A 121,896-nucleotide genomic window follows, 5' to 3' on the forward strand; every position below is an offset into this window, starting at 1 on the left:
GCATAATGAAATCTATTAAGAAAACATTCTGCATCTCAATTTGGAGAGTGGTGTCTGGGGTCTTAAATGCTAGCAAGCAGCCATCTAAGATGCATCAATTAGTCTCAACCCACCTGGAGCAAAGGAGAATGAAGAACACCAAAGATACAAGGTAATTATGAGCCCAGGAGACAGGGCTACAGAAACCAGAGAGTACATCAGCCTGAGACCAGAAGAACTAGATGGGGCCCAACTACAACCGATGACTGCCCTGACAGGGAACACAAAAGAGAACCCCTGAGGGAGCAGGAGAGCAGTGGGATGCAGACCTCAAATTCTCTTAAAAAGACCAGACTTAATGGTCTGAGACTAGAAGGACCCTGGGGGCGGGGGGGTCATGGTCCCCAGACCTTCTGTTAACCCAAGACAGGAACCATTCCCAAAGCCAACTCTTTAGACAGAGATTGGACTGGACTATGGGATAGAGAGTGATAATGGTGAAGAGTGGGCTTCTTGGATCAAGTAGACACATGAGACTATGTGGGCAGCTCCTGTCTGGAGGGGAGATGGGAGGGCAGAGGGGGTCAGAAGCTGACCAAATTGACAAGAAAATGGAGAGTGGAGGGAGGGAGTGTGCTGTCTCATTAGGGGGAGAGCAACTAGGAGTATATAGGAAGGTGAATATAAATTTTTGTAAGAGAGACTGACTTGATTTGTAAACTTTCACTTAAAGCACAATAAAAAAATTTTTTTAAATCACCCATATGAGACCATAGTCAACAACTACTTTAAAACAAAGATGAGAACATAAGGGGGCAGAGAAACTAGATGAATGGAAAGGAACAACCAGAACAGAAATAAGGTGAAAGTTCACGCATTGCGAACAATGTAACAATGTCACTGAACAACTTGTGTAGACATTGTTGAATGGGAACCTATACTGCTGTGTAAACCTTCACTGAAAACACAATAAAATATTATCTTAAATAAAAAGGCACGCCTTAAAAATAAGGGACAGGTTAAGCATTAGAATTTTCAAATAACAACTTTATTGAGCTATCAGTCACAAAATACACAATTTGCTCATTTAAATGTGCACAACTCAATGGTTTTTAGTATGTTCACAGAGTTCTGCAACCATCACCACAGTCAATTTTAGAATATTTCCATACCCATTAGAAAACCTGTACCCAGTAGGTATCACCCTCCAATCCCCCCATTCCTCCCAGGCCTGGCAACAAACAGTAATCTGCTTTCTGTCTCTATAGATTTACCTATTCCGGACATTTTGTATAAATGGAATCACACAATATGTAGCCTTTTGCAACTGACTTCTTTCACACGCCCTAGTGTTTTCAAGGTTCATCCACGTTGTAGCATGTATCACTACTTCAGTCCTTTTTATGGCTGAATAATATTCCACTGTATGGATAGACCACATTTTGTTTATCCATTCATCAGTTGATAGACATTTGGGTTGCTTCCACTTATTGGCTATTATGAAGAGTACTGCTATGAATATTCATGTATAAGTTTTTGTCTGAGTGGTGTACACATTTAGTACACTTTTTTCCAAGGTGAAACTTTATAGTGATTTCATTGATACCTACTCCTAAATAGTTGAGTTTCAAATGTACTATTATCAGAGATACCTTTATAATTTTTAAATATATGTCACCAGTTGGTTTCCAGTCTTTACAAAAGCAGACTGCCATAATTTTCTCCCACAGAGCAGCTGGTGGGTTTGAACCACCAACCCTTCAGTTAGCAGCCTAGCACATAACCTTTGCGCAACACCCATGCAGTAGTTTATCCTGTTCTTGTGGAGAGCTGTTGACTTAGGAATCCCCCTCAAGTATCCCTTTTCAGGGTAGCCCTGGGCCCTCCAGCCAGACCTGGGCCCTGACCCAGTCCTCACTGGTGGATCTTGATCTCCGAGTACTCTGTGGTGCTGGTGGCCTCCTGGCCCTGAGGCTCCTGGGACCTCAGCCCATGGAAGACGAAGGAGGCGTAATGGAGTTCCTGCTCTTCTTCTGAGGTGGGAGTGGCCACATCTGGGGGTGGGCAATCTGGGGGGCCGCCTGGCCAGGACTCCTGCTGGTGACCCTGAGTGGAGGGGGGAGAAGGGAATCAAAGTAGGATAATGGGAGCCAGGAGAGGGAAGCAGGCTCCACAAACAAAACCGGAAACCGAGCATTTGGTCTTTGATCCATTCATTCCACAAACATTTACCAGACCCTTAAACATGTAACAAATATTTAAGAGTAAGTAATACCTGTTTAATACCTGGTTAAGGAGCCCTGGTGGCACAATGGTTAAGTGCTTGGCTGCTAACCCAAATAGTGGTGGTGGGAACCCACTCAGTGGCTCCAAGGGAGAAAGATGTGGCAATCTGTTTCCGTTATGATTACACCCTAGAACGCCTATGGGGCAATTCTGTTCCCACGTGGGGTCACAATGAGTCAGCATCGACTTTACCGCACCCAACAACAACTTCTGGCCCTTGCTCACTGATTGCCACCAGTCCATAAAGTCCTCTCAAAACCCACTGGGGAGGTACTGTCGTTGTGGTTAGTTGTGCTTAGTTGGGGTTGAGTGTCGACCCCATGTGTGCAGAGTAGAACTGCTTCCTTGGGTTTTCAGAACCAAACCACCAGGCCTGTCTTCCAAGGCACCTCTGGGCAGGTTCAAAGTACCAACCTTTCAGCCAGCAGTCAAACACTTGACCGTTTATGCCACTCAGGGGCTCCTGGGAAGGTGCTACTATCCACATTTGTCAGATGGAGAAGCTGAGGCTGAGAGATGCTAACTAAATATCCCAAAATCACACACTGAATTAGCGGTGAGGCCTAGATTCATGCCCAGGGCTAACTCCAGTGCGCACTGTCTTATTGAACAGCTCTCTTGTGCCAGGCGCTGAACGTTCAGTGGGGTAGTAAGCAGACACCATACCTGACCTCACACAGCTTCCACTGTGGTAGGGGAGGCAGACATGAAGCAAGCAGTCAATGAAATAACTATCTAACTGCAAATTGTGATAGGATGTATAAGAATGGAATGATGTGATGATGACAGGGATTTTCTCAGACCTGGACACTGCTCTAAGGAGCCTTGGTGACACAGTGGTTAAGTGTGCAGCTGCTAACCAAAAGGTTGGCCATTCCAACCAACCAGGAGCTCCGCAGGAGACAAGACCTGCCAACCTGCTCTCGTAAAGATTACAGCCTTGGAAACCCTATGGGGCACTTCTATCTGTCACATGGGGTCACTATGGGTCAAAATCAACTCAACAGCAATGAGTTTTGGGTTTCCGGGACCCTGCCCTTAGGGAGCTTTCAATACCTCACAGGTTCAGGCATCTGGTTGCAATTGTGTTACCAAAAAAACCCAAACCGTTTGTGGTCAAGGCCATGTGACAGAGTAGAACTGCCCCATAGGGATTCCTAAGCTGTAATCTTCATGGGAGCAGATGGGCAGGTCTTTTCTTCTGCAGAGCAACTAGGTGGGTTTCAACTGCCAACTTTTCAATTAATAGCCAAGCACTTAACCATTCCACCACCAGGGCCCTATTGTTTTTGTTAGGTACTGCTGAGTTGGTTCCAATTCATAGCTAGCTGGCTGGAGTATCAAGGAGTGTCTGTAGCTGGGACACAGGGTGGGGGCACAGTGGGTGGGAGACAGGGAGAAGGAAAGGTGAGACACCTTTACGGTCAGACCCTGTCAGGCCTTGATGGGAATTAAGGAGTCTGCACTTGACTCTCTAGGCAATAGGGAGGAGCCTGAGGCGTGTAAGCTCAGGGGTAAGGGGGTGTGCACTAAAGAATTGGTGTCAGGAGCGATGGTGTCTTGAGTCTCAAATTTGCAGCTGATGTCAGAATTGGGGTGTCGTGGTTCCCCCAGACTTGTGGGTGGCATCAAAAGTGAGAGTGGTTTATGGTTATGCCAAATTTGCAGTTGGTATCAGAAGTGAGAATGGTCTTGGAGTCCTTCAAATTTACAATTGGTGTTAGAAGCGAACATGGTTTTGGGGATTCTTGAATTTCTGTTGACACTAATTATTCTGGGGAGATCCCTCTGGCTTTTTGTCTTGGGGAAGCGGAGAGACAGTGGGGCAGGGGCCAGATACAAATGAGGAGGTGGGAACAGAAAGGGCCCAGGTGGAGCTCAACAGGCCTTGGTGATCCTCCAGCTCTGGGAGACAAGACAGGAGGCAGAGGGAGGTGACCCCTGAGTCACTGGACTGGGCGACCAGGTTGATGGGACCCCAGGAGAAAAAGCCTACTGGGGCAAGATGATAACCTAAGTCATCAGAGGAGGCTGGTGATGGTCAACCAGGGGAGATAACCAGATGGGACCACCATGGACAGAGGACTCATCACTCACCCAGGCAATGGTGCCCAAGACAGAGGAAGCATCCGATCCTGCAGCTGCTGTCTTGGTTGCCTTCTTCCTTCGGGTCTTCACTCTGAGGGAGGAGCCCAGGACCTTCAGGCGACTGGCTCAGGGCTTCGGGTAGGACTACTGCTCCCTCCTTAAGAGGCTAGAAGGGCTAACCCAGGCCTGGAGGGGAGTGGGCGCCATGTCTAGCCCGATGACTTTTACTAGGAAAACACGAGCTCCCTCCTCGAAGGCTGGGCTCAGGGATGGGAATTTACCCTGCTGAATCTCTTCCCACTTGACATGGAGTTGATTCCGACTCACGGTGAACCTATGTGAGTCAGAGCAGAGCTGTGCTCCAAAGGATTTTCAACGCTGTGACCTCTCAGAAGCAGATTGTCAGGCCTGTCTTCTGAGGCGCCTCTGGATGAATTCAAACCACTAACCTTTCAGTTAGCAGCTAAGCACTTAACGGTTTGCAATACTCAGGGATTCTTTGAATCTCTGCCAGGGGCTTAATTTTTCAGGAGTCCCTGGGTAGCACAAACAGTTAAGCACTCAACTGCTAACCAAAAGCTGGTGGTTTGAACCAACCTAGAGGCGCCTGGAAAGAAAGACCTGGCCATCTACTTCCAAAAAATCAGCCATTGAAAACCCTATGGAGCACAGCTCTACTCTGACACACATGGGGCCGCCATGAGTTGGAATTGACTCGACGGCAACTAGTCTGGTTTTTGGTTTTTGGTTCTCAAGTTCCTAGGTCCCTGGATGGCACAAATGGTTTGCACTCAGCTACTAACAGAAAGGTTGATGGTTCAAATCTACCCCTGCAGCACTGTGTAAGAAAGGGTGGCAATCTGCTTCTGAAAAATCAGCCATTGAAAACCCTGTGGAGCACAGTTCTACTCTGATACACATGGAGTCTCCAGGAGTTGGCATCAACTCTGTGGAAACTGGCTTTCTGAATCTCTGGCCCAAGACCCAATTTTCACAGCAACCACTGCCCCATTCAGATTCCTCCACCTGGGACTCTCAGGGGCTCCAGGGCCCACACTCCCTCCCACTCCAAGGGAGGACACTCACATGAGGAAGATGAGGCAGGGACAGAGAAAGAGCAGGGTGGTGAGGCCAGCTCCCATGAAGGCCGCCTGAACAAATTCTCCCCCACGTTCACGTTCCCCTGCTGACGAACCAGTTTTAGGGCGCCTTCCAATAAATTTTTATTTATTTTTTATCCCTCTGAGCCCAGGACCCTCGAGACCCCTCCTCCCATAGAATGTGAGCTCTCATTTTCATTACCCTTCAGCCCTCAACACCAAACACACCACTTCCCTCCAGCCACAGCCCCCTCGCCCCAAGTTCTAGAATTGACACTCCTTGCCCCCAAGCCTCAGCCCAAGCCGGCCCCCAGACCTGGCAGCAGCAGGAGACACTGTGGGCGCCTTGGTCGTTCTGGGCCTCGCAGTGGAGTCCGAGGCCAGGGCTGAGGCCCCCACCCAGCCTCAGGGAGCTATTGGCCCAGGGCCGGGTGGAGCTGGAGGTGACCCTGACAGAGGCGTTGCTGCTATTCCCCTCTATCAGCCAGTTCCCAACCCGCCAGCGCAGGGAGGGGGCCGGCCAAGCTAGGGCATAGCAGCTGCAATGCAGACCTTCCTCCTCCCCGTAGCAGGAAAGGTGAAGCAGCTGAGGGGTGTCTATGCAGAGGGAGGGGAGGGCTCAGCGAAGGCCCCTCCCAACCAGGACCTGGAAGCCCTACCTCCAGGGGTCCCCACACTCACAGAGCACAGAGAGGCGCAGAGAGACGTGCTGGGAGCCCAGCCGGTTCTGAGCTCGGCAGGTGACCTCCCCTTCGTCCTCCTTCTGAATCCGATGAAGTTCCAGGACACTGGGGTCCCAGGGCTCTGAGGGGCTAACGGGGCGTCTCCCCCTGACCCAGCTCTGAGTGGCAAGGGGGTTGCCGTCAGCAACACAGAGGAGGCGCAGGGATTCCCCTTCCAGGATTGGAAGAGATGAGCCGTTTCCCAGGTATTCTAGATATTTCAGTTCTAGGGGAAAAGAGAGAGACAAAGAGACTGAGAGAGAGACAAAGAGACTGAAAGAGAGACAGAGAGATGACAGAGAGACAGAGACAAAGAGACAGAGAGAGACAGACACAGAGACACAGAGAGAGCTGATCCCAGGCCTGGGGCTCTGAAGCTCTATCTCCTTCTCACCATTTAATGTATTATTTATTTATTTATGAATGGGGGACAGGGATCCCCACAGGCCATTTTTTAAGCAGCATTATTGAGATAAAATTCACATATCATAGAATTTTTTTTTTTTGTATTTTTTGGTAAATTCAGACATGCAATAACGCATTGCCGTGGAGTCCGTTCCAACTCATGACGCCCCCGTGTGTTACAGAGAACTGTGCCCCTTAAGGTTGTCTTGGCTGTCATCTTTACAGAAGAAGATCGCCAGGTCTTTCTTCCACAGTGCTGCTGGGTGGGTTCCAACTGCCAACCTTTAGGTTAGTAGTCAAGCGCAATCTGTTTGCGCCACCCGGGGCCTTACCACCCATAGAAAGTGTACAATTCAACAGTTTTTAGTCTATTCGTAGAGTTGCACAACTGTCGCCACAATCAACTTTAGCACGTCTTCAACATCCTAAAAGGAAACCCCCCGCCCATTAAGCAGTCACTCCCCACTTCCACCCCAACCTCATCAGCGCTGAAAACCAGCCCTCATTGTGACCCCGTGTGTGTCAGGCAGAACTGTGCTCCATAAGGCTCTCAGTGGCTGATTTTCAGAAATAGAGCATCATGTCTTTCTTCCAGAGCACCTCTGGGTGGACTTGAACCACTAACTTCTGGGTCAGCAGGTGAGCGTGTTAACCGTTTACCCCACCCAGGGACTGCCCTTGTTAATGCTCGCTCCTGAGAACAGGCAGCCTCACCGTAAAACATTCTCTGAGCTACTATCCGAGCTCACCGCCCTATCATCCCGCTTCCCCACACTTTTTCTCTAGCCTCGTTTACTCTCTAGTCTCTAGAAAAGAAAAATACTTTCTTCTAACTCTTGAGACGTTGGTGGATTTCTGAGTGTTCTCCCTATTACAGTAGTTCTCTCTCCCTATCAAGTCTGGACCCGCAAAACCTATGCCGTCTCAGCCCTTCCTACATGCACAATTCAGTGTCACTGATGACATTCTCCAAATCACTGCCCGTTTCCAAATCATTCCACCACCATGAACACAAACTCAATGCCCCTAATGTCGCTGTTAGTCACCCTGGGGTTGATTCTGACTTATGGTGACCCCATGTTTGCAGAGTAGAACTGCTCCATAGGGTTTTCAAGGCTGAGACCTTCAGAAGCAGATCTCCAGGCCTGTCTGGGCACCTCTGGGTGGGTTCGAACTGCGAACATTTTGGCTGTTACTCGAGTGCTTAACTGTTCCCGCCCCCCAGGGACTCCTGCCCCCTAATGGGTCCTGCTCCCATCACAGTCACAGGGAGGGGGCTTCAGTCCTACCTGTGCATTTTCCCCGGAGCAAGCCGATGGTCAGGCTCTGGGGAGCATCTGGCACAGAGAGATGGGGCGTGGAATAGAATTAGAGGGGCCCTGTCCCCCGGGGAGCTACAGAAACAGGAAGTGAAGGAGGCGTGTGTCCTTCCTGCAGCCCTGCATGACAACCCATGACCCTAGGATGCAGGCACCAGTTCCCCCTGCCCCGGTTCCTCCACAGGCTCTCACAGGAAACATTGAGCGTGACGGTCCTCTGTGTGGTCACCCCAGCTCTGGGGAAGGTCACCTGGCAGGTGAGGTTGGTGCCATGGTCCTCCGGGCCAGGGGTCAGCATGATCACCGAGGAGCCATAGGCCTCAGAGTGAGACCCCTGGGACCCGAGGGCAGCGCCCATCCAGGAGAAGGTGGGGGGTGTCCCCTTGTCACAGGCCCAGGGCACAGAGCACGTCACATGGCTGCGGCAGCCAGACTCCAGGGATCCCATGATGATATCGGGGACATTTGTCAGTGCTGGGAGGAGAGAAGAGGAGAGAGAAAGTTCTGGAACTAGAGAATGGTGATGGCTGTACAATGTTGTGAACATACTTGATGTTGTTATCTGCCATCAGCCCCAACTCATGGACCCCAGGCACAATGAGATCAGACCATTGTGATCCATAGGGTTGGCACTGGCTGATTTTCAGAAATAGATCTCCAGGCCTTTCTTCCTAGTCCGTCTTAGTCTGGAGGCACCTCTGAAGCCTGTTCAGCATCACAGTGCCACGCAAGCCTCCACTGACAGACAGGTGGTAGCTGTGCGTGAGGTACATACGCCAGGAATTGAACCCAGGTCTCCTGCATGAAAGGCGAGAATTCTACCACTGAACCACCACCGTCCCCTCTGAAGGTCCTTGTTATTATTGGTAGTTGCTGTCAAGTTGGTAGTGACTCATGGTGACTCCATGTGTGCAGAGTAGAACTTCACTCCATAGGGTTTTCAAGGCTGTGACCTTTCAGAAACAGATCACCAGGCCTTTCCTCCGAGGCACTTCTGGGTGGATCTGAACAACCAACCTTTCAGCTAGTAGTCCAGGGCTTAACAATTTGCACCACCCAGGGACTAAATGCCACTGAACTGTACATTTTTAAATAGTTAAAATGATACATTTTATGTTAAGTGTGTTTTATCACAATAAAAAGCGATTAAAAAAACATTAAACAACTTTCAGAAAAGGAGGGTGAGAATGGCTGCACAACTCGAAGAATGTCATCAAGGTCACAGAATTGTACATGTAGAAATTGTTGAATTGGTGTATATTGTCCTGTGTATATATATTCTCAACAACAAAAAATGAAAAATAAAGGAAGAAAAAAAAGCTTTGCAACAGAGACACAGGACCCCACTATGTGCCCCTGAGAGGCTTCTACCCACCCCTGAACCAACCATGCTCCGCCATCCCCCCTATAAAGCTGAGGAGCGAAGGTCCCCTGTCCCTCAAGTCGATTCCTTGTGAACCTTCTGTACCTGTCACCTTCACCGTGAGCAGCGCATCCTTGTAACTGTACTTCTCCTTTCCTCTCTCCAACCGGAAGATGTATTTCCCACTGTCGCTCTTCTGGGCCCCTGTGATGTACAGGGAGCAGTTGTTGGCCTGGGGGTCCCCGAGGAGCTGAAATCGGCCTTTGGTCTCCTCTTTTACTTTCCTCTGTGGATTGTTTGTGGCCACTGGAACATCTTGTTCGGGATTGATGTTATTGGGCCCTTGCCGGAACCAGTAGACGAGAACTGGGTCAGAGTCGATCCAGCCATCTTGCGGGTAGGAGAAGGTACAGGGTATGAAGACACACAGGCCCTCCTGCACCATCATAGGCTTTGGCACCTGCAGCTGGTGTCTGTCATACAGATGCCAGGACGATAGGGAAGACCGAGGATTAGTGGGAGCCCCAGCCCCTGCCTGGGACCCCCAGCTCCCAGCACACTCGATCCCCCACAACAACGGCAGCAGTAGCTTCAGCAGCAGCATCTCTGCAGTTGGAGGAGCTGGACATGGCACCATCTGGCTTCTTGGTCCGTCTGTCTCTCTGGGCAGGAAGCTCTGACAGTAAGCCGCAGGCAGGGAGGGGGAGGGACTGTCCACAAAAGAGGAACCTCTGCAGTCCAAGGTTCCTGGGAGATCACCTACCTATTCCTACTTCCCCTACCTCTTCCTACTTCTCCTAGACACATCCAAACACTTTGAGAGAGCAAGTTGCTGGGGCTGATGGCTGGGGACCATGGTCTCAGGGACACCTAGGTCAAATGGTATAACATAGTTCATCAAGAAAATGTTCTAGGAGGCTGGGCCAAATGGTGGAATAGCCAGATGTTTCCAGTGATCCCTCTTACAACAAAGACCCGAAAAATCAAGTGAAACGAGTATTTTTATGACAAGCTAGGAGCCCTGAGCATCAAAGGCAAGCTTAGAAAACGAACAAAGGAGGAAGAGATGGTTTAGAAGCGGAGAGGAGTTACCGGACCTGAATCCCAGGGAGCCCCCAGGCACCATTCCCGGAGCGGGCGGTGGTGGGCTGGTACTAAAGTTTGGCCACAGTTGCCTCAGGAAGAAGCAGCCAGCCACACAACCTACTCATACCTCCAGAACCAGAGAAGAACAGCTCTCAGCAAAAGCTAAGTACTTGTGTATATTTTACTGCGCCCCCACTTCACGCCCCTGCCGCCCCCAAGCCGGCTTCAGTGGCTGCTGATTTCCCTGGGCCTGAGATAGGCCCATTTGAGCCCCCGAGCTATGCTCCCGGACTTGGAGAAGGAATAAATGCACAACTGGGCAGGAGGGGAATAATTTGCCAGCTCCACTAACCACTAGCCAGGGGAGCTCAAGACAGAAGCGGCTCCCTTCCAGGCATAAACGGTTCATACACTTTGAATACCTTTCCCCGCTGCGTGGACCTTGCTGGCAGACTACGACTGTTTCAGCTGTGCGGTGGAGAGGTGGGTGTTTGATATTTGACACGGCTTTGCCTATTAGACAGGGTCCTCACCTACCCACATCAGGGGCCTAAGGACTGGTGGTTCCTCTCAGGTCACCCAGCCTCCGCGACAGGGGTCTAAGGATAACTGGTACCTCCCAGTCCTTACAACCTAAAACTTTGGTTGCCCATGGTCCGTTTGCAAAACCCACTCACCTGTGTGTTCTAGGGAACAGGGACGTGCTTTCCTCAGAGACACTCAGGGGATGGTTCTCAGCCCCCTGCCTTGTTCAGAGCGTGACCCCCTGCTGCAACCAGATACCAGTACCTACACCAAACACCCCTGCCCCTTTAAGACTGTAGGATAGAGCCTGTACCACACACTTGATGACCAGATTCCTGGACACCTGAGCTGAATCCACACAAGAAAAGTGAATGGATTCATAAGCTCATATACCTGATAACAGCTCTAGCCATCTGGGGACAGGACGTCAGATCTCCAAAGATGAAAATAATCAAGCTAGCTCACTCGAGCAACCTATTTAGGCATATCAAAACAAAACAAAGTGAGAAACTAGGATACAGTAAGCAAACATAAAATAAACTAATACGGTAACTTATAGATGGCTGGGAGACAACAGTCAATATCAAACCACATAAAGAAACAGACCACGATCACTTCAACAAGCTCTCAAAACAGAGAATCAAAGGATCTTCTGGATGAAGGTGATTTCCTGGAATTACCAGATTCAGAATTCAGAAGATTAATATACAGAACTCTTCAAGACATAAGGAAGGAGATCAGGCAATATACAGAACAAGCCAAGGAACACACAGATAAAACAGTTGAAGAAATTAAAAAGGTTCTTCAAGAACATAATGAAAAATTTAATAAGCTGCAAGAATCCATAGAGAGACAGCAATCAGAAATTCAGAACATTAACAATAAAATTACAGAATTAGACAACTCAATAGAAAGTCAGAGGAGCAGAATCGAGCAAGTGAAAGGCAGAATTTGGGACCTTGAAGATAAAGCATTTGGCACCAACATATTTGAAGAGAAATCAGATAAAAGAAATTTAAAAAATGAAGAAGCCTTAAGAATCATGTGGGACTTTATCAAGAGAAATAACCTATGAGTAATTGGAGTACCAGAGCAGGGAGGGATAACTTCCCTGATATCGTGAAAGACGAGAAGATTTCAATCCAAGATGCTCATCAACTCCACATAAGGTAGATGTTAAAAGAAAGTCACCAGGACACATAATCAAACTTACCAAAACCAAAGATAAAGAGAGAATTTTAAGAGCAGATAGGGATAAATGAAAAGTCACCTACAAAGGAGAATCAATAAGAATAAGGTCGGACTGCTCGGCAGAAACCACGCAGGCAAGAAGGCAATGGGATGACTTATATAAAGTTTTGAAGGAAAAAAACTGCCAGCCAAGAATCATATATCCAGCAAAGCTGTCTCTCATATATGAAGGTGAAATTAGGACATTTCCAGAGAAACAGAAGTTTAGGGATTTCGTAAAAACCAAACCAAAACTACAGGAAATAGTAAAGGGAGTTCTTTGGTTAGAAAATCAATAATATCAGGTAACAACTCAAGACTAGAACACTGGACAGAGCAAGCAGGCAGGGAAATCACAAAAATAAATCAAGATAAAAAAATGCTCAAAATGGGGAAACAGCGATGTTATTATGTAAAAGAAGACCACATTAAAATAATAAAGAGGGACTAAGAAATGCAGTCATAGATCTTTCATATGGCAAGGAAGACAAGGCGATATAAAGAAATAAAAGTTGGGTTTAAACTTAGAAAAATAGGAGTAAATATTAAGGTAACCACAAAGGAGACTAACTATCCTACTCATTAAAATAAAAGAAAAGAAAAAAATGGAGACTGAGCAGAAACAAAATAAACAACAAAGAATATGAGGAAAGGACAGTATATAAAGATAATCTACTCAGGACATAAAATTAAGTGGGAAAAAGAAACTGTCAACAACACACAAAAAAAGACATCAAAATGATGCCACTAAATTCATACCTAGCCATAATTACGCTGAATGTTAATGGACTAAATGCACCAATAAAGAGACAGAGAGTGGCAGAATGGATAAAAAAAAATGACCCGTCTACATGCTGCCTACAGGAGACATACCTTAGACTTGCAGACACAAATAAACTAAAACTCAAAGGATGGAAAAAAATATATCAAGCAAACAACAATCAAAAAAGACCAGGAGTGGCAATATTAATTTCTGCCAAAATAGACTTCAAAGTTAAATCCACCACAAAGGATAAAGAAGGACACTATATATTGATTAAAGGGACAATATACTAGGAGGATATAACCATATACTAAATATTTATGCACCCAATGACAGGGCTGCAAGATACACGAAACAAACCCAAACAGCACTGAAAAGTGAGATAGTCAGCTCCACAATTATAGTAGGAGACACCAACACACCACTTTCGGTGAAGGACAGGACATTCAGAAAGAAGCTCAATAAAGACATGGAAGATCTAAATGCAACAATCAATCCACAGAACACTCCATCCAACAGCAGCCAAGTATACTTTCTTTTCTAGTACACGTGGAACATTCTCTAGAATAGACCACATATTAGGTCATAAAGCAAGCCTTAGCAGAATCTAAAACATGGAGATATTACAAAGCATCTTCTCTGACCATAAGGCCATAAAAGTGAGAATCAACAACAGAAAAAGCAGGAAAAAGAAATCAAACACTTGGAAACTGAACAATACCTTGCTCAAAAAAGACTGAGTTATAGAAGACATTAAGGATGGAATGAAGAAATTCAGAGAATCCAATGAGAATGAAAACACTTCCTATCAAAACCTTTGGGACACAGCAAAAGCAGTGCTCAGAGGTCAATTTATATCAATGAATGCACACACACAAAAAGAAGAAAGGGCCAAAATCAAAGAATTATCCCTACAACTTGAACAAATAGAAAGAGAGCAACAAAAGAAACCTTCAGACACTAGAAGAAAGGAAATAATAAAAATTAGAGCAGAACTAAATGAAATAGAAAACAGAAAAACAATTGAAAGAGTTAACAAGACCAAAAGCTGCTTCTCGGAAAAAATTAACAAAATTGATAAACCGTTGGTTGGCCAAACTGACAAAAGAAAAACAGGAGAGGAAGCAAATAACCCAAATACGAAATGAGATAGGTGATATTACAACAGACCCAACTGAAATTAAAAGAATCATATCAGATTCCTAAGAAAAATTGTACTCTAACAAATTAAAAAACCTGGAAGAAATGGATGAATTCCTAGAAACACACTACCTACCTAAACTAACACAAACAGAGGTAACAACTAAATAGACCCATAACAGAAGAGATCGAAAAGGTAATCAAAAAACTCCCAATAAAAAAAAGCCCTGGCCCGGACTGCTTCACTGAAGAGTTCTACCAAACTTTCAGAGAAGGATTAACACCACTACTACTAAAGGTATTTCAGAGCATAGAAAAGGATGGAATACTCTCAAACACATTTTATGAAGCCAGCATATCCCTGATACCAAAACCAGGTAAAGACACTAAAAAAGAGAAAATTACAGACTTAGATCCCTTATGAACTTAGATGCAAAAATCCTCAACAAAATTCTAACCAATAGAATTCAACAACATATCAAAAAAAAAATTCACCATGACCAAATGGGTTTCATACCAGGTATGCAGGAATGGTTCAACATTAGAAAAACAATCAATGTAATCCATCATATAAATAAAACAAAAGACATGAACCACATGATTTTATCAATCAATGCAGGAAAGGCATTTGACAAAGTTCAACATCCATTCATGATAAAAACTCTCAGCAAAACAGGCATAGGAGGAAAATCCCTCAACATAATAAAGGGCATTTATACAAAGCCAACAGCTGCCATCATCATAAATTGAGAGAGTCTGAAAGCATTCCCCTTGAGATTGGGAACCAGACAAGGATGCCCTTTATCATCGCTCTTATTCAACATTGTGTTGGAGGTCTTAGCCAGAGCAATTAGGCTAGACAAAAAAATAAAAGGCATCCAGGTTGGTAAGGAAGAAGTAAAAGTACCTCTATTTGCAGATGACATGATTTTATACACAGAAAACCCTAAGGAATCCTCAAGAAAACTACTGAAACTAATAGATTTCAGCAGAGTATCAGAATACAAGATAAACATACAAAAATCAGTTGGATTCCTCTACACCAACAAAAAGAACATCAAAGAGGAAATCACCAAATCAATACCATTTGCCATAGCCCCCAAGAAGATAAAATACTTAGGAATAAATCTTACCAGAGACGTTAAAGACCTACACAAAGAAAACTACAAGACACTACTGCAAGAAACCAAAAGAGACCTACATAAGTGGAACAACATACCATGCTCACGGACAGGAAGCCTTAACATTGTAAAAATGTCTATTCTACCAAAAGCCATTTATAGATACAATGCAATTCCCACCCACATTCCAAAGACATTTTTTAATGGGATGGAGAAACAAATTACCAACTTCATATGGAAGGGAAAGACGCTCCAGATAAGTAAAGCATTACTGAAAAAGAAGAACAAAGTGGGAGGCCTCGCTTTACCTGATTTTAGAACCTATTATACTGCCACAGTAGTCAAAGCAGCCTGGTACTGGTACAACAAGAGACACATAGACCAATGGAACAGAATTGAGAGTCCAGACATAAGCCCAACCACATATGAGCAGCTGATATTTGACGAAGGCCCAAAGTCAGTTAAATGGGGGAAAGACAGTCTTTTTAACAAATGGTGCTGGCATAACTGGATATCCATCTGCAAAAAATGAAACAAGACCCAAACCTCACACCATGCAAAAAACTAACTCAAAATGGATCAAAGACCTAAATATAAAATCTAAAACGATAAAGATCATGGAAGAAAAAATAGGGACAACACTAGGAGCCCTAATACATAGCATTAACAGTATACAAAACATTACTAACATTGCAGAAGAGAAACTAAATAACTGGGAGCTCCTAAAAATCAAACACCTATGCTCATCCAAAGACTTCACCAAAAGAGTAAAAAGATTACCTACAGACTGGGAAAAAGTTTTTAGCTATGACATTTCTGATCAGCATCTGATGTCTAAAATCTACATGATACTGCAAAAACTCAACTACAAAAAGACAAATAACCCAATTTAAAAAATCGGCAAAGGAGATGAACAGACACTGCACTGAAGAAGACATTCAGTTGGCTAACAGATACAGGAGGAAATGCTCACGATCATTAGCCATTAGAGAAATGCAGATCAAAACTACAATGAGATTCCATCTCACTCCAACAAGGCCAGCATTAATCCAAAAAACACACAATAATAAATGCTGGAGAGGTTGTAGAGAGACTGGAATGCTTATACACTGCTGGTGGGAACGTAAAATGGTACAACCACTTTGGAAATTGATTTGCCGCTTCCTTAAAAAGCTAGAAATAGAACTACCATATGATCCAGCAATCCCACTCCTTGAAATATATCCTAAAGAAATAAGAGCCTTTACACGAACAGATATATGTACACCTATGTTCATTGCAGCACTGTTTACAATAGCAAAAAGATGGAAGCAACCAAGGGGCCCATCAATGGATGAATGGATAAATAAATAATATTCCACACAGTGGAATATTACACATTGATAAAGAACAATGATGAATCTGTGAAACACTTCATAACATGGAGGAATCTGGAAGGCATTATGCTGAGTGAAATTAGTCAGTTGCAAAAGGACAAAAATTGTATAAGACCACTATTATAAGAACTCGAGAAATAGTTTAAACAGAGAAGAGAATGTTCTTTGATGGTTACAAGAGGGGGGAGAGAGGGAGGAAAGGAGAAGGGTTTTCACTAATTAGATAGTAGATAAGAACTATTTTAGGTGAGGAGAAAGACAACACTTAATACAGAAGAGGTCAGCACAACTGGACTAAATCAAAAGCAAAGAAGTTTCCTGAATAAGCTGAATGCTTTGAAGGCCAGCGTAGCAGGTGACGGGGTTTGGAGACCATGGTTTCAGGGGACATCAAAGTCAATTGGCATAATAAAATCTATTAAGAAAACATTCTGTATCCCACTTTGGAGCGTGGTGTCTGGGGTCTTAAACGCAAGCAAACAGCCATCTAAGATGCATCAATTGGTCTCAACCCACCTGGAACAAAGAAGAATGAAGAACACCAAAGACACAGGGTAATTATGAGCCCAAGAAACAGAAAGGGCCACATAAACCAGAGACTACATCAGCCTGAGACCAGAAGAACTAGATGGTGCCCAGCTACAACCAATGACTGGCCTGACAGGGAACACAACAAAGAACCCCTGAGGGAGCAGGAGAGCAGTGGGATGCAGACCTCAAATTCTCTTAAGAAGACTTAATGGTCTGACTGAGACTAGAATGACCCCGGAGATCATGGTCCCCAGACCTTCTGTTAGCCCAAGACAGGAACAATTCCTAAAGCTAACTCTTCAGACAGGGATTGGACTAGACTGTGGGATAGACAATGATACTGATGAAGAATGAGCTTCTAGGATCAAGTAGACATATGAGACTCTGTTGGAATCTCCTGTCTGAAGGGGAGATGAGAGGGTAGACATGGTCAGAAGCTGGCCGAATGGACACGAGAAGAAATAGAGGAGGGGAGAATTGTGCTGTCTCATTAGGGGGAGAGCAATTAGGAGTATATAGCAAGGTGTTTATAAATTTTTGTATGAGAGTCTGACTTGATTTGTAAATTTTCACTTAAAGCACAATAAAATTTTTTTTTTAAAAGTTCTACATCCTACTTGAGTGAGTAGCTTCTAAGGTCTTAAAAGCTTGCTAGTGGCAATCTAAAATACATGTCATGGATTGAACTGTGTTCCCCCAAAATATGTGTCAACTTGGCTAGGCATGATTTCTGGCATTGTGTGATTGTCTGCCGTTCTGTCATCTGATGTGATTTTCCTATATGTTGTGAATTCTACTTCTATGATGTTAATGAGACAGGATTAGAGGCAGTTATGTTAATGAGGCAGGACTCAATCTATAAGGTTGTGTCTTAAATCAATCTCTTTTGAGATATAAAAGAGAGAAGCAAACAGAGACACAGAGGGACCTCATACCACCAAAAAACAAGAGACCAGAATAGCAAGCACATCCTTTGCACCCAGGGTCTCTGCACTGAGAAGCTCCTCGACCAGAGAAAATTGATGACAAGGACCTTCCCCTGGAGCTGGCACCCTTAATTTGGACTTCTTGCCTCCTAGACTATGAGAGAATAAATATCTCTCTGTTAAAGCCGTCCACTTGTGATATTTCCGTTATAGCAGCACTAGATAAATAAGACATCTATGGTTCCATCACGTTTGCAACAAAGAGAATGAAGAAAACTAACAACACACAGAAAATATTAGTCCAGTGGACTGACAGACCACATGAACCACAGCCTCCATCAGCCTGAGCCCAGAAGAACTAGATGGTGCCCAGCTACAGCCACCAACTGCTCTGACAGGGATCACAATAGAGGGTTCCAGACAGAGCAGGAGAAAAATGGAAAACAAAATTCACATTTACAAAAAAAGACCAGACTTACTGTTCCGACAGAGACTGGAGGAACCCCAGAGACTATGGCCCCCGGACACCCTGCTAATTCAGAAGTGAAGCCACTCCCAAAGTCCACCTTTCAGACAGGGATTAAACAGGCCTATAAACCAAACAGTAACACATATGAGAAACGTGCTTCTTTGTTCAGTCAAGTATAGGAGACCAAATGCGCAGCACCTGGACAAAAGCAAAGAAGAGAAGGCAGGAAGGGACAGGAAAACTGGACAAATGGACACAGAGAACCCAGGGTGGAAAGGGAAAGGAAAATGCTGACACATTGCAGGGATTGCAACCAATGTCACAAAACAATTTGTGTATAAATTTTTGAATGAGAGAATAATTTGCCTGTAAATTTTCACCTAAAATACAACAACAAAAAATTTTTTTTAAGATACTGTCTGTAGACACCTCTGTCCATTCAGTTGTTCAAGCCACATGTTCCACACACATTACCACTGAGTGAAAGAGCTGACCACTGTCTCAGTTTCCTAGAACTGCTGTAACAGAACCACCACAAGAAAAAGTGGCTTTAAAGAACAGAATTTATTTCCTAACAGCTCTGGAGGCTAGCAGTCTGAATTCAGGGCATCATCAGGGCTGTGCTCTCTCTCTGTGGGCTCTAGGAAAGGTCTTTCCGGGTCACATCCAGCTTCTATAGCCCCAGGGGTTTCTTGGCGTTCCTTGGCTTGTAGACAGATCTTCACAGGCTGTCTTCCCCCTGTGTGTCTCTCTCTGTGTCTACACACCCAGTTATAAGACACCACTGAGAAGCAAATAGGTTTAAGACCCATCCTACTCCAGTTTGACCTCATAAACAGAACAGAAGAAAACCCTCATTTCCAAACAGGGTCATGTTCACAGGTCCTGGCGTTAGGACGTCCACAAATCTTTTTAGGGGTACAATTCAAGCCATATATAGGGTTGCTGTGAGTCAGAATCAACTTGAGGGCAATGGTTTGTTGGTTTGTTTTTAATTCAATCCATACCACCTGCCTTACCTTGCCTTCCTGTCCACTCAGTACAATGAAAATCTAAAATGTCGAAATGTAATGGCCCCTTCCAGGGTCATCAGCATTTTAAATATGTTCAATGTCCAGGGGGCATTTATGCAGCAGTAAGTTTGGTTAGGAAGGAATGATCACCACCAAGTAGTTGAGGACGCACTGTCTGAGGAACAATGAATATTGATGTACAAGTTTTTGTCTGAGTGGTGTACACTCTTAGTACACTTTTTTCTACAGTGAATATAGCGATTTCATTGATACATATTCCTAAATAGTTGACTTTCAAATGTATTATTATTAGAGTTATCCTCATTATTTTTAAATAGATAGTATGTCACAGGTTGGGATCCCCGGTGTTATGGATTGAATCTTGTCCCCTAAAGTTCTGTTGATGTCCTAAACCTTAACCGTTGCATCACCAGGGCTCACTTCCACAGGTATAGAGGTTAGGATTCCAGCACATACTTTGGGGGGCACAATTCAGTCCATAACAGATGCACCACATTAATTACTTCCTGACTCCTCACAACAACCCTGGGACTTGGATTTGCTGTGTGCATTTGACAGAGGAGAAAACTGAGCACTGAGGTAACTTGTTCATACTTCTGCTCTTAGTTGGTGGTGAGGCTGAAAGCTGAGCCCAGTTCTGCTGGTCTCCACACTGTGACACTCCCATATTCTTCTTATTTCAGGTGCCATCAAGTTGATTTCGACTCACAGCCACCCTACAGGACAGAGTAGAACAGTCCCATAGGATTTCCAAGGCTGGTGGGTTTGAACTTCCGACCTTCGGTTAGCAGCCCAGCACTTAACCTTTGTGCCACATCTATACAGTAGTTATATCCTGTTTACGTGAAGAGTTGTTGACTCAGGAATCCCCCAAGGAAGCCCTGGGCCTTCCAGCCAGACCTGGGTTCTGGGAGAGTCCTAACTGGCAGATCTTAATCTCCGAGTACTCCGTGGTGCTGGTTGCCTCCTGGCCCTGAGGCTCCTGGGGCCTCAGCCCACAGAAGACGAGGGGAGGCGTAATGGAGTTCCCCACCTTGTCTCGAGGTGGATGTGGCCACAACCAGGGGTGGGTAGCCTGGGGTGGGCCACCTGGCCAGGACTCCTGCTGGTGACCTTGAGTGGAGGGAGGAGAAGGGGATCAAGGTAGGATAACGGGGGCCAGGAGAAGGAAGCAGGCTCCACAAGCAAATCTGGAAACCAAGCATTGGTCTTTAACCCATTCATTCCGTAAACATATGCCAGACCCTTGTTCATACGACAACTATTTAAGAATAATAATGCCTGATTAAGGAGCCATGGTGGTGCAAGGGTTAAGCGCTCGGCTGCTAACCCAAATGTTTGTGGTTGGAACCCACCTAGTGGCTCCAAGGGAGAAAGATGTGGCAATCTGTTTCCATTACGATTACATCCTAGAAAGCCCATGGTGCAGTTCTATCCTCACATGGGGTCACTAAGAGAATCTACTGGACCGTACTCAACAACAGCAATGCCTGGTCCTTGCTCACCAATTACCAGTCCGTAAAACCCTCCCAAAACCCACTGGGGAGGTACTGTTGTTGTTGTAAGTTGCCATCGAATATCTACCCCATATGTGCAGAGTAGAACTCTCCACAGGGTTTTACAAAGCTGGAACATTTCAGAAGCAAATCACCAAGTCTGTCTTCCAAGTCACCTCTGGGTAGGTTCAGATTGCCAACCTTTCAGCCAGTCGTTAAACACTTAACCCTTTGTGCCACTCAGGGACTCCTGGGAAGGTGCTCTTATTCACATTTGTCAGAGGAAGAAGCTAAGGCTGAGACACTAACTAAATATCCCAAAATCACACATTGAATTAGTGGTGAGGCCTAGATTCATGCCCAGGGCTCTCTAACTCCAGCGCCCCGTCTTGTTGAATAGCTCCCCTGTGCCAGGCCCTAAAAGTTCAGAGGGGAACTAAGCAGACACCATAACGGACCTCACACAGCTTCCAGTGTGGTAAGGGAGGCAGACATGAAGCAAGTAGTCAATGAAATGACTATCTAATTGCAAATTGTGGTAGGATCCACAAGAATGGAGTGATGTGATGTGTACAGAGATTTGCTCAGACCTGGACAGTCCCCTAAGGGACCTTGGTGGCACAGTGGTTAACTGCTCAGCTGCTAACCAAAAGGTTGGCCACTCCGACCAACGAGGCCCGTCACGGGAGAAAAGACTTGCCGACCTGCTCCCATAGAGATTACAGCCTTAGAAACCCTGTGGGGCACTTCCATCTGTCACATGGGGTCACTATGGGTCAAAATCAACTCAACAGCAATGGGTTTTGGTTTTTTGGGGACTCTACCCCCAAAAGCTCTCAGTATCTCACATGCTTAAGCATCTGGATGCAATTGTGAAATTGTGTTACAAAAAAAACCAAACCCGTTGTTGTCAAGGCAATTCTGCCTCATAACAAGCCCATGTGACAGAGTACAACTGCCCCATAGGGTTTCCTAAACTGTAATCTTTATGGGAGCAGATGGGTAGGTCTTTTCTTCTGTGCAGCTGCTGGGTCGGTTTCAACTGCCAACTTTTCAACTAATAGCCAAGCACTTAACCATTCCACCACCAGGGCCCTGTTGTTTTTGTTAGCTACCCTTGAGTCAGTTCCAACTTATAGCTAGCTGGCTGGAGTATCGAGGCATGTCTGTAGCTGGGACACAGAGTGGGGGCATGGCGGGGGATAGGCACGGAGAGGGGAAGGTGAGATACTGCTAAAGTTATACCCTGTGAGGTCTTGATGGGAATTAAGGAGTTTGCACTTGTTTCTCTACGCAGTAGGGAGGAGCCTGAGGCGTGTAAGCTCAGGGGTAAGGGGGTGTGCAATGAAGAATTGGAGTCAGAAGTTACGGTGGTCTTGGGTCTCAAATTTGCAGTTGATGTCAGAAGTGGGGTGTCATGGTTGCCCCAGATTTGTTGGTGGTATCAAAAGTGAGGGCTATTTATGGTTATCCCAAATTTGCAGTTGGTATCAGAAGTGAGGGTAGCCTTGGGGCCCTCCAAATTTGGAATTGGTGTTAGAAGTGAACATGGTCTTGGGGACTCTTGAACTTCGTAGTTGACAATAATTATTCTGCAGAGATCCCTCTGGCATTGTGTCTTGGGGAAGCAGGGAGAAAGCGGGCCAGGGTTCCAGACAGAAACAAGGAGGTGGGAACAGGTAGGGCCCAGTTGGACCTCTACAGGCCTTGCTGATCCTCCAGCTCTGGGAGACAAGACAGAAGGCAGAGGGAGGCGACTTCTGGGTTCCTGGACTGGGCGACTGGGTTGATGGGGACCCAGGAGAAAAAACTTATTGGAGCAAGATGGTAACCTAAGTCATCAGAGGAGCCTGGTGATGGTCATCCCAGGGAGGTAAACAGATGAGACCTCCATGGACAGAGGACTGACTCTTCACTCACCCAGGCAATGGTGCCCAAGACAGAGGGGGCATCCAATCCTCTAGCTGCTGTCTTGGTTGCCTTCTTCCTTCAGGTCTTCACGCTGACGGAGGAACCCAGGACTTTCAGGCGACTGGCTCAGGGCTTCGGGTAGGACTACTGCTCCCTCCTTAAGAGGCTAGAAGGGCTAACCCAGGCCTTGAGGGGCATGGGCGCCATGTCTAGCCTGATGACTTTTATTAGGAAAATACGAGCTGCCGCCTCGAAGGCTGGGCTCAGGGGTGGGAATTTACCCTGCTGAATCTTTCTCACTTGACATGGAGTTGATTCCGACTTACGGTGAACCTATGTGAGTCAGAGCAGAGCTGTGCTCCAAAGGATTTTCAACGGCTGTGACCTCTCAGAAGCAGATTGTCAGGCCTGTCTTCTGAGGCGCCTCTGGATGAATTCAAACCACTAACCTTTCAGTTAGCAGCTAAGCACTTAACGGTTTGCTATACTCAGGGATTCTTTGAATCTCTGCCAGGGGCTTAATTTTTTAGGAGTCCCTGGGTAGCACAAACAGTTAAGCACTCAACTGCTAACCAAAAGCTGGTGGTTTGAACCAACCTAGAGGCGCCTGGAAAGAAAGACCTGGCCATCTACTTCCAAAAAATCAGCCATTGAAAACCCTATGGAGCACAGCTCTACTCTGACACACATGGGGCCACCATGAGTTGGAATTGACTCGACGGCAACTAGTTTGGTTTTTGGTTCTCAAGTACCTAGGTCCCTGGATGGCACAAATGGTTTGCACTCAGCTACTAACAGAAAGGTTGATGGTTCAAATCTACCCCTGCAGCACTGTGTAAGAAAGGGTGGCAATCTGCTTCTGAAAAATCAGCCATTGAAAACCCTGTGGAGCACAGTTCTACTCTGATACACATGGAGTCTCCAGGAGTTGGCATCAACTCTGCGGAAACTGGCTTTCTGAATCTCTGGCCCAAGACCCAGTTTTCACAGCAACCACTGCCCCATTCAGATTCCTCCACTTGGGAGTCTCAGGGGCTCCAGGGCCCACACCCCCTCCCACCCCAAAGGAGGACACTCACATGAGGAAGATGAGGCAGGGACAGAGAAAGAGCAGGGTGGTGAGGCCAGCTCCCATGAAGGCCTCCTGAACAAATTCTCCCCCACGCTCACATTCCCCTGCTGACGAACCAGTTTTAGGGCGCCTTCCCTCTGAGCCCCAGGACCCTAGAGCCCCCCCGCAACAGAATATGAGCTCTCCTTTCCGTCAGCCCCCAGCCCTCAACTCCAAACACGCCGCTTCCCTCTAGCCACCGCCCCTCTGCCCCAAGTTCTTCTAAAATCAACACTCCTTCCTCCAAGCCTCAGCCCAAGCCGACCCCCTCAACCTGGGAGCAGCAGGACAGAGACTCTGTGGGCCCCTTGGTCATTCTGGGCCTCGCAGTGGAGTCCAAGGCCAGGGCTGAGCCCCAGGGGAGGCTCAGAGAGCTGTTGGCGCAGGGTCCAGCGGAGCTGGAGGTTGCTGCTGTTCCCCTCCACCAGCCGGTCCCCAGGCCGTCAGCACTGGTAGGTGGCAGGCCAGGCTCTGGCAGAGCAGCTGCAGGGCAGACCCTTGGCCTCCCAGGAGCAGGAAGGGCGGAGCAGCTGAGGGGCGTCTGTGTAGAGGGAGGGGAGGGCTCAGTGAGGTCATCTCCCACCCAGGACCTGGAAGCTCTGCCCCCAGGGGCCCCCACACTCATAGAGCACAGAGAGGCACAGAGAGATGCACTGAGAGCTCAGCGGGTTCTGAGCTCGGCAGGTGACCTCCCCTTCGTCCTCCTTCTGAACCCAGGGCAGGTCCACAACCCTGGGGTCCAAGGACTCCGAGGGGCTCATGGGGCATCTCCCGCTGACCCAGCTCTGAGTGGTGGGGGCTTGCTGTCAGCGACACAGACGAGGTGCAGGTATTCCCCTTCCAGGACTGGAAGGGATAAGCCATTCCCCAAGTATTCTAGATATTTCAGTTCTGGGGGAAGAGAGAGACAGAGAGATGACATAGAGAGACAGAGACAAAGAGACAGAGAGAGACAGACACAGAGACACAGAGAGAGCTGATCCCAGGCCTGGGGCTCTGAAGCTCTATCTCCTTCTCACCATTTAATGTATTTTTATTTATTTATTTATGAATAGGGGAGAGGGATCCCCACAGGTCATTTTTTTAAGCAACATTATTGAGATAAAATTCACATATCATACAAATTTTTTTTTTTTTGGTCTCCCACATGGAAGGCGAGAATTCTACCACTGAACCAGCACTGTCCCCTCTGAAGGTCCTTGTTATTATTGTCAGTTGCTGTCGGATTGGTTCTGACTCACGGCAACCCCGTGTGTGCAGAGCAGAACTTCACTCCATAAGGGTTTCAAGGCTGTGACCTTTCAGAAACAGATCACCAGGACCTTCCTCCAAGGCACTTCTGGGTGGATCTGAACCACCAACCTTTCAGCTAGTAGTCCAGGGCTTAACAATTTGCACCACCCAGGGACTAAAATGCCACTGAATTGTACATTTTTAAATAGTTAAAATGGTACATTTTATCTTAAGTGTGTTTTACCACAATGAAAAAAGGTTAAAAAAAAAAAAAAACATTAAACAACTTTCAGAAAAGGAGGGTGAGAATGGCTGCACAACTCGAAGAATGTCATCAAGGTCACAGAATTGTACATGTGGAAATCGTTGAATTGGTGTATATTCTCAACAACAATAAAAAATTAAAAATAAAGGAAAAACAAAAAAAGCTTTGCAAAGGAAACAAAGAACCCCAGTATGTGCCCCTGAGGGAGGCTTCTACCCACCCCTGAACCAACCATGCTCCACCATCCCCCCTGTAAAGCTGAGAAGCGAAGGTCCCCTGTCCCTCAAGTCGATTCCTTGTGAACCTTCTGTACCTGTCACATTCAACATGAGCAGCGTATCCTTGTAACTGTACTTCTCCCTTCCTCTCTCCAACCGGAAGACGTATTTCCCACCATCCTTCTTCTGGGCCCCTGTGATGTACAGGGAGCAGTTGTTGGCCTGGGGGTCCCCGAGGAGCTGAAATCGGCCTTTGGTCTCCTCTTTTACTTCCCTCTGTGGGCTGTTTGTGGCCACTGGAACATCTCGTTTGTGATCGGTGTTATTGGGCCCTTGCCGGAACCAGTAGAAAGGAACTGGGTCAGAGTCGATCCAGCCATCTGGGGGGTAGGAGAAGGTACAGGGTATGAAGGCACACAGGCCCTCCTGCACCATCACCGACTTTTGCACCTGCAGCTGGTATCTGTCATCCAGATGCCGGGACCCTTTGGGAGACCGAGGATGAGTGGGAGCCCCAGCCCCTGCCTGGGACCCCCTGGTCCCCAACAAACTCGATCCCCCACAATAGCGGCAGCAGTAGCAACAGTGGCGGCAGCATCTCTGCGGTTGGAAGAGCTGGACCTGGCACCCTCTGGCTTCTGGGTCCGCCTGTCTGTCTGGGGAGGAAGTTCCGACAAGAAGCCCCAGGCAGGGTGGGGAAGGGATTGTCCACAAAAGAGGCACTTCCGCAGTCCAAGGTTCCTGGGAAATCGTCTGTCTCTTCCTACTTCTCCTTCCGCAGATGGAAGCAACAGGGCAGAGAGGCGCAGAACTTGCCTGAGACCCACCAGGGTCCCCCTGGGCCAGGCTCTTGCAAGGGAAGCCCCAGGAACAGGGCACCCATGGGAAATAGCTGATGTCTTAGTTTCCAAAAGTCCCTGAGTGGGGCCAATGGCTTGCTCTTGACTGTTAACCTAAAGGTCGGAGACTCAAACCTACCCAGTGGCACCATGGAAGAAAGGCCTGGTGGTCTGCTTTCTTAAGATTAAAAATTACAGCCCAGAAAACCCCATGGAGCACAGTTCTACTATAACACACATGGGGTCGCCATGAGTTGGAAGGGACTCGGTGACAACAGTTTTGAGTTTTTGTTTTTGCCGTAACAAAGTACCACAAAGTGGGTGGCATTAAACAACAGAAATGTGTTGTCTCACAGGTCTGCAGACTAGAAGTTTGAAATCAAGGGGTTGACAGGGCCATGCTCTCTCTGAAGGCTCTAGGGGAGGATCCTGCCTGGCCTCTTCCGGCTTCTACTGGGTCTCGGCAATCCTGGGCATTTCTTGGCTTGTAGATGCATCACTCCAATCTCTCCCTCCGTCTTCACATGTCCGTCTTCCCTCTGTGTCTGTCTGTGTGTTTTCTCTTCCTGTAAGGTCACCAGTCATGCTGGATTAGGACACACTCTTCTCCAGTATGACCTATCCTAGGTAATCACATCTGCAAAGACCCTATGTAAAATAAGGTTGCATTCACAGGTACAGGGTTAGGACTATGAGCATATCTTTCAGGGGGACACAATTCTACCCATAACAGACCTTCACTTCTGTGGTTTACCTCCCCTCAAAACCTATAACCTCATTATAATCGTGATGAAAAACATCAGACAAATCCCAGTAGAGGGGCATCCTACAATAGCCCTGACCAGTGCTTCTCTACACTGTTGAGGCCATCACAAGCAAGGAACAAACATGGTGAACGTCATTAATGTCACTGAATTGTACTTGTAAAAAAAAGTGTTGATTGAACAATGTAATCAGCATCACTGATGTTGTTGTTGTTAGGTGCCATCAAGTTGGCTCCCACTCATAGAGACCCTATGTACAACAGAAGGAAACACTGCCTGGTCCTGTGCCATCCTCACAATTGTTGCTATGTTTAAGCACATTATTGCAGCCATTGTGTCAATTCATCTCCTTGAGGAGCTTCCTCTTTTCCATTGACCCTCCACTTTACCAAGCATGAAGCCCTTCTCCAAGGATTGGTCCCTCCTGATAACGTGTCCAAAGTACATGAGACAAAGTCTCGCCATCCTCTCTTCTATGAAGCATTATGGCTGTACTGCTTCCAATACAAATTTGTTCGTTCTTCTGGCAGCCCAGAAAGTAGAAGGCCAATGAAAATACGGGAAACCCTCACTGATATAGATTGACACGATTGCTGCAACCATGGACTCAGATATACCAATGACTATGAAGATGGCACAGGATGGGACAACATTTTCATTCTGTTATATATAAGGTTGCTGTGAGTTGGAGCCAAACGAACAGCAACTAACAACAAAAAAGTTGATCTTCTGTATTAGTTGCAGTTCTCCAGAGAAACAGAACCAACAGAAGATATAGAGATAGAGAGGGATTTATTTTAAGGAATTAGCTCACCCAATTGTGGGAACTGGTAGGTCCAAAATCCACAGGTCAGGTAACTCCAGCATTCTTGAGTCTGATATCCATAAAGTAGGTGGTAGGCTAGAAACTCTGGCAGGATTTCTGTGTTACAGTCTTGAGGCACAATTCCTTCTTCAGGAAGCCTCAGTTTTTGGCTTGTAGGCTTTCCACTGATTGGATGAGGCCCACCAGCATTATCAAGTGTCATCTCCTTTACCCAAAGCCAATGGATTGTAAATGTTCCCGTTGCTGTCAAGTTGCTTCTGACTTATGGAGACCTCATGTGTGCAGAGTAGAACTGTCCTCCATAGGGTTTTCCATGGCTGTGACCTTCCAGAAGCAGATTGCCAGGCCTTTCTTCCAAGGCACTTTTGGGTGTGTTTAAACCACCAACCTTTTCAGCTAGTAGCCACAGGCTTAACCATTTGCACCACGTAGGGACTGCTGATGGTAAATATTAATCACATGTAAATACCTTCGTAGCAACATCCAGACTGGGTTCAGAAGGAGATTGCCAGGCTTTTCTTTCTAGTGCTTAACAAATCCTTTTTGGTATTTTAACATTTAACTTTGGTTTTGATCCTAATCTCCATGAGGAGGGAGAGCAGAGAATCACAGAACATGGAAGGAGTCTTGTTGTTGTTGTTTGCCTTCTAGCCAATTCTGACTCATAGCAACCTTATATGACAGAGTAGAACTGCCCCATAGAGTTTTCTAGGCTATAATCTGTATGGGAGGAGATTGCCATGAAGCAGCTGGTAGGTTCGAACTACAGACCTTCAGTTAGCAGCTGAGCATTTAACCATTGTGCCACAAACCCTCAATTTGGACTAGATCCTAGTTCAGTGCTTTTTGTTTTTGTTTTACTCCTCACGTCATAATTCTTCATAATGCCACAGTAGGGAGGCAGTGGAGCTCCATAAACGCTATGGGCCAGCTCACTTTACTTCTCCCCTAAGTTCTTATTGCAATCTGGGTGAAGTCCACTAGATTCAAATGATGTATTTACTGGTCTGTCTATTCCTTAGACAATGGTGGTTCAGTGGTAGAATTCTCGCCTTCCATGTGGGAGACCCGGGTTCGATTCCCTGCCAATGAACCTCACATGCAGCCACCTCCTGTCTGTCAAGGGAGGTTTTCTTGTTGCCATGATGCTGAACAGGCTACAGTGAAGCTTCCAGACTAACATGGGCTAAAAGAAAGGCCTGGTGATCTACTTCCAAAAATCAGCCAATGGGAAACCCTATGGATCACAACAGTCCAATCCACAACAGATCATGGGGATGGCCCAGGACCAGGCAGCATTTCATTCCATTGTTCACGGGGTCGCCATGGGCCGGGGCACAACTCCATGGCAGCTAATATTCAGTAAAAAAAAAAAAAATTCAGTAACAACTGTTTATTCCACTAACCCAGAGACAGGGTCCACTCTGGCCCCAGCCTGGGTCTGGCTGGGACCCCCGCTCTGATAGAAGATTTCACGCTAGGCTCCAGGAGCCCCCAGTGGTATGAAGGAAGCTGGGTCCACCCCTACCCTGGGTACAGTGAGGAGAAAAAGGGCCAAGACTGGGAATTAAATTCCCTGTACTCAGCTTCGAGATCCCCTCCTAGGTGAAAAAAAAAAAAATGGCTTTAGCTATTCACTCCCTGGACTCTGGTCCTCAGTTTTCTCTTCTGCAAAAGGAGAATTTTTTTGTGTGTGTGTGAAAATACACCTAACAAAACATACACCCATTCAACATTTTCTACACACACAGTTCAACGACACTGGTTACATTCTTTCCATTGTGTCACCACTCTCACTGTCTCTACCCACACTGTCTCACCATCATTGAATTAGACTCTCCGTCCCCTAAACATCTCTGTGTTTTAGAGTTTCTGTTGTCATTTCGATCTCATATAGATAATTCTTTAAAATAGCACTCTGCTCAAGGTGGACATTCTTTAGTAGTTGAGCTAAACTGTGGCTTGGTTCAAAGATGACTTCATGGGATAGTTTCAATTCAAAATTATCTCAGAACAAAAAATTCAGCAGTTCCCCCGTCACAATGGGGCCAGTAAGTCTGGTTTCTATAAGAATTTGAAATTCTGTTCTTCATTTTTCCTCCTTTTAATCTGGATCCATCTACTGGGTCCTTGATCAAAACATTCAGAAATGGGAAACTACTGAGATAATCTTTAAAACTTAAACCAAAAATATCCCCTGAAGTCTTCTTAAAACCAAATGGTAGTTTAGCTTAACAAGTAAAGAATGTCTGCCTTGAACATTGTGCTCTTTTAAGATCTATCAATATTGGATCAAACTGACAGTTAATAACTCCAAAAGTTTAGGAAACTCAGGGGGCAGTAATTTTATGTTAATGGGGGAGGAACAACTCAGAAAAGGAGGGTGAGGATGGTTACACAACTTGAAGAATGTAATCAGTGCCACTGAATCATACATGTAGAAATTGTTGGTGTATATTCTGCTGGGTATATTATCAACAACGACAAAAAAATAAATAAAATAAATTACTTAAAATTTTTTTTTTTTTAAGTTTGGAAACGATAGTCGGACACCATCTCATTCTTCTGGTCTCATGGCAAAGGCAGTATTAAGTAGTTCGTGCAGGCAGTTAGACCTGCAGTCCATAAAGTGGGAATTTTTAGCAATGGCTTGAACAAACATATGCTAGGCCCTTTCTAAGTACTTTTTAATATGAACTTGTTCAAGGCTCAGAAAAGCCCTATGAAGTAGGGGCTGATATTGTTCCAATTTTATAGCAGGCGAAACTGAAGCACAGAGAGGCTAAGAAAGTGGCCCAAAGTCACACAGCCGGCAGGTGCCAGGGATTTGACACCCCCCCCAACCCCCCACCCACACTGCCTTCTGGAGAGCCTTGGTCCTTCAAAACCGGGGCAGTGAAGTAGAGAAAATACATTTTCTCTAGTGTTTTAAGTATTAAAGTACAGTGAATATATTTCCTAGTTGTAGCTGTATAAGCTGTGATTAATCTCTAGCTTTTAGAAAACGGCACAGGTTCTGTTCAAGATATAGCTGAGCAGCCTGTTCCACTCTTAAACATAACGAACACCCTAATACCTTACATGTTTTCACCTATTCACAATGGGTGATTGAGAGCTCGACATAACTAACGCCATAATGATGCTCTAAGTAATCTCTAAACGTTTTTTTATTGCACCAGTTGCACCGGTCTCTTCCAACGGGGGTGCGGAGCTCTCTCAGCTCCTGTGGACTTGGTCTCTCTTCTCTTCTTTGTTCTCTTGAGAAATGGCCTTCAGCCTGCAAAACGGCAAAAAGGTTCCTGACATTTTTAATCTGCAACTTTCTTTCTTGCTCCCTATCTCAGCCAGAGTGGACTTGGCAGAACAGTTCCATTAGCCAAGAGATTCTTATGTGAGTTTTTTCAGCCTGTTACAAACATACTGATTATAGTCCAGATGTTTGACAGGCATGTCTTTAGCTTAATAGTTTCTTGTAGTTGTTTTGTGATGTATAAGACCATCTGTGGACTACGCGCTCAAATCATTAGCTAACCCTGACCTTCCCCCCTTTAAAACTCTCCCGCTAGCTCTTTAGAATTACAATTTGAGAGAAATTTAACCCCCTCCGTCTCTGAATACTGGTTCAATAAAGCCCTCTCGCTGCTTACCTCCTCTGTCTCAGTATTGGCTTTGCCACAGGCGGCTCCAACCCGCGATTTGCGGTAACAGCAGGAGGCCTCCACCTGAGGGCCCCAGGGGAACCTGGTTTATGTTCCGTCCTCCATGACTAGGAGGTGAGCTCCAGGAGAGGGGACCCGTCTGGCTCACAGCAGGCGTTTAATGAACAATTTGTGGCATGAAGAAGAAAGCAAGGAAGGGAGGCAAGAAGGGAGGAAGGGAGGAAAGAAGGAAGGACTTCCGATAACAACACCCCTTCTCAGCCGCCTGAGCCCTCCTGCAGCTCCCTGCTCTGGGGACTATATTCGTGGCCTGAGCTTCTATCCCCAGCAAATGGGGTCCTCGTGGCAACATGTGACCAAAATAAGATACAGGTTCTCTCCGGTCTGGGTCGAGGATGGAGCAAAACGCACTCACGGTGACGCGCGGGCGCCACCTGGAGCGGAATCCCGCTATGACAGCGCTGTGGAGAAAAAAAAAAAAGAGCCCAGAAATGCTTGATCTGGGAGCGGAGGGATTCCGCAACTGCAAGGGGGCGCTTTCCAGTGCGCTAATGGGCAGTTGTTTGAATTCGAACGTACAGACACTGGAGACCGTCTACCAGTTTTCAAACTTTGCCCACCACGAGGCACACTAAGAAATCGTTTCTCATCAACATAGTTTCACAAAACAGTATCACCCTGTACTGTCGTTAGTTGCCGAGTTGGACTCACGGCGACCCCATGTGTGCAAAGTAAAACTGCTCCATAGGGTTTTCAAGACCATGACCTTTCAGAAGATCGCCAGGTGTGTCTTCCAAGGCATCTCTGGGTGTGTTTGAATCATCAATCTTTCAGTTAGTAATTCAGCGCTTTATCATTCATGCCACCCAAACCAAAAAAAGAAAAACCCATTGCTGTCAAATGGATTCCAACTCATAATGACCGTATAGGACAAAGCAGAATTGCCCCATATGGTTTCCAAAACTGTAGTCTTTACAGAAGCGGTGCACCTGGTGGATTAGAATTAGCAGCCGAGCACTTAATCACTTTGCCACCAGGGACAGCTGAAACGGGCCTTAACCCATTGCCATCAAGTCCATTCTGACTCATAGCAACCCTATAGTACAGAGTAGAACTGCCCTATAGTGCTTCCAAGGCTGTAATCTTTACAGGAGCAGACTGCCACATCTTTCTCCCAGAGTGGCTGGTGGGTTCAAACCAACCTTTCAGTTAGCATCTGAGCACTTAACTACTGTGCGACCACGGCAACTGAAATGGGCCTTACTGTGTTCCTCCTGGGGGAAAATCCATTTCCTTGCCTTTTCCAGCTTCTAGAGGCTGCCTGCATTCCGTGGGTTGTAATCCCTTCCTCCATTTTCAGCCAGCAGTGCAGCCTCTTTAAATCTCTGACCCCCCCCCCGCCTCCCTCTTTCCCTTATAAGGACCCTTGTGACTACATTAGCCCACCCAGATAATCTAGCATAATCTCCCCATCTCAAGATCCTTAATAACATCTGCAAAGTCCCTTTTCCCATGTAAGGTATTATATTCACAGGTTCCAGGAATTAGGATGTAGACATCTGTGGTTGGCTATTTTGGCTACCATATGTATAGGTTTTTATTTTTATTGCAAATATATGGATGCATTAGCAAAATATGGTATTGACTGCACCTTTGTTGACAAGTTGGATGACTCGTTCTTTCGTTGGTTGGCTGGTTTGTTGGTTGGTTGGTTGACTAGCTCATCGATTAGTTGACTGACTGCTTCATTCATTGGCTAGTTTACTTACTGATTGATTGGTTGACTGCTTCACTGACTGATTTGTTGACAGGTTGATTGGTTGGTTGACAGTTTGATTGGTTATTTGGTTGGTTCTCTCAATTTCCATTACACACTCCACGTATTAAGAAGGCTTAGAAAGCTAACCACGTGTGTTGTCCAGACTCTCTTGCAGCTAGAGCTCTACATGACAGTTAGGTCTTCTTGATGACAAGAGAATGGGAGGCTTTTAAGGAGGGGCTGCAAGCCCATCTCCAACTTACCTATTTCTCCCAAGAGGTCTGCATAATAAAACTGGCTCCTCAGCAAGAGAGTATCCCACAACTCACATTGCAGCCATCAGCCCCTTTTGTTTTGGAGTCATCCTTTTTGTTGTATGAGACAAGGACTGAGGGAAGCTGGCACCTTTGGCTGTTCTTTCTTTCACTTTCTATCTAATTAATAAATTATCTGAATCTAAAAGAGGTTCGTTGTATCAGCTGTGGATACAGCTACTCCCCAACTTCTCCTCTCAAAGATAAGACATGGAGACCAAGAGGAAAGTCATTTTATTTTTGTTCACAAACCCCCAAAGGATCACTCCCCCCCCCCTCACCTAGATACAGCCCTGTCCCCCAACACCTTCACAAAACACTGATTTCCTCCCAGAGCTAAAATTGAACACCCAGTCACCAACTATGGCCATTCCCCACCCTGCCCCTTCCTCCCCAATGCCTGTATATTCACCTGCTCTGTGAACTTGGCCACCTCTGGACTCTCTCCCCAAAAGTAGTTCTCCCCAAGGTCACTTGGCTTGGTTTTTTTGCTTTTTCTTGAAGTGCTCCCTGACTTACCTATCCAGAGTCCCTGTTCTCATTGGCATAGTAATTCTGCATAGCTTCCTGGCCCCACCTCTAGGTTCCAGCCAGGACCACTCCACCCCGCACCGAGAACAACTTGCAAGAAAGCACTGATTTGGGACTCAAGAGGCCCTATTTCCAAGCGCTGATCTGCTCCCTGAATTCCCTGTAGCTCTCAGTTCCTCAGCTGATACTTGAGGGATGGAGATGTTAACTAAGGCCAAACATTCCAAAGTTCTGAGGATGGAGTAGGGGACCAAATTCAGAAATGGGCTAGAAAGGAGACAAGGATAAAAATAAAGGAGGGAAGGGTGTAGAGTGAAGCTGGAGGTAGAGGGATGATGAAGGGGTCCCACCTCAGCCACAGAAACGGAAGTGACCCAGAGCTGAATACCAGTGCCCCCTACAGGCCAAAGCCCCTGCCCATCTAGCTGTTGCGTGTCCTCTGGCTTCGAGCCTTGTACACTTCAATGAGCAGATCCTTGACGTACTGGATCTCCCGCTCCACCGACTCAGCCCTTTCCCTCAGCTCCCGGTTCCGAGCCTCCAGCCCCTGGCACTCGCCCTCCAGGGCCTCGCCCTCTGCCCGCTTCCTCTGGCGGTACCTCAGAGCTGCTGACTTGTTTTGGTCTCTCTTCTTCTGCTTGCGGTCCCCTCGGGTGGTGGCAGCGTTGGGGTACGGGGCTGGGCGAGAGGGCTGAGGTGGGGGAGGAGGGGGCTGCTGTGGTGGGGGCAGGGGTGCCAACCCCACAGCATCCCCCTGCCCAGTCTCACTGCGGCAGTAGATGGCCAGCAAGTCGAGGGTATCCAGGGCAGGGGGCTGGGGGAGGTCTAAGGTGGGGAGGGGGAGAGGAGGAACTTGTGGGGGTGGCGGAGGAGGGGAGGGTGGCGGGAGGAGTGGGGCATCAAGAAAGAAGTCTTCCATCTGCTCCAGCTCCTTCTTGAGGAGGGAGGCCATGGCTTCCAGATCAGGTGGGGGCGGGGAAGGTGGGGGAAGGGCACCAGGGGGAAAGGGAGGCTCCAGAGGAAGGAGGGCTGTGAAGTCAACCCGCTCAGTCATCCAGTCAGAGAAGCCGTCTCCTAGGGAATTGGAGAAGGGACATAAAGTTCCATCTGAGTTCCTGGTCCTCCATCCAATTGGGTACTCATTCATCCCATTCATTCAGTAAAACAACCAACCAATCAACAAATCATCAAACCAGTCAACAAGCCAACAACTCAGTCAAGCAACCAATGAACAATCAGCCAACAATTTGACCAATCAACCAACCAACCAGTAAATCAATCAATGAACCAGTAAACCAAGCCATCAACCAATCAATGAAGCAGTCAACCAGTCAACCAAACCACCTGTAGACCAGCCAGACAACCATCCCACGAACCAGTCAACCAACCAATGAATCAGTCAGTCAGCCAACTAATCAATCAACCAGTCAAACAGCCAACCAGTCAGCCAACAAAAGAACCAATCTGCCAACCAGTCACCCAACCATCCATCAACCAACCTTTTCTTCAACCAATCCAACATCCTCTTTACTTATTACCCTGTATCTATGGTTCTTCTAATCTACTCTCTAGTTTGTCCTTAAAACACCAACTAGATGACATCACACACACATACACACATACCGTGCTTCAACTTTAATTCATTAATTACTGAAAACCTACAATGTGTCAAGCATTTGAGATATAGTAATGACTAAAACAATTCCTGTCTCAGGGTCTCTGCATATGCTGTTCCTTCACCTGAAATGCTCTTCCCTTGGGCCTTTTGATAGCTCGTTCCTTCCCATTCTTCAGGCCACAGCTTAATGTTACCTTCTTGGACAAGGTATCCTGGCTACCCACTCTAAAACTAGGTCCCCTTTGATATTTTCTAGCTCAGTCACTAAGTGCTTCCTACTTAGTCCCAATACATCTTCGTTTTACTTGACTGTTGTCTGTCTCCCCACAAGAATGTGAGTTCTGGGAAGGCAGGAATCATGTCAGTCTTGTTCCTGGCTGTATCCTCAGCAGCTAAAACAGTGCCTGACGCATTGTATTTACAGAATCAGTGAATAAATTAATTCTTCCTTCTCCCTCTCCCCCACTTCCCCCCAGCTCATCCACCTCCATTCTCCACCTGCCCTTACCTGCCAGGGGCTCTCCTCCCCCTGGAAGCCCGCCCTCCAGGGCTCCCCCAAGGACCTCATAGGGGCCCAGGGGGGCAGGGGCCAGGGGGAGTTTCCCATAGTCTACGAGCCAGCCCAGCCCGCTAGCTGGGAGCAGGGTCCTGTCCAGCTCCAGCCCCAGGGTCGCCAGGAGTGACATGGCTGCAAAAGAGGCGCTGGGCACGGATGGCAACGAAGGAGGCAGCACCAACAGCTGGGAGGTTGCTCAGATGGACTAAGGCAGGCACCAAGGCGAAACCGGAGGACCTACACGTTGGAGACAAAGGGAGCAGAGTCAGCAGCCAGACCGCCACCAGCCAAAGGCACCAGGAAGCCATACCCCCATTGCTAACAGGTTCCCCCCTCTCGGAATTCTAAACCCTGAGCCCCCACACTCCCAAGGGAATTCTCCTTAGGCCTCTCCCATCCACCCCTTGACACTCTTCTTCATTAAAAAACCTGAATCCCAGGGTAATTTTCTTCTAGCCACGCCCCTTCCCCAAAAATGTTTCCTTTAGGCTCCGCCCCATCCCTAGATTCCATCTCAAATCAGTTCCCAGGGGAATTCCCCCATGTTTTGTTCCTTCATCGATGCTATGTGCTTAGACTCCACTCTTCGCTTTAATTTAGTAGTGAACCCCCACTTCCCGCCTGCCCCCGTGCCCTCCAAGCCCCACCCCTCCCCTTTTTTAGCTCCACTCCTCCTGAGTCCCTATAGGCCCCGCCTTTCTCCGGACGAAACCCCTCCGCCTGGCCCCGCCCTTTCCCACAACGTGTTGGCCCGCCCCTCACGAAACCTGTGGTTCTAGCTCCACCCCCTCTCTTAACCGGTTCCTCGCCCTAAGCCCCGCCTTCTTCCCTGTCAATCTAAACTAGGCCCCGCCCCAGCAGATGCCTGCTGAAAGCGAGTGAAGCTACGCTGTGCGCCACCGCAGTGTGGAGAAAGGAGGGCGGGGGAAAGGTTGTGGAAAATGTCTTCCACCCCCACCCTTCCACAAGTCGCCGTCTCCCCGAGGGCTAAAGCGCATGATCTATCATCCAAAAGCGGTGTAAATTGTGTTCTCATGCATTCCCCCCTCCCCGCCCTCTTGGGGTTCAGTGCGCATGTGCGGCGGCGTACGCCCCGACCTTTCCGCACAATTACGGGCTCTGGTGGGCTGGTGCGCATGACCAACAGCGTACGGCCAGACTCGTTTCCGGGGGAGAGGGAGGGAACTCTCTGGGAGCTAGTGCGCGGGAGCAACCGCACGCGTGCCCTTAGCGTAAACAATCAGGAAGAACCCTGCCCCCCACCAACCTCCTCGGACCGAGTGCGCATGCTCTGATGGGCGCCGACAGGCCCCCCCCCCCCGCTTCTGCGCCTGCGCAACCAAGATTCCCCAATCACTTCTCCCTACCCAAACCGGTCAGGCCTTGAGGGCCGCGCGCAGCGAAAGGGCGGGAAAGGCGGTTGGAGAGGGAGGGGCGAGCGGTTACTCACTCCATGGCGGCAGAAAGGGGAGGCAGCGGAGGCCTCGGCTGAAGAAAGAAGGCAAGAGCGGATAGCGCAGGTGCGGTGAGCGCGGAGACGGGCCGGGGGGCACGGAGGGGTCGCGGCTACAGGGCCATGGCCAGGGCTATGCGGGCGGTGGCGGCGTCGCGCTAGTGTGAGGAAACCGTGATCTGAGGACGGGGAATGAGGCGGCCCCGGGGACTGGGGACAGATATACCGCAGGTGGCGCAGCACAGTCCGTCCGGATCCTTCCGCGCTCCGCCCCTGTGCGGCCCCAGCCGGGAGGCGGGCCCGGAGCCCTCCTCCCTTTCACCCGGGGTTCGGACCCCCTCTTCCATCTCACCTGAGGATCGGATCCCCTCCTCCTTCTCACCCGGGCGTCCGGCGCCCTCCTGCTTCTGACCCGGGGGTAAGACCCCTCCCTCCCTCAGAACCGGGGGTCTAGTCTCCGCCTCTCTGATCTGGTGATTAGACTCGCTCGTGTTTCTGGGGATCGGGCCCTCTCCTGTCTGACTCTGGAGCCCGACCCCGGCCTCTCCTCCCTCAGACTCGCACGTGGTCATTTCTCTGTTCCCTTCCCCCCTTCATGGAAGAATTTCCTGCCAACCACACCCAAATCTCTCCGTCCATTCATCCCTCAGCTGCTGCCCGGGCCTGAAAAGCCTTGTAGGTTTGAGATCTTGCTTAAGTCAGAGTCAGATGGCCTTCGTTCAAGTCACAGAGCGGCCAGGGTGGCCTTGGGCAAATAACTGAAGTTTTCAGTGCCTCATGTGTCCATGTGGTAGGGTTGTTTGTCAGAGTTAAATAAGGTGATGTCTTCGAAACCCTAAGCACAGAACCGGGCTCATACTTGCCTGGTAAACGGTGCCTTGTTATTAAAAGGAACTCTGGTGCCCAGTCTCACCCCTTCTGGCAGAACCCCAGGCACTGGACCACCCAACACCTGTTAAGAGGTCATTTTTGTGTGTCTCAGTCCTCCATGGTGTTCATTTCCAGCCATCCCCTCCCTCCCCTTCCCAAGTGGTAGATGCTCAGCCACTTCCAGGTGGAGGGATTCAGGCCTCATGGCCCCCTCTCCAGCTTTTTCTCTTTTCAACAGCCCCTGCCCACCTTCTTCAGCCCTCGTCAGCTAGTTCTTTCTCCTGCCCCTGCCCTTCTCCCGATGGTTTTACAGTTTTTTGTCTCAGCTGCCACTCAGCATCAGGGAACTGTCTTCCAGCCAGGGTCACTATAAGTCCGAATCCACTTGACGACATCGGGTTTCCTTTGGTTTTTACCCTTCCGTTCATTAAAAGAGAGGGTGCGTCACCCCCAGCTGGCCCAGGTGGAGATGGCTCTTTGCTGTGCTGCAGAAGGTCCCTCTCTTTTCCACTCTTCGTTCATCCACATGGAGTTCAGTCTCATCCCTTCTGGGGCAGCTACAAAACAATCAAAACCCGGGGAAGGTGGGTTTTGAGACTAGCTAGGCTAGCCTATCTTGAGATCTGACCACCTTCCGTTAGAGCCAGATTTGAGCACTAGCCCTGTAGTTCCTGGGATTCATAGGGGCTACGCTATTACTTAGGCAGTATAGGGCAGCACTTTAAGAGCTCAGACCCTGGAGCCAGATTGTCTGGGTTCAAACCCAGACTAGCTGTGTGGCCCTAATTTCCCCATGCCTTGACTTCCCTTGCGGTGGAACGTGGCCAATAATAGCATGTGCCTCTTAGGGCAACGAGGATTAAATGAATTAATCTCTGCCTGTCCTTTATAGTAGTGCCTGGCACATAGTGGCTGCTGCTCAGGGTTGTTACTATTACTGTTCTTGCTGTTAATACTGAGATGCATATGTTCTGTTTCCATTGCCAGCAGTGGATCCTTTCAGACCATAATGGCCTTAGAGCTTTGGTGTGAGGCTTAAGGATGGACTCCCCTCCATGTCTCAGTGTAGATATTTGAACAGTAGCAGGTGGCAGGGATTAGGGTTGACTGTCGGGCAGGCTGTTAGCCTGGGGAGGCCCTGTCCAGACTACCAGAAAAGGGAAGCCCTAACTCCAGCTGAAAACCTGCTGCTGGCAAGATTGAGCCCTGGCCCAGCCCTTTGACACCTTCCCTGTTGAGGTCTATTTTCTCACTCTTTCCCCCACCTACAGTCACCCCACCTCCCACCCACCCAGCCCCCACCCCACCACACACACAGTCTTCTTCTGAGAAGGCCCTCTGGGTTATATATATGGAAACTAGGTAAATAAACTATTTTAGTAAAAGTTTAGATTTACAGAAAAGTTGCAGAGAAAGTGTAGCGTTTCTGTGTACCCTACATTCAGTTTTCCCCGCTGTTAACAACTTACAAGAGGAAGGTACAGTTGTCACAGCGCTGGAACCAGCATTGACACATTACAACAAACTAAATGCCACACTTACCTGATTTCACTCCTTGTCCCTGCATGGCCTTGTTCTGTCCCAGGATCCCCTCCAAGGCACCACATCACACATGGCTGCCTCTGGGCTGTAGCCACTGCTCAGACATTCCTTGGCTTTGATGATCTGGTCAGATTTGAAGAAGGCTGGTTGGCTGTTTTCTGGAATGCACTTCACTTTGGGTTTGTCTTGTGGTTAGACTGGGACTATGGATTTTTGAAAGACCCCTGGTAGCACAATGGTTGAGTGCTCAGCTGCTAACGAAAAGATTGGCAGTTCCAACCCACCAGCCATTCTGTTGGCGGAAAGACCCAGCAATCTACTCCTGTAAAGATTACAGCCTAGGAAACCCTATGGGACAGTTCTACTCTGTCCTGTAGGGTTGCTGTGAGTCAGAATCAATTCTGTGGCACACAACAACATGGGTTTTTGAGAGGGCCCCCAGGTAGGGTATTTTTTAAATAACTGGTAATGGGAATCCTGTTACTGGTTTGTGGGGCACCTGCTGACTGGGAAAGAATTGGGGCAGGGACCATGGTGGCCGACATCCCAGCCTCCCATGCCGTTTTCTCTCTCTGGGCCTTATGTCCTTGTCTGGTAGAGTCGTTGGATTCCACCCGATTCAGCCCTAGTGCCGAGTGGGTGCCAATTCACACACTTAGCTCCCAACCCTTCTGGCATGTTTTAGTTTACACACTGCGAGTCATCTGTGGCTGCCTACAACTCCATACCCTGAGCCCTCAGTTTGGGTTTGTCTCGTAGTTAGACTGGGCCCCTGGCACCCTGAACCTTTTCCTGGGCCCACCCTAGACCTGGGCCCCTGGCCCCTCCAGGACTCAGATATCCCCACCTCCCCCAGCCTCAAAGAGGCCTTCAGGGCCAGGCCCCCAGCCCCTTCAGGCCCTGAGCTCAGGGCTAGGAGCACAGTAGGGTTGCTGGGGACTCTTTTTCGGTGCGGAGGGGCCAGGCTTAGGGAGTGAGGCGGCTGTTGCAGGCAGGTTGCATCATCCCTGGCTCTTTAATGGGGAGGGGATTCTCTGGGGGCCCTGGTGCACCTGGCAACAGCTCCTGGTGAGTGGAGCCCTGGATCAGGGAGAGGCTCCAGCACAGCTGGGGTGGACAGGAGCAAGGGAGGGAAATTGGACACCAGTGCAGGACCCTGAGAATCAAGACTCAATGCCAAGGAGTGGCTGTAGGTCCCTGAAGCCAACCAGCTGCCCTGGCAGGGGCAGGACAGGCCCAAAGAAGCAAAAGGTTTGCTTAGAATTACACTGCTAACTTTTTTTAGCTAGAGCCCCAGCTTCCGCAGCACCACTTCCAGGCCTCACACACCCTGGTCTCTCAGTTCTATGGGGGTCCCCAACCCACACTCCAGGGCAGAGCCTGCTGGGGGTCACCACTCAGACCCTCACCTCACGTTTGCTCATATTCACGGTTTGCAAATTCTGTCGAGTCCAGCCATTCCCACTGCCCTCGAGGAGGCCCTCCTCACCCACTTCCCAGTCAGGGTACAGCTGGTGTGACGCAAAAGGCCCCCAAGGTTTGCATCAGGCGACCCAGGTTCTGATCCTGCGGCCACACCGCTTACTCCTAGCCACAGATTCGGGAAGGTCCTTAATCTGCTTGAGCCTCAGCTGCTTCTACAGTACAGGTCAGAGCCTGCCAGGTTCGGATCCCAACTGCACCACTCTGGTTCCATGACCCTCAGCAAGTGACATCGTCTCTCTGTGACTCAGTTTCCTCAACCCATAAAATGGGGAAAATGGGGATGAGAGGACCCACCTCATAGTGTCATTGTGAGGATTAAATGGGCTAATGCACGTTAACTTCCTAGAATAGGGCCTAGCAGGTGGGAGGTGCCCTGTGAGCATTCGTTATTTCTAAGGCTGGGGCGCTGGGAAGATTCTGGGAAATGATGTTGGTAAAGCTGGGAGGTGCTTAATAGGAGCTCAAAAACTGTACATGTTTATTGCCCTCCCCTGTACCTTCCACATGTGGTTCTATTCTCCTCACAACCTTGGAGACAGATGTCTTTGGACATAAGTGTGTCCCCGAGCACTAAATTGTTCCCCCAGTCCCATGTGCACACCCATGCATTTCTACGTGAATTCCTCATGGACAGAGGCTGGGAAATCCAATACTGTGGTCTCTTGAGAGGCGCCAGGTCCAGTGTCAGGGTCACACAGGCCAGGAGGCAGGGTTGGAGGTGGGCATTGGGCAAACAAGGCAAAAAGGCCAAGGCCAGCTTGGCTGGGGAAAGGGCAGCCCTGGACACAAGCCTGCCACGTGTCAGAGCACAGAGTCCTCACAGCCCCTTCCCTCCCCTTGCTGCTCCTGCCTCATCCCTGGATCCCCAGCGCTGAAGCAGTTGCAGCTCAGCCTGTTAGGCCCCACGCTGTACTGTACCAGCTCTGACAGCCCCTGTGGTCACCTCCTGAATGAGTTTCCTCTTGCCATGGTAACAAATTGCCACCAACCTCGTGGCTTAAACAACCCACATTTACTCTTTACAGTTCTGGAGGTCAGGTGTCTAAAATGGGTCCCCAGCACTGTGTTCCTTCTGGAGGTTCTGAGGGGGGCAGGGGATCCGTTTCCTTGCCTTTTGCAGCTTCTGGAGGCCACCTGCTTTCGTTGGCTCTTGACCTCTTCCTTGCATCACCCCAACTTCTTGCTTCAGTTGTCATGTCTTCTATTCCCTCCTTTGACATTCTGCCCCCCCGCCTTACAAGGACCCTTGTCATTAGTCATTACTAATTCAGGGCCCCCCAGGATAATACAGGATGCCCTCCCCATCACAAGGTCCTTCATCACATCTGCGAAGTCCTTTTTGCCATGTAGGTAAAATAGTCATAGACATGGGCCTCCTTAGAGGCTATCATCCAGCCTCCCACACCTCCCCTTTCAGAGCCTCGGTTTCCTTGTCTGGGAGTAAAGGATTGGGCCAGCCCTGGGGGGTCCTCTCCACCCACACCCACAGGAACTGGTTCTAGGTAGGAGAAGGATAGTGCAAGCTGACAGTTAGCAACAGAGTGTCCCAGATGTGGTTTCACACAAGATGCTGCACCCTTCGTTGCCTCAGCCACCATGTCTCCAAGTTGTGAGTTTCAGAAGTGTTGTGTGCCATTGAGTCGATTCCAACTCATAGTGACCCTGTAGGACAGAGTAGAACTGCCCTATAGGGTTTCCAAGGCTGTCATCTTTATGGAAGCAGCCTGCCACGTATTTCTCCAGCAGGAAAGCGGGTGGGTTTGAACCGCTGACCTTTTGGTTAGCAGCGGAGCCCTTAACCATTGCGCAACCAGGGCTCCTTCAGAAGAGTGAGTACGTGGAAAGTGCCTATGAGGTGAGCCTGCCAGACTGGATGGCATGCTGCCAGGAGGCACTGCCGCTACAAGGATAGCTGGAGGGTCACAGCCTCTGGTTTCACAGGGGAAGTAGAGCTCCAGCCTTTTCTGAGGTCCTTGTTTTAAATGTTGGCAAGTAATCCAGAAAGACTGGAAAAGTCCCCAACAAACCATAGGACTGAGGCTTCTGTGACCTTTTATGTCCAGTGGTTCCCCAGACAAAACACCAGCCACCACATCTGTAGTCCTCTTTGTCCATAACAGAGAACAAAAGGAACCAAGTGTTCCTCTTTCTGGAGAGTCTGAGCCAGACCCCTCCCTGCTCGCCTAACCAACCAGGTGCCCTCAAGGTGACTGGACTCAAGGCCACCCCACGTGTGCAGAGTAGAGCCAAGTCATAGGGTTTTCAAGGCTGTGACCTTTCAGATGCAGATGACCAGGCCTTTGTTCCAAGGGTCTGGGTGAACTTGAACTTCCAACCTTTCAGTTAGCAGCCAAACATCTGTACCATCCAGGGACTGTCCAAGAGGTGTCCAGGTGGCTGCACCACCTCCCCACACCCCCTCCCAGTTAGTAGATTAAAAAGGAACAGGCCCCATTCCAGTGCAAAGTGGAAAGGAAGGGTAAGGGCTCCAGGAAAATGGTCCCTGAGAATCGGGGTGCTTGTTGGGGGGACTGTCTTATTACCCAGGCTGTCCCATATCAGCTTACCCCCCGCCAATACATGTGGTTGAACACATAAGCTCATTGAACGGAGGAAGAATGCAGGGCCCCGGGGCACCCCAGAAAAAGGAGTGAGTTAAGCTATGGTGGTGGTTCTGGGGAGGGCTCCATGAAGTGGGCCTTGCTCTGGGTTGGGTGCCTCAGGGAGAAGGCAGGTCGGTGACTAGGTATCTGTGTCTCACGCCAGGGCAGGTGGAGAAGAGCCGGGCAGGAGTGAGTGTTGGGGTGTGCCTGTGGTGTGCATGGTGCTCTGGTTTGGTCTGTTGAGATGGGATTCTGGATGGTGTGTTTTCATCTTGACACATCCTGGTCACAGAGCCCTTGCCCAGTGTTGGCGTTATGGGCAGGGGCCAGGCTGTGGGTGGGGACTGCTTTTCCCTTGATGACGGCAAATGAGCTCCTTCTGCTCAAGTGGAGAGTGGTGGCAGGCCAGGCAGCCTGTGCACCCAGGATCTGGTGGGCCCTGGGCGCACAGTTCCCACAGGGCCGCTGGGCACTGAGAAGAGAAGCGGGACCTGAGCCACAGCTCTGGCACTCCCTGGGGTGGATGGTTGTAGTGGAAGGGGAGGGCAGAGAGAGATCGGGATGGTCTCAGCCATGGCGTGAACTGGTGCCCAGAGCCAGCATGGATTGGGCCTTTCCCAGACACCACACAGGGCCCTAAACACCAGGCTTGAATTGCGGTTGTACAAACCTCATCCAACTTCATCACCCCCTAATCCTCACACACATCCTACAAGGTAGGCAGGATCAGGCCCGTTTCCCAGATCCTGAAAGCAGGGCTCGGAGAAGGCAAGAGACTTGCTCAAGACACAGAGGAAGTTGGGGAGAGAGGTGAGATACGAACTCCAGCAAGTCTACTCCCAAGCCACAGAGAGTTGGCGGGCTGGGAGTCCCCAGGGCATGACACCAAGGTGGTGGGGGCTGTGGCTGGTTCTAGTTCTCAGGACCAAAGCCACCCTTCCCTACCTCGGGCTCCCTTTCACCTGGATCCCAGAGAAACCGCCTCCATAGTGACTGTCTCCATCATGACCTGGCCTGGATCCTTCCCCTCCTCCTCGCTGACATCATTATGGCTCCCCTGGGAAGCTGGTGTTGATTAGAAGAGGAGGAGTGCAGGTGTATACCATTCTCCCCCAACCCTCACCTTCACACGGCCACCTGCTGCCCTCTTTACAGTCTCTCAGGCCCTGGTGCCTCAGACCCTCTTGGGGTCTTGATGTGGTAGCCATCACATGCACAGCCCCATTTCCTGATGTTCAACCCATCTCTTCCCCAGCCCACTCTCAGCTGGCACTGCCAGCCACCACCCGCCTTGCCTGTTGCCCTTGGGGTAAATCAGGACAAGAATCCCGCCCTTCCTACCTCCACAGCCTCATCTATTGCCCTCAACCCTTTCCTGGCATCTGTGTTGTTTGTTTAACACTTCGTCGAGATATAATTTATGTACCACACAATCTACCTATCTAAAGCATACATTTCTGTGGTTTTTAGTATGTTCACGGAGTTGTGCAGCCATCAGCACAATCTAATTGTAGAGCGTTTCTGTCGCTCCAGAATGAAACCTCATACTCATTAGCAGTCACTCCCCATTTGCTCCCCCAGGCCCCTGGAACCACTAACCCATGTTGTGTCTGTGGATTTGCCTATTCTGGATATTTCGTATAAATGCAATCAGACAATATGTGGCCCGTTGAGACTGGCCTTTCACTTAGCATGATGTTTTCAGGGTTCATCCATATTGTAGCACATGTCAGGACTTCATTATTTTATGGCTGAATAATACTCCATTGTACAGATGGACTACATTTTTGATACTTACCATAAAAATTGGAGCCCTGGTGGTGTAGTGGTTAAGAGCTCAGCTGCTAACGAAAAGGTCAACAATTCAAATCCAGCAGCCTCTTTTGGGAAACCCTGTGAGGCACTTCTACTCTGTCCTGTAGGATTGCTGTGAGTTGGAACTGCCTTGACAGCACCTAACAACAACCGTAAAAATGACAGCAGAGGCAAACTGCCCCATAGGGTTTCCAAGGCTGTAAATCTTTACAGAAGCAGATTGCCACATCTTTCTCCCACAGAGTGGCTGGTAGGTTCCAGCTGCCCTCCTTAACCACTTAACCTTAACCACCACGCCACCAGGGCTGCTCACTATACCCATGCCATGGATTAATTTCCAGCAGCTAGAATGAATGAAAAGCATGACTGAGAAAACACACACACACGAATTGCAGCATGATGTATACAGAAGCATTGGCCACAAACACACAATTACATAGACAAGGGACACAGCAACTTTTAACAGGGGGCGACTGCACAAGTGTTGGGGATGAGAGTGGGGAGTAGTGACCAAGGGAATCTTACCAGTAATGTTTAAATATTTTTAAAGAAAATAATGATGTATTACTTGTATAGTTAGAATTTAAATGTGAAAAATGCAGTTTGGCGGAGAAAAGAAATCTTTCAATACGTGAGGAAGAAACAAAACCGTTCTTGGTGAAAAGATTGGCGGGCCAGCACCAAACTGTTCCCCAAATCTCTTCCAGTCCTAGTATTTTATATTCTGAGTGATTGTTCTAGAACCCTCCTTAAAACCTATGCTTCTGGTGGTTTCCCGACTTCTTTTCTGTGCACGTCCAACCTGATTTGTTTTCCCCATTGGGGAAACTTGCTGTTTATCCCCCACCTGAGACCTTCAGGTGTGCTTCCAGGTCTCAGGAGGCCGGGGTGGGGGTGAGAAGGGGAATATAACCGATAATTAGCCTTGAGATGACTTCTCGAGGTAGAGATAGTGTTGTTCAAAGGGGAAGAAGGAAAAAGAGACAAGGTCCGTGATTGATGCATCCAAAAATCGTTCAGGTGGAACCTCGAGGTAGTGACTGTAGCAAGGGCAGAGGTAGGCTTTGCCGCCTCCCAGAAGTCACCTCACCTCTGAGAGCCTCGGCCACCCCGTCTACCCAGTGAAGATAATGTTGTTGTGTGCCATGAAGTCAATTCTGACTCGTAGTGACCCCATGTGACAGAGTAGAGCTACCCCACGGGGTTTCCTAGGCTGTAATCTTTACAGGAGCAGATTGCCAGGTCTTTCTCCTGTGGAGCCACAGGCTGAGGTCAGACTGCCAACCTTTAAAATAGTGTCTAAGACCTATGGAGTGAAAAAAAAGAGGTACAGAAGAGCACTTGGAGCCCGCTGAATCTGAATATACAAGGAACTTATGGTACTGGCACACGGAGTCTGCAGTTCACAGCTTTTTGTTTTGTAATGATTTTTTTTTATTTTTGTTGTTGAGAACATACACCAGTTCAGCCGTTTCTACACGTACAATTCAGTGACATGGATTACGTTCTTCAGGTTGTGCGACCGTTCTCACCCTCCTTTTCTGAGTTGCTCTTCCCCCTTTGACGCAGGCTCACTGCCCCCCAGGTTTCCCGTCTCACCTTTCCCGTTGCTGCAGTTCACATCTTTCTGTGCTTGCCTTAGCACATGTCCGCCCATAAACCTGTCTTTTCATCTCTCCCATTTCAAAGTACACTGCAGACAACGGACCCGTTTTCAGATCGTCAGTCACAATTGGCATCACGTAATCATGTGAACAGTGTTTTGAAAGTGTGTGAAATAAGTGACAAAGGTCTTGAGCCAGCACACCTCACACACTAGAGCCAACTCCAGTTTTATTAGCTCTTTCTTCAGCGCTGGGTGCTTTTGAGACTCAGCTGCCATGTGGTCAGTGAGCTGCTCCTAGCTGAGCAGTCAGTCTCCATTCTTGAAGAACACTCTGAACTTGAACCGATTTATTCCCTGAGATCTAGACAGTTTTCAACACCACGAAGACAGGGATGCTGAGTCAAGAGATGTTTACACAGCTGAGTTGATGGGCTTGAGGGGAGCAGATGCTGAGTTCTGTTTGAGTTGAGTTGGCCGTGCAGGGGAGTCTCTCTGGAGAGATTGGTCCTCATTTCCTCCAGCCCTTCCACCACCACACCCAAGGGCTGCTCAGGTAGGAGAGTGGGCCGGAAATCCCTGGACTAACTCAGCCAAATTCACCGTAACACAGTAAAGGCACAGGCTGGGCACCACTGTGGGTGCTCAAGAGGTGGCCTTGGAGCTCCCCTTCAAACTGGAATCAGATTTCCCTGGAAGGAGGGATGGGTAGGGCTGGGCTGTGGTGGCCACGGTCCCTGACCTCCCTGTCTTCTCTCTCCTCCACCTGTGTACTCTCCCCCTCACTTTCTGTTCTCCTCTCCTCAGCGCTCTCTGGCCAGTCAGTTGCACTTCTTCCGAGTTTTAAATAGCTAATTCCATAGAAAGGGGCAGGTCCGGCAGATAGAGATGCAGCTGTCTGGGCTCGGATGTGTCGGCGGCGCCACCAAGTGGCAGCCCTCTGAATGCCAGGAGCTTTCATTAGCTGGGGCGAGTTGCTGGAACTTGCACTAATAGGAATGTAGCGCTGAGGAGACACCAGGCCCTGTGCTGAGGCAGCGCTTTAACTGGCTCTGATTGTTTCATCTTCATAAAGACCATCTGCCTGTATGGCCACCTGTTCTGTGAACACGGCCACTTCTTGGCTCCCTCCCCAGACAGGTTGTTGTTAGTTGCCACTGAAGCGGCTCTGACTCGTGGTGACCCCCATGTACAACAGAATGAAGCGTTGCTTCAATCCTGCGCCATCTTCATGATCGTTGGTGTGCGTGAGTCCGTTGTTGCAGCCACTGTGTGTGTTGAGTGCTTTCCAACCTAGAGGTTCATTTTTTCAGCACTCTTTAGGACAGTGCTCCGTTGTGATTCTTAGGACTTCCATCGGCTAACTTTTGGGAGTGGATCACCAGGCCTTTCTTTTAGTCCGTCTTAATCTGGAAGTTCTACTGAAACCTGTCCACCGTGGTAACCCCTACTGGCCTGTCAGATATTGGTGGCGTAGCTTCCAGTATCATAGCAACACGCAAGCCACCACACAAGCCACCACAGTATGACAAACCGACAGACGGGTGGTAGTCTCCATAGTTCCCCCCAGGGTCACTTGACTTGCTTTTTTGGTTAATATCCCTGTTTCTCAGATGAAGCCAAGGCACAGGGGCATGAACTAGAATCTAAGAGTCCAGGGCTGGGAGCGGGGGGCGGGGGGGTGGTTCAGCCAACAGCTTGCGGAGCCGGCTCTGCGTTGCTGGGCTATGCCGTGCCAGGCAGTTGGCAGAGGAGACTCAGGAAGGGCCCTGCCCTCGGAGCTCAGTCTGTGGCAGGGCCTTCTAATGACAGCCACAGGCCTGCTGCCCAGAAGAAAGTGCACACCCGAAAAGCGGGGCTTCAGCCTCGGGGCCTCACAGCATCCCTACCCCTCGGCCTATCTGTAGACTAAGCAGACTTGGATCCGTGAGCCTGTTCAAGGATCCCAGCAAATCAACTCTTTGGCTGGACTCATCGCTGCCCCAGATGAAGGAGTGTTGCTGTGATGAGGAAGGAGGAGGGGTGGGTGTCAGGGGACAGCCAGTTGTCTCAGCCCCAGTGGATCAGAGTGGAAAGGCCACTCTAGCAGCAGGGGGCAGTGATGACTCAGGTAAGGGAGACGGCCCCCAGCCTGTGTTCCAGTGAATAGGGTGACCCTACCTTCTGGCTTCTGTGACCTGGCCCAGGCCCCCTCCCCACAGCCCCTTGTCTGCAGAGAACATCCCTACTCGTCTTTCAGTTCTGACATCTCCACACTGTAAACCCCCTGCCCAGGTAGAACTTTGGGACGTGTTCCCAGAGAACAACTGGCCCTGGGGTGGTTCCCTCACCCCTCTGAGCCTGTTTCCCACCCAGAAGGGTTCCATGTAGCACTACCTCACCCTCCCGACACAGCCCTGGTCATGTGGTGAGTGCTCAGTAAATGTAGTTATTCCTCATTACCATTCAGTCAGACCACAGTTACCTGTCAGTTACAGGCCAGGCCCTGTTTAGGTGTGGAATACAGCAGTAGGAGCAGAACAGGGATCCCACCCCATGGGGCTGGCACCATCACCACCGTCGGCCCCTTCTGTGTGCCCAGACCACCTGTCCCTCTCTCTTGTTACAGGGTCTGGCCTTGCTGGGTGTCGGCATGATCCACTCAGCACACACTCCAACAAGGGTGCGCAGGTTTCAGAATCCCACCTCACGCTAGTTCCCCATGGCTGGAGCGGAGTAGCTGCAGCACCCTCTCCCTCGGTCCTGACACTGAGCGGAGCTTCCCCGTCCCCTTCCCAAGTTCCCAGCCCCTCTCAGCGCCATCTCTAGAATGTGTTTTTCCACCCACTTATCTAAGATTAGTTCCATCCTGTTCTTCATTTCTCTGTGCCTGGTCTCCCTGGTCTCATCCCTCATGTGAGTTTCCGGTTGCTGCTTTAACAAGTTCTCACAAATGCAGTAGCTTGAAGCCACACATACTTATTCTCCTGTGGTTCTGAAGCCAGAAGTCAAATTTGTCTGCAGGGCTGGTTCCTTGCAGAAGTTCTCGGGGACAATCCCTTGCCTTGCCTTTTGCAGCTTCTGGAGGCCACTCACATTCCTTAGCTTGTGACTGAATGGCCCTTCCCTATCTTCAAAACACCTCTCTCTGCTTTGAGCTCCTCTCCCGTCTGATGGACTCTCTCCTGCCTCCCTTTCTCTGTTATAAGGCCCCTTGTGGGGACACCAGGCCCACCAGAGTAATCCAGGAAAACCTCCCCATCCCAGGGTCCTTACCTCAATCTCCCCTTCCAAGTCCCTTTTCCCATGTGAGATAACACATTCACAGGTTCTGGGAATTAGGACATGAACATCTTTGGGGCCATTATTTTTTTTTTCTGCCTAATCCTTTCCTCTTGGTCCAGAGCTGAGCCACCCCCCACCCCAGATTTGTTCACACAGGCCTCTCTTCCAGACAGCTGAGGGAGGGACTTGGGGGAGGGAATTCCACCACTGGGCAATAACAACCTCCCCCTCCCCCCACCCCCCACCCCCCCATTTTCCATACCAGCCTCCTGCTGATCTTTGAACTCTCTGGCCAGATTCTTACCTCCTTCAACTCATAGCAACCCCGTGTGTCCTGAGTAGACCTGTCCCATAGGGTTTTCAAGGCCATGACCTTTGGAAGCAGATCACGAGGCCTGTCTTCTGACAGGTAAGGTGCCTATGGGTGGCTTCAAAACGCCAGCCTTTCACCTAGTAGCCGAGCACTTAACCATTTGTGCTACCCAGGGACTCCTTCCCACGTCCCCTGTGCTGTATCATTTCTTCACTGTGTGTGTTTTACTCTCTGTCTCTCCTGCTAGAATCTAAGGAGCGGGCCTCTCTCTGTCCTCTCCCCAATCATATTTCCAGGGCTTAGAAAAGTGTCTGGTACACTGTATGTACCCAAAAAATATTTGCAAAGAATTCATTTAGGGTCTCTGACCCCCTCAGGGAACAGACCTTTCTTCCTGTCTGTGTTGTCTCCGAACTGAGCCAAGGACAGGGCAGGACTAAGCAAATATTAGAGTAAGCAGATAAGATATGAAGTTTAGGACTTGCAGCTAGCAAAAGCATGGGAGCTAGATGGGAAGTCGGTGGGACTGAGAGAAGGCGGGGTGGGGGCAGGGCGGGGTGCTCAGGTTGGGGTTGGGGTGTGGTGGTGGACGGGAATCCCCCCTGGATCATTCTCGGCTTTTGGGGTAGACGGGTCAGGGAGAGGTCGGGCAGCCATTTCTTGGTCTGCTTCAGGTTTAGCGTGCGTGAACTGCAGCGGTGGATGCAGTCCAGCCCCACACACCCACCCCCACCTCCCTCGGTGTCGGTTCCACTGAAGCTCGGCTCTACCCTCCCTGCTCCTGTAGCACAACCCGCTTCTCCTTTAGGAAGCTCTCCACCTCTGGAAGAGCAGCACTGCCCCAGCAGAGCTCAAGAGAGTTTTTATTTGTGAGACACTCCTGAAGTCCTTGTCAGTAGCTTTGTTAACCAGGCCAGGCCCAGCAGAACCATTGCTTCATTTCATTTTAGTGCTAAAAAAAAAATTGCCATCGAGTTGATTCTGACTCATAGTGGCCCTATAGGACAGACTAGAACTGCCCTATAGGGTTTCCAAGTCTGTGACCTTTGGAAGCAGATCACCAGGTCCTTCTGAGGTGCCTCTGGGTGGGCTCACACCCCCAGCCTTTTGGTTAGTTGCCCTCGAATAATTTCAACTCATGGTGACTCCATGTGACAGAGTAGAACTGCCCCATAGTGTTTTCTAGGCTGTGATCTTTACAGGAGCAAATCACCAGGTCTTTACCTTGTGGAGCAGCTTGTGGGTTCGAACCGCTGGCCTTTCAGTTAGCAGCTGAGTGCTTAACCATTGCGCCATCAGAGCTCCTTATTTTAGTGCTAGCATATACATTTCTCTGATTCTCACCCAGGTCTGCTGTCCCAGTCAGCAGCTCCACCCTGTGCCCTCCAGTCTACCCCACACACATACCTGACCATGTAGTCCCCCACCCCTAAAACTCTGGGCGCTGCCAACCTCTCCCAGTTCATCCCCTGGCATTCCACACACACAAATTCTCTCTTTTCCCCCCTTGTTCCCTCCCTCCAGCCACCAAACTGCTGAGCCCCCAGGTCCACACCTGCTCCGCAGCCTCTCTGTACCTTCCCCTGGCAGTACCTCCTCCCTGTCTCCTCACCTGGCTCTCCCGCATCCTTCAGCAGCACTCACTCAGGTGGCCTCCTGCGAAGCCTAGGCCCAGGTAGGAGCCTCCTTTCAGCCCCCTCAGCATGGGCACCATGTCCAGAGCCCCTGACACTGGAGCTGTCATCTGACAGGTCTGGGGCTGCCACAAGACAGTGAGCACCTCGAGGGCAGCGACGGTGGCTTATCTGCCCTGTCCGAGCCTTGGATTCCTGGCTTGGGAAGTGGATGGCATGGGAGGGCAGGTGTGCGCCCAGAGGCAAATGAGTAATGAGCCATCTGACTGAAGTGGCATTACTGATAGAGCCCCAGCCAGGAGGGGTTGCAGGCAGATCAGGCTCCTTGGGAGGGTGGCTGGTGCTGCTTGTGGTTCCGTCACCACAGCAGAGTGCTCTGTAAATGTTTCTTTGGAACATATTAGCTGCAGCTTGTGCCCTCTTGAGCTGAGGTCTGAGCACTGAGGCACGTAGCCGGAGATGTCCTGGTGCTATTGGCTGCTAGTAATAAAAAAAGCCAACCTGAGGGGGCTCAGCAACAGGAATGTGCTCTGTCAGGGGAGGGGAGGTCTGGGCTCAGGGCGCCTGCCCTCAGCTCCCTGCTCTTGGCCCCCTGGGCCTTGCCCTCGGCTCTCAGCAGACTGCCGCAGCGTCAGGCAGAAAGGGGACACTGCCACTTGGCTTCATGAGAGTGAAGAGACTTAATTTGTTTTCTAGATGACAAGGTACCACAAAGTGGGTGGCTTATAACAACAAGAGTTTATTGTCTCTCAGTTCCGGAGGCCAGAAGTCCAAATTGAAGGTGTCATCAGGGCCACACTCCCTCCAAAGGCTATGAGGGAAGATCCTTGCCTCTTTCAGCTTCTGGTGGCTCCTGGCCGTCCTGGGCTTCTGGCTGCATCACTCCAGTCTCTTCCTCCGTCATTGCATCACGTTCTTGTCTGTGTCCTCTCCTCATCTGAAAAGGACACCAGTCACTGCATTTAGGGACCACCCTAATGCAGGATGATCTCATCTCAAAATCCTTAACTAGATTCACCATCTTTGGTTGGAGGTGGGCATAAGTTTTGGGGGACACGGTTCAACCCAGTACAGAAGCCCCAGGGATTACTGTGTAACAGTGTCGGGACCAGGGTCCCACCCCTAAGAGACAGATTGTGTTGACCTGAGCCCAGGCAGTGTCAGACACTGAACACACCTAGGTGATGCTGGTGGGCAGCCAGTTGAGATCCACAGCTTAGACCAGGCAGGATCCACCAGTAGTGCAGGCAGCCCTGGGGTCATTCCCCAACAGCACTTAGCAGTGTGGGGAAGGAGACAGAACACAACTAGGGGACTGCAAGGAGAGGGGAGGAAGGGTGTGGTGGAACGGGGCAGCTACAGAAGGTTCCTTCTGACTTGGGCTCGAAGAGTTTTGCCTGAGGAGATGTTGAGCAGTAGAGACTGGGCCTGTCTCCCCACTCTGTGCATTGGGACCACAGTCCCACCCCCATGGGACTGCTGTGACTCAGCTGAGTGTCTGGTCAAGGAGTGGGTAACGCTGTGCTTGGGACATGGAGCTCTCAGGGCTGCTGCCTGGTCTCTAGACTGGAATCGACACTGCTGTCACGCAGCCTAAGGAACACCTGGCTTTGTGAGCAGCAGCGGCGCACGGGGACTTCACAGGAAACTTGAGGTCAGCCACCAACCCCAGGTCTTTTTCTCAAGAATGGGTGCTTGTCACACTTGCTGGGCTCCCTCTGTCCTCCACCCCCACCTCCCCAAAGTGAAAATGTGGCAGGTGGCACCCCACCACTGTAACGACAGGAGGCACCCTCACCGGTGGCTGCCACCCCCTTGCCTGACGAGGGGCTTGGAGAGGGGTGCAGAGCCTTGTTTGAGGTCATAGAGCAGGGAGTGACCAAGCATGCCCCAGATCCAGGCCTGTCCGTCCACACTGTCTACATCCCAGCTGGAGGAGTGTCCTGGCTGCTGTAACAAATCACCGCCAACAAGGTGGCTTAAAACAACATATGTTCATAATCTTAAAGGTGTGAGGGCCAGAAGTCTGCAGTGGGTCTTGTTGGGTGCCATCAAGTCAGTTCTGACTCACGGCAACCCTGTGTGACAGAGTGCCACTGCCCCATAGGGTTTTCTTGGCTGTCATCTTTACAGGAGCAGACTGCCAGGTCTTTGACCCGCTGAGCCACTGGATGGCTTCAAACAGCCATCCTTTTGGTTAGCAGCCAAGCGGTGAACTGTTTATGCCACCAGGGCTCCTTGAAATGGGTCTCACTGAGCTAAAGTCAGGATGTCAGCAGGGCTGATTCCTTCCTGAGGCTCCAGGGAGAACCCACTTCCTTGCAGGTGGAACTCACTCTCTGGCGAGAGGAAATGCCTGGAGTTTGACTCTCAGGGGCTGGTGCTGGCCAGGTCCCTGCTCTCCCGCCTCTTCTAAGCACCGAGAGGCTCTGCGCTGGGTGCACCTGGCTCCTGAGCCCTGGCGCACAGTCTTAGGCTTCTGGATCTTTCTCTCCCGTTTGGCAGAACCTGGGTTAGGTGGCCAGGAGGAGAAGCCAGGGTTGCCACGATACACTACCCAGTCCCTGCACACCGCACTCCATGTGCCTCTGAGGTTGCCTTTCCAAAACTGCCCTCTGATCATGTCGCTTCCTCTGCTTTAGAAACCCCTCCAAGGTTGCAGACGCCGACGGATTTGCTTTGGGAGCTGGAGTAGCTGCTGCCACCGAGAGCTGGAGCCATGAGCGCGTTTAACTTTGGAGGTGCGGGGGCCCCCACAGGCGGGTTCACGTTTGGCACTACGAAGACAGCCACCACCACCCCTGCCACCGGGTTTTCTTTTTCCACCCCTGGCACTGGTGGGTTTAATTTTGGGGCGCCCTCCCAATCAGCTGCAAGCACCCCCTCAACCAGCCTGTTCACACTCACCACCCAGGCACCCGCAACTCAGACCCCAGGGTTCAGTTTTGGAGCAACGACTCCTGCTTCCGGAGGAACAGGGTTTTCCTTAGGTGTAAACACCCCAAAGTTAAACCTGGGGAACCCCACGGCCACTCAGGCCACAGTGAACCCCAGCGCCTTTGGGCTGGGCAGCAGCAGCCTCACCAATGCTATAACAAGCACTGTCACCTCAGGCCAGGCAACACCTGGTGGCTTCGTGTTTGGCTCCTCCACCACCTCTGCCCCTGCGTCCACCACCTCTGGAGGGTTCTTGTTCACTGGTGGGAGCACAGCTCAGTCCGGGACCTCCGGCTTCAGTGTGGGCTCCCTGGGGAGTGCGGCACAGCCCACAGCCCTGTCCGGGTTACCGTTCACTCCAGCCACACCGGCAGCCACTGCAGCCGGAGCCACCCAGCCGGCCGCTCCTGCACCCGCAGCCACCACCACCAGCACCGGGCCCACACTCTTTGCCTCCATTGCCACTGCTCCAGCCTCATCCACTGCCCCCAGCCTCTCACTCTGCCCTCCAGCAACCTCAACCACAACCCCGGGGACTGGGGCACTGGGCTTCAGTTTAAAGGCCCCTGGAACGGCTTCCAGCGCATCTACCGTGACGTCCACTGCTGCTGCCACCAGCACCACTGCCACTGGTTTTGCCTTGAATCTGAAACCACTGGCTCCATCTGGGCTCTCCAACGCTGTGCCCTCTGCCGGAACGGCTCCATCTGGCCCCGGTGCAGCCTCAGGGGGTTCTACCAGCCCCGCGTTGACCTACGCCCAGCTGGAGAGCCTGATCAACAAGTGGAGCCTGGAGCTGGAGGACCAGGAGCGGCACTTCCTACAACAGGCCACACAGGTCAACGCCTGGGACCGCACGCTGATCGAGAATGGCGAGAAGATCACCTCCCTGCACCGCGAGGTGGAGAAGGTGAAGTTGGACCAGAAGCGGCTGGACCAGGAGCTCGACTTCATCCTGTCGCAGCAGAAGGAGCTGGAGGACCTGCTGAGCCCACTGGAGGAGGCGGCCAAGGAGCAGAGCGGCACCATCTACCTGCAGCACGCCGACGAGGAGCGCGAGAAGACCTACAAGCTGGCCGAGAACATCGATGCTCAGCTCAAGCGCATGGCGCAGGACCTCAAGGACATCATCGAGCACCTGAACGCGGCCGGGGGTCCCGCCGACTCCAGCGACCCGCTGCAGCAGATCTGCAGGATTCTCAATGCGCATGTGGACTCGCTGCAGTGGGTCGACCAGAACTCCGCCCTGCTGCAGCGGCGGGTGGAGGAGGCCGGCAGGGTGTGCGAGGGCCGCCGCAAGGAGCAGGAACGCGGCTTCCGGATCGCCTTTGACTGATGGGCACCTGTGCGCTGCGGGGCAGGGCGATGTGCGGTTACGGCCTGGTGTCTGGTCGCTCGCTTGTTGGTTTTCCTTTCTTTCAAGTGATTGTGCTGTTGCGCAAACCATTGTTATTTGACTTTCACCTTAGCAAGTAGACAGCATTTGATGCCTTTGATCCAGGTAGCCACCCCAGTAACTGTGGGTCCTGGGTGTAATCGTCTGTGTTTCTTCCATTAGACCCTTTCACCTCCTACCATCACTGACCTTGTCCTCGTCACTCCGATTCACCTACGAGCAAGTCCAGTTCCTTCAGGGTTTGTCAGGTGGCCACACCAGTCAACATGTAGTCGTAGGTACAGTGAATAAAAAAAAGAAAAATGTTCAGATCATCTCTATCCTTCGAGATGGTAGCAGCCCAGTTCTGGAGTGTGAGATCTATCCATCAGTACAAGGAAGTGAGTACGGACGGGACAGATGGTAGGGTACAAAAATTTAGGAGAAAAGACAGGTCAGGTGAGCAACCCGAGCAAGGTACTGAGAAAAGGGTACTGTCCCAGCAGGAAGGCCTCCCTTTGCCTGGCCAAATGCCTGTCTTTGGGGACTTCCCTGAGCCATCACCTTCTCCAGGAGGTCCTCTCGGCCGTCCTGCAATACCCATAGCACACTGAGCTTGCATCTGTGGTAACACTTGCCATGCTGTCTTGTGCCAACTGTACTCCTCTGTCTCCCTGTTAGACTGTTGTTCACCTTTGTGTCCCTGCATAGTCCTTGTCACGTTTGTTAAATGAAGGAACAACAAAGATGAAAGCAGGCCTGACATTGGCCCACAAAAGTGCCTGCTCCACAATCACCGAAGGTGGCCACAGACCTGCTCTGGAATGTTCCAACAGCCAAAGTGAACCTAGTCATTTAGAGTGAGGTTCACGGTGCCCAGAGGGTGGAAGCCCGCCAGCCAAGTCCCAGGTGTCTTGTGTGTTGGTCTTTACATTCTGCTTCCTTCTTTGAAGTACCTGTAATGATTGTGTTCTCTCCTAAATAAAACAAGTTTATTGTGAAACAGAAAAGCAATTGTGAACGTGGATGAATGTCAGGTAAGGTTGTGGGTGAGGGAAGAGTAGGTTCCAGAAGACGACAGCAGTGTGATACCGTTTTCTGAAACTCAGAAGGAAGCAACACTAAACAGGACATTGTTTACGCACACAAACATAAGATGACAGAATGGTATCTGCTTAACGAGGGTCAGTTGGATACTGATTCAAGATGGTGGTTTCCTCTGGGCGGGGATAGGGGGGCTAGTGGTAGAAGAGGGGTGAACTCGTTATAGGTGATATTCTGCTTGGGGCCCAAGCTGGTCCTGGGTGTCCACATGCCTAAGGCCTTACTTGGTTCAGTGGCCACTGGTACGTTGGCAGCATTCCTCCTATTACTACCTGGGGCCAGTTGAAGGGTTCTGGTGATGACTCAGCATTTGTGTCTGGAGGTTTCCAGACAACACCCTGACAGAGTGCTGCCCGCAGCTCATAGGCTTGAATGGCACCAGGGACGCAGCTCTCATGGGCCTCCTGCAATCCACACTAAGCTGTGCCACGCGTTTTGGCTACCAAGTGACTGAAGCCCATACCTGGAGATGTATGGTCCAACCAGTTTCCAAAAGCCTTCTCCAAGACACAGGTCATGAGCCATTATTATTTCCTTGGACTGCCCTTGGCTTCCAAGGTCAAGAGTCTCAGTCCCATCCATGTAGAAGCTGTAGGAAAGGGAGGGAAATGAGCTAGAGGAAGAAGACCGTGGCCACCCCAGTTGCTTCCTTCTCTCTGAAAGCTCTGTCCCCTACAACAGTGACCCTTTTCCGCCATCCAGAGACCCTGGATTTCACCCATGACCAATAGCTGACCCCTGTACCCGAAAGGAAGAGGGGAGGGGGAAGTCTTGAGCCCCCTGGAAAGTAGTAAGTACCTTTATTTATTCAACATCCATTTTCTGAGCACCTGCTACCTACCAAGTCCTGCCTGGCACTGGGGTAATGAAAATGGAATGCCCACTGGCAAGGGCCACACTGTCATGTTTTTTAAAAAAAATTTTTTGAGCACACATTTCCAAGGTGTATATATGTATTTGGAAACTCTATGGGGCAGTTCTACTCTGTCATATAGGGTCGCTACGAGTCGGAATCGACTCGACGGCACTGGGTATATATGTGTATAGGCCCGCTATTTCCCTGGGTAGCACTGATATTTAAGAACTCAGCTACTAACTGAAAGATTGGCGGTTCAAGTCCACCCAGAGGCCCCTCGGAAGAAAAGCCTGGTGATTGACTTCTGAAAGATCACAGCCATTGAAATCTCTGTGCAGCACAGTTCTACTCTGACACACATAGGGTCACCGTGAGTCAGAATCAACTCAATGGCAACTGGTTTGGGTTTTATTATTTTGCATATTAAACATTGTATTCCGACACATAGCGACCCTATAGGGCAGAGTAGAACTGCCCCATAGGGTTTCCAAGGATCAACTGGGGGATTCAAACTGCTGACCTTTTGGTTATCAGCCTGAGCTCTTAACCACTGTGCCACCAGGGCTCCTATTAAACCTTAAATAAAAACACATTGCACGTCGCACACCCCAAGAGATTTTGGGCACCCCAATTAGAACACAAGTGATTACAATACTTTGGGATGATTACTGCTTGGGAGGAATAACTAGGAGCCTCGGAGCCTCAGGAAATGGTCCCAGCAGCCTTCCCAAGGGTCCCCATTATTGTGACAACCACAGCCAGCTGGGTGACCTCCCCGCATAGCAGCCTCATTGTAATTGCAGTTTCCCGTTCCAGGAAGAAAACACACAGATGCACTTCCTTGCCCGTCCAGACAAATGGCCTCTGCTTAAGTTCTTCCTCATTAATATGAAGACAGCAGATGTGACTAAATTTGGCATCAGAGGCTTTTAAAGGTGACTCCCTCCTCAGTAAGCTCTTGATGCATTTCTTCTCCCTGCTTAGGGATAAGAGTGGCAATTAATGTATGATTCCAGCTTTCTTTGAATCTCAAAAAAACCCAAATGACTGTCTTATGAACCCCCCAGGGTGGTTCCCCTGCTAGACGTTTCCAGAGCACAAGAGCAGCCTTGCTCTTCTATAATGTTGAAACAAAAAATTGCCAAGCAGTGGTGTGCTGGTAGGTGTATAACCACCAGCTCTCCAAGGGGAAAAACTGGTGTGTAGCACTTGCCAATTTCCATGGTGTAAATACTGCACCATGGTTGATTTCAAGCGACTAGTGCACATCACTGACCACGAATTTGGGAAAAGATGCTCACTGTACTGATGCAATCCATTTCCTCAAGAGCACAGATAAAAGTAGTCAGCAAGTGATAAGCTTTGAGTATTTATTGCCTTTGTTTTTAATAGATTTATTTAATTGTAAGTTTTTTAAGTCCCTGGGGTACAAACCACAAGGGAGGTTTGAGTCCACACAGAGGTGGCTTGGAAGAAAGGCCTGGCGATCTACTTCCAGAAAATCACCCATTGAAAACCCTGTGGAGCACAGTTCTACTCTGACACACATGGGGTCACCACGAGTCGAAGTCAGCTCCACAGCAACTGGGGAACTAGCCCCTCACTCTCAGGAGCCACATCTCTCTCTGGACTCCAGCCTGGCCCTGAGCTAGGCTTAAGGACTCCACTGCCCCATGGATCTGCCTGCCGCCACCACACTCCCCAGGCTCACACATCTAGTCACTGACCGCTTCAAACACCAGGACCTCAACCGGACACCCCGCCTCACCTCCAGACAGCATCCTCATCCGACAGCACAATCACCGAAGAGCTCCTAGCAGCAGAAACAGAAGCCAGGAGGCTGCTCTGTCAGGCCCCACTCTGGGGGGTCACTTCAGGTGCTCTGGTGTTAAGAACCCAAGCCCCAAGTCACACTTAATGACAAAGACAGTATCACTTAGATGCACTAATGTGTGGTTCTTATCTGGATCTTGATTCAAACAAAGCAACCATAAAAAACAAATATGAGACCATCAGGGAAATGTGACCATTGAGTTAATAATATTAAGGAATTATTACCATTTTTTATAAATAAGTTCTCAGCTTTTACAGCAGAGGTTGGGAAACTCCAGCCCCACCTCCTGTTTCTGTAAATAAAGTTTTATTGGAACACAGCCATGCCCGTTCATTTGCATATTGTCTAGGGCTGCTTTCCAGCTGCAAGTGCAGAGTTGAGTAGTTGTCGCTGGAGACCGTGTGACCCACAAACCTGAAAATATTTACTATCCTGCCCTTTACAGAAAAAGTTTGCTAGCCAGCCGCTGTGGTAGAGAAATATCCTGAAGCATTTTCCTAGGAAATAATACGAAGTCAGAGATTTGCTTTAAAATAACCCAAAGGAGAGGGGAAGAAAGTGGATGAGGGTGACCCTGAAACAAGATCACCCTAGCCTCTGTTTTTAGATATGTTTGAAATTGTCCATAATAAAAAGCTCTTACACCCCTGAGGGAGCAGGAGAGCAGTGGGATGCAGACCTCAAATTCTCGTATGAAGATCAGACTTAATGGTCTGACCGAGACTAGAAGGACCCCGGAGGTCATGGTCCCCAGACCTTCTGTAAGCCCAGGACAGGAACCATTCCCAAAGCCAACTCTTCGGACAGGGATTGGACTGGACTATGGGACAGAAAATGATACTGGTGAAGAGTGAGCTTCTTGGATCAAGTAGACACATGAGACTATGTGGGCAACTCCTGTCTGGAGGGGAGATCAGAGGGCAGAGGGGGTCAGAAGCTGGCCGAATGGTCACAAAAATAGTGGAGGGAAGGAATGTGCTGTCTCATTAGGGGGAGAGCAACTAGGAGTACATAGCAAAGTGTATATAAATTTTTGTATGAGACTGACTTGATTTGTAAACCTAAAGCACAATAAAAAAATTTTTTTTAAACTCTTACAACAATTCAGTTAATAATGTTTACCTTGAGCATTGTGAGCTTTTACAAAGAAGTCTCTATATCAGTTCTGACAACAGTTCATCTAAGGCTCAGGTGAGAACTTTAGGGGCAGAGTCTAAGTCAAACAGTACGGGTGGAGAGAGTGAGAGTGGTGACACAATGTGAAGTATGTAACCAGTGTCACTGAACTGTACACATAGAAATTGTGAATGGATGTATGTTTCGTTGTGTGCATATTGCCGCCAAAAATAAATTTTTAAAAAGCTCTTGCAAAGTGAGGACCTGCCTCCACAGCCACCAACTGCTCTGACCCCACCCCAGGACCCTGGTACCTCTGGTCTGAGAAGGAGATCCGGACAAAGCCACTGCCAGCCACCCAGTTCTTCACCCGCCCAACGATGATGCCTGTCCTGGGCTAACAGGCCATGGGCCCTGAGAGAGCACCCCAGAGCCAGCCATGCAGTGAGTGCCCCCTGCTGGGGCCCAAAGGTGTCCTGGAGACGGGGGAGGGGGCAGGAGGGCTCTGTGGGAACGGTTCCCTGCCCCATCCCGGGGTCAGCCAGAGATTAGGGGGCCCAGGTAAGTCTGTCCTCTGCACTCCATGCCCCTCCCCGCACCAGGTCTGGACCCTCTGATGTCCAGCCAGGTCCCTGGGCATCCCAGGGCAGGCCCTGCCCCTCTGAGACTCCATGAGAGTTTTAATGCTGGCCATTCAGGGTCTTTGGAGAAGAGAGTATATTGGTGGTGCAATGGTTGAGAGCTCGGCTGCTAACCAAAAGGTTGGTTTGAACTCATCCAGTTGGTCTGCAAGAGAAAGACCTGGCAATCTGCTCCTATAAAGATTGCACTCTAGGAAACCCTATGGGACAGTTCTCTGTCACATGGTGTTGCTGTGAGTTGACAGCACCCAACAACAACATATATGACAATAGCTCAGTCCCTAGTACATTCCTGGGGCACCACCCGTGTCAGCTGCCTTGATGGGCTCACAGAGGCCCCCATGACCTCTGCTTTGATGTGACCTAACCCCCATTAGAACCATCACTGATCAACCCCCAAACCAAACCACTTACCCCAGAAACGAACCAAATGATAGAGTTTTTCTCCCTCAAAAAGACCATTTTTATCTGGAGGAATTTTTTTTTTTTTCTAGAAGCTCCATCATAAAACCAGAATATCCCAACAGTCAACTGAAGCAAACATTGATTTGGGGGGGAAGCCCCAGACCTCCAGTCTGGTCCCACACCCACCCTGTCCTCATGTCTGCATTATTTCCACTCCTGCCCCAGCCACCTCCTCACTGTGGGTCCACTCCTCTCACATACAAGTTCAGCCCCAGCCAGAAACCTAACCAAATCCAAAACCCTATGCTCCCTGACTCTTCTCACCCTACATTTACCCCTAATACCCACCTCTTATGTATCTTCAGGAAGGACTCTATAAACCTATCATCAGGAAGGAATCCAGAAAGTCCAAATATTTCCACTGGTGGAAATTCACATCAGTTCTGGCCCAGCACCATCCCTCCCTCTGTTCTCAGCTTTGATGCCTGTCCCACTCTGATACATTGCTCCAAGCTAACGCTAACTGGAATTTTTTTTTTTCCCCCTTAATTTGCAAACGTAATACTGTGAAACCTGTGAGAGCTAGAACTCGACAGAGCTGCATTGTTTTTCCAGGTCTTGAAAGTCTTCAGCCTTTGACAGGGTGCAGTTTCCGCATTATACAGGTTCTGGCTTTCACAGATTTTACTGTATATGCTGAATGAAAAGTACATGAAATATGCAAAAACCTCAAAGGGAAAAAGCAGCCCCCAAGTTACTCACAGGAGCCCTGGTGGTGCAGTGGTTAAGAGCTACATACAGTGAGCTACAACTCCTAACCAAAAAGCTGGCAGTTCAAGTCCACCGGCCGCTCCTTGGAAGCCCTATAGGGCAGTTCTACTCTGTTCTACAGCGTCACTATTAGTCGGAATTGACTCGACGGCAGTCGGGTTTTTTTTAATTAGTCACAGTTCCTTTACCCCAAAATAACTTCTGTAGAACACTCTGCTGTATGCCTTCTGGTATTTCTTTTTTCCTGCTAACTGTACCCAGGTCTCCATCCTGGACTATGTCTGGCCACTCTTTGCCATTACACCCGATATCAACCTAACACCAGCCCTGTGGTTTCACCCTACCCTGAGACATCTGGCAACATCTGGAGACCAGGGGTGGCAGTGCTACTAGCAGCTAGTGGGTGGAGACCAGGGATGCTACACAACATCCCACAGTGCACTGGGCAGCCCCCGACAACCAAGAGTCATTCAGCCCCAAGTATCAAGAGCGTGAGTTTGAGAAACCGTGCCCTAGCCCACTCCCTAACCCACAGGCCTGAGCTTGTTACCAATAGCAAAGTGGTTAAGATGAGGGTCTGACTGAGCCAGGCTACCTGGGGTCAAAGGCAGGCTGGCTGCTTACCGAAGCCTTATTTTTCCCCAGCCTCAGTTTTCCCTACTGCCAAATGGGGACAGCTCACCCACCTTGTCAGAGTTGTTGTCAGAGTCAATAAGGTGACATGTATAAAGCGTCTGGCCCTTAGTTCAGTTCCACTAAATGAGAGCCACTGTCATTTTATCACTAGCCAGGGGATTGATTGGGTCCCTACCGTCCTGAAGGGGCCTTGCAGCACAGCGGTTGAGCACTCAGCTGCTAACCAAAAGGTTGGCGATTTGTACCCACCCAGCAGCTCTTCAGGAGAAAGACCTGGCAATCTTCTCCTATAAAGATTGCAGCCTAGGAAACCCTATGGGACAGTTCTACTCTGTCACGTGGGGTTGCTATGAGTCGGAATTGGCTCGACAAAAACTACTCTCCAGTGGATAAGGCTCTTCCCACTCCTGTTGGCCTCTGTGACTGTGAATCTTGCTCTGTTTCTCTCCCTCTCTGCTCCCCCCCTGTCCTTCCCCCTCCAAGTCCTGAAACTGGTCTCTTGGGTGAGGCTGTTCTTGTTGGGTACCTTCGAGTGGATTCATGGCGACCCCGTGTGTGATAGAGTAGAATTGCCCCATGGGGTTTTCTTGGCTGTAATCTTTATAGGAGCAGATTGCCAGGTCTTTCTCCCACAGAGTTGCTAGGTGGATTTGATCCACCAACCTTTGGGTTAGCAGCCAGGTGCTTAACCTGTTGCTCCACCAGGACTCTGTTGATTAGGCTGCTGCTGCTGCCCTTCTCTGCCTTAGAGGCAGAGAGAGGTAGGCTGCGTGTGTACTTGGAGCGGGGGGAGGGGAGGAGCTTTGGACAGCACCCCTGGGTGGGAAAGACAAGGAGGTCAGCCCAGGGACCCAGCAGGGCCTCTCACCCACTCTGGGGACCACTGAACGCCTCACCTTGACAAGCCCTCGGGCTCCGCTTCCTTCCAGCTGCGTTTCTGCTCCCATGTTAGTTTCCATTTTCTTTCTTGTGAGGGGGACATTGTCACAAGGTGATGGAACGGGGCCAGGGATCTGGGGCCAGTAGGCCTGGTAAGGGGCCCCCAACCCTGCCGCTTCCCACTGTGGGACCCTGGGCAAGTGCCTTCCCTTCTCTGGGTCAGGTCCCCCTACCCAAGACGTCTGCAGAGACCCAGCAGAAGGTATGGCCGCCATCATTGTGAATAAGCGTTCCTCTGGCACAGGTCACTAAGGACAAGGTGGGCAGGGTCTGTGATGGGAGCCCCCTCCCAGGCTCTAAGACCTGGGACATGTCCTTTCCCCTCTCTGACCATCAGCGTCTTCCTTGCCCCGCACCCCCGTCACTTGCCATCTCTGAGCCTCGGTTTTCTCATTTGTTCAATGGAGGCAGCAGGAGGCTCATACTGAGTGCAGAGCCCCAAGCCCAGGGCCACCTCAGAGCGAGGACAGTCCCTCATGCCCATTTTAGCTGACTCTCACTCTCCTTTCTCTGCCTGGCCTTCTGATTTTGTTTCTTTCTCAGTCATGCTCCCCTGCTCCAACATCAGATGTTCTCTGACTCATAGACACGACACACCCTCCATCAAACCACATCCCTCCCCGCCTTACAGTTAGGATTTTCCCATCCTCGCTTGTCCTTTCTTACAGAAACTACCATTGCTGCAAAGAAAGCCTCCCTGCTGCCAGTTTTCCTCCTCACCAACTCCCCCAGCTCCCTGTCCCCCTTGCCCCAAGAGAAAAAAAAACTCAAGTGCTTCTCTTCCCCCCACATCAGGAGGACCTGCCATGTGTCATCTCTATCCCTTGGCCAAAGCCCCCAAAGCTGTGAGGCTCTGATGCCCCATGCGCGGGCTTGCAGGCATTGGGCCAGCTTGTCCTTACTGCTCTCCCTATGCCCCTCCTCTGGGAGAGGGAAGCCCCCTGGGAGAAAAGCCCCAGGGGGCAGTCAGGTGGAGGAGGCCAAAGGCAGAGAGAGGTAAGGGCTGCTAGGTGGTTTCTCAGAGGTGCCACTCCCTGCACCCCAGCAGGTCCACAGTGCAGGGGTGGCAGAGGAGGGGACGGTACGGACCGGGAGTGGACCTTGTGCTGGACAAGCACATCTGCCAACTGGGATGGCCCATCGCCGAAGTCCTCCCGGGACTCTGGGAGGCAGCAGCAACTGGCATTTAAACATGGGCAGGTGAAAAGTCCGGGCGATCTGCTCCCGTAAAGATCACAGCTTAGAAAAACCCTATGGGGCAGTTCTGCTCTGTCACATGGGGGTCGGTCGCTGCAAGTTGGAATCAACTCAATGGCACCCAACAATAACAACAGGTACTACCCCTAGGACAGGCATGTTCTCAGTACTCACCCTGATTTACACACTGAATCCCCCCAACACTGCAGAGCAGACCGGCCAAAGGGAAGGTATTTACCCACAGACCCCTGCTGGCAAGCACCAGGCTCATTCCCCAGGCAGGCTGGCTCAGAGCCCACGCCCTGAACACTGGGCTCTGATGCCTGCGAGGCCCACTGCTAAGCCCATCTCACAGACGGGAAGACTGAGGTTCAGAGTGTCCATGAGGGAAGAGGAATCTGGAGGGTTCTGAAGGCCTTGGTAACAGCTAACTCAGAGAGGGTCTCAGACAACAAGACACCCAGTCCCCCAAGCCCCTCCCCTCATGAGTCAAGGGGCAAAGAGAGCACAAGTTTACCGTTAGCACCGCTACCTGGGCATTTATTTCAGGCTCCCACCCACCCCCGAAACTATTTAGGGCAAGAGAAGAAAATAAACTGGTTTCCTTCCTCCGACCCCTCTCCCCACCTCCCCTTGCAGCCTGGACTAGACTCCAGCCCCTGACCAGCAGCTCCAAGAAAGCAGTTTCATTTCCCCCAGCCACACTCCCAGAGGGAGGGGAGGGCGGGACACAGTCAGTTTAGGGACCAGAGGGGGACCCGGCAGACTTAACAGAGGGCAGAGAGAGGCATGCTGCTGTCCGTGGAGAGTGGAGGTAGAGAGCAGGCTGGGGGAGATTGAGAGCCGGGGAGATGGAGAGCCAGGGAGAGAGAGAGGACAGAGGCAGCGGGGAGAAGAGGACTCCGAGGGTCAGGGAGACAGAGAGAGGATGGAGGCAGGGAGGAGGCTGGGGGAGACTGAGGGCCAGGGGACAGAGAGAGGATGGGGGCAGGGAGAGGAGAGGGGAGTCAGAGGATGGATGGAGGAAGGGGGAGGAGAGGGAGAGAGTAGGAAAGCAGAGAGAGTCAGAGAGGAGGTGAGAGGAAGGGAAAAGAGATGAGAAAAGAGAGACAAGGAGGCTGGACGGAGACCACAGGGATGGAGAGACAGGCCAAGGCGGGCAGAGGAGGGGAGGTGAGTCCATGCAGGGGGCACTGGGGACATGTGTCAAGAGAAAGTTAGGGATGTGGACATGACCAGCGGTGGGGGCACGTGGGCCCCTCTCACAGGGGCCTTTGTTTCTCCTCCCCAGATGCCATCTCCCACCCAATAGTCATGGCCCTGTGGGGTAAGTAAGTGAGTGAGGGGGCATGGGTCGATCGGGGCAGGACCCCCCCGCTTCTTCCTCACACTGACCCTATTCTTCTCTTCCTCCAGCCCCAAGCCTCCTCGTCTTCGTCCCCATCCTCCTCAGCCTGGCGGCCTCCCTGGATGGGAAGGCCACCCACAGCCAGGACCCCTTCGAGAAATGCTTGGAAGATCCTGACTACGAACAGCTGCTCAAGGTTGTGACCTTGGGCCTCAACCGGACTTCTAAGCCCCAGAGGGTGATTGTGGTTGGTGCTGGCGTGGCTGGACTGGTGGCCACCAAGGTGCTCAGCGATGCTGGGCACAAGGTGAGAAGTGCTGCTCACAGTCTACCTTCAATCCTTCCTGCTGCAGGCTGGAGATCCCCAGCCAGAAAGGAGGCTGGGGGTGGAGGGAGGTAGAGAGAGGGAAGCTCTCCTTTCCCCCTGGTCTGGGGAGGTTATCCCACTGAAGCGTGAAACCCCCTGTTCTGGCCTGAAACCCCAAGGGTGAACCTGTCCACAGCTGACTTGCTGGAAATCTCCGGCAACATCCTCCAACCCCCAGGGGGGAACTCACGTTGATGGAGATGGAAACTCTACCCAACGGGAAGTCCCTCCTGAGGTCTAACCACTCCCCTTTTCACTGAAATCCAAGAACAAGAATGAGAATGGGGCAAGGGTTTCTATGCGTATGAGAAATCTTCCCACTCTCTGAGTTGAGAAGTACCTCTGGATTCTGGTCAGTGGCCTTCCTGCTGCAGTCTGGGAACAGTCACATTGTACTTGTGTGCTCTCCCCATTCCCCATAAAGAAAGGGGTCCTTCTAGTCTGCCCTAGGTCTGTGCTGCTGTGGTATGAAGACAAGGACTGCCGGCACAGGGCTGAGGGGGGATGGGAAGGGTCAGTGTAGGGGAGGAGCTGAAGGGCCCTGACCCCCTTCCTCAGGTCACCATCCTGGAGGCAGACAACAGGATCGGGGGCCGCATCCTCACCTACCGGGATGGGAAGACAGGCTGGATTGGCGAGCTTGGGGCCATGCGCATGCCCAGCTCACACAGGTGCCCCCCTCTATGTCCAGACTCAGCCAGACCCCAATCCATCCCCACTCTGTGTCAGCCCATATGTCAACCCCGACCCCCAAATCACCTCAAGTCTAGACCCAGGCTCCCCATTCCTTCCATCCTGGAATCCCACCCTCAAAGTCTCCTAGCTCAGGCCTCCCTACCCTACCCTGTCCAGCAAAACTCCACGTAGCCTGGCTCAGGCCAAAGCCCCTCCAGGTCTCCAGCTTGACCTGTCCCAATGCCTTTGGTCACCCCAGGACCATGTGGCATCACTAATCCTGGGCCCTTCCCCTCCCAAGAAACCCTCCAACCCAAATCCTGTTCCCATTCCCAACTCAAATCCTGGCTCTAACTTCATCCCCAATGAAAGGAAGCAAGCCAGCTCCCACCCCAAACCCAATTGCCCTTAACCTTCCAGCCCTTTTCTGATTTCATCCCCATTCCCAGCACTAATGACCCTAAATCTAGCCCCCTCCCCAGCCTCATGGCCATCCCCAAACCCCATCCCCAGCTACCTCCACCCTTCCCTTTGCCAAACCCCGCTGGGGAGAGAGGCCCATACTCCATCCCCACCTGACTCTGGCCCTGCCCTCCCCCACCCTCCCACAGTCCTTCCCAGGCCCCCGCCCTCCCTCATCCCCCCACCCTCCCACAGCCCTCCCCTGTCCTCCCCCACCCTCTCCTGCCCTCCCCCATCCTTCACCACCCTCATTCACAACCTCAGGATCCTCCACAAGCTCTGCAGGAGCCTGGGGCTCAACCTGACCCACTTCATCCAGTACGATGAGAACACATGGACAGAGGTGAACAGTGTGAAGCTGCGAAACTACGTGGTGGAGAAGATGCCTGAGAAGCTGGGCTATAATCTGCGCCCCAGGGAGAAGGGCCACTCACCTGAGGAAATCTACCAGATGGCCCTCAACAGGGTAGGCTACCAGCCCCAGCTCCCTCCAGCACCTCCCTGGCCTGGTATCCCTTCCTCTATCATCTGCTGGCCTCCTGCACTGGCTCTTCAGTCTCTAGTGTCCCTGTGAACATGCTGACCCCCAAAGCCCCATCAGCTTTTGGTCTCTTGTTCCCCTTCTCACTCACACGCAGCCCCAAATAGCCTCATCTTTCCACACCTGTGCCTTAAACTTTGGTCTGCAGGCTGACATCCCCTAAACCCATTTCCTGAGACATAGACCTGTGTCCTCTGCCTTGACCACCCCCAGGACCCCTCACCTCCCACTGAGCTCAGCATCTTCCCCTAAACCCACTCATCCTTCCGGGCTCCCCCCAGTCATGGGGGAGACCCTCAAGGTGCCATCCTCACCCCTATCTCTTCCCCTCCCCCATCAGTCCCCAGCCCTTTCCTGCCCCCTGACTCTCTGCTCTGTTTGCTCCTCTGTCCTCCTCACAGCCCCAGCCCCAGCTCTGGCCTGTCCTCTCCCCTGGTCCTTCACCCCAGCCTCTTGGCTGACCTTCAGTCCTACCCCCAATGGCTTCAGAGGGGTCTTTTTACATCAGAGCTGACCCTTCTTCTTCCTACTCACAGCTCTCCCCCCCCAGGGCTCCCCAGTGCTTCAGGTCAGAGTCCCCACCCCTCAGCCTCAGGTTTGAGCCCTGAACAGTCTGTCCTCTTCCACCTGTCTAGCCTCATCTTCTTCTCTCCCACAAGAAATGTTTGTTTCTCCCAAAGTCCTCATGGTGGCCCAGACGCACCAGCTTTATCCCCTTTCCTACCCACTGTACTCCTCCGTCGTTCCACCCCCTTGCCTTGGCACTTGCTGTCCTTCCCTCCCCCCACTGCCGTTTCCTATCCAAGAAACTACTCAACCCTCAAGACCCAGCTCTACGTCCCCTCCTCCTTCCCTGCTGCCCTCAGGGAAAAGCCAGCCACGCCTCCCTATAGGAACTCCTTTGTCCATCTCCTCTGTCAGCCATCACCCCTGCCAGGGCTGATGGGTTGCAGGGGGAAAGTCAAATTCCATCTGTATCTAAAATAATTCAGGCAACCAGTATTTACTGAGCACCAGAAGGCACACAGGACAGAAACAGGCAAGGTCACATCTGACTGGGATGAGTGTGACAAATGGCTGGGAGGGCCCAACGCTGGGGGACAGGTGGCAGTAATAACTCGGGGAGACTTCACAGAAGTGACACTTGAGTTGCGGTGGAGGACAAGGCCGAGGGCACAGCAGGAGCAAAAGCCCAGGGGCAGGACCAGGAAGGGAACCCGGTTCAGTCCCCAGGCCCCTGCCCTTCCCGCCCTGAAGCTCAGCGCCGTCTGCCTGCTCCCCACAGGCCCTCAAAGATCTCAAGACGCTAGGCTGCCAATGGGCCCTGAAGAAGTTCGAAAGGCACACGCTTCTGGTGAGCGGGACCTCGGCTAACTGGGACATGGGGCAAGAGGGGTACCCGTGGAGTTCGGGACCCCCGGCCTAGGCCTGCCACTGCTTCCCTGCCTGACCCGGGACTGGACACGCCCCTCTTTGAGCCTCAGTTTCCCCGTTTTTCACAAGAGGAGCCTCACTCTGGGGCCGGGGAGAGCTCCGAGTCGTGCCAGGGACGCGGGAGGCTCAGCCGGGGAGCGGCCTCCGCGGGAGGGAGGACTGAGCCAGGCTGCAGTCCCGACCGCCTTTTCCCGTCTCCCAGGAATACCTCCTCAGGGAGGGGAACCTGAGCCAGCCGGCCGTGCGGCTCCTGGGGGACGTGATGTCCCAGGACGGCTTCTTCTACCTCAGTTTCGCCGAGGCCCTGCGCGCCCACAGCTGCCTCAGCGACCGGCGCCGGTGAGGGCCGGGGCCCCGGGCAGGGCGGGGCTGACGGGCACGTAACGGGGGTGGGCGGGCCGTCGGGACTGGGCGGGCGGGTTGGCGGGAGGGGCGGGGGGGTGGGGCGCTCTGGCCGGGTCCCGCCCACCCAGCACGCCCTGACCTTCCGGGTGGGGGCCGCCAGCGGGCCCGGGTATGAAAGGCTACCTGAGAAGGGGGTGGCCTGGAAACGTATTGCTTGCGGGGGTAGCATTATCCATTGCCCCCCCGAGTCCTCAGAGGCGTCAGGGACGGGCGGGGGCGGGAAGGGGGCGGGGCTAGACAAATGGGCAGGGTTAGCGGGGACCGGGCTGGTACCACGGGGCAAGTAACAGGGACTGGGCGGGACTTGTGAGAAGGGGTGGGATTAGAGGGAACCCGGCAGGTGAAAGATGACAGGGAGTAGGTGGGGCCAGAGGAATGGGCGGAGTCAGTGGGAGACGGCCACGGGGCGGGGCGGGGCCGGAGGGGCGGGGCCATGGGCGGGCCCAAGGGGCGGGGCGGGGCCGGAGGGGCGGGCGCATGGACTCCAGGTTACCGCTTGCCGCGTCCGCAGGTACAGCCGCATCGTGGGCGGCTGGGACCTGCTGCCGCGCGCACTGCTGAGCTCGCTGTCCGGGCCCCTGCTGCTAAACACACCGGTGGTGGCGGTGAAGCAGGGGCAGCGCGAGGTGCAAGTGCACGTCTCCACGTCGCGCGGAGCCCAATCGCAGAAGGTGCTGACCGCGGACACGGTGCTGCTGACGATGAGCGGGCCGGCGCTGCAGCGCATCACCTTCTCGCCGCCGCTGTCGCACAAGCGGCAGCACGCGCTGCGCTCGCTGCACTACGTGGCGGCCACCAAGGTGTACTTGAGCTTCCGCCGGCCCTTCTGGCGTGAGGAGCACATCGAGGGCGGCCACTCGAGCACCGACCGCCCGTCGCGCGCCATTTTCTACCCGCCGCCCGGCGAGGGAGCGCTGCTGCTGGCCTCGTACGCTTGGTCCGACTCGGCGGCGCCCTTCGCCGGCTTGAGCTTGGACGAGATGCTGCGCGTGGCGCTCGACGACGTGGCAGCGCTGCATGGGCCCATCGTGTACCGGCTCTGGGATGGCACCGGCGTGGCCAAGCGCTGGGCCGAGGACCCGCACAGCCAGGGCGGCTTCGTGGTGCAGCCGCCGATGCTCTGGCACCCGGAAAAGGACGACGGGCATGCCGTCGACTGGGCGCTCCCCTATGGCCGCGTCTACTTCGCCGGCGAGCACACGGCCCTCCCGCACGGTTGGGTGGAGACGGCTGTCAAGTCGGCGCTGCGGGCCGCCGTGAGGATCAACAGACGGGGGGCGCCCGGGCACAAGGCCGAATACGCCCGACTAGGCATGTTCACGGCAGCGACCACCCATAATCTGACCCATAAGCCGGTCTCTTCCCAGCACACAACCCACAAGGGGACCCAACAATAAAGTATTTTCGGTAAACGCGCGGTTCAGCCTCTTCCCTGGACGCTGTCCTTCCGCGGTTCGCCTGCAACAGACTCGTTAGCGCTGGGGTTAGGCGGGATTCATCTCTCGGGCAGCCCTAGAAGCTGCCTGCTACTACTTCCTGCACGGTGGGGTGCCATAGGGGGGCGAGAGGCAGGATGGACACTGCGTGCTGACTACAATGTCCACCCCGGGCTGTCACAGCCTGAGACAAGACGAAAAGGCATCGATGAGTCGGGATGTGAATCACAAGAAAACTCCGTTGACAGAAGCTTGACAGCGTGAATTCAATTTGCACACATAACATGAAGCTGTAGCAGGGTCCGGGAACATTTCAGGAGCCCTGCAGGCCCTGCCACCTCGACTGTCCACGGTGTTCCTGCACAGCTGCTCCTCCAAACGCCCCAAACTCAGGCGGAGGAGTCCCACCCTCCCTTAGCCACAAGCCCCCACCACTCACCCCCAGGGCTACCTCATCAGGGATGGGCTACTTCCGTGACCAGCATTAGCCCACAAGGTGAAAGCACCAGGAGCCATCACCCTGCCCCTCTACGTCCATGCCGACATGGCAGCCTGCTTCCCCCACCAACATAAAGCCAAGTGGTCCTAAGAAGTGTCAGTTTAATGATCCAACTAACCAGGAGAGCAGCTGGGCCGCGAAGGCGGGAGACACGACAGAAAACACCGTCCCTCCACGCCCCCCTCCCCCCGAAAGGGCAGGGCCATGAAGCGGGGACCAGTAAAGTGCCTGTGCTGGGCGGAGCCGCCGGCTGAGCCAGGCTAGGTGTCGGCACCATCCTCATCCTCCGGCAGGATCTCCAGACTGCTGTCCGGCTCTGGGGCCGGGTCTGCCGAAGGCGGCACAACCGGTGGGGAGCAGGTGGGTGACAGCTGCAGCGGGGAGGCGGGGGAAGAGGGGCTGGAGGGGCTGTGCGGCTCTGCAGGTGTCACTAGGCCCAGGATCTCCTGCACATTGTGGGGCAGCTCCTGGGAGGAAGAGGCAACGGAAGGAGTCAGAGGCAGGAGGGGAGGAGACGTAGACAGGAGGCAAGGAGACACAGAGGGCGGGGAGGAGACACAGAAGGGGAAGAGACATAAATGGGAGGGGAGGAACCATACGTGAAAGGGGAGAAGACAGATGGGAGGGGAAGAGACGGGGGAGGAGACAGAGGAAGGAAGGAAAGAGACAGGAGGGGAGGAGACGGGAGGGGAGGAGACAGAGGAAGAGTCATAGGGAGGAGACAGATAGGAGGGGAGGAGACAAACGTAGGACTGGAGGAGACATAGGAGGGGAGGAGTCAGGTGGGAGGGGAGGAGTCATAGATGGAAGGAGAGGAGTTAGAGGTGGAAGGGGAGGAGTCAGGCAGGAAGGGAGGAGTCTGAGGCAGGAGGGAGGCTCACCCGGCAGGCAAGCAGCTGCCAGTAGAGGGCCTCGGCCCGCTTCAGCACATCCTCCACACTCAGCTTCATGGTCAACTCGTTGATGTGCTGTGGGAAGGGGTGGTCAGGCTGGCCTGCCTTCCCAAGGCCATTCAGCCACCACCGCCCGAGTGCCCACTCTGTGCCTTTTGCTGGGGACACAATGGAGGGAAAACAGACAGGGTCTGCCCCCCACGGGCCCGAGGTCGGGCTGGGGAGCCAGGGAAGGGTATGCTTCTCATTCCACCATCATTTTCAGTACTATGTCTAGGCCCAGAGAATACATCAGAAGGGACACAAAGCTCTCCCATGAGCCCCTGGGGCCCTGCCCACCCCCACCCCCATTACTAGGGGAGAAGAGGTCCCGCTCATGTCCCCAACACTCACCAGCACTTGCTTTTTGAGGCTTTGCCACGACAAGGGTAGGAGGGGTAAGAGACAGACCCATGCCCTACCCCACGGACCCTCTGATTCACTCACCATACATTCCATAAGCCTATTTTGAAAACCTATTACGTGAAGTAAACCCTGGTGGTATAGTGGTTAAAAGTGCTACCGCTGCTAACCAAGAGATGGGCAGTTAGAATCTGCCAGGCCTTCCTTGGAAACTCTATGGGGCAGTTCTACTCTGTACTACAGGGTCGCTATGAGTCGGGTTTGATTTTTGGTTTTTATCATATGAAGTAAGGAGCCCCGGTGGTGCAACGGTTAGGTGCTTGGGGTCTGAACCCAACCAGCGGCTCCACAAGAGAAAAGACCTGGCGATCTGCTTCTTCCATAAAGATTACAGCCTAGGAAGCCCTATGGGGCAGTTTTGCTGTGTCACATGGGGTCATTATGAGTAGGCATTGATACTACAACCACCACATGAAGTAATGTGGCCCGGAGTCAGACCTCCAGGGGTTCACACCGCAGCTGGTGTATCTGGACAGGTCAGAGTGGGCAGGGAGAACGCAGACAGGCGGGGTAGGGGCCTCACCTTGAGGATCTCATTGGAGCCAAAGCCCGAAAGCATAAGGGTGTCCCGCTCCATGTCCAGGATGGCACAGGCCACCAGCAAGTGCAGGTTGGGCCCGGGGAGCTTTGTCCATAGCACCTAGGGGGCAGGGGCAGTGGGGGAGAGTGTGTCACCACCCAGCCTCTCCTGGAGCTTCTGCCTAGCTCTGCCCGCACCCCCTACCCATCTCCCGCCAACCTCCAGCCCCTCCCATCTGCAACTGATTCTCCACCCACCCCAACACCCCACTGGAAGCAGAGGCCTACCTCCCACAGCCGCAGGACATCTGAGAAGGGGAACTCCCTCTTGAACCAGATAAGTAGCCACCGGAAGCAGAAGCAGAGCGAGCCAGAATCCTGGGAGTCTGGGGAAGGAAGACGCAGGAGGGGTGAGCTCCCAGCAAAGGGAGCAGAGACCTGGTTCCAGGCTATGTCCCCAAGCCCGGCCTGGCCCATAGCAGGTGCTCAACAGAGACCAAGTTCAAATCCAATTCTGATCACATTCCATTTATAACACACCCAGCAGTAGGGCCGCCAGCCCCTTTAAGTGAATCTGGCTGTGAGACTCCACTCATCCAGGAAAGTAACTTCAGCACACAAGTCAGGCTCTGGAGTTGAAGCAGGACCACTCTGTGTGAGCAGTAAGTTTCCCATTCCACCTTCCAGACTCCAGATGAAATGTGCCATTTCCGTGTATTCCGCTGATGGGGTGGGGGGGAATGCAGGAAGACCAAAAACTCAAGAAAAAATAAAATGTCTCGGAATCGACTCGGCGGGCACTGGGTTTCTGGGTAGTGCTGGTGAAGGTGTGGGGAAACTGGCATTCATACATACCAGTTGCTGTCGAGTCGATTCCGACTCATAGCGACCCTACCGGACAGAGTAGAGCGGCCCCTTGGGGTTTCCAAGGCTGTGATCTTTATAGGAGCAGACTGCTCTATCTTTCTCCCGTGGAGCAGCTTTCAGTTAGCAGCCAGATGCTTAACCACTACATCACCAGGGCTCTCTCACTCATACGTAAGCTGCTAACAAAAATATGTTTGTATAACTTTTCAGGAAGGCAGTGATGCAAAAGAATGTAAAGACATCATCCAGACCACAATTTAAAAAAAAAAAAAATGCAAATAACCTAAATGTCTAAGAGATCAGGTAAAATGAATTAAGCCAGTAACCAGTTGCCATCAGTAGATTCTGACTCATTGTAACCCCTTGCGAGTCAGACTAGAACTGTGCTCCATAGGGTTTTCAATGGCTGGTTTTTCAGGAATAGGTCACCAGGCCTTTTTTCTGGGGTCCCTCTGGGTGGACTCGAACCTCTAACCTCTCGGTTAGCTGCTGAGTATTAACTGTTTGAATGACCCAGGGACTCCAAATAAATTAAAGTACAGACAAAATACCCTGCAATCGATAGAATGTAGAAGACTTTTAATAATATGCGGCGAGTTTAGGTCTAAGGAGCCCAGGAAGTGACAGGTACATTCTAGGCTTCAGTTTCCTCTTGGATGAAGGGAGCCCAGGTATGTCTCCTTCCCCAGGATAGTCATAAAGCTTCAAGAAGGAAACATCCATAAAGCATTTGGCTTTGCACCTGGCACAGAGTGCTTGTGATGCAATGGATCGCTTTTATGTCCCTTCTCGCCATGGTCTGGTAACTCCACCAAATGATTCGGTTGTAATTAGGTGCCGCCCAAGCTGGTTCCAACTCACAGCGACCCTATTTAAAACAGAAAGAAACACTGCCCGGTTCTGTGCCATCCTCACAATTGTTTTTATGTTTGAACCCACTGTTACAGCCACTGTGTCAATCCATCTCATTGAGGGTCTTCCTCTTTTTTGCTGACCCTCTGCTTGACCAAGCACGTCCTTCTCAAGGGACTGGTTCCTCCTAATAACACGTCCAAAATATGTGAGACTAAGTCTCGCTATCCTCACCTCTAAGGGGCATTCTGGCTGTACTTCTTCTAAGACAAATTTATACGTTCTTTGCCAACACCGTAATTCAAACGCATCAGTTCTTCTTTGGTCTTCCTTATTCACTGTTCTAGCTTTCAGATGCATATGAAGCAACTGAAAATACCAAAGTTTGGATCAGGCACACTTTAGTCATCAAAGTGACATCTTTGTTTTTGAACACTTTAAAGAAGTCTTTTCCAGCAGATTTGCCCAATACGATATGTCGTCTGATTTCCTGACTGCTGCTTTCATGGGCGTTTATTGTGGATCCAAGTAAAAGGAAATCTTTGACCACTTCAATCTTTCTGTTTATCATGATGTTGCTTATTGGTCCAGCTGAGAGGATTTTTGTTTTATGTTGAGGTGTAACCCACACTGAAGGCTGTAGTCTTTGATCCCCATCAGAATGGGCTTCAAGTCCTCTTCAGTTTTCAACAAGCCAGGTTGTGTCATCTGCATATTGCAAGTTGTTAATGAGTCTTTCTCCAATCCTGATGCCCTGTTCTTCTTCATACAGTCCAGCTTCTCAGATTATTTGCTCAGCATACCGACTAAGTATGGTGAAAGGATACAACCCTGATGCACACCTTTCCTGACTTTAAACCATGCAGTATCCCCTCGTTCTGTTTGAACAACTGCCTCTTGGTGTTTGTACAGGCTCCTCATGAGCACAATTAAATGTTCTGGAATTCCCATTCTTCGTAATGTTATCCATAATTTGTTATGATCTACACAGTCAAACGCCTTTGCACAGTCAGTAGAACACCAGTAAACATCTTTCTGGTATTCTCTGCTTTTAGCCAAGATCCATTTGACATCACCAATGATATCCCTTGTTCCATGTCGTCCACTTCTGAATCCAGCTTGAACTTCTGGCAGTTCCCTGTCAATGTACTGCTGCTGCAACTACTTTTTTTTTCTCGAGGATTTTTCTTTTAATTTTTATTGTGCTTCAAGTGGAAGTTTACAAATCAAGTCAGTCTCCCGTACAAAAAAATTTATATACACCTTGCTATATACTCCTAATTGCTCTCCTCCTAACGAGACAGCCCGCTCCTTCCCTCCACTCTCCCTTTTCGTGTCCATTCTGCCAGCTTCTAACCCCCCTTCCCTCTCATCTCCCCTCCAGATAGGAGATGCCAACATAGTCTCAAGTGTCTATGTGATCCAAGAAGCGCACTCTTCACCACTATCTTTTTCTATCCCATTGTCCAGTCCAATCCATGTCTGAAGACTTGGCTTTGGAAATGGTTCCTGTCCTGGGCTAACAGAAGGTCTGGGGACCACGACCACCAGGGTCCTTCTAGTCTCAGTCAGGCCATTAAGTCTGGTCTTTTTCCGAGAATTTGGGGTCTGCATCCCACTGCTCTCCTGCTCCCTCAGGGGTTCTGTTGTCTTCCCTGTCAGGGCAGTCATCGGCTGTAGTGCAACCACTTTTGAATCATCTTCAGCAAAATTTTACTTCTGTGTCACATTAACGATAAACCAAAAAAAAAAAAAAACCCCAAACCCTCTGCCATCGAGTTGATTTCTAATCATAGATCACTCCAAAATTTCCGCAAATCTGTTGATCACTTTTTTGGTATGGGCACAAGTATGAATCACTTCCAGTCAGTTGGCCAGGAAGCTGTCTTCCAAATTTCTTGGCACAGACAAGGGAACACCTCCAGCATGGCATCTGTTTGTTGAAACATCTCAATTGGTATTCGGTCAATTCCTGGAGCCTTGTTTTTTGCCAATGCCTTCAGTGCAGCTTGGACTTCTTCCTTCAGTACCATCGGTTCCTGATCATACGCTACCTCCTGAAATGGCTGAATATCAATCAAATCGTTTTGGTACAGTGACTCTGTGTATTCCTTCCATCTTCTTTTGACGGTCCTGTGTCCTTCAATATTTTCCCTGTAGAATCCTTCAATATTGCAACTTGAGACTTTAATTTTTTCTTCAGTTCCTTCAGCTTGAGAAATGCCAACCGTGTTCTTCCCTTTCGTTTTTCTAATTCCAGGTCTTTGCACACTTAATTTAATACTTTACTTTGTCTTCTCAAACCACCCTTTGGAATCTTCTGTTCAGCTCTTTTACTTCATTATTTCTTCTTTCCTGTCTTTTTAATGACCTTTTGCTTTGTTCATGTATGATGTCTTTCACGTCATTCCACAATTCATCCGTTCTTCGGTCATTAGTGTTCAATGCATCAAACCTCTTCTTGAGATGGTTTCTAAATTCAGGTGGGATATGCTCAAGGTCGTATTTTGGCTCTTGTGGATTTGCTCTAATTTTCTTCAGCTTCAGCTTGAACTTGCATGTAAGCAATTGATGGTCTGTTCTGCAGTCAGCCCCTGGCCTTGTTCTGACTGACGATGTTGAGCTTATCCATCATCTCTCTCCACCAGTGTAGTCCATTTGATTCCTATGTATTCCATCTGGCAAGGTTGTTGAAAAAAGGTATTTGCAATGAAGAACTCGTTGGTTTCGCAAAATTCTATCATGCAATCTCTGGTATCATTTCTATCAAGGCCAGTTTCCAGTCACTGATCCTTGTTTCCAACTTTTGCGTTTTAATCACCTGTAATTATTAATGCATCCTGATCGTATGTTTGATCAATTTCAGACTGCAGAAGTTGATAAAAATCTTTCCTCATCTTTGAAATTAGCGGTTGCGTGTGTAAATTCAAATAACAGTTGTATTAATTGGTCTTCCGTGTAGACATGTGAATATTACCCTATCACTGACAGCATCGTACTTCAGGATAGATCCCAGAATGCTCTTTTTGATAATGAATGCAACGCCATTCCTTTTCAATCTGTCATTCCCGGCATAGTAGACCATATGACTGTCTGGTTCATAATGGCCAATACCAATCCATTTCAGCTCACTAATGCCCAGGATATTGATGTTCATGCATTCCACTGCATTTTTGATGACTTCCAATTTTCCTAGATTCATACTTTGTATGTTCCATGTTTCAGTTATTAATGGATGTTTGCAGCTGTTTCTTCTCACTTTGAGTCATGCCACCCACCTCAGCAAATGAAGATTCCAAAAGCTTGACTCCACCCACATCATTAAAGTCAACTCTATTTTGAGGAGACAGCTCTTCCATAGTCATATTTTGAGTGCCTTCCAACCTGAAAGGCTTATCTTCCAGAACTGTATCAGACAATGTTCCACTCATAAGGCTTTTACTGGCCAATTTTTGCAGAAGTGGACCGCCAGGTCCTTCTTCCTACTCTGGAAGCTCCAGTGAAACCTGTGCACCATGTGTGACCCTTCTGGTATTTGAATTACTGGTGGCACAGCTTCCAACATCACAGCAACATGCAAGCCACCACAGTACAACCAACTGACAGACATGTGGGGAGATGATTGGGTAGGACTATGCAAATAAGGTGCTTGTGGCCTGCCAAGGGGATTGGATAGCTTGCTAATAATGCAAAGAAGGTACATGACACCCTTGTGGGGGCGGGACAATGCAAGTAAGATGTATGAAACCCTAGCGAGTATTGTTGAGTTCTGCCATCCTGCTGTGCTTAAAATGACCCATCCCAGAGGTAGAAAGAGGAAATCTCACTACCACTAAAAAGAAGAGCTATGAGCACGGCATACCCTTTGTACCCAGGGTCCCTGTGCTTGATGTCTTCTAGACAAAAGAGACAAAAAGCTGTAACACCAGTGATAGCACCATGCAGTGAGAAACAACAGCAAGCATGACAGATAACTGGCAGCTGCAAAACCAAGAAACCAGCAGGAGATGGCACAGTGGGCTTTCTGGCTCATGGAGTGAGCCCTGAGAGCCTTCAGGCAGGAGGCTTGCTGGCAGAGCAGGGTGCCTCTGGGTACTCGGCAGACCTAGGCTTGCTGACCCACAGAGCAAGAGAGCTGAGTACCTTCGGGTCAAAGCTTAGTGACTCTTGGCACTTATCAGTGGAGCTAAAGAGCCTGCCCGAACAGGGCAGAGGCCAGGCTAGCCCAAGAGGCCTGAGGGACCAAAAGGCCAAAGGCCAGGGAGGGGCCTGCCTATGGGCATGGCCAAGAAGCTGTGTTGACCAAAGAGCTGTAACCTGAGTCATTCCTGATCCTGAACTGTAACCTGTTACTTCCCTAATAAACCCCGTAATTGTGAGTACTGTCTATAAGTTCTACATGGTCATGACAAGGAATTATGGAACCCAGCAGAGAAGTAGAAAGTGCCATGGGAGGGACAGCTGATGTAAAATGATGTGGTGGGGGCACCTGACCTTCTCTAACTTCACATGGCGGGGACAGAACCACCACCAGCATTAGTCCAAAGCTTATTCCTATGAAGCAGAACTCAAACATAATCTCTCTCTTCAACCTTTTTACCAATTCTGACACCAAGTGCCCAGAGGCACCCCACTCCGCCAGCAAGCCTCCTGCCCAAAGGTGCTCTCATGCTCTGTGGGTCAGGGAGCCTAGCTCCACCAAGTTCCCGGAGGCACCCCACTCCGCCAGCAAGCCTCCTGCTTGAAGGTGCTCAGCTCTCTCGCTCCTTGGGCCAGGAAACCCACAGCACCATCTCCTGCTGGTCTCTTCGTTCTGCTGCTGCTGGTTCTCTGCAATGCTTGCTGCCACATCTCACCGTCTCGTGTTGTCTCTGGTGCTACAGCTCTCTCTGTCTCATGGGTCTAGGAGGTTCTCAGTGTAGGGACCCTGGGTCCAAAGAACGCACCCCACTCCTGGCTCTTCTTTCTTGGTGGTAGTGAGGTTCCCTCCCCAGCCCTGGTTCTGGAATTAGTTCTTTTAAGCCTAGCAGGATGGCAAAACCGACCAATCTCCTTGTTAGGGCTCCATACATCTTATTTGCATATTCTGCCCTCAGGGTTCCATGCACCTTATTTGGATTATTAGCAAGCTGTCCAGTCTCTTTGGTGGGCCCAGGTACCTCATTTACATAGTCTTACCCAGTCATCATGTTGGAGTCACTAGGCAAAGGATACAAAGAGCTGTAACACCGGTGATGGCACCACATGGCGAGGAGCGGCAGCAGGCATGACACACAACTGGCAGCAGCAAAATCAGGAAACCAGCAGGAGATGGCATGCTGGGCATTCTGGCCCACGGAGTGAGAGTTGAGAGCCTTCAGGCAGGAGGCCTGCTGGCAGAGCAGAGTGCCTCTGGGTACTTGGCAGACCTAGGCTCGCTGGCCCACGAAGCAAGAGAGCTGAGTACCTTCGGGCTAGAAGGACCAAAGTAAGTAATCCACTGCAGGGCAACTGGTGTAGCGATTAGTAAAAAGGTTGGAGAGAGGGGGTATGCCTGACCTCTCCTTCACAGGATCAGCCTTTCACCATAGATGCTGATAATGACCTCTCTCCTTCCCCTTGTGAAGTTAGATAAGGAGGTCTCGCGCTGCCGCTAGGCCATTTTTACTGTGCTCAGTAAGTTTATGATGATCGTATCACCGTCATTATCCATTCAAAAATTAGCACTATTAACGATCACTTTTACTTTCAAGTTTCCTGTTGTTTGTTGTTGTTAGGTGCCGTCGAGTCGATCCGACTCATAGCAGCCCTATGCACAACAGAAAGAAACGCTGCCCGGTTCCGTGCTGTCCTCACAATCGTTCTTAATGAGCTTGAGCTCATTGTTGCAGCCACTGTGTCAGTCCACCTCATTGCGGGTCTTCCTCTTTTCCGCTGACCCTGTACTCTGCCAAGCATGATGTCCTTCTCCAGGGACTGATCCCTCCTGACAACATTTCCAAAATATGTTTGAGTTTCCTACCTTTCTTTATATTAAGTAATGAAAAATAGGTCCTGGTGGCACAACAGTCAAATGCTCAGCTGCTAACCGAAAGACTTGTGGGTCAAACCCACCCAGTGGCTCTGTGGGGGAAAGACCTGGAGATCTGCTCCCATAAAGATCACAGGCTAGGAAACCTTATAGGGCAGTTCTACTCTGTCACACAGGGTCGATATGAGTCAGAAATTGACTTGACAGCACCCAACAACAAATAACCAAGAAGAAATATTAAAAAGCCAGAACGTAGCAGCCCCAGCCCCAGGGGCCCAGAGAACCAGTTTCTAATCCCTGGTTCACGGTAAGCACAGGGCTGAGTGGAAAAGTGGTAAGAACTGTGTCCAGGTCCTTATTTCTGAAATGTATCAAGCAGGTCAAGCTTGAGACACGGTGAGCAGCCCACCACTGGCACGCGGCACTACGTAAAAGTGCCTGCACGCCTGCATTTGCTGAGGTTTTGCTCCATGTGGCAATCCTACTTCTATGTGTGTGTTTTAGCTTCTGGGTTATGTAGGAATTTTTCTTTGGGTTGGATCAAGATCAAATGTTCTAGACACCATCTGTGGTTGCCACCAGAAAATCTCTAGCTCCGCTCTCTCCTGCCCCTGAGATTCATACCTAGAAAGTCACACAGTGGCGGGTCCAGCACCCGCAGGAGCAGCAGGAGTTGCCCGAGCTGCCGCTTCATGGTTTCTTGGCTCTCCTCAAAGTTCCCGTGCTGCGCGGAGGGAGGGCTACGTGAGGAGCCAAGACCCCTGATCCTTTAGGGGGGCCTGTCTCTCATCACCTCCCTTGAGCCTCACCACAAGCTCCATGAAGCCGCAGAAACACCAGAAGGCATCCACCTCATTCAGAATGACATAGAGAATCGGGGAGAGGAGGTCACTCATTCCCTGGACGTAGCCTGGGGGAACATGGGGTCAAGGTCCAGCCCAGCCCTCAGTGGCCCCTGAAAGCCACTGCCACTGCCCCAGCCCCGCCCCAGCCCGGCCTTCGCACCAAGGTCAAAATTGTACATGCAGTAAGTGAGGAGGATGTCGTTCAGCAGGTGCAGGCCTGGGTTCTCAGGGCCCTGGTAGAATCTGTTGGTCCTGTCGGTGCGGCTCACGTCTCGCTCTGCAGGGAGGGCATGGGAGGGCACACAAAGAAGAAAGGTGAGGGCCCTGCCCTTCTGGCCACCAACCCCCACTCCTCCTCTGGGCAGCAGACCCCATCCTTGGGCTGACTCTTGGAGTGGAAGAGGGGTCAATTCAAGTAACCATCTCAAACATTCCTGACGTAAGGCACTAGGGTTATGGCTCACCAGCGTCACATCCTTGTGACGCCCCGGCAGCCACTAAACTCATCTCCCCTTTGTCACTGAGTTGATTTGACTCATAGCGATCCTACAAGACAGAGGAGACCTGCCCCATACGGTTTCCAAAGCTGTAATATCTTTTTTTTTCCCCACTTGTTTTTATCATGCTTCAAGTGAAGGTTTACAGAACAAATTAGCTTCTCGTTAAATAACTAACACACGTACTATTTTGTGACATTGGTTGTCAACCCCGTGACGTGTCAACGCTCTCCCCTTCTCAACTCTGGGTTCCCCATTTCCATTTGTCCAGCTTTCCTGGCCGCTTCTGCCTTCTTGTCCTTGCCCCCAGGCTAGTGTTACCGTTTGGTGTGGTATACATGATTGAGCTATGAATATTACTGTTTTTTTATGTGCCTGTCTAATCTTTGGCTGAAAAGTGAACCTCAGGAGTGACTTCAGTATTGAGTTAAAAGGGTGGTTGGGGGTCTTAAGGCTGTAATCCTATGCGACCAGACTGCTGCATCTTTCTCCCATGCAGTGGCTGGTGGGTTAGAACCACCGACCTTGTGGTTAGCAGCTGAGTGCTTAATCACTGTGCCACCAGCGCTCCTTCTAAACCAATTTACAGACGGGAACACTGAGGCCCAAAAGATAAAATAATTTGGCAAGATCTCAGAAATCATAAAAGGCAGGACTGGGATTTGAACCCAAGGCAGCCTGATTCCCCTTCCTTCCTCCCCTTCTCCCCATGTCCCGTCCCTGACCCTGTCTGCCACCCCCAGCCATTCCCCCAACTGCTCATCCCCATTTCCCTCCCCAGATAACCTCATCCCTGGTTTGGGGAGGTAGGGGCTCCCTTATCCTCTCCCTTACACCCTCTTCCTGCCCACCCCACTGTTTCCTGACACCCACCGACACCCACCTATGAGACTGCGGTACCCATGCAGCAACGAGTTCCTCCGCTCCTGCTCAGGGCTCACGGACTTCCACTGCAGCTTCATGCGGAAATATTCGTCCCTGAGGGGTGGGTGGGGGGAGGCCACGACATTAGGACCCTGGCATGCCCTACCATGCAGTACCCCAGGAGGCACTGGGACTTCTGTAGCCCCTGCCGCAGCACCCCCTCCTCATCCATCAGGGCTCAGCTCACAGGTACCCTCAGACAAAGATGGGCCACTCATTCATTCCTGTCACTACCGCTTATGCTTCCCCTGCTGGCATCTCCCACAAACACAGCATTCTCAGGGTGTCTGTAGAAAGCCTGTCACCCGCACTGGACTGAGCAGGGGTAGAGGCTAGGTCGTCTGAGGCACCGCTGCACTCCAGCGCCTGGCAAGGAGCCAGGAACACAAAAGCATATCATATCAAGAACGTGAAATAGTGGTCCCTACAGGGTTACAAACATGTTCCAAAGCTATGATGACTAAAGCAAAATGGCACAGGGAGGAAAACACAGGCATGGAGACTGGAGGTGGATTCTCAGTGCAGGGACCAGGTGCTTGGACAGCCCCACCCACAGGGACCTAAGTCAGTGTTCACCCACTTGTGCACCTACTGAGGGTCAGGGGCCACACTGGGCACTGGGCATGTGTTGGTTAAAAACGTCCCATCGACTTGAGGAAAGACAAATACTGAAAACAAATGCCGGTGCCAAATATGAAAAGGCTACAGTGACACGTACCACAGAGAAAAGGTCTCCGGCCCAAGCACCACAGGTGTCCCAGGGAACCAGCTCCACCCAGATGGGGTCTATGAATGCTTGTCAAATCAACAAATGTGTTCAAAACAAAGACTCAACCCCTGCCTCAGGTCAGGCAAGATGCCATGTGGGATGGCCAGCCCCTCCTACAGCTGGAGGATCAGGACAAGGAGGACACTGCGTTCCAAAGGGGATGGGAGCCCAGGGCTGCTCAGCCAGTGGAACCACCCAGCTCTGTCACCATGCCTGGGAGGTCAGAGCCATCCCAGATCGGCAGGGGACCGCGACGCCTCACTCACGTTTTCTGGAGCTCGTGGGCCCTGTGCTCCTCAGCTGAGCCCTCCCAGCTGAGGTACCCCAGGAGGAACTTCCAGGCCACACGCCTTAGGCTGGAGCTCAGACCCTGCAGGGGGTGGCGTGGTGGAGGGGGGCAGGCAGCTCAGAGCGGCTCCTCCTGCCACACCTCCCTGGCCCCATCCAGGCCATATCTCCTAGCCCACCCCAGCACCTCACCCCCGAGAAGATCCGGGCCTTCAGCTCAGGGACCCGCTGCAGGCGGCCCTCAGGGCCCACATGAAGGGCCCACTCCTCCTCTGTGACTGGGGGGGCCCGCTTCACGGGCCGCCGTGGCCCCAGCTTCACCTGTGAACACAAGGCAAGTGAGTCCAGGGCTCTGGGGGGCTGCCGAGTCCTCTCTGTGGTAACCACACTATGCCCCAACCACATCCCAGTCCACCTCCAGGTCAACTGAAAGCCCTTCTCAACCTGATGTACAGGCTAGCATTCAGGGGCAGGAAGTGCCTCTTTCCCTGCATTAGTGGCAAACTCACCCCAATTCTGGAAGGACCCCCCAATAACGACAGCCATAGGATGGGCGCCCACCACGTGCCTGGCGCAGCCACGAGCACTTCCTGTGAATTCACCGCTCATACAACTCGATGAGGGTGATACTTTTACATTCTCTAATTTACCAAGAGAGGAATAGAAACCCAGGGAATTGAAGTTACGTGCCCAAGTGGCACAACCAAAAAGGAGGTTCATCTAGCCAGATACTCACACACGAAATGACCTCAAACCCAGGCTCTGGCTCATCATCTGGTGGCAGAGGAAGGTCGGAGGAGGCCCCCTCCAGGTGTGGCTGCAGGGCCCCCCGGAAGAAGTTGGTTACACGGGAGAAGCTGCTGAAGGTGGTGGAGTAGGGATCCTGGAAAAAGCGCTGGGGGCAGGCCAAAACACAGTCACGGCCCTGTCACATCTGCTCACCCACTACAGTCCACCCCTTCACTAGTCTGTCCCTTCCTGTCTCGCCTACTACAGATCATCCCCTCCAGTCTTACCTCCCTACAGTCCACCCCCTTCACGTCTCATCCACTACAGCCTGCCTCCTCCTGTCTCACTCTACTACAGTCCACCCTTTTATGCTAACTCTGGACACCCTTCCCCCTGCCTGGGCCTGGGTCTGGGTTGACTCACAGACACCACGTTGGAACTGTCCTGGTCAAAGAGCTGAAGGTGATGGAAGGAGTTGGAAAGGGCAGAAGAGTCGTGGGGGAAGACAAGGTAGAGGCGGGAATCCCGTGGCGAGCTGTGAGGCGAGAGGTGAGGCATTTTGGTAATGAAGAGATACAGGGCCTTGTGTCCTGTGTTGTCTGTGCCTGCTCTACATGCATCCCCTGCCTTGCTGCAGAATCCCAATGGCCCTTGGGGAATCCTCATCTCAGGCCACATGGCTGGGGGTGATAGTCTGAGATCACAGCTAGGTCCAACGGGTAAGCACATGACCCACGGCTGGCCAATGAGGACATCATACCTCCCTGGCCAAGGTGACTGATTCAAGCATGGGCATGTGACACAAGCTGGGCCGTTAAGAGGCAGCCCTGAGATTTTGCTGGAATGTGGGGAAAGAAAACTTTGCATCTATTAGGGTTGCTAAGCTACGTCTGCCAGGGCACCCCCTAGAGTACAGTACTGTGGTGAATGAGTTCCTTTACACGGCCTTCTGTGTTGGTTCTTTGGGAAAACAGCTTGAGAGATTTTCCCCCTAAGCCCCGGGGAGTTACCTTTGCCCTAGTTCTTTGAAAGAGGCAACTTAGGGGTGGCAAGGGCTCCCAGGTTGTTTTCTACCCCAGAGAATTTGTTACTTTTGTCCAGGTTGATTGACATTTCCTCAGTAAGCTATTACCTTGTGGTTTGATACTTTTTGTCTGGTCCTGCTCTGCACCCTGCCCTATGATTGTATGCACCTTGGAGAAAGCAACCAATGTACTACAAACGAAGCGACTACAGACAACAACTTTTATTAATACTCTACTATGCAAATTAACTCTCTGTGCCCTACGAAAAGGGGATCGGTCAGTTTGTGGACCTTGTGGGAAGGCCATACCTTGAAATTGACAAAAAGTTTGTACATATACATGCAGCCAACCCCTCAGAGATTTTTCAGACAGGAAGCAGACGGAAGCAGAACGAAGGAAAAAAACAAAAGAAGCAGAGAGAGGAGGCACAGAACCTCCTGAAAGAGCTATAACATGGGTCAGCTCAGGCCCAGAAGGGGTCCATCGGCAGAGCTGGTGGTGACAGACAGCAGGGCCAAAACAGCCTGTCCTGAGGGGGCCGAGAGGAGGTGTGTCCTCAGGGGGCTGAGAGGAGCCTGTCCTCTAGGGGCTGAGAAGAGGCCTGTCCAGAGAGAGCTGAAAGGAAGTCTGCACAACCGAGAGAGGGTACGCGCAGCAGAAAAGAGCCTGCTTGCTTGCATGGTTTAGAAGAGATGAGAAAGCTGTTCTGAAATAAAAAAGGGAGGGATGGTACTCTCCTGTATGGGGAAAGCTACATGCTTCCTGATCCTGATCTCCAGTTGTAGCCTGCTGATCCTGATCCCAAATTGTACCCTGTTCCTTAATAAACCACTTAACTGTAAGTACAGCCTGGAGTTCTGTGTGGCCATTACAATGGATTATTGAACCCAGAAGAGACACAGAGAGTACCATGGGATGGACGGCTTCCATCAGAACTGGAGAGTGGAGGTATGTCTGATCTCCACCTCATAGGGAACAACCTTGGGCTAATCTTGATTTGAATTATCCCCCCCCCGAAGTTAGACACGTTCTGATGCCACTATTACCATCTTACAGATGTAAACTCAGACAACCCTTTAAGTACAATTATATGTAATGACAATCCTTTACAACATTTTGCAACCCGGATCCTGCCTGAAATCAATAGACCAAGTACCTTCAAGTTGATCACAACTCAGGGCAACCCCACATGTGTCAAAATAGAACTACGCTCTATAGAGTTTTCAGTGGCTGATTTTTTGTAAGCAGATTGCCAGGCTTTTCTTCCAAGGCAATTCCAGGTAGACTCAAACCTCCAACATTTTGGTTAGCAGGCAAGTATATTAAATGTCGGACCACCCAGGAACTCCATCTAAAGTCAACCCTACCCTTCCAGTTCTCAGTTACACGTCCCAGTAAGTTCTTTTTCTCTTCCTTTAAACCAGTCTGCGTTGTTTCTTTCGCAACTCTGAGGGGTCAGGATGCAGCTGTAGAGTGACAGGGCCCAGCTCTGGGAGCAGCTCACCTGGCCAAGAGCAGGTAGCGGCTGAGAACGCGGAGCAGGGCGCGGGTGCCCCCACGGTGGAAGTGCAGGGCAGGCAGGGAGCCTCCGGCCTGGGTCACCAGGACCAGGTAGGCCCAGTTCAGGCCTGGCTTGGAACGGCGGATGGACTTGAGCTCCCCCAGACTCACAGAGAAGGCCCAAGAGCCCTGGGAGGAGCTGGGCTCTGCAACTAGAGAGGATGACGCCGTGTTGGGTGGGGGTATGCGGAACAAGAGGTGGCCGCGTCAACTAAGGGCACCCATTCAGCACACAGTCAACTCCCAGGAGCCCCATCCTCGGCCAGACCAGGCCCTTCCCTTTGGGAGCTCCAGGTCACCTCACACTTCATTGGAAACACCGCAATTGAATAAAACAGGAAGAGAAAAAAGTCAGGCAGATAAATGCCTGCACTAAAACCTTCTCAGACTTCCCAGGACCTTGAGAATAAAGACCATATGCCTTAGCCTGGCAGGGGAGTTCCCTCAGCTCTATCCTCTGCCCTCTCTGTGTCTCACCTTCAACCCTTTCTTTACTCCAGACTCCAACGAAAGGCCGGTTACTTCCTAAACATGCCAGTGCCTCATGCCCTGTCCCCTGGACAACTCCCAAGTGCCCCTCAGAGCCAAAGTCTGCGTTCACCTCTTCCTGGAAGGCTTCTCCACTGCCCCAGGGGATTAGATGCCTCCTCTGGCTATCCCCATGCCCTACGTGACTCCAGGTAGCGTGATTCACTCTGTATCGTAACTGACTCCATCTGTTGCTCCCACTGGCCTGGAAATCTTTACGGCAGCAAGACTCATTTGCGGGTGTCCATGGCCAATCCAGAAAATAAGGAGATGAACAAGGCTACAAATCTCAAAGACCCAGAAAAAAGTCGGCCATGTTGGGAAGCCAGTGGTGGGTGGCCATTTTGACTGACAGCAGCAAAGCCTTTGGAACCATGACCACTGAGGGGAAGACCTAGCCCCCAGGGGCACCAGCTCAGCCTACCTCTTTTGGGCTCTGAGTGGCAGGGCTGTGGTCGCACAGTGCTGATGACGGCCCAGTCAGGTTCATAGCCAGGGTCAAAGGTCGGTTCCTCCTCAGATATGCAGGAATCCTCGGGTGACAGAAACAACAAGTGAATGAAGAACTATGGATTCAAAGAGCTTCTAGATCTGAGCTGCGAGGCACCCTGGAAGGCAGCCCCATCAAACACAGAGGGAAACTGAGGCTCAGAAAGCACAGCACTTGTTTAGGGTCACTCAGTGCAGCCGGAACTGAGCCAGTACATGAACCCAAGTCCCTCTGTGGTCTGACCCACATGGCACCACTGCACAGAAAAAGCATGTGTTACAGATGAGGTAGCGGGGAAGGAGAGCTCTGCAGTTGCTGCTCCTAAAATGAGGTAGGACAACTTCCTGCTGCTTTGGCTGTTTTCTGCTGACAAGCAAGGAGGTGGAGACCCATGTTCATCTTCATTGCCCTACACATGGAAACGCAGCTTTGGGGGCCAACTCGTTTTCCAGTGCCCAGTCCTTAACTGTGTCAGTGCCAGGAGGCAGCTGTAGTGGCAGTGGCTTCCTGTGCCCTGACTGGCAGCTTTGGGGTATGTTCTTGAACTCGACAGTTCTACCGGTGGCCTCCTTACTTCCCACTGCCAGAATAAGGTGGCAGCTACCCCGGCAGGTCAGTTTTATGATGATGTTCCATTTTTAAAATTCTGGAAGCTACCAATTCCCTGCATTATACCTCTTGCTTCCCCCAAAAGCTGGAATGGGTTTTAACTACTATCAAAAAACCTTGCCTTGATCAGACCAATTAAGCCAAGAAGGACCCAAACCATGTTTCTACCCAACAGCCATTTCTGCCCTTTCTCCCAGGCTGGCAGAACAGAGGCTGATTCACCCGATAGTTATTTTCCCAGCCTTTCTCGCAGCTATGGGCGGTCTAGTGACCCAAGTTTATCCAGAAGGAGCTGAGAGAACAGATGCAGGCAGTTTGAGGTACATATAGGACATGGTGGCAGGACTGCTCTTCTGGCCTGAGTGCCCAGGACCTGAATACACAGGCTGATTTGTCCCCTTGCACCCTGGCAGCGCTCTCCCAAGAAGGCAATGTGCTGAGGAGACAGCTGTCCCAGTGGCCAGGTCTTCTGGTTTCTGGTTTTTCTTTAAAAGGGCACTGTCAGCCCCATTTCACAGAGAAAAAACAACAAGGGGCAGAGAGAACCTGGTTCCCAATTAGAGCCACATATGCCCCAAAGGAAGGCCTGAAATTGTGCCGGATCCCCTAAGGGCGTTCCAATGCCCCAACCTACAAAAACCGAGCGGAGAAGCGAGCGATGAAAGAAGCCTACCTTTTTAGAGAAAAGAATTTGGGTGGAATCTCCGGCCTCCTCCACAGGAGCCCAGTGTAGAATCACGTCATTGTCCTGAGAGAAAGGGAGGGATTACAGGGGCTCCCCTCCAAGCTCCTCAAACCTCACTCCCAGAGCTTCCCACTAAAAATCTCCAGACTTATACCCTAATCCCCACATTCGGCCTTCTACTGCCCGGCCCCTCACTCCAGCCCCCACCATCAACCTTGCTAAGGTTCCAGGCCTAAAGAATCCACTTCCACCCTGCCCCTCCACAGCCCACCTTCTCCACGACACGGATGACGCCGGCGATGAGTGAGTCAGGGTCCTGGTGTCTCTTGGCACTGGTGTGCAAGTACACGCCTCCCTTCTCAAACACCACCTAGGGTAGGGCGTGTGATGGAAGGCGAGGCCTAAGCACGGAAGACGCCTGGGGGCGGAGCCCAGGAGGAAGCTGAGGGAGCAAACCCGGGAAAAGAAGCCTCCCCCCACCCCCAGGAGCTGGGCCTGGGAGATCATTCTAGAGAAGAAGAGTCCGAGAACCGTTCCAAATCAGAAAGCCAGCGCGGCGTTCGGAGCTGGAGCATTCCAAAGGGGGCGGGGCTCTAATGAACGTGCCATAAAGGCCGGAGTTCGGCTGCAGCGTTTCCAAGGGGAGCGGAGCCCAGAAGACCATCTCAGCCGCCTGGGGAGGCGAGGCCAAAAGATATGGGTCTCGCCCAGAGAGATGGCATGGAGGGTGACAGCGATTGTTAAGGCCCGATCCAGGCTCCCAGAGCCCTGGCACAGTCTGAGGGAGACGCTGACGACCAGACGGGGGCGTTTCGCAAAGACAGAAGCGAGCATAGGCGTTCTCAGGACTTACCCTGTAACCAGAACTCTCCATCTCCGCCGCCAAGGCTCCACTGCCCCGGCAGCCTCCTTTTCCGCGTAAACCGAGTGTCACATCCGGAAATAAGACTCCCCCTCAAGTGCGGATAGTGGTAGCACTCCTGCTCGTTCTGGAGCAGGAGTGGGCGAAACCATCTTTCAGAATGGGGTGGTTACTCCAAGGATTCGAATCACGTGGCGCAGACGCTAAATGTGGCGCTGAAAAAGGAGAGGGCGCAGGCGCAGTTGGACCGCCCTCTTCACGAAGTAAACAAGGGGGCGGGACTTCGAGCTCTCCCTGAAACGCCTACTTTCTTCTCCATGTTGTATACTGGCACGGAAGCCAAGGAGATGCCATTTTGCTCGAGGGCACGGCCAAAGCTGGGCAGCTGTGGCCATGTTAGTGCGGGGCAGTTCCATCCCTCTGCGGGGCGCGATAGCGAGGCCTTGGAAAAGAGGAACTGATAAAGGAAGAGAAGGTGAGAGAAACTGTACATCACAAGAGGCGCTGTGGGACTCAGTGTAACGGGTTGAAGCCGTCAGTGCTCCCGGGAACGAAGCAGTCCCAAAAGAATTCCTGAGTCACCATCGAGAGAAAACGGACTGAGCCGCCATACCGAAGCTGGGCAAACCGAAGCCAGAAAGGCTGCTATATTGAACCTTTGCCAGTCTTGGTGCTGATGGGGAATGGGGTCAGGGAAGGAGAGCCCAGATACAATATGGGCAGACGAAGCCAGGCTGCCCGCCATGTTTATTAATGGGCACTGCTTTCCTTCACTGCTGTAGAAGAGGTTGTTTATGGGTGAGGAACATCAGACCGCTTGCCTTTAGTTTATCGTCGTCCTGAGTGAGCATGTGCAAAGTAGCCATATTTCTTGGGGGCAATTCGAAATGGTCTCGGCTTGTTTCTGAGCAAGCAGAAGCCTTTCTTGTCATCTTTTTTATGGGCACCCCCCCGCCCCCTTGTCTGCCACTGCGCCCTACTGTGGTCTGGATAAACCCCCTAGGTCGCGGCCGGCCGGTAAAAGGAGGCGGGGTGTGCGGCGTGGAGGTGGGCCAACCGAGCGGAAGTGACGCAGGCGCCGCCATGTCTTTTGAGGGCCGCGACGGCGCAGGGCCGGCCATGCTGGCTACGGGCACGTGAGTGGAGGCGGCGTTGTGAACCACGGTGTGGGGAGGATTTGGCCGTCCCGAGGCCGAGGGGCCCTGGGAGGGTGAGCGGCTCGCGGCAGGGGTATGGCCTGCGTACATCAGAGAGTAGAGGTCGCCCAGCGACCCTTCTCTGAGCGCTGGGAAGGGGTCACCCATGGGAACCGTCGTGTCTGACCGGCGGCAAAACCTAGACAGCCTTACTCTCCGGTCTGCAGACCCACTAGAGTCCTTATTTTGGTCGTGGACCCTGTTCACGGGGTCGGGGGGTGGTGGTCAGGTTCCTTGGGGCGCCCCTCACCCGCACAAAGGCGGGACTTCCGGTCGTGACCCCGACTTGGGCGGGATTTCCTGTTTTCTTCCCAGAGATGTGGGTCTTCCCTAGATCCGGAGCGAGGTGGAGAAGAGTCTCAGCGATCGAGAAAGACCCCAGACCCTCACCGTGTCTTAGGTTCCGGGGTACATCCTCGAGTTCCTAACACCTTCGGGTGGGCAGGGCTTCCAGTTTGACAAGGATGGAGGGGGTGTTTCGCTAGTGGCGTTCATTCATTGTGGGACTCTTCTCGCCACTCACCTCCTCCGGGGGTCAGTCTCCCCACTTTCTCTCCTTTCCTCCTATCTCTGTACTCTCTTCACGTCACACTAAGAGGCCAATCACTTTATATCTCTCCTCCCTCTCCTTGGGGCACAGGTCTCATCTCTTTCTCTTCTTCCCTTAGTCTGTCCCTCCATGGGGGTAGTCTTCCCCAATCTTTCAGCACCTTGGGGGCTACAGAAGCTAAAGGGGAGGGAGGCTCCCAGGTCTTGGCTCCTCCATTCCTAGGGACCACACTCCAGAGAGCCCAGGAGCCTTGGCAGAGGGGTCTGTGTGAGTTCCCCACCCCTTTTTGGCTGTGCCTCTTCTTTGAGTTTGGGGGAGGTCTCATGACCCGTTCACTCCCATTTCACTCTTTTCAGCCCTGTGTCCTGGGGCTACTCCAAAGTCTGGTTCAAAGAGTTTCATCCTGATGCCCTCTTCCAGGAAGCCCTTTCTTTAATTCCCTACATGTCATTAGGGGTCCAACAGAGTGACAGCCCCAGGCCTGGCATTACCAATCTGTGTGACCTTGGACCCGTCACTGCTCCTCTTTGAGCTTCAGTTTCCTCCTTCGTCAGATGGAGATGACATGAGGAGTATGTGTGAGGCACCGACCACCAGCACCTCCTGCTTTTGATGAATTTTGGGGTCCAGCCAACAGCAGTTTCAACCACAGTTCCACCCTTTCTAGCTGTGTGACTTCTGGCCAGTGTCTTAAGTGCTCTGAGCCCCAATTTCCCTATCTGGATAAGGAGATCATAAATCTTTCCTCCTAAGGTAGGCAGGATGGCATTAGTGATTCAGAATGGGCTCTGGGGTCACACTGTCAGAGTCCACGTCCCTGCTGTCTCTCTCTTCAGCTGTGTGACCCAGGTCGAGTGACCGAATTGCCTTGGGCCTTAGTTTACACCTGTAAAGTGAGTGATCAGTGGGTTGGTGTGAGGGTGGGATGAGAGACTGTGTATGACACACTCACTTTCTGCCTGGCATGTGGTTGGGGCTTGATAGTCCTCTTACTATAGCGTCTGTTAAGGGATGAAAGTGGGCGTAGCCTCACCTGTGGCTTTCAGCAAGGGCTTTGCGGTAACAACTCCTACCTTGGTGGGTCAGTTAGGAAGGTGACATGACAAATGTGGAGTCACCTGCTCAGAGGTGGGGCTCAGGAAACAAATTGTGTGATCATGAGTTGCAAAGGGCCTGTGACTTGAATCCAAACTCCAGACTCTGTTCCCATCCACTGTCACCCTGGCGGGGTCTCTGTTGGAATCCCTCTAGTGATGGGTTGCCCACTACCTCCCCGAGGAAGCTTCTCGGGTCTCAACAGCTCTGGCTAACCACTTTGGTTTATGGGGAAGAAAGGTACAGAAAGGGACAGTGAGTGGTCCAAGGTCACACAGCAAGTTGGAGACAGGCAGGGTGGGAACCCAGCCCCACTGCCCCGTGCTCTCCCCACCTTGTAAGGAGATGCATCCAGCAGATTGTCCAGTTGGGGTAGGCCTGGCCTGGGGAGCTCACAGTCTGATGGAGGAGACAGACAGAGGTACAGCTGTCACAGGCTTGGGTGATGTGAGCTCTAAGGGAGGTAGTCCAGAGCATTGTGGGGGCCAGAGGAAGGCATCTGATCTGATCCTTGAAGGATGTCAGGGAAGATGTCCTAGAGAAACTGTCAGAACAGGGTCTTGTAGGAAGTACAGAAACTTCTTGGCGGGGCAGAAGGGGGGTTTCCAGGCACAGCAGCTCACCCATCATTTTTTGCATTCATCCAACTTCGGCTCTGTGAGGCTTGGCATGTGCCAGCCGTGGCTAGGGGCTCAGAGATGGCAGTTCTGCCCTCAGGAGGCTCCCAGCTCTCCAGAGCAGTATGTGCTGAAATGGGGGTCCCTCTGGCATTGTGGGAGCCCAAAGGAGGGGCTGGGCTCACCTAGGGGTGGAATACCCTGATATGCAAAGGGTGAGTGGGAGATTTTTAATGAGAAACGAGAGACCCATATAGGAAGGCTGGAGGCCTCAGGTGCTCTGGTAGGGCTGGAGTAGACCCTATGGGCTGTGCTGTGGGAGTGGGGCCACACCACCCAGGGCTTCCATTGCCAAGCTGAGGCATGCCTTTAAAATCTGGTGTGTATTTGACATCGAAAACCCAAAACCCATTGCCTTCGAGTTGATTCCGACCCATAGCAACCCTAGAAGACAGAGAAGAACTTCCCCATAGGGTTTCCAATGAGCAGCTGGTAGATTTGAACTGTCGACATTTTGATTAGCAGCTGTATCACTTAGCCACTGCACCACCAGCGCCCCTTGACACCGAGAGTACATCTCAATTGGGACCAGCTGCATTCTTCGTTTTGTATAGCTGGCGGTTCCCATAGTGGACAGAGCAGATCCAATAGGAGAGTCTGGGGCTGTCGGGACAGGTGGGACAGATATGGAGATTTGGGGGGCAGGAGTGATGGGGCTGGGATTGAGGAGGGTGCCTTGAGGCCTGGCCCAGTGACCTTGTGGGCAGTGAGGCCATCCCCAGATGGAATCGATGAAGAGTAGTGGGTTTGGGGGAGGGTGCTGAGTGCAGCTGGATGAGCTAGGTAGGCGGGGTCTGAGTAGCTTCAAAGTGACAGCTGGATAGATGGGGTTGGAGCTGGGAAGTGCAGGTCTGGGCGCCTCACCTGAGCCCAGCTCTGCCCTGCTCTGCCCTACAGGGCGCGGATGGCGTCAGGGCGCCCAGAGGAGCTGTGGGAGGCTGTGGTAAGGGCTGCTGAGCGTTTCCGGGCTCGGACTGGCACGGAGCTGGTGCTGCTGACAGCTGCACCGCCCCTCCGCCCGGGCCCCTGCACCTATGCGGCCCATGGCCGGGGAGCCCTGGCTGAAGCCACCCGTCGCTGCCTCCACGACATCGCCCTGGCCCACGGGGTGGCCACTGCTGCCCGGCCCCCTGTGCCCCCACCGTTGCCACAGCCATCCAGTCCTGTGCAGAGCCCACCCCAGCCAGCCCTGGCCAGGGAAGAGGACGAGGAGGATGAGGATGAGCCAACAGAGACAGAGACCTCCGGGGAGAGGCTGGGCATCAGCGATAATGGAGGTGAGAGGGTCCAGGGCCAGGGCTGGCCTAGCACACTGTTGGGCAAGCTCTTCTCACCGCAGCAGGTTTTCCACCAGCGGGACCTTGTTGTTTCTCAGCACTCATGATCTAGGGAAGCGGCAGCCTCAAGAGACGGGAAGCCCCACAGGCCTGCCCCTGGCTAACTGTGGGGTCTGGGCAAGTCATTTCTATCTAAGTTTCTGTTTCCTTACTCTGGTAATCTGGAGCCAGCTCAGCACTCCGAGGGGACACCAAGCACACTTGGCCCTTTTCATGAGAGTTTGGGAGGATTGCCTCCTGAGCCAAGAGCATGAGTAGATCAGGAGTTGTTTCCATATCTGGGGAACCAAATGCCTGGGAGGCCAAAGAGGAGGAAGGGGTGTGACTAATAGCTGAGGCAGCCAGGGGAGGGGTCAGCCAGCTGTCTTAATGGGAATTTGAAGGTGGGAGGCTTCCCAGAGGCTGGGTTATAAGACTAGACCCTGAAGGGTGCTTAGGCATTTATAGGTGGCTCAGTAAATGAAAGCCGTGGCCTTCGAGTCTATTCCAACTCACGGCGACTCTATAGGACAGAGTAGAGCCCCCCCAATGGTTTCCAAGCCTGTAATCCTTAGGGGAGCAGATTGCCAGGTGTTTTCTCCCACAGAATGGCTGGGGCTTTCAAACCACTGTTGTTTCTGTTAGCAGCTGAGCATTTAACCACTGTACCATCAGGGCTCCTTTGCTCAATAAATAGGAGTTACTATTTCGTTATTATCGATTACCAATGCCTGGCCTCCTCACATTGCTAAAGAAAACCGTCATAGGGTTGAGGGAATATACTCTGGAGCTAGGCAGCCTAGGTTCATACCCCAGTGATGCTACTTTTTAGCTGTGGTACCTTGGGCAAGTGACTTAATCCCTCTGTGCTTCCAGGTCACCATTTGTGAAACGGGGATCATAATTGCCCTTGTTTTTACCTGAGAGTGTAACAGATAGAAAGAAGCTGGATTTATTTCTGCTGAGGACCAGGCAGATAGCCAGGAGAAGAGTGTTCTCAGGAGAGGGAACAGTAATCGCTGAAGCCCTGAGGCTTGAAAGGAACCAGCAAATGTAGAGAGCAGGGAGGCAGTGGTAGTGGCAGGAGTAGGAGGTGCATGGCATGCAGCAGGGACCCAACTGGCGCGAGCCTCTCGTGCCATCTGCAGGGCTCTTTGTGATGGACGAGGATGCCACCCTCCAGGACTTGCCACCCTTCTGTGAGTCGGACCCTGAGAGCACCGATGGTGAGTGTCCGAGGTTTCTTCCACCCCGAGGGGCTAGGACAAGGGCAGGGGCAGAGCCTGAGGCCCACCCTCTCTTGCAGATGGCAGCCTGAGCGAGGAGACCCCTGCTGGCTCCACAACCTACTCGGTGCCCCCAGCCTCAGCCCTACCCACGCAGCAGTACGCCAAATCCCTGCCCGTGTCTGTGCCCATCTGGGCCTTCAAAGAGAAGAGGACAGAGGCACGGTCATCGGATGAGGAGAACGGGCAGGTGAGGGATGCATGGGAGAAGATGGAAGGGGGAGGCAAGTAAGAGGGGGAGCTGAAAATGCTCAGCCACCTCCTCCACAAAGCCCCTCAGGCATTGAACTCCAGCTCCTGGTGAGCCTTGAAATTCATGGGGCAAAAAGCTCCATGGATCCTCACAGCAACCTCACGAAGCCTGCAGTTGTAGCCACTGTAGCTTGATAATGTGTCTCCATGCTTTGTCTCGTCTCTGAGAACAGCTCCACTTTTAGAGCACCTGCTCTGGGCAGGACACCTGCCACACAGCATCTTGGCAACCCCCCAGATGGGGAAATTGAGGCTCAGGGGTCAGATCACCCCCTACTCCTACTCTTCACATTGCTGGCCTTTCCTGGGACTTTCCCACTCCCTTGTCCTCTTCCCAGACTGGCCTGGCCTGGGTGGGTCTTTGTTACCCATCACTAAAGTTCCCTGAAGCAGAAAGAAACCGAGGCATTGAGAGGACATGTGACTTCCCCGGGGTCTCAGCCTGTCAATGGCAGGCCTAGGATCAGAGCCCAGCTTCCCTTAGGAAGGAGCTGTAGGCTTTGCAGGAAGAGGCCTGGGTCCTCGTGGTCCTCCCTCCCTGATGACATCTCTCTGGGCCTCAGTGTCCTCATCTGCAAACTCATGGGCTGTCCCAAGGGCCCAGCAAGCCAGTGATGCTGGAAACCAAGGACACTGCCCGGTCCAGCCGCTGCTGTGGTTGCTGCTTGCGATTTGCAGAGATGCAGTTAATTAAGTGAGCACTTGAGGCCCCGAGTGCTGGGTACCTGCGCTGGCCTCAGGGCAAGCTCGGGTCCCTCTGCTGATGTCCACTCACATTCTGCTGTTGGGACGGCCACATTCCAGCTCAGTGTGACAGGAGGTATAATGGAGATAGCACTAGGCGCTGGGGCTGTGGGCAGATGGAATGGCAAGACAACTCCGGAAGTCTCCTGTGAAGGAGGACATGAAGAGGGACCCTCCCTGTCCAGCTCAGGAGTGCCGATGACATGATACTTCACCTTCTGGAACAGTCACTGTGCTGATGGTCTCATTTTAGCCCTTGTAGGACCTCTGTATTACCCTGTTAACCCATTTTTCAGAGGTAGAGACTGAGGCTTAGTACAGTGAAACCTCTTGTGTCATGTGGCAGAGCCCTGAATGGAACATGGTTGAATCCCAAGCCCAAAGGCTTCAAGATCAGACCCCCTGGCTGCACTCAGCCCCAATGGTCAGCAGACAAAGGGCACCTCCATAGTGTTACAAGTGTATGAGAAGGTGGTCCCACAGCCGTGGCTGCCCAAAGCACCAGGCCAAGAAGGGGAGGAGGAGAGGCAGGAGGGCTTCTTGGGGGAGGTGGTGTCTGAGTCTCCCTGGGTGGCGCAAACGGCTTGAGCTTTACTAGGAACCTAAAGACTGACAGTTCGAACCCACCCAGTGGCACTGCAGAAAAAAGGCCTGGCAATCTGCTCCTGTAAAGATTACAGCAAAGAAAACCCTGTGGAGCTCAGTTCTACTCCGTAGTACGTGGGGTCACCATGAGTGGGAATCATCCCCAGGGTAACAGGTTTGGTTTGGGTTTGGTGTCTTAGTAGGATAGAAGCGTGAAGGGCATTCCTGGCAGTGGGCGTGGGGGCTGAGGGGGTTGGCGCAGCAAAGAGGCGAGTGAGAAAGGGCCCTTTCCTGTGCTGACACCACCCGGTGGCCTTCTCCGCAGCCCTCTTCGCCGGACCTGGACCGCATCGCGGCGAGCATGCGCGCGCTGGTGCTGCGGGAGGCCGAGGATACCCAGGTCTTTGGGGACCTGCCTCGGCCGCGGCTCAACACGAGCGACTTCCAGAAGCTGAAGCGGAAATACTGAGGCCGGTGCAGGCGCTGCCTGACTTGCGGCCGTCCCGCCCCACACTACACCCCCGCCCCGCCCCCGGGGCCCGTCAATCCGAGGCAGGTCCAGGACCGGCCTCCCCACGGCTCCTGGGGCCCCGGGACTGACCGTCCTTGCCAGTCCCCACCTAGTGACAGGGATGCCCTCCCAGCCCGCGTCCCCCTCCTGCGCCAAGGAAAGGGGGCCCGTCCAGTATCTTGATTTGGTCTGTCTCCCTTCGCGCAGCGACCGGTCCTTTCATTAAGGGATTGGCTGGCTCTCCTATCAGGGGTGTGGCTAGTTGCAAACACTCAGTGAGTCCATCCCGCCGTTTTCCGCCTAGCGACATAGCTTTGCTCGCTCGGCATGGGCTCCATCCCTGAAACAGCACAGTCAAACCCCAGGATTGGGCAGTGGTAATCTACTGCCTAGTGACAGGGCCGCTTCTTCATTTTTGATTGGCTCGAGCCATGTGAAGTGCTTGACCAATCTCCCGAGAGTTACCCTTTGTCTTTCGCGAGTTTTCCCATTTAACTGGTTCATGCCTACTGAGGGCATGGCCAAGCCCGCTTCCCGTGCCCTGGATTGGCCTGCGGTCTTCAATATAATGTTTTTTACACTACTGGGGCTGGGCTCGCCTTTGCCAAATCGTGATGATTTGTTCCTCTGGCTCCCTCAGGGGTGGTCCAATCTTGTTTCTACGTTCTGACACCTCCTCTCATTGGTTCCATCCCACAACAGCCTGCCAATCGAAGTCCGTTCTTGCGTCCAGGACGTTACCAGCTCCCACCCCTCTTCCCCCACCCCAAAGGTGCCTTAAAGGGCCCTCGTCCACCCAAGGTGGGGGGCAGGGGGCCTTACTCTCCGGCCCTGATGTGGAGGAGAGAGTGGGGTAATGGGTCGGACGTTAAGAGGGGGGGCTCTGAGATTAAAGAGTTTTACCTCTGCCAAATGAGTATGAGGTGTTTATTCAACGTGTTCTCAAGCTGAATCAGCATCTCACTGATTCCTACCGCAAAGCTGGGAGGTGGGGTAGTTGTCCCCATTTTACATACAAAGGAGTGGAAATTTACGGGGCTGGAGGGGCTTAGGATTTCGGGTCTCTGGCCGTGGAGCCCCAATCTCCTGGGGGATGAGTGTTAGGACCAGAGTGGTTTTAAGGAATCAGTCTCCTTAGCTAGCTCACATATTGCCCAGCAAAGACAAGCACCTCCAGTTGCAGCCGGTAGTTTCCTACCACAAGAGGAGGGCTGGGGTTTATAAAGCAGGTAGAACCTGGTCGGAAGTTAGGACTCGATAAAGTAAACATGGAACCCCCATTTGCCAACGGACACCACCGGAGGAATGCTAGCAGACAACATTTAAAGATGGCTTACTAAGACCCTGATGCTTTTCTAAGCTATCTGCACGTATTAACTCCTTTGGTTTTCTATTAGACCCACGACGTGGAGACGATTATCCCCCACTTTATAGGTGACAAAACTGCAGCATCAAGGTTAAAGCAAGAGAACAATCTTTTAAGACTAGGGATGCTGTCGGGGGTACTGGGGTACTGACAACGAACTTCAAGTGGGGAAGAGAACTTCCCATTGTATCTACCTCCAGCAAAAGAAATACATAATTCAACATGGTACAGAAAAATCTGTGAACAGAGGACACACTCTCCCCTACTGGCCGGAGCCTAACATTGCGGCAAGAGAAAAAGAGCTGACGAGGAACCGCCCTATATCTGGGATGAGGCGGGGCTGCAGTGGTGGGAGGAACCAAGGCCCCGCCCCTCTCGGTGGAGCTAGTCATTTCCGTCCTCCGCGGAACTGAGAAATCGGCGGGCCGAGTTGTGGGCGGAACGCCTCTGGTAGGAATTCTCTGGTAGGAAGTGGCGCTTGAATCCGAACGGCGTGCACAGGTGAGAGTGGTGGTAGGGCGGGGGGCGCGCGCGATGCTCTCGGCTCTGGCTCTGGGAGTTTGGGATCCTGACTCGCGGCGGGAGGGAGCCAGGCGTCGTCGCCTGGGAAACAGCGCGAGCTGTTGGCCAGCGAAGGGGTGGGATTTCCGGAACAGAGGACATTCTTGTAGGAGGGTGGGGAACTGTTGTCAGTTCGGAGGAGGCGGGACTTCGAGGAAGTGTCAAGAGGCGGGACTTCCTGTGGGCCGAGCCGGCCTTCAGAAGGAACCAAAAAGGCGGGGTTTCCCACGAGCCAGGTAGGAGGATGGGCGGGGCTCAGACTTGCCATTCAAACTCGTTTACCTACTTGTCCCTAGGCCTCGTCCCAGGATGGCCGAGCTGGAGGCCCATGGTCGCCTGTGGCTCGAGAGTCCCCCTGGGGGGGCGCCTCCCATCTTCTTGCCCACGGACGGGCAAGCCCTCATCCTGGGTCGGGGACCTCTGACTCGAGTCACCGACCGGAAGTGTTCACGAAACCAAGGTGGGCGGGGCCTGCGCCTTGGGGGTGTGGCCTGCGTCAGGGGACGGGAACACAGTCAAAGGGAAAGCAAGCCCCTAGGGAGGTAGCTTGGCTGCTAGGCTGAATTGCGTGGTGCAGGCAATGCTTAAGTTGGTAGATGACCTCTGGGGAGCACAGGAAGAGCAAGGTTGTGCCTGACGTGGAATTGGCCATACCCTTTTGGGGAGAGGGGATGGAGCCAATGCCAGGAAACTTGTCAGTGGGCAGAGAAGGATGCTCACAGGACACTGTGAATGCCTGAAACAGGCCACGACCCTTGTCAAGAAAAGAACCGATCCTATGGAGAGAAGCATCCGTCCTGACCTTAGGCACGGATCAGAGGTCGCAGGCAACCCTAGGGCCTCAATCTGTCAAGGAATGAGCCAGTTGCATTCAAAAATAAACTATGCCTCCTACTCCGCTAAGGATGCTGGTAGCCCAATCCTGTCGCCCGAAGCTGGCCACGCCCCCATTAATCAGGGAACCAATCACACAAGGGTGCAAATCCTGACTCTGCCTCCTCACTCTCAGTGGAGCTGGTTGCAGACCCTGAGACCCGGACAGTGGCCGTGAAACAGGTACCAGGATCCCAACAAGGGGCAGCAAGACCTGGGGGAGGGGTAGGAGTTAGGGGAGGAAGCTCAACCTAGCAGGGAAAAGGTCCCATTGGAAAAATCTGATTGGCTAAGAGTGGAGAGGGTGTGGCCAATAAGGTTGACCCATGCAAGTGCTTCCCCACGGTGTGTGATTGGAGGAGGTTCCTGGTTGGGGCGCAGCCAGTTCCAGCTCCCCTCTCTTCCTCTGCAGCTGGGAGTCAACCCCTCAACTGCGGGGACGCAGGAACTGAACCCGGGGTTGAAGGGCTCTCTGGGGGTGGGGGACACGCTGTATTTGGTCAACGGCCTCCACCCCCTGATCCTGCGCTGGGAAGAGGCCTGCACAGCAGGACCCCAGCCAGACACTCCACCCGGCACCCCTCCGGTGGACCCAGACGTGAAGGAGGGTACCGAGCAGCGGAAAAAGCGGATGCGGAAGTCATCCCCAGGCTGGGAAAGCTTCGAGAAGCTGCTGGTGTTCACGGCACCTGGGGTGAAGGCCCAGGGCAAGGTGAGGGCTAAGCTGAGCGCTGTGGGAGCCTCCACAGACTGAGGGCTCAACCTAAGTTTGCTGGGTGCTCTTTCTCAAGTCACTAGACCTCTCCTAGCCTCCACTTCCTCTTCTGCGAAATGGGCCTGGTGACAAATTCAGGAGTGGTTTTCAGCCATGGAGAAAACGGTGTACATCAACTTCTGCCTGACTCAGTAACTACATGGTGATCACGGTCATTTTCGCAGGAGCTATAGGGTCGCTATAACTTGGAATCCACTCGATGGCAACGGCTGGGGATTTGGGGGGTAGTATTTTTTTTATTGGGTTGGGTGTGGTGTTTAAGACCATAGAGACTTGAGTTCAAACACCGTTCCCTCCACATTCCAGCAGAGGGCAGCTGCTTTGCTTCTCTGAGCCCCACCTCCCTCCTCAAATGATAAATCCACTAAAAGGATGTGGCAACAGCTAACACCCAAATAAAACTCAACTCCTGTTGTTATTTTCATGATAATTAACTCTCTGAGGTGGAGGAGCCCAGAGGAAGAGGGTGGGCAAAATATTAACCCCCATTTTCAAGACTGGAAGACTGAGGGGCAGAGGAGGAATAAATTTAAAAAACCAAACCCGTTGCCTTTGAGTCAATTCTGACTCATAGTGATCTATAGGACAGAGCAGAACTGCCCCTTAAGGTTTCCAAGGAGCAGCTGGTGAATTTGAACTGCTGACTTTTTGGTTAGTAGCTGTAGCTCTTAATCACTGCACCACCAGGGCTCCAGAAGAGGAATGGGAACCAGTAAAGTTCCAATTTCAGGCTCTGCGCTCAGAGGATCCTCACTGCGCATGAGGCATGAGACATTTACGGTTTCTGTGGTTTGGTCTTCCCACCTGTAAAACGGGGATGGTAAGCATGCCTCCCTCGCAGGGCGGCCGTGAGTCAGCCTGTGAGCGAGGAGAACGAGGGGGATGACAGAGCTGCCGTTCCTCTTTCTCCCAATGCCAGGTGGCCAGCTTTGATCTGGATGGGACTCTCATCACCACACGCTCTGGGAAGGTCTTTCCCACCGGCCCCAGCGACTGGAAGTGAGAAGAGGGGAGGGAGAAAGGGACACCTGCATCCACTTCTGGGCCCCAGGTCACCCTTGCCACTTCCCCACCTGTCCTAGGATCTTGTACCCTGAGATTCCGCGGAAGCTCCGTGAGCTGGAAGCCGAGGGCTACAAGGTGTGTGTGTACGCACATACACGTGCAGCAGCCAGGCCTTGGTGAGGAGGGGCCCTGGGGACAGAGGCAACGGGTGACACCCATCTGCTCCCCAGCTGGTGATCTTCACCAACCAGATGGGCATCGGGCGCGGGAAGCTGCCAGCAGAGGAGTTCAAGGCCAAGGTGGAGGCTGTGGTGGAGAAGCTTGGTGTTCCATTCCAGGTATGGCTGGAAGGGAGGCTAGGGGCCCTGTGGGGGTTTAGAAACCTGCGGAGAGGGATAGAGACCCAGGGAGAGAGGGAACAGAGGTCCAGAAAGAGAGGGGGGTGGAGATGCAGAGAGGAACAGAGACCCAGAGAGCCAGAGAGAGAGGGACAGAGACCCTGGGGTGAGAGGTTAGGCTGACAGATACCCATCATAAACTGCAAAGTCTGGGCACTGGGTGCTGTCCAGGGTTGGTGAGGGTTGGGATAGTATCCAGTGGGGCCCTGTACCCTCAAAGGATGCTGGGTGCTCAAGGAAGAGCTAAGGATGAGATCTGAGCCCCCTGCCACCCATAGGTTTTGGTGGCCACTCATGCTGGCTTGTACCGGAAACCAGTGACTGGCATGTGGGACCATCTGCAGGAGCAGGTAAGCTGCTGCCTTTCTCTGCCCGTCCTCAGGGTTGCTCTCCTTATCTTTCCAGCTCCTCACTCCCTGCCCGGCCTCCCCCTTCTTACTCCTCTTCTCATTTCTCTGGTATTCTTGCTCAGCTCTCATCACGTGGTTTTCTCCAGTTTTAGCTGTTACTCGTTCACTCATTCCTTCATTCATTCATGTTTACGTTTGTTGTGAAATTCAACATATTCTTCGGCTAGAGATATTTAGTGAGCAAGACAGACATGCCAGCCCCATCAGCCCTCACATCCCAGTGAGGCTGGCCAACTAAATGAAGCAAGGTAAAACCAGGGGTGTTATTCTAGCTCAGATGGTCAGGGAAGGCCTTTCTGAGCAGGTGACATATGAAGATCTAAACGAATAGAGAGAGAGAGCTATGGGGGTATCTGGAGCTTTCCAGGAGGAAGTAATAGCAAGTGCAAAGGCCCTGAGGCAGGAGTGGGCTTGGAGTATAAGAGGAACAGGGAGGAGGCCAGTGTGGCTGGAACTGAGTGGTCGAGGACAGGGGATGAAGGCAGAGAGGGAACTGAATAGAGAGTACCTGATGTGGGGATTGTGGAAGCCACCGTTAGGACTTTGCTTTGACTCAGGGAGGCAGGAGCCACAGGGGGTCTCTGAGCTGAAGCACAGGACGTAAGCGGTATTGAGCGCCTTTGTATGGGGAACACACCAGGAGTGAGGGCAGAAGTGGGGGGTGGTGCAAAGTGGTGGGATGGTGGTCTGAGAGATTGGCTATGGAACATGTAGGGTAAAAGATCAGACTAATACTTTAGACTGTTGATGCTTTAGGGGGAACAGAGGTGTAGGAATGGCTCCTTACTGCCTGCTGTCCATCCTCCTGTCCCCCCAGGCCAACGAGGGCATGCCCATCTCCATTGAGGATAGCCTCTTCGTGGGGGGTAAGGGCCTGGGAGCTTGGGGGAAATTGTGGACCCTGGGGCCCCCGCTGTCACCAGTTGCTGGTGGAGGCAGTATGTGTCCCCTGCTGTTTCAGACGCTGCCGGTCGCCCCGCAAACTGGGCCCCTGGGCGGAAGAAGAAAGACTTCTCTTGTGCAGACCGCTTGGTGAGGTCCCGCCCCCATTCTTGCCCTCTGGGCTCCCTGGCTCCCCCTCTTACCTTTGCCCTCACCCCCAGTTTGCCCTCAACCTCGATCTGACCTTCACCACACCCGAGGAGTTCTTTCTCAAGTGGCCTGCAGCCAGCTTTGAGCTCCCAGCTTTTGACCCGGTGAGGCCCACGTTCTGGTGGGAGGGGAGCCCTATGGGAATGGGCTGGGGTCTAATCCTTCCTGTCCGGCCCCCCAGAGGACCGTTGCCTCCTCAGGGCCTCTCTGCTTCCCTGAATCCAGCTCCCTTCTGAGCTCTGACTCTGAGGTGGTCGTCGCCGTGGGATTTCCTGGGGGTGAGATGCCCTGACCCCTGACCTCCGGGTGCCCCCAGCCCCTCTCCTGGTCCTAAGATACTTATAGTACACACCCACCTCACAGCTGGGAAGTCTACCTTCCTCAAGAGGCATCTGGTGTCCGCTGGATACGTCCATGTGAACAGGGTACGCTCCTGTCAGCAGCACCGAGTCAGCCACTATGCCCCATTATGTCTCTGGGGCGTCGCTTCCTTCCCCAGCCACTGCCTCCCTCCCTGACCTCTATCCTCCTCTGCTCCCCTTGGGTCTCTGTTCTCTCTTCTCTCTGGGTCTCTGCCCCCCTGGGTCTCTGTCCCCCTCTGTCTGGATCTCTATGCCCCTTCCCTCTGGGTTCCTGGCTCCCTTCTCGCTAGGTATTCTGTCCTTCCCTGTCCATGACCTTCACTCTCGTGCCCCCCAGGACACCCTGGGTTCCTGGCAGCGCTGTGTGACCACCTGCGAGGCATCCCTAAAGCAGAAGAAGCGGGTAGTGATAGACAACACAAACCCAGATGCCCCGAGCCGAGCCAGGTACCAGGGTCCCACGGGAAACCTCACGTAGGGCGGGCCGGGGCCACCCTACTAGCCCAGTACCTTCCTGGCCCCGCAACAGGTACATCAAGTGTGCTCAAGACGCAGGCGTCCCTTGCCGCTGTTTTCTCTTCACTGCCACCCTGGAGCAGGCTCGCCACAACAACCGCGTGAGCACCCCACCCAGCCCGCCCCCAGCCCCGCCCCCGACCTTTCAGACTTGCCTAACCTCCCCCATCCGCAGTTCCGGGAGATGACCGGGTCCCCGCACGCTCTAGTCACCGACATGGTGATGTATAGCTACAGGTACAGGATAACCGGCTCGGCTTGGGGTGGGAGCCAGGCCCTCCCTGCCCCATCACCGTTCTCCCACCCCTCCCCGCCCCCTCACCATCCTCCCCACCGCAGGAAGCAGTTCGAGGCGCCCACGCTGGCCGAGGGCTTCTCTCAGGTGCTGGAGATCCCATTCCGACTGCACCTGGCACCACAGCTGGAGCGACTGTACCGACAGTTCTCCGACGGCTGAGCTACTGCCCCTCGCCTTCACAATAAATGCTGTTTTTCTTCAAGCTGCCACCGTTTGCTGGGAAGGAGGGTGGTCAATCCAGCAATGGCTCAGTCATGCCTGGGGGGCTAGGGCAGCCCGGTGGCAGGAGAAGGGGGGGCTGTCACAGACTCAGGTGGGGAGCCTTAAGCTGGGGGCCAACTTGGCCACCTCCACAGCCCACAGGTGTGAAGCAGTTCAGACCTCAGAATGGGACCCTCAACCCTGAGACCCTTTGCTGCCTCCCTTAGGGCCCCATCAGTGGCAACCCCTGGCCTATTGTGGGCCCAACTGCTCCCCACACCCAACTAGCACCACACAGGTGGCTTTAGAGGAATTTCCCAGTGACCGAAAAGTGGGGACTGTGACTCAGCAGGAGCACCCTCTTCCCCCAGCCTTCCCGGGCTTTGAGACCCTTCCTATCCCACCCCATCCGTGTCATCTGGAGATGGGTCCATGTCTGAGTCCTGACTTCATGATGCTGAGCACACGTTGGTCTAGGAATTGATTCCTCTTTGGCTTTGATGACCCAGCTGCTGCCGTCATGGAGGCTGAGAAACCCCACGGGCAGGGTCCTGAGCGGGCAGCCCACCCCAGCCACAGAGCCTGGCCTATCAGCCACTGCATGACCCAGCCTCGAGAACAAAGTCTGGTTCTGTGAGAAGCAGGACCCTCTTCACACTGGATTTGCACCCAGGAAGACAGGGACCTGGCCAGTCTGGTCACTTGCAGGGTGGAATGGGGCTACTGAGCAGCCACCTGGTGCTAGAGGCCATCTCTGGGCAGCTGGGTCCAGCCAGGCCTGAAGCTCATGACCCAGGATTTCGGTTACAAGAATGAATATACACCCCTTCTTCATTTTTGCTTACAACTAAAAGAGGCCTGTCGAACAAAAAGCTGAACCAAGGAAGGTAGCCCCAAGGGCCCATTTGTCTCAGGAATAGATAAGTTCGCGCAGCCCCGGCCAACCTCTTGTCCCTGCATGTCCTCACATATCCAGTCACAGCTGGGGAAGGGACCACACCAGTGGGTCATCAACAGGCTTCACAGTGCCCCTCGAACTGCGTCTACAAATCTTCCGAAGGCCTTAAGAGAACCCTGCTGTATGGTCCTGCTGCACAAAGGGTGACAAGGCCCTCAAGACTTGTTAGAAATGCATACTCCCCACCCCTCCCGGGCCACCTGAGTCAGAACATCTCAGCCACCCAGAGCTCTCCGAGCAGAAGACACCACAGAGTGGAGGATGACAGGCGTTGGCGCAGTGAGGAAGGGCAGGCGGTTTTTTAAAAGGCTTTATTGGGGAAACTACAGGGGTGGGACTGTCCTTGGAGGCGCCTCTGGATGCTGTCCTCCATCTTGATGCACAATTGCACTCCCCAGGGGCCCCATTCTGAAGCATCTGACCTAGTGGGGTAGAGGACAGTGGGAGAGTCTGGGCAGCAGCTCCCAGCAGCCCCTAGGCCTGGAGCCCCAGGCCTCCAGCACCATCCTCATTGTGCAGGCTAGACTAGACCTCCCACTGGCCCAGAGGCCTCAGAGCCAGCTGGGAGTGCCTCTCCCTCTTCGGCCAGGGTCACCCTGCTGCTCCCTGAGACCCCACACAGATGAGGCTCCATCCTGCACCCTGTGTGGGTGCCACTCACCAGTCTGTGGGGGCCTCATCCGCGGCTCCTGGAGGCCTGGCCCTGGTGGGGGGGCACTACCCCCCCATCTGTGGGGAGGGAGGAGCGGTCAGCTCAGCGGCTGGCGCAGAGGCCCCAGGGACTGCACAGGCAGGGAACCCGCCCTCACCCCTCGCTGCTGCTGCTCCTGCTCCAGGTTCCGCTGGAGGACCTGCTGCTGGTTGGCGATGACACGGCGGATGCCATTGACGAAGTTGCTCTGGTCATGGGGGATGAGGCCTATGAAGATCCTCTTCTCCGAGGAGTACAGGAGCGTCAGCACGCGCACCTCGCATGAGGCCTTGTAGGGGAAGTGCACGCAGCCCGCCTGGTGGCCATGGCAGGGTGTCAGCCAGCGTCCCTGTCCCACCAGCACTCTCCCGCTCTGTGCTCAGCCACCCCACAAGGTCGGCGTTGTCATCACCCCATTTCGCAGACCGGGAGACAGGTTGGGCAAGGGAAACAGCTGCCAACAGGAGTGCTAGGGGCCCGGGAATCTGCATTGTGATGAGCTCCGTCAGAGATTTCAACACCCCACCAGGAAAGTTCACTGACACGGATGAGCACACACACACACATGTAACAGCACCCAGCAGGCAGACCCGCCCCAACCACGTCACCTGTGAAGTCCACACTGTGGGGACAGTCACCCCTGGGCTGACTGAGGGACCAGACACTGAGGTGGGCCCCAGCTGCCCAGCCCTAATCACAGCTCTTCTGCCCCTCATGCAATCGCCCTACCAGAAGAAGACGCTGAGGTGCACTGAGACCAGACGACAAAGAGACAAAGCCTGGGACTTAGCAAGTCACTCCTGCTCGAGGTAGTGACACCAGCGACCCCAGGTCTGAAGCGCCAGGCTCTGGGATGACCAATGCTCGTGATGTGCAACCCTGGTACTGGATCCTCACTCTCCCATTTCACAGATGGGAAAACCGAGGCAGAGGAGCTCAGAGAGCGTGCAGGGCCCCAGGGCCAGAAGGGCTGGGACTCCAGAGGGAAGCTCTTTGGGAACCTAGGGGCCCGCTGCCCATCTCGCCCACTCGCGTGGCAGCCAACAGCAGCTAGAGCAGCTGACACCTCACCACGGGGCCCAGATAAGCCACCTAGAGGACGAGACACAACGCTGGGCATGGGTCGGGGGAGCCTGGGCAGAAACACAGAGCCCTTTCCAGGTTTCCCTGAGGGAACTTCGTGTTTTCAGACTCTTGAAGTTATTTTACTGTAAAAGAACTATACAAGGAACCCCTCAAATATGCAATCTCATGGATATCATTACTTGGGCTAATCTGAAGAAACAGAAAGGCAACCCGGGAACAGGTGTTACTGAGGTACAGCAAACACCTTGAGATGGCCAGCAATGACAACCGCCTCAGACACACCCCTCCTCACCTGACAGATGAGACACTGAGGCCCAGAGAGGGGAGGAGGCCCTGCCCCCACTGACAAGAGGCTCACTGGGCCCTCAGCCTTGGGGCTGACCTCCCTGCCTGGCCAGGGGCCTTTGAGAGCAACCAAGTGCTTGAGCCTCATGGAGTGACAACCCCAGGGCATCCCCCAGAGCAGAGAGGTGGGGAAACCGGTAGACAGGGACTGCAAAGCCCAGTCAGCACTCAGAACATCAACTCCCTCGTGCTCTGAGAAAACCCTGGACAGCAGTGGGGGGCAGGCCCTGGAGCTTCCCTGCTACATGCTGGCTGTGGCTGCTGGGCCTTGGTTTCCCCATCTGTGGAGTGGGGTCGTGGCAGCCCTAGCCCTGCAGGTCAGGAGACGGCACCGGACCAGGCACAGAGCACAGGGTCCACGTGGAGTATGGTGACCCTTTCCCCAGCCTGTCCCTGGGGAATTGTCGATCCAGTGCCATTCACTTTTTTTTTCCATACACGGATGGGTCTGGTTTCTGGATTTTTAAATGGGCTCCCATCTGGGCCCATTCCTCTGGCCCTGACTAGCCCAGCTGCCAGCCTGTGACAGACGCCTGCCAGGGCCCCACACCCTGACTCACGAAGCCATTGTCCATGATCCGGCACAGGCTCTTCAGTGTCTCCAGGTCCTTGGTGAAGTGGAACTGCACCAGGCGGGAGTTCCGGAACAGTGGCACCAAGGTGGTCTGCAGGGGAGCCAAGGGGGCAGGCTGCATGAGGCTCAGGGGCCAAGGTCCCCTCGCTTTCTGCTGTCCCATGCGAACACCTGGAGGATGAACTAGAGTCATCGCCTCCAGCTCTGGGGACAAACTCCACTCCTCGCCTTGCACACCAGTCGGTTCCAGACAACACACTCAGGACCAAACCAAGATGTCCCTATCCACACCTTGTCAAGCTATTCTTCATCTCAGGAGACACCATCTCCATAAAAGCTAGACACCAGAAGTCTAGCTCTGGATATAAGCCAGCCCATGGCCCTGAAGGCTGCCACCATCTAAGCAAACAAACCCGTCTGCCCTACCCTTCCATACCTGGGTCCAGATCACCTCCATCTGAAGCCTACAACAGCTCTAACAGCCAAGGCCAACCCTGCCAGCTCTCATCACCCCCACACGGCCTCACTCAATCCCAAAACCTCAGACAGCTCCTGGGAACCGCAGAATCACAGCTGGGCCTGCAGGACTGCCTGCTTCCCTGCCCTTGCTGGCTGCAGCCTCAGCCACAAGGCCTTTGCACATGCTTCCCACTACCTAGGGGGCCCCCTTCCTCCTCTTTTCCTCCTGGGGGAGTCGTGTCCCCACCCCACCCCTGTCCTGCACTCCCTGAGCCAATCCCTACTCACCAGCAGCTGCTGTGGGATGAGCTGCATGGACAGCTTCCGCGGCCACTGCTCCGTCCTCCTGCGAGGTGCAAGGGGACAGGGTCAGCAGGGGCCCACCATGCCTGTGGCCCCTGCCACCCCCCACCCCCCCGCACACTCACAGGATCTCGCCCTGGTTCACATAGATGTGGGATGGCAGCCACCTCTTGGAGCGACTGTTGGGCTCAGGCCTAGGCTTTGGGGAGAGAATGTAGGGGACTTCAGTGAGGGAGGCTATGCTCCTTCATCCCTTGGAGCCTGCAGGCCACCCCAGAGCTCACCTCCTGCCACTCCATGACACCACTCCACGCCAGGAACTTGTTGTTGACAATCTGTACAGGGCCTGCATTGACACCACCTGGGCCTACTGCCTGTGAGAGGAGGCGGTGGGTAGGTTAGGGGGCTGCCCCAGGGGCTTCTAGAAAACCTCACTGCTGCCCTAGGCCCCTCCCCCAACCCCATGTTCCTGCCCAAGTCTCTGTTCAGCCCCATCCTCCCCCTCTCTCGCCTGGACCCCTGCCCTTGCCTCCCCCTCTTCTCCCACCTGGACCCCTGCCCTGGCCACCCCCTCTCCTCTCCCACCTGGACTCCCACCCTGGCATCCTTTCTGGCCTCCAATTTCTCCACTCTGTCTGTCCCTAGCCCTGCACCTGCTCACAGCCCTCCAGGTGCCCTGGGAGAGGTCCCCACCCCCAGCCTGGTGTACCAAGCCCAGGGGCTCTGCCTCTAATTTAGACTGCCAGACTGACTAAGACACTTCCAAGAGAAGCAGGCAGTACCTGTAATTAGTAAGCTGTGAACCGGGGCACCTGGCCACCCTCCCGGGCTGCTCCAGCCTCATTCCGGCCCCGACCTCAGCTGACAAAACCACCTGCCACCTGCCTCCCCCATCTGCACCCAGGCTTTTCCTGCTACTGCAACTCCCTTTCACATCCCTGTCCCCCGTTCACAGCTTCCCTCAAGGGCCACTTTTTCCCACAAGGCCCTGGTGGGTAGGAGCCTCCCCAGAGTCCCCCGAGTGTCTCTGCCCTTCTTGTCCAGTTCTGCATGGTCCAGAGCAAGCCCGACCCTTGTGTCCACCAGACCAGTCGCCCGGTGGCTGCCCACCCTCTCTGCCACTGGGTGGCCAGGCTCGGCCGTCGCACCTGCTTGCGAGTAGTGATAACCTGCCGGATGGCACTGACGAAGCCACTCTGGTCGTAGGGAATGAGGCCCATGAATATCTTCTTCTTGGACGAGTACAGAAGCATAAGCACGCGCACCTCGCAGGGGGAGATGTGGGGGAACAGCATGCAGCCCGCCTGCGGGCGGCCCGGAGGTCAGGTCCAGGGGTGCCACTGTGGGGCCCCGACGCCCCTCCCCGCCCACCTGGGAGCGCTGACTGCCTCATCTGGGGGAGGGGTGGAAAGACGTCATCGACAGATGACCTCGGAGGAGCCTGGGACTCTGGAGCTTCGGCTGGGCAGATGTGAGGGCCTGAGGGCTCTGTCTCTACCCCAAACCTCATTGACATTGGGCTGTACTGTCTGAGTTCAAAACCAGGCCTGTGACTTCCTAGTTGTGTGGCCTAAGGCCAAGTCCCCTCGTCTTTTTGGACCTCAGTCTACCCATCTGGAAAACAAGGTGACAATCACGTACACAGAAGGTGACAAGTAAAATGCTGGTTAAGTGGAATGCTCATGCCTTAGTGGGACCTGGGAGAATGTGGACCTGCCGGGTGTCCCCACCTGCCAGGTGTCCCCATCTACAGGCATCCCTGTCTGCAGCCTCTGGACCCAGGAGCAAACCCTTCCAAGAATGCTGCACCCCTCTTGCGGGGCCTTGGCAGCAGCTGCTCCATCCACCAGGTTTCCCTCCCCACCTCTACCTGTCTCACTTCTCTCACGGTGGCCCAGGTGCCACTCCTCCTCCCTGGGTGTGTGCTCCCATCCTCCCCCCGCCCCCCCCGCACTGGGGAGCCCTGGGAGGGCCCAGTAGGGCCCCGAGCAGTCCTCAGAAGACAGCAGCTGGCACCCCCCATCAATCACAGCTGCAGCTTGTCCCAGGACATCAGGGACACGCAGCATTCTGAGGAGACAGGCAGGACATGGACGGCGATGGACCTCCGATGGAGTCCCCTGGGAACTCCCAATGCCTCCTTCCCAGAACCTGACTCCCTCCCCACCAGCCCCTCTCTGGGGTGCTGCTCCACACTGGCTCTGAGAAAACCGGGACCCAGAGAGAGGACGCAGGGGCCAGCCCTCCACTTCCCGACCCGTGTCCTATCCTAGGCCCTCCAACAACGAGCACCTACTATGTGCTGGAATCACTGCTTCTCACTCTACACTCTCTTATTCAAGACTCGCAGTGACCCTGTGGGGCAAGTCCTGTCACCAGTCCCATTCTACAGATGAGGAATCTGAGTCCCAGCCTCCACAATCCTCCACCTGGTTGGCTCTTCACACTTCCCTCCCCAGGCCACCCTACCACATGCCCTGTCTCCTTGGGCCCCTCAGCACTCCTGTGCCACTCCCGGCTTGCCTGAAGCAGCCCTGTGAAGTGAAACACCTTTGCCGCTGGCATCCTGAGGAGAACTGAGATGGTGGTTTACATGCATGGACTCTGAGCCCTCCAAGAGGGGACAAGTGCCCCAGACCCCCTGAGCAGCCACCCCTGCCTCCCCGGTGCTGCCCCCACTGTGCACGTCCCCTTCTGGCCCCCCGCCCGCAGACTCACGAAGCCGTTGCCCATGACGCGGCAGAGTCCCTTGAGGGAGTCACAGTCTCGGTTGGTGAAGTGGAACTGTGCCAGCTGGGAGTTTCGGAACAGGGGGCCCAGGGTAGTCTGGGGATGACAGGGGAGAGTGGTCGGCGCTGGGCTAAGGGGCCGAGGGAGTGTGGGGGCTCTCAGGCAGGGGCTCACCAGCAGCTGCTGCGGGATCAGCTGCATGATCAGCTTCTGGGGCCACTGGTCGGTCTCCCTGCGGGAAGGAGAGGGTCAGGGGCGCCCGCGCCGGCCCCGCCCGCCCCCCGGCACTCACAGGTTCTCGCCCTGGTTCACGTAGGCCTGGCAGGGCAGCATCCGCTTCAGCTTCGCACTCGAGTCCGAATAGGGTCTGCGCTTCTGGGGTGGGGAGGGAAGGCAGGGGAGGCGGTGTAACTGGCCGCCTGGCCCTCATCCACCCCCACAGGCCTGGATGGCACCCCTCCCCGGCTGTGGCGACCCAACGACCCAACTCACCTCCTGCCACTCGAGGACACCACTCCAGGCCAGCAGCTTGTTGCTGAGCCGGTGTTCACCCACCGCCAGGCCACCAAGTGAGAGCCCCGGTGAGGAAGGCCCGATGGGGCCCAGGGCACCAAACACCCGTGCGCCTTCCTGCAGAGGCAGAGGGGATGAGGCTGAAGACTTCCAATAGGCACCAGAAAAGACGTCCCAATGTTCAGACCAAATGCTTGCTCAGTAGTCAGGGCCCTCTCCTGCCCCTCCCTCTGGAGCCCACATCACCTCACCACTAGCCTGTTTCCCACCCCCAGGCTTCATCCCAGCCGAGCCTTCAGCCTGGAATGACAACCCTGGTCTCTTCAGGTGCCACCTCTGTGGCTTGATCAACTCATGGTCCCTCCTCTGTGACCCAACTCAGATGCTAGCTGTCTGGTGGAAGGTTCCCCAAGCCCCAGACCAGGTCCAGGCCTCCTCCAGGCCCCCCAACACATAAGCCACCCTGTGCTGGGTCCACCTGTCCCACATGAGTCTGCCCGCCCCTCCCTGCTCCAAGCCCCAAGGCCACCCTTGCCGCCTTCATGAAGTCCAAACACTCCCCTCTAGCTCCTGCCATCCTTTCCAGGCACCTCGCCTGCCCGTCCTCATGCCCCCTAAGGTTGCCACTACACCAGGCTTGTCCCAGGGTAGCGGGGAGAGGCTGCAAGAAACACATCGAAAGGAACACTGGTGGCACAGCAGTTAGGTGCTCAGCTGCAAACCGAAAAGTTAAGGATTCGACCCCAACCAGTGGCTCCACGGGAGAAAGACCTGGCAATCTTTTCCTGTACAGATCATACAGCCCAGAAAACCCTGCAGGGCAGTTATACTCTGTTACGTGGGTTCACTGTGAGCCGGGATTGACTCAGGACGCAACAACACACAGAGCAGGACCATCAAGGAGGACAGCCAGGAGCTGGGGAAACACGTGAAGTGAGGGCATAACAACACAACACCTGGAGAAATCTGACACACGTCACGAGAGCGTTTGCAAAACATGAGAGAACGTTCAGCAAAGAAGCCAAGGAAAGCTACGTGTTCAACACACAGGGCATGCTCCCTGCCACCTGTTTTCTCAAACCAAAAACATCTCAAAGCAAACAAGCAAGGCTTGGAAACAGCCCAGCAGCCAGACACCCAAGGAAATCTTAGAAGTAGGTGCCACCAAGTGGACCCCCGCAAAAAAAATTTAAGAAGTTTGTTGCTTTTCATGTTCTTATCGTTCAGTATTTTCCAAATTTTCCATAAAGCACAGATACCTTTTATCGTGGAATAACAACAAGGCTTTTAAAAAATTACAAACATGAACAAGCAAGCTCTCCATCTGAGCAGGTGACTCTGGGATTTGGGCAAACAGCCAAGACCGGGAAAAAAAACAGAGACCATCTCGGTGAGTGTGTTGGTGTGTGTTTAATGATCAAGTGGGTTTGAAATGGAGAACAAGTTGTCATGGAGTCTACTCCAACTCATGGCGAACCCGTGTTTCAGAGCAGAACTGTGTCCCACAGGGTTTTCAATGTTTATGTTTCAGAAATAGATAGCCAGGCCTTTCTTCCAAGGTGCCTCTGGGTGGACTCGAACCTCCAACATTTCAACTAACAGCAAAGTGTGTTAACTGCTTGCACCACCCAGGAAATCCCTTGAGATGAAGCAGGTGATTAAGCCCTGGGCTTGCAGGGTCCACACCTGGGCAAATACAGCACCTGAGAAAAACGTATTCACAGCACGTACCTGGAGCAGCCTTTGAAAATGAAGGCATACATGCAACTTCTACAACTGTGGGTCAACAGCAGGCTTGGACCCCTAACATTTGCACTGCATACATATTTAAGGTTTGTGTGCACACCTGACAGCACACTGTGTGTGTTTACCATAAGAAGGAGACACGTTAAGATGTGAGTGAACACAACTACAGGCCAAGTGTAAGCTCAAGGGCAAGTACTCAGGATCTGGTTATCTGGGAGGGCAGGTTCGCCACGTAGGACTTGGAATGGTGACCTGAAAGTCTGGTCCATATGTGTAAAGACCCAGAATGCTTGCACACAGTCCAGGTATACCTGCCACCACGAAACACACCCATTAAGGTGGGAGTACCACTCCTAAAGAAAGATTGGACTTAGTGCAGTCAGAAGGGAAAGCTCCCATGTGGGCAAACCTGTTAAGATTGTGATCCAGCATCCACTTTACTGCCTCTAGAAACAGCAGTGAAGAAACAAAACAACATATTGCATTGGAAAAATCTGCGGCAAAAGCCCTCTTTGAAGTATTAAAAAACAAAGATGTCACCTTGAGGACTAAGTTGGGCCTGACCCATGCCGTGTATCTTCAATCACCTTGTATGCATGCAAAACATAGACAATGAAAAAAGAAGACTGAAGAAAAGTTGGCGTATTTAAATTACAGTGATGGGCTAAGACTATTGAATATACCATGAATTTCCAGGAAAATATACAAAAGTTAGTTTTCAGAGAAAATACAACCAGAACGCTCCTTCGAAGCAATGATGGCGAGACTTCCTCTCATATACTTTGGGCATGCCATCAAGAGGGCCCAGTCCCTGGAAAAGGACATCACGCTTGGTAAAGTACAGGATCTGCTAAAAAGAGGAAGACCCTCAACGAGACAGCCTGACCCAGTGGCTTCCACAATGGGCTCAAACAGCAACAACTGTGAGGACAGCACAGCACTGGACAACGTTCCGTTTGTCTGTGGTACATTACTTGACAGCAGATGCTCCAAACAACCACTGATTTACTTCAGAAGGAGGCACAGTCAGTATTCGGAAGGAGATTTAAAGCCTGAAGGTGCATTTTGCAGAACCCAGAAAATGCTTTTAAACAACTTCCTGAGAGTGCATTAAAAAAAAACCCAGTACCGTCGAATGAAGCAGTAAAATGAGCATAACGAAAAGAAATACATTGTTACCAAAAGGGTATGTTTATGCTTCCAGAGATGTTTAAAACAAGCCTGTTTAAGAGTCTGGTACAACAGCCACAACTCTGTGCCCTGCACATTGCCTAAGTGTATTTGAGAAGAACTTAAGTGCAAGCCAGGAGGAAATTCCATGTCCGCGCAAGCGTGAGCATGGTGTGGCCGTGCGTCAAAAATCAGATGTGCACTTTCTGTGTTCCAGAGAAGCCTTTTTTAAAAGTATGTGCATGTTTTGGGTCTGGGCAAGCGCGAGTGCAGCCCGATATATCTGCAAAGCCGGGTGTCTGCCTTTAAAGCCTGAGCTCACTGCAATCCGTCAGGGCATCCCCCACCTGAGCGCGCGTGCAAATCCCGGACACACACGCCACGGGCGCTGTGCGGACCGCGGACCCCGGAAGGACGCCGTGTGCAACATCTAGGCGCGCGTGTGTAAGCCGCGGGCCCCACGCGCAGCCTCCGCCTAGACTCCTCCTCCATTTCCAGATTTCTTGCTCGGAGACCAACTTTCCCATTGGAAAAACAAGCGCACGCCGTCCCCCCTCCCCCCGCCCAAAGTATAAACTGGGCCACGGAGTCAGCAGTAATTTGAATCCTCCCCGCCCCCGTACCCAACCCCGCCGCGCCGGCCCCAGCGAGTAACAAAGGAGCGAGCAGGCGCGTACCGCCCGGGGGGTTCTACGGGGGTGTCCACCCTTCGGGGCATGGAGGAAACCCCTGAGAGGAGGGGGGCTCAGACAAAGGCCTGGGCCCGGAGGAGGGCACGGCGGGGGCGGGGCGGCGGAAGACTCTGGAAAAAGGGCGGGGGGCTCACCATAGGAGGGGCCGAACGGGCCCGGATCCGCGGCGGCTGCGGGCCACGGGGGATGGCCGGCCAGGAGCGCGAGCGGGCTGTGCAGGTCATGATGGGTCGCGGGGGGCGGCCGCGACCCCCGAGGGGGCCCCCAACGCCAGAGCGGTGCGGAGCACGGCGCGGGCGAACCATGGCAGGCGCGGGGCGAGTGGACTGGGGGCTGCCGCGGGCCGCTCGGGGGGATACGGGCTCCAACGAGTAAGGGGCGCGGGTGCGCGGCTTCGGGGGAGACGGGTCGGAGCGTACCAAGCGCGGGGGCCGCGCGGCCGGAGAGGGTCGCCGCGACCGAACCACTGCTGCGAGCGGGGGAGCCCAGCGCCTACCAACGGCGTCCAGGAAGAGGCCGTAGCTGGACCGTACCAACACAAGGCTGGGGGGACCCTTAGCCAAAGAAGACTGGAAAGAGACTACGGGTCGCCCAAGCCCGGGGGTGACGGAACTGGGAAGACGTGCGAGAAATAACTCCAGGGGGGGCGTGGCAGTAGGGAGAGACCATACCAAAGGGAGGGGGGTATATGAGAGTAGCAGGCGATACCAAGTTGACTTGTACCAGGGGTCGGGCCCCGGGGGACCTCACCTAGAGCCCCGGACCCGAAGGACTACACCAATCGGACCTCAGGAAAGGGGAGAGGATGGAATCGTGGGCCAGGGGACGAGGGAATTTACCAAGGGGCTAGGGACTGCGGAAACTACCACGCTCGAAGGGAGGGATTGGGATTTGTAGTCAGTGACGTGGCTAGGGTGGAATTCGAACCACAACTCCCATCGGGCCCCGCGCTGCCTGGGCGGGGCTAGCGGCCCCGGGAGAACCCACCAATCACAGCCGCGTGCCCGTTGGCCCTGTCTCTTC

General features: G+C 52.3%; 8 protein-coding genes and 1 long non-coding RNA gene across 26 annotated transcripts; 4 read left to right on the plus strand and 5 right to left on the minus strand.

Annotated features, from left to right (window-relative positions):
• Positions 1 to 1,003: 1,003 nt before the first annotated feature.
• LOC100664720 (sialic acid-binding Ig-like lectin 8) lies at positions 1,004 to 9,936 on the minus strand. 14 transcript variants are annotated; one of them, XM_023543212.2, is made up of 7 exons: positions 9,368 to 9,935; positions 8,092 to 8,373; positions 7,870 to 7,917; positions 6,135 to 6,401; positions 5,440 to 5,536; positions 4,363 to 4,444; positions 1,781 to 2,085 (listed from the first exon to the last, which is right to left on the minus strand). In XM_023543212.2, exons 1-7 carry the CDS (start codon positions 9,897 to 9,899, stop codon positions 1,894 to 1,896), a joined length of 1,500 nt encoding a protein of 499 aa, XP_023398980.2. In that variant the 5' UTR covers positions 9,900 to 9,935; the 3' UTR covers positions 1,781 to 1,893. The 14 variants fall into 14 exon arrangements, 13 of the variants coding, with proteins under 13 accessions (XP_023398977.1, XP_023398978.1, XP_023398982.1 ...); XM_023543211.2 differs by having other exon boundaries at positions 5,440 to 5,539; XR_002784659.2 differs by having other exon boundaries at positions 2,053 to 2,085; positions 5,440 to 5,562; positions 9,368 to 9,936.
• A 24,137-nt stretch (positions 9,937 to 34,073) lies between these two features.
• On the minus strand, positions 34,074 to 38,127 carry ATF5 (activating transcription factor 5). Its single transcript, XM_010586484.3, has 3 exons — positions 38,014 to 38,127; positions 36,516 to 36,800; positions 34,074 to 35,463 (listed from the first exon to the last, which is right to left on the minus strand). Exons 2-3 carry the CDS (start codon positions 36,691 to 36,693, stop codon positions 34,811 to 34,813), a joined length of 831 nt encoding a protein of 276 aa, XP_010584786.2. The 5' UTR covers positions 36,694 to 36,800; positions 38,014 to 38,127; the 3' UTR covers positions 34,074 to 34,810.
• On the plus strand, positions 37,969 to 58,467 carry NUP62 (nucleoporin 62). Its single transcript, XM_003406777.4, has 2 exons — positions 37,969 to 38,083; positions 55,788 to 58,467. Exon 2 carries the CDS (start codon positions 55,865 to 55,867, stop codon positions 57,416 to 57,418), a length of 1,554 nt encoding a protein of 517 aa, XP_003406825.1. The 5' UTR covers positions 37,969 to 38,083; positions 55,788 to 55,864; the 3' UTR covers positions 57,419 to 58,467.
• Positions 51,456 to 60,188, minus strand: LOC111749544 (uncharacterized). The gene is made up of 3 exons (XR_002784660.2): positions 60,073 to 60,188; positions 59,025 to 59,150; positions 51,456 to 54,082 (listed from the first exon to the last, which is right to left on the minus strand). It is a non-coding gene; the product is annotated as an uncharacterized LOC111749544 (long non-coding RNA).
• Positions 60,189 to 67,655: 7,467 nt separating this feature from the next.
• Positions 67,656 to 74,214, plus strand: IL4I1 (interleukin 4 induced 1). The gene is made up of 8 exons (XM_064293948.1): positions 67,656 to 67,770; positions 68,248 to 68,283; positions 68,373 to 68,611; positions 69,230 to 69,342; positions 70,073 to 70,274; positions 71,635 to 71,703; positions 71,986 to 72,122; positions 72,700 to 74,214. Exons 1-8 carry the CDS (start codon positions 67,746 to 67,748, stop codon positions 73,583 to 73,585), a joined length of 1,707 nt encoding a protein of 568 aa, XP_064150018.1. The 5' UTR covers positions 67,656 to 67,745; the 3' UTR covers positions 73,586 to 74,214.
• On the minus strand, positions 74,210 to 93,697 carry TBC1D17 (TBC1 domain family member 17). 3 transcript variants are annotated; one of them, XM_003406780.4, is made up of 17 exons: positions 93,529 to 93,692; positions 92,947 to 93,045; positions 92,664 to 92,738; positions 91,316 to 91,424; positions 90,308 to 90,515; positions 88,202 to 88,313; positions 87,786 to 87,944; positions 87,242 to 87,370; positions 87,028 to 87,131; positions 85,952 to 86,046; positions 84,732 to 84,848; positions 84,536 to 84,636; positions 84,351 to 84,450; positions 76,286 to 76,383; positions 76,002 to 76,118; positions 75,005 to 75,091; positions 74,210 to 74,590 (listed from the first exon to the last, which is right to left on the minus strand). In XM_003406780.4, exons 1-17 carry the CDS (start codon positions 93,547 to 93,549, stop codon positions 74,384 to 74,386), a joined length of 1,938 nt encoding a protein of 645 aa, XP_003406828.1. In that variant the 5' UTR covers positions 93,550 to 93,692; the 3' UTR covers positions 74,210 to 74,383. The 3 variants fall into 3 exon arrangements, 2 of the variants coding, with proteins under 2 accessions (XP_003406828.1, XP_064150016.1); XR_010323354.1 differs by lacking the exons at positions 74,210 to 74,590; positions 75,005 to 75,091; positions 76,002 to 76,118 and adding an exon at positions 82,895 to 83,169 and having other exon boundaries at positions 93,529 to 93,697; XM_064293946.1 differs by lacking the exons at positions 74,210 to 74,590; positions 75,005 to 75,091; positions 76,002 to 76,118; positions 76,286 to 76,383 and adding an exon at positions 77,047 to 83,169 and having other exon boundaries at positions 93,529 to 93,697.
• Positions 93,698 to 94,334: 637 nt separating this feature from the next.
• AKT1S1 (AKT1 substrate 1) lies at positions 94,335 to 102,662 on the plus strand. 2 transcript variants are annotated; one of them, XM_023543221.2, is made up of 5 exons: positions 94,335 to 94,673; positions 97,953 to 98,332; positions 99,520 to 99,597; positions 99,678 to 99,847; positions 101,564 to 102,662. In XM_023543221.2, the coding sequence occupies exons 1-5, from the start codon at positions 94,387 to 94,389 to the stop codon at positions 101,705 to 101,707; spliced, it is 1,059 nt and encodes a 352-aa protein (XP_023398989.1). In that variant the 5' UTR covers positions 94,335 to 94,386; the 3' UTR covers positions 101,708 to 102,662. The 2 variants fall into 2 exon arrangements, with proteins under 2 accessions (XP_023398989.1, XP_010584791.1); XM_010586489.3 differs by having other exon boundaries at positions 94,555 to 94,747.
• Positions 102,663 to 102,787: 125 nt separating this feature from the next.
• Positions 102,788 to 109,607, plus strand: PNKP (polynucleotide kinase 3'-phosphatase). Of its 2 annotated transcripts, XM_003406784.4 has the most exons (17): positions 102,788 to 103,616; positions 103,973 to 104,136; positions 104,686 to 104,732; positions 104,962 to 105,261; positions 106,244 to 106,323; positions 106,407 to 106,464; positions 106,560 to 106,667; positions 107,006 to 107,077; positions 107,955 to 108,003; positions 108,099 to 108,169; positions 108,241 to 108,333; positions 108,411 to 108,507; positions 108,593 to 108,654; positions 108,929 to 109,038; positions 109,121 to 109,208; positions 109,283 to 109,344; positions 109,447 to 109,607. In XM_003406784.4, exons 2-17 carry the CDS (start codon positions 103,986 to 103,988, stop codon positions 109,562 to 109,564), a joined length of 1,566 nt encoding a protein of 521 aa, XP_003406832.1. In that variant the 5' UTR covers positions 102,788 to 103,616; positions 103,973 to 103,985; the 3' UTR covers positions 109,565 to 109,607. The 2 variants fall into 2 exon arrangements, with proteins under 2 accessions (XP_003406832.1, XP_023398988.1); XM_023543220.2 differs by lacking the exon at positions 108,593 to 108,654.
• Positions 109,608 to 110,859: 1,252 nt separating this feature from the next.
• PTOV1 (PTOV1 extended AT-hook containing adaptor protein) lies at positions 110,860 to 121,695 on the minus strand. Its single transcript, XM_064293949.1, has 13 exons — positions 121,008 to 121,695; positions 117,245 to 117,382; positions 117,045 to 117,127; positions 116,927 to 116,984; positions 116,741 to 116,848; positions 115,171 to 115,326; positions 114,307 to 114,396; positions 114,148 to 114,221; positions 114,008 to 114,065; positions 113,247 to 113,351; positions 111,374 to 111,571; positions 111,226 to 111,293; positions 110,860 to 110,986 (listed from the first exon to the last, which is right to left on the minus strand). The coding sequence occupies exons 1-12, from the start codon at positions 121,176 to 121,178 to the stop codon at positions 111,282 to 111,284; spliced, it is 1,251 nt and encodes a 416-aa protein (XP_064150019.1). The 5' UTR covers positions 121,179 to 121,695; the 3' UTR covers positions 110,860 to 110,986; positions 111,226 to 111,281.
• Positions 121,696 to 121,896: the final 201 nt, after the last annotated feature.

This window comes from Loxodonta africana, chromosome 11, assembly GCF_030014295.1.
Source record: "Loxodonta africana isolate mLoxAfr1 chromosome 11, mLoxAfr1.hap2, whole genome shotgun sequence".
In the NCBI taxonomy this organism is placed as follows: domain Eukaryota; kingdom Metazoa; phylum Chordata; class Mammalia; order Proboscidea; family Elephantidae; genus Loxodonta; species Loxodonta africana.

Coding starts and splice junctions, on each gene's coding strand:
- LOC100664720 (XM_023543209.2), bottom strand. CDS start 9,899: ATGGTGCCATGTCCAGCTCCTCCAACTGCAGAGATGCTGCTGCTGAAG. Junction 7,918..8,091: donor CGTCACGCTCAATGTTTCCT/GTGAGAGCCTGT, acceptor TCTCTGTGCCAG/ATGCTCCCCAGAGCCTGACC. Junction 5,563..6,134: donor TCTGCGCCTCTCTGTGCTCT/GTGAGTGTGGGG, acceptor ATTTATTGGAAG/GCGCCCTAAAACTGGTTCGT.
- ATF5 (XM_010586484.3), bottom strand. CDS start 36,693: ATGTCACTCCTGGCGACCCTGGGGCTGGAGCTGGACAGGACCCTGCTC. Junction 35,464..36,515: donor GGGAGGAGAGCCCCTGGCAG/GTAAGGGCAGGT, acceptor CCAATTCCCTAG/GAGACGGCTTCTCTGACTGG.
- NUP62 (XM_003406777.4), top strand. CDS start 55,865: ATGAGCGCGTTTAACTTTGGAGGTGCGGGGGCCCCCACAGGCGGGTTC.
- IL4I1 (XM_064293948.1), top strand. CDS start 67,746: ATGCTGCTGTCCGTGGAGAGTGGAG. Junction 69,343..70,072: donor CGCATGCCCAGCTCACACAG/GTGCCCCCCTCT, acceptor TCACAACCTCAG/GATCCTCCACAAGCTCTGCA. Junction 72,123..72,699: donor TGCCTCAGCGACCGGCGCCG/GTGAGGGCCGGG, acceptor CCGCGTCCGCAG/GTACAGCCGCATCGTGGGCG.
- TBC1D17 (XM_003406780.4), bottom strand. CDS start 93,549: ATGGAGAGTTCTGGTTACAGG. Junction 91,425..92,663: donor AAATTCTTTTCTCTAAAAAG/GTAGGCTTCTTT, acceptor CTGTCACCCGAG/GATTCCTGCATATCTGAGGA. Junction 76,384..84,350: donor GCCACTGTGTGACTTTCTAG/GTATGAATCTCA, acceptor TTCCTTCCCCAG/ACTCCCAGGATTCTGGCTCG.
- AKT1S1 (XM_023543221.2), top strand. CDS start 94,387: ATGTGCAAAGTAGCCATATTTCTTGGGGGCAATTCGAAATGGTCTCGG. Junction 99,598..99,677: donor GGACCCTGAGAGCACCGATG/GTGAGTGTCCGA, acceptor CCTCTCTTGCAG/ATGGCAGCCTGAGCGAGGAG. Junction 99,848..101,563: donor CGGATGAGGAGAACGGGCAG/GTGAGGGATGCA, acceptor CCTTCTCCGCAG/CCCTCTTCGCCGGACCTGGA.
- PNKP (XM_003406784.4), top strand. CDS start 103,986: ATGGCCGAGCTGGAGGCCCATGGTCGCCTGTGGCTCGAGAGTCCCCCT. Junction 104,137..104,685: donor GAAGTGTTCACGAAACCAAG/GTGGGCGGGGCC, acceptor CCTCACTCTCAG/TGGAGCTGGTTGCAGACCCT. Junction 106,465..106,559: donor TGGAAGCCGAGGGCTACAAG/GTGTGTGTGTAC, acceptor TCTGCTCCCCAG/CTGGTGATCTTCACCAACCA.
- PTOV1 (XM_064293949.1), bottom strand. CDS start 121,178: ATGGTTCGCCCGCGCCGTGCTCCGCACCGCTCTGGCGTTGGGGGCCCC. Junction 117,383..121,007: donor CCCGTTCGGCCCCTCCTATG/GTGAGCCCCCCG, acceptor CTGCCTCTGCAG/GAAGGCGCACGGGTGTTTGG. Junction 117,128..117,244: donor GTGTCCTCGAGTGGCAGGAG/GTGAGTTGGGTC, acceptor TCCCCACCCCAG/AAGCGCAGACCCTATTCGGA.